The sequence below is a fragment of the Carcharodon carcharias genome, chromosome 9 (genome assembly GCF_017639515.1).
Source record: "Carcharodon carcharias isolate sCarCar2 chromosome 9, sCarCar2.pri, whole genome shotgun sequence".
NCBI lineage: Eukaryota > Metazoa > Chordata > Chondrichthyes > Lamniformes > Lamnidae > Carcharodon > Carcharodon carcharias.
The window spans coordinates 32,527,831-32,672,009 of record NC_054475.1 but is presented as its reverse complement, the minus strand read 5'-3'; the positions used below and the strand labels follow the sequence as shown (position 1 = coordinate 32,672,009).

Sequence of the window (144,179 nt, the reverse complement as noted above, 5' to 3'; positions counted from 1 at the left end):
CAACTTTTAGCCTATTTTCGATCTTTTTTCCCACCACCCTATCCCCACTCCTGTCATCTGTCACTTTCCAGAGTGCTTACCCTGGTCCAGCCACTATCACATTCTGTTTTCCACTCTTAATGTCCCCAGTAGCATCTCCTTTAGCCAGTACCAACACTAAACAACCCTTTGACCTTTTGTTTATGACAGCTTTTGCAATCTCTCTTTTGCCTCCACCTATCGCTGACCTATCATTTGTTCCGCACCCCCTCCCCCCCGCCTTAAACAGCATATATTTCACCACATTTCTATTTCTACTTCCCTTTAGCTCTGAAGAAGAATCATACAGACTGGAAACATTAACTCTGTCTTTCTCTCCACTGGTGCTGTCAGATCTGCTGAGTTTTTCCAGCATATTTTGTTTTTGTTTCAGATTTCCAGCATCCACAGTATTTTGCCTTTTACAAAATTCCCAGGTTATGTGACTGATATGATCTCAACTGTTGTTGTAATGGTACTGCAAATGGCCTTGGCCTGATTAGGTTAGGAAGGGAAATAGTATCCAGGGCTCTGACTCCTGATGGAGCTGTGAATCATCAGATCAAATAACTTGCTAACACTCATAATTAAGGCTCATACTAAAGAGGGACAGTCTGGATGCTGCCTGAATAAGAAGATGACACCATTAGCTGAGGAGAGAAGAGGAGGGTAAAAAATAGCAAAGAGGCAAAAGTGGCTGTGAATGTTACAATGAAAGGTCTTTGTAGCCACTGTTACTAGAAGAGTAAAATTATGACTAGGAGATTACTCATAGGATCAAAAAAATGTGATGCATCTAAAATACAAAAATGGAGACAAACAAAAACGTGGCTGAGGAAACAGATTAAATCATAAAGACATATTGGAAGGTATTGCAAAGAGCTACCAAAGTGAGGGCATATTTTCCTCTTTAAGGTGAGATGACATCCTTACTTTTCTGGACTCCTATCTATCTAATTTGTTGTTTGGGGCATGATGCAAATAACCTAACAGGGAAAGATTATTTTGAGGGTATAAAATAAACAGAGGTTACAAACTGGAGTCTCCAGTATCTTTTCAGCAGACAGGAATCCAGAATAGTAAGGATGTCATGTCACCCCAACAAAGAAAATATGGCCTCCCTTTGAAGCTCTTTGCAAAAGCTTACACCATGTCTTTATGATTTATTGTTTTGCTCTGATGTTTGAGTGGAGAACCATGGGTGGGTCTGTTTCTATCACTTTGTGGTTATGTGGATGTTGTCACTGGTTTGCACAACTGGAAGTGGGGTGATTTGAAAAAAAAAACAACAGCCTAGGTTTTGCTGTCAAAGTAACGGCTAATGGGCCTTGCCACTATTTAAGTATAAATGTGCAGCAACTTCAGGCAAGGAGCAGAAGTATGGCTAAATGGCAATTCCAAATGTTACTGGTGAGTTCCTCCGCTATCTTCTCAAAAGCAGCATCTCACTCTCTGCCTCACCACTGAAATGCATTAAATGCCATGAAGATACTACATTTGCTCCATAGAACTTTGTCTTGTTATTTCAAGCATAAATACCCTTTTATTAAATTAATCATTAAAGATTACTGCCAATCAACCTTTCTGGTACTGAATATGAACTACTACATATGTGGAGTCTGTTATGATCCCCTTAGAGACTGATCACTTGTAGAAAGATATCTGAATTTCCAGTGACTGACTGGAATGATCACATGACAAGATTTCAAGTTTTAAGACTTTTACTGTACCAAGCTAACTCAAGGTAAATTTGTCTAAACACTATTCAGTGGGCAACTTATACCCTAAATTAAATAAAAGTTTCCCCCATTTAACTTTTAAAATGACCGGAAATCCCATGCCTTGCTTATACTTTATCCCTTAAGTGGATATTTAATTCTCCAGGAACCAATCCAAAGCTAGTCCCAGCTCCTGCTGGCTTGTTTCCTTTTCCCTTTTTCCTTTTGCAGCCAAGTAACTTCTAATCTATGAACTAACTTTCACAGTGAAGGTTATCCTTGCGATTCCTCCCTCTAGCCAAAGCTAGGTAAATTTTCCAGCATTGTTTAAATCCTCATGAACTTCAATCTGAGTGCTCCCAATCACATGGTGAATAATAAAGCATTATCTCTGTTTCAGGTGCAGGACCGGCTGCCTTTATCTCTCTGTTCTCTCTCTCTCAGATTCTTGCAGACTAACTGTGTCTGTGTGCTTCAGGGAAACCTTAGGAAATGATCAGGTTTCAGGTTTTCCTATGGTCCCTTCCCCACAAATTACCATGGCAATGTAAATCACATGAGCCTTGTATCCAAGTAGAAATACTAATTATCTATCCTTTAGACCCCCAATTCCATTTTATCTTGAAATTAAATAGACTGTTTAAAGTGTATGCATTCATAAGACCTGAATTTCTTAACACATTCCTTTAAAACTTGGAAACCAAGGCCCAAATTTTTGCTCCCGGGTTGAGTGCGTAACGATGGGAGAATTCCTGGCTCTGTGAATCCAACTTTTAAATACAGCCACCCATGGGTTGGATTTTCATTCAGGGATGGTGGCTGGATTAGAAATGATGCTCCCTGCCCATAGAACAAATGTGGAGGTTGCGTGGTGCGGAGATGGGCTTGGCAAAATGCCTGCCTTTGTGTTCTAGCACTTTGTTTAAGTTACTTTAAAAAAGGTTAAAACAAAAAAACAAACCCTCACCCACACCCCCCACAACTCCCCATGCTCCATCCATGCCAACCTATGCCACCTCGTACCACCCGCTCACACTCCATGGCCTCCCATACATCCTATGCCCCTCTACCTGCCCCCATGCCCCCTCATACCCTATATGCCAACCCATGCTTCTCTACCCACCTCCCCATGGTCCTGCATACTACCTATGCCAACCCACCACCGTTTGCCCTTATCCCCTCCATGCCAAACTCGTCTTGTATGCTTTGACAGTTCCTTGATAGCTTTGACAGTCCCAATGCATTTATGCTCTTTTTATGCACAATCGTGTTTACTTTAAACAATCCCAAAGGATGCCTTACCTCTCCCAAAGGTATCCTGGAACTATATCCAAAGGGATACCCTGGCTATCCAAACTAATCCACCATGTTCAGACCTCCTCACACCTGGCCTAATCTACACACTTCGAGTTTCACATTCCTGGCCTACCAAAATCCCACTTCAGTGGAGGCAGCTGGTGATTTAAATATCCAGCTGCCTCTGTAAACTGCGCATGTGCGTAATCCACTCCCACTCCTGTCCCACCCCCACGAAAATAGGAGAGGCTCTCCATCGTGGTGAAAATCTGGGTCTAACACTACTCATAGTCAGCACAGATGCTCCTATAATTCTCTACAGACATGAACATCTTGTACCTGCTTCCCAGTAAAACAACTTGCCCCCCACCATAACCTTTAACAACCAAGCCACTCAAGCTTATTGTTGGGCAGGATTCAGAGCAGCTGACCTTCATTCCTTTCATTCCTTTCATTCCACCATTTTACCTTAAAGAGAATCCCAAAACATAAAAATCTTATGAACTTCATATTTGTAACAAATCTCATTCCTTCTGCTTTTAATTGTTATTGGAGATTTTTTAAATATTAGATTTAAAATATAAATATTCTATTCCTTTCTGACTCTTCTCCCTCTCAATTCAATCTTTCTTTCTCTCTCTTTCTCTTTGTGCTTTGATTTGACATTGAATTCATTCACTCTAATTTACACTTTTTTTCTCAGTACTTCTTCTATTAATTTCACAATTTTCTGATTATGATTGGTTATGATGATACACTCTTGCTTCTCCTGTTCACTGAGATCCCAGATGCTCAGTATCTCTCAGTATCACTGTGATGTCATCAGCATTTTAAGCAACTTTTCATGCAAAAAAGCATATAAACCTAAACCTACAAGGGCTAATGTAGCTAATTGCAGATTTTGTTCAATGGCCAGCTACAGTATAATTGTGATCAATATTTGGTGATAAGGGAGTGGACGTGTTGTCCTGATCTGAATGGTGTGTAAGTGAAGGATGCCAAACTGTGTGGGGAGAGGGGAATCTATGCTCAATTTGGAGTGGGGAGGAGGGTTATCCAGACTCTACACATGTGGCTATCCCATTTTGTGCTGTGTGTATTGAGTATATCTTGTGCTTGCAGAACAATGGGTGGATGGGTTCTTCACTATTTGAAGGCTATGTTTCCATTGAATATGGGGTGCTTGCAAGGGATGAGGGTAACCAATCAATTGTGGGCGTGTTATACTCTTGTCATGGGAGGTTTGAAGTTTCCTCTGTTTGAGTGGGATGTTTGCTTGACAGGCAGTGAGGCAGTTTGACCAGGCAGGTGGAGGTTCCAAGAGTGTCATTGATCCTTATTGTATGCAGACAAATGAAGCAATGTGTATTTGGAAATAGAATAATTAATTTTGTATTAGGACATAGAGTGCACTGATGGAAATGGTATTGGAAAGCATATATTGAAGCCTTATCCTTGATTTTATTATTTTCAATTTTTTCTGTGCTTGTTTATATTCTTTGGAAATTCTTAGTGTGTATCAATTTCGTCTCTGCAATGGATGTCAGTGTAGTCCTTTTAAATGTTTAGCTGTTCTCAATCTTTTCTTTGCTCCTTGAGATTCTGACTCTTGCTGAGGCGGATGTTCACAGGCCCTAGCAAAGATAGTTATTGAATGCCCCTTTAAAATACGCTTTGCACTAAACAGTTTCAGTCATTCTGGAGATTCCATTTTTAAAATGAAGTGCATTATTAGCTGAGGAACTGATTTACTGCAGTGATGTTATTGAGCAGCACTTTACCATTGCCTTTTTTGCTTTTTGGTTGTGTCTTGCTTGTGTTCTTTAAAATTTATTCACAGCCCCTATGTTTTATCTGTGGGTTGTTGACAGCAGCTACTTAAGTTTGAAAACCACAATTTTGCAAATAGGCATATTGCTCAATGTCCTCCTTTCTCTCTCTCTGCTTATTTTTTGAGGAGGAAAAGAAGATGACAAGAGAAAAGATGATGTGCTTAAAATGACACCTATGCTTGACCAGCCATCTGCATCTGGTCATCTCCAAGGAAATCTGCCTTTACAGGGCAGGCGTTCATGGAATTGTGTTATCTCTACAAGCCAGATTTTCAGGCAAGAACGATGGGCAGGTTGGCTCTACCATTTGTGATTTCTATCGATCTTGGGTGAGGTCCTGATTGGAGAAAGAGGAAGTCCATAATATAGGTAATTAATTATGGTCTGTAAGAGCCATGGCACATTGAATAGTCTTTACTCATTCCATCATGTGATAACACTACATAATTATCTTTGTCTTCAAATATATGAACAAACCACAAGCAAGAAGTAACAGACTTTCTTTCCATTTTTACTGCTGCTCTAAATATTGCTGCCATGCTAGAAGATGCTGATGAAAATTAATGATTTATTAACATTAAGAAATATTTATGATATCGCAGCTACATTTCAAATATTTGGACCAGAACCTGCTTCACAATGTGCCCCATAATGTTTGGCAAAGTTGTGAGTATGTTGCACCCTGCAAAATATTGCTGTGGACAGCAACCTTGTTATGAGAAAAACAACAGCAAGGCTGAAAGAGCAGAGACAACCACAGGCGTCAGACTGATTCCTCAAAGGGGAGAGTTGGGTTCAGAAGGGCCTCATTGCTTGGTACTCTCGTTGTGCTCTGTAATTGACCACAATTTTCACGAGAATACATTTGAAATGGGAAACCATTGATCACCTTATATTTGCAATGATCTCAATGTGTTCAGTTTGGAAAAAAAATGTTTGTTTTCTGTACAATGAAAGGTGACAATTTAATTAGCAAAAAATGGATGATTCAATCAACATGGTGTGTTTTAGTTAAAGGAATGTACTTCAGTCTATGAAGTTTATGAATTTAATTGTCTTTGATAGAACATGTTTGATCAACCGAGACATTTTCCTCCAAGCATTCATGTTCTTTTTATATTAAACTACATTCAGGCTTGGTGTGACCAAAGCTTTACCTTGCCTTTTCTTCTATTTTTTTTCAATCAAGGTGGTACTTGAGCATCAATCTAGATTTCACAACACAACATTTATAAAAACAAAACAGAGCTAATGATACATTTGGGGAGTTCATAAGACTTGTTGGGAAATGTGAAAAGCATTAGTAAATTTGTTCAATAATCTGAGAAGATGATTTTTTTAATTCCACAGTGTTTCACATGCGTTAGCATTCCGCTTGAGTTTCTATAGCTACAAAAGCAGCTTTGTTTTTGACCTGTGTATTGGCAATGATCATTGTCTATTATTGTTAAGACCAAATTAGGAGGGGTGAACTGACTCCTCTCTTTGTCCCACTCCTGAGTTGGTTATAACAGAGTTTGAATTTAAAAAGTGAGGTGATATTGCCAATTCGATATATATATTAATTGTGTTTAGCTCAGTGTAAGAAATAAGCTAGCCAGGTTCCTTAAGTTAACAAGTAAAGAGTTAGTTTTATTGCTAAAGCACACTCAGGTAAAGATGCAGAAATTACCAAAATATTTTAAATTGTACAAATATATCCAACTTCTCACTAATGAAGAAAAAACACACACACAACCCCCCCAAGCATGCACAAAAAGAGAATAAACTTTACAGAGTATCAGATCTTAAAACTTGGACAAGTGAAAAGTAAAGTTGGAAAAAAGTTATTTAAGAGTGCCCAGATGCTTGTTTACAGCTGAAAGATCACTCTCCACAGTAATGGGGTTACTCATTGGAGCAATCACTCTGCAGTAGTGGCTGGCTGATTCTCTTTTCTCTTGGAGACAGTGATGTTCAGCTGGAATTACCTTTAAGAACTCTCAGTTGCAGCAATGAGGTCTTCTGGTGGGTTTTCGAACCATAAACAGCTCAGCTTTGATGAGAGAGGTTTCAGAAGAAAGACAAAGAGGTGGATAAGGATGTTACCCCTTCCACCCCTGTGGCAGTTTATCACTATATTTTACACCCAAAGACTGAATCATGTGATCTTTTTCTGAGAGCTCCGTAGACTGTCTCCCCTAAACTGCTTGTGTTTTTTGCAAGTGCAACTTGGTAGCTGCTGTAGGCCAGTGTCTTTTGCTATATGATTTGGCCTGTCAATAGCATTATTAAGTAATGTATGTCCAGTTGATAACATTATAAATTAATATTTTATATAACACATCATCATAATGATTATCCATTCTAGTCCTTCTCAATCTGTCTGTAGCCCACAACATGGTTGATCAAGCCATCCTCATCAAAATGGCTCCCTTTTTTTTGCCCAGCTCAGTGTGACAGCTCTCGCTTGGTTCCACTCTTAACTATCCAATTATGAGATTTACCTGCAATGGCTTCTTTACCGGCTGCTGCACCATTACCTCTGGTGCCCCTCAAGGATCTATCCTTGGCATCTTCTTCATCTTCATTTACCTTCTTCCTCTTGGTTAAATCTTGACAGAAAGGGAATCAGCTTCCAGATGTATGCTGACATTGCCTCTACCTCTTCACCATGGCTTGAATCTTGCGTTCGTCAGGCATGCATGATCGGCAGGCCTGGGAGCAGACGCAAATGCACTTCCGCCCGCAATTGGCCCCAAAACAATTTCACGTTGGCTGGCCAATTAACGGCCAGCCAGCATGAAACACACACTGAGAAAGGCTCAGCGCTGCCTTCTGGTTTGGGGGGGGGGATTGCGGGAAGAGGGTGGGTGCTGAGAGAAGGGATGGTGTGGGCTCTTATCCCCTGAAGGCTGATGGTTGCTGTGGAGTTGTCTCAGGGAGCTGCAGTAATTTAGAAAATGAAATGATCTCAATAAACTGCTGCAAACTGTGACAGTACAGTAAATACAAGCACCTGGCAGCAGGCTACATAGCAGATCATCCTTTAAATGCCTTATTTTATTTTATTTAATCCCAGACATTTCATCCTGTCCTGGATGTAGTTTGTAATGAAAACGTGTAGGCTGCTTGGCCACTTAGCCTGTCCACCAACTGTAAAAGTGGACAGGCCGCATAAAATCGCTGACAAGTGGCTCCTTAATGGGTTTAATTGCCCACGTAATTGTTGACGGACGCACTTCCGACTCTCGCATGCGTGCGCCGACTGTAATGTTGCACGTGAATGCAATGAAATCAGGATGCATTATGGACATCATCTCACGCAATTTTATGCACGTTCAGGTCAGACGCGTGCCTGATCTCGGAATGCAAGATTCAAGCCCATTTCTTATGACCTTTATTTTCAGACTGCCTAATGGGGAGATGGTGGCATAGTGGTAATGTCATAGGGCTAGTAAGTCAAAGGCCCAGGCTAATTCTCTGAGGACAGGGGTTCAAATCCCACTATGACAGCTGGTGGAATTTAAATTCAATTAATTAATGTGAAATTAAAAACTGGTCTTAATAATAATGATCATGAAATTATCTCTGGATGTTATAAAACCCCATTTGGTTCACTAATGCCCTTTAGGGAAGGAAATCTACCATCTTTACCTGGTCTTGCCATCATGTGACTCCAGACCCACAACAATGTGGCTTAGCAAGGGCAATTTGGGATGGGCCACAAATGTTGTTGCCAGTAATATCCACATCTCATTAAAAAATAAAGGGAAAAAAAGCAGCCAATTTTGGATGAGCCACAATATCCTCAAGTTGAATTTTGGTAAGGCAGAAACCAATGTCTGTGTCCTCCATCACAAACTCTTTTTCTTGCCACCAGTTCTATGTCGCTCTCAGGTTTCATTATTTGGCATTTCAGTTAATCCTGAGCAAAGCTTCTGATGCAATTACAAAGTATACCTTCTTCGAATGCATAACATAACCTGCCTCTACCCCTACATTAGCTCATCTACTACTGAAGCACATCCATGCCTTTGTTATTTCCAGTGTTATGAGCAGGGGAGGAGAAATAAGCTGAAACCCCCAATTCCCTTCCCCTTACTTCCCATAATCAGCGTGGTTTTGGAGAGGGAGATAAGTACGGTTCTTAGCCCTTGGTATGTGTATGGACAATTTATAAACAACAGCAGCAAGCTTTTGTGGTTTTAAATAAAGAGGATTACTTACTTATGCACTGAATCCAAAAGTCTAAACGCTATCCCAATCACTCCCACACACACAAGAAAAGTACAGATAAACAAAATATTATATTTTTACAAGTTGTAAATAAAATAATGGTTCATAGTTCATGTGTCCAGCCATTGTAGGAAAACAGTCTTTGTGGATCCGGTGAAGAAGGAAGTCTTTTCCATTCTTGTAGATTAGATGAGTTCAGAGAGCTGGAGTTGGATATCAGGATTATTGTAGGATTTCCTCAAAGAGATGATGTTCAGCAGTTCATAAACTTCGGAACTTGTGGCTTTCATATCAGGAGGTCCAATTTCTTTACAGATAGACTTGGATTTAGGAATTAGGCTAGGAGGCTTTTAAGGAATTCACAGCCTACAGTTCTTAAAAGGCAAAGATTGCACAGCCCTTTTCTGAAGCTGCTGTTTCTTTTGGTGTCTTCTGCAGAATGCCCAAATCTCTCTGGGTCTTTAGATCAAAACTCGTTATCATCAGTTAGCTTTGGTCACAAGACCAATGCTGGTATTGTTCAACCAGAATGGTTGGGAAGTCCAAACCCATCACTACACAAAATGAGATAGATGGTAGTCTTTCATAATTAAATAGTCGTTTGGTAGTATAGAACTTGATTATTGCTGAAAAAAGACATGGTTTATCAAAGCTTTTCATCTTGCACTGATCTGGACGATTCGCAAGAAAATACCAATATCAGGGTAATCAACATATTTATATTGTATGAGAAGGGAGTGCTGATTGGTTGGCAATTAAAAGCTGGTCTTAGTAATGGTGACCGTGAAATTGTAATTGGTTGTTATAAAAATCCATCTGGTTCACTTATGCCCTTTAGGGAAGGAAATCTACCATCTTTACCTGGCCTGGCCTTCATGTGACTCTAGACCCACAACAATGTGGCTTAGCAAGGGCAATTTGGGATGCTGTTGTTGCCAGTGATACCCACATCTCATTAAAGGATAATGATTGATAGAGGTATTGCCATGGAGAATGCACCAGTGGATGATAACTGACAATTAACTGCCAAACATTGTGTGAAATTTAAACCAGGCAGCAGGACTCTGGTCAAGACATTGCCCTGGGGGAATGAACCAGCAAATGGCTGTCACTTATTTTGTTTAGTTGAAATAGGCACAATATGTGTACAAGTTCTTTCCATCTGCAAAGAACAGGGCCCTGTGTATTAATGCATATAGCTTTCAATATACACAAATGCACCACACTGCGAGCTGACTAACAATCTTAAATTGGTTGTCAGCATAATTCTTAGCACACTGAGGATTATTTAGCAAATGTTGTCCAATCGCGGAAACACATCTAATCTTGGACACTGTAGTTTGAGTTTTGTGAGCATGGGCTGATTGGTTATACCCCATACCTTGCCCGTTGTGAAAAGTGGAAGGGACATGCAGTTTGATATGATCCACCAGTCTTTGGGACGTACAACCTACATACCAAGCATCACATTAGTATTTCATTGGTAACACCAATGTTGATATTACATTGGTATTTTCTTGCAAATTATCCTGATGAGTGCAAGATGAAAAGCTTCAACAAGAAGTGCCTCTTTTTTCAGCAATTTCTTATTCAATTTGTGCAAACTTGGAGACAAAGAGTCTTGGGATGGGATTTTCCAGCCTGCATGCTGCCAGGATCGTCTGGTCCTGCCAAAAGTCATTGGACTTCTGGCCGGGCCACCGAATCATCCGCAGCCGGTCCCACCATGATGGCAGTGTAAAATCCCAGCACAGGAGTCCATTGATTCTGTGTTTGGAGTAAACCACAGACAGTGGCAAGTGTGAATTCCACAGAGGATTCTGTATGGGCATGTCCATTCAAGGAGAAGTCCCCCACCCAGCATGACTCCATTAGGAACTTTCCGGAGGCTTGTAATAGTCTGTGTTGAAGTTGCGAAGGTCACCTGACTCTTGGCAACCATCTTAGCCACCTTGTAAGGGTCCATTTTCAAATACAAAAGACAACTTCAGAAGCTTTCACAGGAGCACAAACCATGTTTGAAGTTGGTAATAGGACATGTCTTCACTGGGCAGGACAGCAGATTGAATTATTACAGTGCTGTGCTGCCTGGTCTCCCATTCTCCATCCACAGTCAAACCAAGATCTGAATTTTCACAATGATGGAGATGCGAAAATGGTGGAGGAGGCCGAAATCCAGAAGTCCTGTCTCTGAACACGGCCCCTACCATTTTCACGGTGGGGGGGTGGTAATGGGGGCTGGTTGTGTTTCATTCATGTATGGTTCGTGGAGACACTCTTGCACATAGTCACCATGGAGGCAAGTGAATGAGAAACACCAGAAGCCAGAGGGAGGGCACCAGGTCAGGAGGTTGAGGCACGCCACATGCACCGGGAAGGAGGAGAAGGAGCTCGACAATCAGGTTTTACCCTGTGACATCCTCGCATGTCGTACCTCAACATGATGGAGAACCAGTGCCGAAGGCATCTGAGGTCAAATAAAAAAGTGGTCACCAACATACATCATATGTCATCAGATAGCGCAGCAACATTTTGAACCACACTCTATCGACCACCTGTAAAGGTGACAGTGGCTCTGAATTTTTATATGTCAGGCTCCTTCCAGGGTTGTGCTCAGTCAGCAGCACACAGCTGCATCAAGTCAGTAACTGGTGCCCTGTTTGCTCATATGGGGGAGCACATTCATTTCCCTATTGATGTGAAGTTCCAGATGCAGAGAGCCACAGTGTTTGCACAACTAGCAGGCTTCCCTCAGGTGCAGAGTGTCACCAATTGCACCCATGCACCATAAAGGCTCCACATCAGCAATTGGATACCTTTGTGAATCAAAAGTCCTTCCATTCCCTCAATGTACAGTTAGTGATAACTGTAACTTTTTCCTTCACGTGTGAGCAAGGTGCCCTGTTAGCTGTTCCAACTCCTTCATACTGAGGAATTTCCAACAGCCACAGCTATTGTATCCATCTTCACAGATCTGGGAGACAAGGGGTGCCCTTAAGGACTTGGCTAATGACACTTCTTAGATGCCCGCAAACTGAGCCCGAGTGCAGATACAACAGCCACGGGATCACAAAGAGTACTATAGAGCAGGCCAATGGCATCCTCAAAATGCGCTTCAGGTGCCCTGATCACTCAGGTGGAGCTCTGCAGTATGCCGCAGCAAGAGTATGCAGAATTCTGGTGCATGCTGCAACAATTTCACACAGCAGAGGGGTTTACAACTTGAGGACGACAATGCCATTGCCAGATCTCTAACCTCTAAGGAGGAGGATGATGAGGAAAATAAGGGGGATGATCAGGTGGAGGAGGAAGCCCCTTTGCATTCTCAGGAATCTGATTCTGAGGAGGATGAGGAGGGTGGCAATGCCAGAGCAGCTGGGAAGCACAGCCATGTAGCTGGCGCTGATTCTGTGCAGGAGGGCCTCATTGCCAGATGCATCCTTGTGCAAAACAGGTTCACATAGAATCATCAGATTGAATAAATGTCATCAAATAGTCCTAGGTGAGCAAATTCCACCTACAGAGCCTTTAACATGGAAGCCTCATTTACTCGGGAATGCCAATCCCCAAAAGAGAGAAAAGTAATATCAAAGAGTTTGACTCAGTCACGTAAATATGGCTGCATCTTAACACTTGCCCTCAACATAGTGTAAATACACATGTGAGAAGTCCTTCACAACTCTGGTCCCCTCACATAACCTCCAGCAGCTGTCAAAGCCGTCACCTTGTGCCTATTCAAACCATGCCCATAATGCTGAGTGCCAGTAGGGTCATGACTTCACATACATTATATGCTGATATGATTCTATGTGTCAGCATACATGCAGATAAGGCATATTGTGCAAGTTGAGGTCACGACTGTGCAGCAAGAGCTCCTTGAATCAGCATTCATTCACCCCCATGGTCCAGTCTCAGGAGTGGGTGACATATGCAACATGCACAGCTCCTGTAAACCTCGGCTCCCTCACAAACCTCAGCCTCTGCCACCTGAAATGCAAAGGCGTCCAAAGTAGTGTGAGTAATATTCCTTCGAGCATCCATGGCATCTCAAGCTGAATTGCTGACACTTAAGTCAATGCATAACACTGACATGCAGATGACTGCCTGGCACCCGGAACGCAAGCTTCAGGTGCACCTGCTGACCTCCATCTGTTTGTAGAGTCTGATCATTGAGCCTTTAAGGCAAAGCATGAGTGGACAATGAATGTTGTAAGGAGCGGCTCAGTCCTTGAGTCTTTAAAGATTGCATTCTTATGTGATAGACCAGAGAAGGAAGTAGACTGTAACTGCCTCACAAATATGGTCATACCCTTGCTTCTGATGACAACAAAGCAAGGTAGACTTTAGCATGCCACCTTCCTTGTCACTGGTAAGAATGTCCTTCATTATGTTAAATTCTCCTTGAGTTTCATTTTTTGTCTACCAACACACAGTGAGACATCTTAGAGTGTATGTACATGTATTCAAAAAGTGCTCAGTTGTGATATTTATAAAGTGAAAAATGTAACCACAGTGAACTCAACAATGTTCTAAGTGAGATGGCGCCCTGTGCTCGTGCACGCTCCTATGAAGTGCCCCCCATATTGCCTTGGAGGAGGCAGGCTGCTCACTTCTCAATCTATACGGCAATGCGGAGCATGGTGGCTGGCCTCGTCATGCAGGAACCTGTTAGGGACCTGCTTCGGACTGCAGCCTCTGCATCACTACATGGGCAGCCATGGTTACCGGTACACATGGCACAGATGAGGCCTTTGGCAGAGGGGCTGGGAAGATGGAAGAATATGAGGGTACTGAGAAACTCCCAGTCCCTTCCCCCTCTTGAGTGACCTGCACAGCCCTGGGTAGGCCTTCAGGTGGGGTTGATGGGGCTGGCTGCAGGTGTGCAGCAATTGTCCAGTCCATCAACTGCTGTGCCAACAGCACAACCATCCTGTTGAGCGTACATGAGGGCTCCTCATGTATTCTGTGGATGTCAGCACTCAAGGCTACTGCTCCAGGCTACTGAGGGAGACTTGCGCCTTTTCCTGGCTGCTCTTGCATCCATTCCCAGTGTTGCTGCATGTGTCTGTCCATGAGATTGGCCAATCGCTCATGGTCAGAGTTCATGTGGTTGAGCCCCAGGACAATGTGGAGCTCATGATGGCGATGGACTCCTTCATGCACAGCTCAAGAGCTCCCACTGCCTCAGGGAACTCCACCAGATGTCCACACATCTGCACCTGATTATCTAAATAATGTTCCCCAAAAGCTGATTCCCAAGGCTCCACGTTCCTGTCCACTGGAGCATCATCGTGGCATTCCAGCCTCCTCAGAGGGGGACTGTGCCCAGCTCCTCCTGCACTCTGATGCGGTGCCCTTCATCCTGTGCCACCGACTCTACACATCCACTACATCCTTCCGATGTGCTGGCATCTGAGTTGGCGGCGTGTGGGCTACTCTGATGTGACATTGGCTCCTCAGACATCTTTTCCTCCTCCTGATGCCCGGTGGATGATCTGGCCCTGCAGGAGGGTGGGGAAGTGGTGCAGGGAGTTGGTGGGTGGGAGTGATGATGAGGGAGTAGAGCTGGCACCTGTGCAAGACTCAAATGTTCTTTTGATATAGCCCTTCAAATTGTGAAAGAATGCTCTGATGCATGCCCTTGTCTTTAACCATGCTTGTGCTGCCCTTAGGATGCAACCCCATCCTTGCACTCCCTCTCAGTGTGCTCAGTGAACTGACAGCATAACCTCCACCATTACCACCATGTACCAAGGTATATTTATCACCACCTTTATCACCTGGCATTTCACCATCACCGACACCCAGCTGCAAAAGCCCCCTGGCTATTTCCATGGCCATCTGTTCAACAGCTCTAATGATTTGCAGCCTGGCTGAGTCACCCCCAGTCCAGGCCATCTCCTTCGCATTCTGTGCTCTCTTCGACTGCAAAGACTACATGAGTTTATGTTAGCCAGACGTGTAGTGCATGCAGGAAGAATTCTCTTTAATGTGTCTGTGCATCACAGTGCTCATTCACATTTGTTCTGTGCGAACCTACATGGACAGCTTAAATATACAAGCCTCAGTGCTATAGCTGAGGTATGTGCCAGGTCTCAAATCTTAGCTGCAGCATGCAGATGAGACCCTTCATTTGAACCTCTGTGTGGATAAGTCCAGCTGCTAGAAGGCAGCAAGTCATGGAACCTTTTCCAGCACTGGGTCAAGGAAGTTTGGTGCTCTCCTGCAGCAGAAATATCCTCCCAGGCCTTCTTCGTAGTGGCTGGAGGGTTGTGGTGGCTAGCAGCATCCAGCACAGCACTCCCTTTCTGCATTTCGTCCATTAGTATTTGCAGGCCCTGATTGCGGAACCTTGCGGCAGGTGGAACCACTCCTTCCCCAGTGTCTGTGTAACACTCTATCAATAAAAATAAAATGTGAAAAGGGTGTTGAGCCATGCATCTTAGTGCTGTCAATATCATTTGAGTGCTTACATACATTAACCATTTTCACCATATCATCAATGAGTACTGTTGAGGTGCAGTGGGGAAAAAGGCTCTGCACAAATGTATGGTGCCATGGATGTTGCGGCTATCTGTCACTTCCAGGCCGCGCTCCTGACCGTGAATGGTCCGACTGGTTTACTCCCTCTTAACCACACTGTTATGCCATGACAGTGTATAGATGTGAGGGTCCTGGTCACGGGTCAACTGTGTGGATACATCCTGATAGATGGGTGGCAAAAGGGTAAGTGAATAGTTTAAGCATCCTGGCACTGTTCATGCAATCACTGAGCCATAATAGTTAACTACATTACTGCAGAATATCTTTACCGGGTAGTCGTACCAAAATGATGCCACCCCAATGGCTGTGCCTTGTGAAGCCACTCCACACTTTAAGTGCCTCAGTTTATACACTGAATAAGCTGCAACAATGACACTTTTTCCCTAGGGAAAGCCCATGATGGGATACTTGTTCCAGGGTCAGCAACCAGTTGGACAACATTTAGGGTCCCCACTCACCTGACAGATTAGTGATGTCTCGTCCGAAGCACAGGGACTTCACCGTGGGCTTCCTCCCTCACAAATGAGCTTTATTAAGGCCCACTTTTTATACCCTCATAAGTCACCCAACCCACCCTGGGCCCATCTCCACACTGCTTCTGGGGCTTCCCACCACGCCTTTTATTATAGCCCACACCTCTCCACCACCGGACCTAAATTTGAAAGTTCAGGGCCATGTACTTTTATGAATGTGGGTTTGTGGAGCCAGGAACTCTCCCAGCTTTGTGTCAACCTGGTGTGTCAATGAAAATCAGGCCCAGGTCTCATTCACTTATCACTCCTTCCTTCATTGTCTACATTGGTTCTTGATGCTTTAAAGCCTCAAATTTAAAATTCTTACTCTCATTTTAAATTCTTTCAAGGCATTTCTCCTCCCCGTCTCTGTAATGTCCTCCAGCTTTACAACACCCGCCAAACTCTTGTGCAGACCTCCTCCCTTTGACCCTACATTGACCTAATCCTTTCAGTCTCTATAGCCCCTCCAATGCCCTCTCCCTAAGACCCTCATTAAAACCTATCACTTAGCAATTAGTAATCCTTCCTAATATCTCCTTTTACTGCTCAGCATCCATTTTTGCTTTTACTTTTGCTTCTGTAAAATGCCTTGGGATATTTTTCTATGCTGAACATGCTATATACACGCAAATTGCTGCTGTCGTTGATTTCTGAACTAAAGCATAAACACACAAAAAAAATCCACGACCGTATTCCTTATTGAATACAAAAGGTAGTTTCCGCTTTGGGCACAATTGACAAATTGGATGCAAATTGCGCCCAAAATTGCACCATTTCAAAACTTTTTTTTTGGAGTTTCTGCTCAAGCTCATTTCGGTATCACTGAATGCCAAATCTGGCATGAACTAGTGCAATCAAGCAGTGTTTTAAAACGTAATTTAAAATAAAGCTTCAAAAAATAACAAATTTTAACTGTCAATCCACCACCTTTAAGTAACCCAACTTTAAATCATTGAAAATGATCTATTGTTATGGACAGGAGGGGGATGGTTTCAACAGCACTGTTTTCCTCTTACCACCTCTCTGTAGTCAGAAGGTGTTTTAAATTATTTTGTTTTAAAGACTAAGCGGTGATGTATTTTCCCAACCCCTCGATTTTTGTGTGGTCCAATTTTACTAATAATCTACAGCAAACTTCAGTTAGGGTTAATCAGAAGGTTAATTTATTTCACACATTCAAAATCCATGAAAGGAGTGTCCGCAATGTCCCACTCCGCATTCACACAGTAAAGGGGGGCATGGTGGGGGGGGGGGGGGGGGGGGGGGGGGGGGGGGGGGGTGCGGGGTGGGGGAATAGAGAAAAAGAGGTTTACAGTACAAGTACAAAACTGAATTTTGATTCATGTGAGCCCTAGAGACCTGAAGTCAGAGTCCAATGAGGAATTCTTTCACATAGGCATTTTGAGTTCAGCTAGCTGGAGACTGGTATTGTGAGGTTTGCTTTTTAGGTGGTGTTGATGTCATAAGATGAAGTAGGCACACAGAGATGAGTCAGTACTGTAAACGATGGTACAAAATCTTCAAGCAAAGTCAGGTATGATGGGCCGATGTCCTGTCTGAACAGAGCCAGCTTGTTTGTGGCTTGCCAGTCAGATGGTAAGACAACAAACCAACTGTGCAGCCCAGAAATGTAATATTAGACTATTCAAAGGCTAGGGTCTTGGGTCCTGTGACCTTCCTCCTTCTCAGTGACTTCTAAAGGATTGTTTATCTTAAACCAGCTTATATTTCACCTCTTTTCTATTTTTCCTTAGTTCTGTTGAAGAGTCATACGGACTCGAAACGTTAACTGTGTTCCTCTCTGCAGATGCTGTCAGACCTGCTAAGTTTTTCCAGGTGTTTTTATTTTTGTTTTGGATTTCCAGCATCTGCAGTTTTTTGCTTTTATCTTATTGTTTATCCAGCACCTGGAAATGGCTTTGTTTTCAGGACTGATAATGTTGAGGGTCTGGCATTTGGGAAGCCATTGTCTCAGTAGACCTACTGGCTCTGCTAGCAAGGTTAGCTTATCAATTGCAAATGGCATTCCTGTAGCTCCCTTTGAAATTGGTCTGAACAGTCCTAAATTGTCTGTTAGTAGCTCCCTAGGCATAATGAGGTGTGACATTCCAGAAACTGAGAAGAAAATTCTTTCATTCTGGAGAAAAAGTCCAATTTAAAAATAAAAAATGGCAGTAAGGATAATGTTTTTAAGTATATAAATATTTAAGTATATATTTAAATATATAAATAGTTGTTTGGTAGTACAGAACTTGATTATTGCTGGAAAGTAAGGGACATATCTAAGCTTTCATCTTGCATTCATCAGGACACTCACAAGAATATCAATATAAGGGGGAAAACAACAATTTATATTGTACATGAAGAGAGTGCTGATTGGTTGGCAAGTGGCATTGCCATGGAAAACACACCACTGATGGTGACTGACAGTTAACTGCTAAGCATCATTTGAAATTGAAACCAGGCAGCTTGACCCTGATTGGTTAAGGCATTGCCTTGAGGAATGAGTCAACGAATGGCTGTTACTTATTTTGTTTAAATGTATACAGTGTTGGGTTTCTTTTTTGTGTCAGAGGAACCCAACACTATGCAGAATCATGTGCTAGTTATATTGGATAACAGTATTCTTAGTGAATTTTAAAAATATCAAAATTTTTAAAAATGTGTCTGTTAATGTCCTTGTGCAATGATCCAGTGTAATTTTTGGAGCTTGCAAACAATAGCAATTAATGGAAACTCCCAGTGGTGATCATCCTGTGGGCATGGCTAGTTTGGTGGACAGGGCCTTCTTCTAATATGATGTTTTTTAAACTAGTCCAAAGTATCACAGAAAATCAATTTGTGCTAAACACAATTTGTGCTTAAACTTCCATGATCTTTTGCACCAGTTATGCAGATTTCATCTGAGTTATGCCAACTGAGCAGAAATTCCAAGTCAATAAGTTTGGCCAATTATTTGCATTGGTTAGCAATGCCACAAGAACTTATGGATTCAATTAGCTGAAGATTTTTGTTTTAAAACTGGTCAATTTTATCTCAGATGATATGTCAGAAAAGTCTACTTTGCTGTAAAGATATTGTATTTCCCTTTGTTCTGTCTAATCCAGGAACGGTTAAGGTGTGACTTTCTCCCAGGCTATCCCCAAACAGGATGCAAAATTGTGACGTCCTTTCTTCTTTCAGGAGATATGCCGGACTTCCACTAAGTGTCTGTGCGTACCTGATTGGGGCTCAGTTGCAGGTTCAAATGTGGAGCTTGCCATTAGGTGGAGGATTGCGTTTATATCCCAATCCACCCCATCACAAGTTACAAAATCCTGTTACTACATAACATTTAGTTTGAACAATCTTTACCTTTTAAAACAAATCATCCAACAGTTTTAGATTCATGTAGTTTTATTAAAGCTTAAAGATGGCTATAAATAACTTCTTACAAATAGATTGTAGTCATGGATCTTCTTATTTTAAAGAATTTGCCAGAACGGCAGTATTTCAAACATATTGCAATTGTTTTGCTATAGAACAGTGAGGATATGGTGTGTCTCCATTTATTGCAACATTACTTTTTTTGTCTCATTTTGCTTTCTCCATATTAGGCCCATTTCCTTTCAAAGTTTGTTGCTGTCAAATCATTCTAGAGGGAATGCCTTTTATGAAAAGTGTACATCTCCATTACTATTTGCTGGGATTCAGCCAACTCCAGTGTAATTTCAAAAATATATGTGTGACACAGAATGAGAACCAAATGCGTAACGGTGTATTATTTGCTGGTTTCACAATTTGAATATTTTTTTCTCCCCTGACCTATTGCACTCTAATATTTCTCTGTATAAAGCACTCAGGTTTTATAATAATCAGGTGCAGAAACCGATTCTAGATACAAAAAAAAGACACCCAGAAGGCATTTGGGTAAATATTTAATTGGCATTGACAGATTGGAGCCTATGGATTATGGCCAAAATTTTGCGTCCCGAGGTTGGGAGCGTGCCTGACCCAAATGGGTGTAAGATCGCACGAGGTGACGTCAGGCGTGTGTCACAACGTCATTGAGCTTGTGCGATAATTTGCTGAGTGGGTGAATGCAAAAGTCGGAAGCGTGCCTGCTGATAATTAAGTGGGCAATTAAGCCCATTAACCGCCTAATTGTCAGTCATTTTTCATGGCCTGTCCAACCTTACAGTTGTCGGACGAGCAAATCAGCCAGAGCGGCCTTTACATTTTGTATTAAACCTCATTTCCATTTGGAACTAAAATAAAAATAAATATCTGGGAACAGCATTTTTATGAGGCATCCTTTCAGGTGCTTGATTGTGATTCATGGACAGCTTTTTACAGCTTTATTTCATTATTTGGAGGTCTGCAGCTCTCTGAGGCAGCTGTCTGCCTACAGGTAGCTCTCACGCAGCGCGCAGTCACACCTGGGGGACATTGTCGCCAGCCCTCTTCCACCCCCACCCCAGCAGGGCTGAGCTTCTCAGTGCGCATTTCACGCTGGCTGTCCGTTAATTGGCCAGCTAGCGTGAAATCGCAATTGGGGGCCCATTTCCGGACCACTCCCGGGCCCACTGAGTGCCCACGCCCGACGACAGGAAAGTTCTGGCCTATACGTTTGAAAAGAGGCAAACATTAAATGATCACTAGAAAAATCAATTTCGGAGTAATAGGAATATTGCATTGAAATTGTGTTTCTTTTTAGAGTTTAAATGAAGTGATATTCTTTATGAATATGGATATGAACAAATTAACTTTCACAATAATAATCTGCTTAAAGATTATAAAGTATGTTTTTTTTTTAGCGATTGCTAGTGGGAGATCAATATGGGCACTAGGGTTTAGTGAGAAATGAGGTCAGGTTTTAGGGCCAGTTCAGTCTCTGCCAAACTATCAAACTGATGTTTCAGGACCAACAAGCCAGGTGACAACTCACCTGTACACAGCGTGAGCCACATCTATCTGGTGTGACATCATACAGATGACACTTCAGACAGTGCCTGAAAGTGAGACACTTAATGCACAGTTCTAGTCTGAACCTACCAGCTGCAGGAGAAGGGTGCATCACTGCAGCACTTCAGAATATGCCCTCACAGCTGTTCAACAGCAGGCTGTACTGACCTGATTTTGTCAATTTTTTACTTTAAATTTGCAGTATAAAAACAACCTAATCTGATGCAATGCAATGCTTGCAATTTCAGTGAAAATCACCCTAACTCCAGAGAGCTTAGGCAAGACTCTTTGAAGTGGAGGGTCTTGCAACATCTTCATTTGACATCATACAAACTCAGTGCAATGTCAAACCTCAGTCTACTGCTTATAAAGTTGATCACAAAGTAACTTGGACCTACTGGGTACTTATCAAAACCACCTGAAGTTAATTCAAATATTTAGAGTGTGTGGAATGTTACATTTTAATTCTGGCCTAAATAGCCAAGTGGTTATGGTACTGGGTTTGTAACCCCATGATCAAGAGTTCAAATTTCACAATGGCAAACTATGAAACAATGTAACTTCATCTGAAACAGATGGAAACAGGTTTACTCAAAAGAGTATCAAGAGTTCAAATCTCACATTGGCAAACTATGAAACAATGTAAGTGCATCTGAAACAGCTGGAAATGGGTTTGTGCTTGAAAGTGTTACATTTTAATTCCTAAGCAGGATGTTTGATCTTCCAGTAAGGCAGGTGACAGGCAATGAGATGAGAGTATTTTCTGGCTCGAGCCCATATTGAAGCTGCTGGCCATAGCCAGTAGTTACAATAGAAATGCAGACTCAAGCTCCCGATGCTATTCTTCAACTTCACATTTTCACATAACACTTTTCATTGGAACTTCCCATATTTAAAAATATAGTTACCATGCATTATGTACGCTTAATTATTTTCTTGTTCTGTTGTTCGGATTCAAGTAATCACAGCTTCCTAAAAAAGCATAATCAGCAAAATGTGACAGTTTAATGCCAAATGGTCTATTTTCGTTGCTTCTTCCAGGAAAACTTATCTTCTTCAACCTGAAATTAAATACATATCTGTTTATTATATAGAGATCCATATTAGTTTGCTATGTGGAACATTTTTACTGTAAACATTTTGCAACTGACTACTGAACAAATTAGTAGATCAGTAAAAGGAGACTTAAGTATTTGGATATATATTTGGAAATATACCTGGAGATGCAGTTAGCAAGGTGTTGTGTCAGAACACATGATTCACTTTTTATATTGCATATACTAATAAAGACATTAATAGATGTATTTAAAGGGAGGTTAGGTAAACATGAGGAAGAAAAGAACAGATTATGCTGATAGGGCGGAACAAAGTAGAATTGTGTGGAGTGCTAATACTGGCATGGACTAGTTGGGCCAATCGGCCTGTTTCTGTAACAAAAACAGAATTACCTGGAAAAACTCAGCAGGTCTGGCAGCATCGGCGGAGAAGAAAAGAGTTGACGTTTTGAGTCCTCATGATCCTTCGACAGAACAGGCCTGTTTCTGTGCTGTGCTTGCCATGTAATTAAAATCATTTTCTGCATCTAATAACCTGACAATAGAATCCCTGTGAAGCAATTGATCACAGCTATAGGAATGCCAATGTAGCATTCATCCAGAATTTTATGCTTGTAACTTTTAAAGAGCAGTCTTACTTTGGGTGTGAACTGTACTTTATCAACCACTAATCACACGCTATTTCTCAATTGTACAGCTGAGTCAACATCATTCCTTGTGTTGAACATTCCTCAAGAAGAACATCTAATTTATTGGCCTTATTATGTGCCAACATGCAATTTATCTTTTATCTTTGCAAATGCCTAGGGAAAAAAATGAATTTTTCTCCATGGTTTCTGTTATTTTTTTCTTTTAGTATAAAATAACAGTTTTGGCCACTAAGCTCAAGATAGACATTGCGCCTTCATTAAAAGTCAGCATGTTTTCTGACAAACAAAATGCCTGGCTTGGAGACACAATAGGTCTTTGAAGGGTAAGAAATATTTGCCATGCAAAGTTCTGGGGTGGAATTTTCCGAGCCCGCTGGCAGTGGGCGTGATAGGTGGTGTGTGTGGAAATTATGGTGGGCACTTTACGATGGCGTGAAGGCAGGTTGCGATCTTCCGCTTAGCCCGCCACCAACGAGCTGCGTTTCCCGCCATTGTTCGGCGGGGAGCTAATTGTAATACATTAGAATATAATTAAAAGGCCATCCCGCCAGGCTCTTGGAACCCCGCAGTATCATCCGTCCACGTCGGCGGGAAAGCACGTCGACGTGTTTCACAACAGCAAGTGCAGGTGATGTGCACTTGGCGGCCTTCACTTTGGGGGAACTGAGGTGTGTGAGCAGCAGCATTCTCCACAGCTCACCTGTTGTTTACAGGCCTTAGGGGCACTTGGGGTGGGGGGAACTGATGCCTGGCCCCGCAGGCAACTGCTGAGGGTTGGGTGGTGCCTGGGGGCAAGTGCTGGCCAGCCTCGGAGGCAACTGCTGAGGGGGAGAGGGTCATGTACCGCCCTGGTGCTGCATCCCATGCATGGGTGGGGGGCAGGGTAAGCAAGGGAAGTGGCCATGCATTAGGGACACCTGTATAAAGTGACCATGCCTCCGCAACTGAGACAGATCAGGCGCAGCCACTGTGATATGATTGGGGTCAGGCTCCTAGCCTACCCACCCATGCAAGCATTGTGGAGGCACCAAAGGGCCACCAACCACTCCATACCTTACCACCCACCACCCAACCCCCCATACCCCCGGCACAGACTTTGAGTGCACCACTGCTTTATTGGACTGCGGAGCAGTTAGACTGCACACGTTGTACAATCTCCTCGCCAATGCTGGCCATGTAGCAGTCACTGCTGGAGGCGCACACAGCCCCTTGCAATCTCAGCATCCTACTTTAGACCAGTGTCCCCCATGTCGCAGGTTGACAGGACTGCCCATGCAGCACACTCATCTTTGGCCATCTGAGGGGTGATCAGCACTATCCAGAAAGCATTAAGGGGAGGTCACACAGGACTGGGAAAGGTGCTAAGTACAGCCATTATAACCACATCACTCTCTCTCGTGCTGCAGGAGGACCACATCAGGATAATGGATCCTGGTGACCTAGCTGTATGCCTGATGGCTTACGGAGACCTTAGAAGATGGAGGAGAGAGTGACTGAGGAACCTGGCTGTGCAAAGGCAGGAGTAGCAACCTAATGTAGAAGGAGCAGCAGGGGCACCACACACGCTGCCCAGGATTGACAGCGAGCAGTGGCTGGTCGGTGTTTAGCGACATCCAGGGTCTATAGACACTGCCTGCCATTCCTACAGATGACCGAGAACCAGTGTCGCTGACGACTGCGCATGTGTAGGGATCTGGTGGCTCACATCTGCCACTTATTGCAGGACTTGGCGCCAAGTTGACATGGGGGGCATCCACTGCCAGTGGCTGTGAAAGTGACCACGGTGCTCAATTTCTGAGCCAGTGGCTCCTTTCAGGGCTCCACAGGTGACCTCTGTGGGATTTCACAATCCGCCACCCACACATACATCCATGAGGTCATAGATGCCATCTTCTCCTTGGCACACAACTTTATGCACTTCACCCGGGACCGGGACAGCCAGGATGCAAGGGCCATTGGATTCATCCCGATCTCGGGATTCCCACTGGTGCAGGGTGTGATTGACTGCACTCATGTGGAATCAGGTCTCCGTCACTACACTCAGTGGACTTCATCAACCACAAGGGCTTCCACTCACTGAACATGCAGCTGGTATGCAAACATCAGAAACACATTCTGCAGGTATGCGCATGGTTTACAAGAAGTGTGCAAAATGTCTACATCCTGAGTCACTCGCAGATTTCTGCAGTCTTCCAGGGTCCACAGAGGCTGCAGGGATGGCCCCTTGGGGACAAGGGATACCCATAGAGGCCGCGCGGCGGCCTCAGACTGCAGCAGAGCGATGCTATAATGAGGCTCATGCAGCAGCTCGCAACTTGGTGGAGCAGACCATCAGAATGCTGAAGATACAGTTCCGGTGCCTGGACCAGCCTGGTGCAGCCCTGCAGTACAATCCGCAGAGGGTGCCACGCATCATCATCGTCTGCTGAGCCCTTTACAACCTGACACTGCAACGGGGAGAGGAGCTGGCTGAGAAGGCGATGGAGGAGCTGCATCTCTCCTCCGATGAAGAGGATGCCAACGGGGATGAGGGTGAGGGGATCCTCACTGGTGATGATGACGGGGATGAGGCTCTCACACTGGCTAGACAAGGCAGGCGCGCTCTGGAGTCCCTCATAGCTGCCAGATTTGTGGAGGATGTTGATGACATAGACATGTCCCCATAGATCCTCACATTGCAGTTATGAACATTTGACTCCAGTCTGGCTTATGGCAGAGCCAATGCCCTCTGTGAGAATCCTCCTGTCATGGAGATGCAGTGAAGGCTCTAATAGTCGCTCGATCACAGGAGGATGATGACAACATGCAGTGAGGACATTCCATAGATCTTCACATGGCCTCTGAGAACGTCTGACTCCTGTCTGTCCAAGGGCAGCTCACTTGTGCTCCATGATCACCGTCATCTCAGAGACACAGCCATGAAACTTTAGACGCATCTGATGCTGTGTCTGCCTTCAGCACCTCCGTTCAGGAGCTGGTGCACAGCATCATGGGTTGCAGATGCTGGTGTGATGGGGGCCAGCTCCACCTTAAAGGTGCTGAGAGCACACAGAGTATGAGAAAACTCTGTGGCGCCTGCCCACTACATTCTGGCAGCAATGACCAGCACTGCTGAGGTGCAGGCATCAGTAATGTTTCCAGGGAGTGTGAGGCTGGACCATCACTGGCCCTGGACTGAGACACTTGCCTTTTATCTTGTGTAGAAAGGTTTCACATCTGAGTGACAAGAGCACTGCTCATCAGAACAAGGAGACATAGGCAGGCAGACAGACATTCTTGGGAGTTTATTGACAATAGTGAACATTATGTATAAGTGATTAACACCCATGCCCAGGCTGTGCAACTAATTCTCCTTAGCTGTCCTAACTCTGCCTTGGTGCTCCCCGGACATCCACAGCGGAGGTGGAGGCAGCCTGCTGATTGTGACGCCCTGTCTGTGATGACAGGAAAATCGGTGGGGTGGTAAATAGTGATGAAGATAGCCTTAGATGACAGGAGGATATAGATGGGTTGGTCAGATGGGCTGATCAGTGGCAAATGGAATTTAATTCGGATAAGTGTAAGGTGATGCACTTGAGCAGGACAAACAAGGCACGGAAATACACGATGAATGGTAGGACCCTGGGAAGTGCCTAAGATCAGAGGGACCTTGGTGTACATGTCCACTGGTCCCTTAAGGTAGCGGGACAGGTAGATAAGGTGGCTAAGAAGGCATATGGGATACTTGCTTTTATTAGCCGAGGCGTAGAATATAAGAGCGGGGAGGTTATGCTAGAACTGTATAAAATGCTGGTTAGGCCACAGCTAGAGTATTGTTTGCAGTTCTGGAATCCGCATTATAGGAAGGATGAGATTGCACTAGAGACAGTGCAGAGGAAATTTACCAGGATGTTGCCTGGGCTGGAGAGTTTTAGTTATGAGGAGAGATTGGATAGACTGGGGTTATTTTCCCTGGAGCAGAGGAGATTGAGAGGGGACATGATTGAGGTGCATAAAATTATGAGGGGCATAGATAGGGTAGACAGGAAGGAACTTTTCTCCTTGGTGGAGGGATCAATAGCCAGGGGGCATAGATTTAAGGTAAGGGGCAGGAGGTTTAGAGGGGATGTGAGGAAGAATTTTTTCACCCAGAGGGTGGTGGGAATCTGGAACTCACTGCCTGAAAGGGTGGTAGAGGCAGAAACCCTCATAACATTTAAGAAGGATTTGGACATGCAGTTGTGATGCCATGGCATACAAGGCTAAGGGCCTAGTGCTGAAAAATGGGATTAGAATAGTTAGGTACTTGTTTGACTGCTGCAGACTCAATGGGCCGAAGGGCATTTTTCTGTGCAGTGGACCTCTATGACTCTTTGACATTGGTGGGTGTCCTCTGGAGGGCCGGGACTTGGTGGGCCCTGGCCTGCTTTCAGGGTCTTGCTGTGTGCCACTGTGTGGCAGTGGCACTCTCCTCGGGCTGTGAAGCTGGATCTGCAGAGGTCACAGGAAGAGGGGAGTCAGATGAGCCAGTCACTCCCAGAGTCACCAGGGCGGATGGCCCCGGAGAGTGCACCCACTGACCCTCCTCTCTATGGATGCCTAAGGGCCCTTGGCTGACTTCTTGATGAGAAGGAGTAGCTGGAGTGAGATCGAGCTGCCCAGCACCCCTCTCGCGTACACACCGTTGGAGGCCATCAGCGATGAAGTTCAGTCCACGCAACAGTGCAGGAGTGACATCCTGGACCAAGGTCTCCATGGCGGCCGCCATCCTGCCAGTGTTGACCGTGGTGCATTGCAATGCTGGCGCTGTCACCTCAGACTGAAGATGGACCGACTCCTCCATCGTGCCTTGCAATCTGAGGAGTGCAGCGGACATCCCTTCCTAATGTACCCGAGCTTGCTTTTGCAGTTCCGGCAACTGTGACATGACCGAGTCCAGAAGCTCATCATCTGAGTTGGATCCAGCAACATTCTGGCCTCCAGCAGTCCTCCGAATGCCAGGGACCTGAGAACTCCCTGCTGTGGATCAGAAAGTGCGATGTGCTCACCGGATTGTGATCCTGAGGCTACTCTAAAGCTAGGTCCTACTGAGGCATGCATCTCTGCACTGGTGGAGGTGGTGAGTGAGCACTCTGACAGGACTTCAGGGAGGGTGCCTTCAGATTCCTCTTCAGCACTTTCTTTGGAGCTTGCTTGGAGGCTCTGGGTCGTGGACTCCGTCGGCTGCTTCCCAGATGTGCCTGCGAAAGCAAGGGGAGATAATTAGTGCATGGCAGTGGCCTGTGAAAGAGGACACATCACTCACAGCATGATTATCTGATGGATGTTACACTGCTGGATCCTCACTGGGTAGAGCAGTGCCGACTTCACCGTCAGTACAGGACCGGTCCCGGTCATCGCCGGCCAGCTGGATGGCTCTGTTTTCGAATTCTATCAGAACTTTGAATTCCGGCATCCCTTCACCTGTCTTTGACCTTTCCTTCCTGTTGTGAGCTAGTTTGTCCTGCGCGATTAGAAATGGGGAGAGCGTATCAGGATGCCTACCAGGCCAGATAATAAGTATGCCTGGCCTGTGTGGGTGGTGCTTGGTCCCATGGATGGGATAAGGGCAAGGACGGTGTGTGTGCAAGAGTGAATGGTGATGTCCCTTGAACCGGCATTGAGTGAAGGCCTTGTGGATGTGTGATGTGTTTGTGAGTGTGAGTTGGGAGTGATGAAAAGAGCGATTTACCCTGGCAGAACGGAGATCATTCATCCTTTTGCGACACTGGGTGGCTGTCCTCCTCTGCAGGGCATTCACGCTGACCACCACTGCCACCACCTCCCAAGCCGGGTTGGTGACATCTCTGCCCATCCTGCAGCCAGAGCGGGGGTGGAGCACATCCCGGTGGGCCTCCACGGCATCCAGCAGTCACTCGAGGGGACCGTCGTTGAAGTGGGGGGACTGCAGCCTTTTTTCCTTTGCTGGCCATGTCTCCCAGGCAGCGGTGGTGATAAGTGCTCTGCTGGCGGTTGCCTTTTAAAGAAGGCGGCTGGCGTGAAGCAACAGTGGGGTGATGGCGGGCAGGCAAATGAAAGCCCACCCGCCATGGAAATGGCGTGTTTCGCGGGACTGAATATATAATGAGGCGTTCTCGGGAAGATATGCCGTGAAAACCCATCATTTTCATTGGCGGGTAGGACTCCATTTTATCCGCCTGGTACCGCACTTAGTACAATTCTGGGAAAATTCAGCCCTTTGAGTGCAAAGTCAATAAGAGCTGATACAGCATATCAAAAGAACACTCCCTGTAAGAAGGCTGCTTGCTTTTGATTGGTCCATCTCTGCCAGGTGTGATTTCAGATATCTATTGAGGTTGAAAATGTTGATCATTCAAAAAAGAAGAAACATATTGTGCATGTTAGCAAAATAATTGGTCTAACTGTGGAGCATGGACATGGAGTATGGGCATGAATTCAAAGGGATTCATCTGTTTTGAATATCTGCTTGGATTGTACAGTGCTGTATTTGTGCTCAATTGTGCATATTTGGGGGAGCTGGTGGCATAGTAGTAGTGTCATTGGACTGGTAACCCAGAGGCCCAGGCTAATGTGCTGGGGACATGAGTTTAAATCCCACCATGGCAGCTGGTGGGATTTAAATTCAATCAATAAATCTGGAAGATAAAGTTAGCCTCAGTGATAGTAACCATGAAGCTATCATTGATTGTTATAAAAACCCGTCAGATTCACTAATGCTCTTTAGCGAAGGAAATCTGCTGTCCTTACCTGTTCTGGCCTAAATGTGACTCCAGACGCACAGCAATGTCGTTGACTCTTAACTGCCCTCTGCAGTGGCCTAGCAAGTCACTGTTCAAGGACATTTAGGGATTGGCAACAAATGCTGACCTTGCCAGCAATGCCCACATCCCATGAAAGAATTAAGCGAAAAACATCTCAATTGGTTTTGCAAATAACTAAGTTTGTGAATAAAGTTGTTTTATAGTTGAGCCCATTACAAAATCTATCTGGTGATACTATCCTTTTCTAAAGTAATGAGAAATATACTGAAACCATCCAATAAAAGGCAGTATTGTTTGTCCCAGGACATACTATGTGTATAACTATGTCCAAGTCCAAGTCTACATCAGGTGAGAATGAGTAGAGCATTAAGATCAATCCAGAAGATTATACATATTTGGTGCAGTAAATATGAAGATAGCCACCTCCTTCATCACTTGTGTTAGCTGGGTTGGGTGGGAGAACTCTCACTTCAGAGCCAGAATGTCATTAGTTCAAGCACCACACCATAGACTTGAGCACATTATCTACTTAGACACTTTTAGCGCAGTTCTGAAGAAGTGCTGAGCTGTCAGAATTGCACCTTTTATTGAAGGTGCTAAACCAAGGCTTCATTTGACTTCTCAGGTGAATTGAAAACATCTTTCATTTCAATGTGATGACATTTCAAGATAATTCATTGTTTATGAAGAGCTTTGAGATATTCTGAGATCATGACAGACACTATGGGTGGAATGTTCTGAGCCCGCTGGCATCAGGCGTGCTCAGCGTTATTAGCAGACAATATGGCGAGAAGGCCAGAAATCGGATTCATGACATCTAATACCAGTTTGTGATTGTACGCTCAGCCTGCCGATGGCGTGCTGCATTTCCCCGTTGGATGTCAGGAACCTCATTGTAATACATCTGCATATCATCATAAGCCGGCCCGCCGGACTCATCCCCGCACCCACCCCCCCCTCCCCATCCCCCGCTGGATTGTCCACCCACAATCAAACCAACATATTTCACAGCAGCATATATAAGGCATGCACTTGGCGGGCTGCACTTTGAGGGGAACTTGGAGGTGAGTGCAGATTAATGTTGCGCAGCGCTCAGCTGTAGGACTTCAAGGTTGAGGCATGTTGGAGGAGGGGTGGGGGAAAGGGCTGCCTTGTGGCTGATGCAACTTGGGGGTGGGGGCAACCCTACGGTTAAAGGTAGTGCACAAGCACATGCGGGGTTGGGGAAGGAAGCAGCCATGCATTAAGGAAACCTGTATAAAGGGACCATTCCTCTCAGCTGAGACAGTTTAGATGTAGCCACATTGACATGGGTGGAGTCGGGTCTCTAGCTTATCTGCCCACTCAAGCAACACAGAGGCAGGAATGTGCCATGAAATGCTCCACGTCCTCTGCAAGTCATGGACTCCGTCAGTTGTTTGGCAGATGTGCCTGCGAAAGCAAGGGGAGATAATTAGTGCATAGCAGTGGCCTGTGAAACAGGACACATCACTCACAGTATGGTTGTTTGATGGATGTTGCACTGCTGGACTCTCACTTGGTAGAGCAGCGCCGACCTCACCGTCAGCACAGGAACGGTTCAGATCCTCGCTGGCCAGCTGCATCGCTCTGTTTTCAAAGTCGGTGAAAACCTTGATTTCGGGTATTTCTCCACCAGTCTGCGACCTCTCCCTCTTGTTGTATGCCAGTTTATCCAGCATGAATAGAAAAGGAGAGAGTGTAAGCAGGATGCCTACCAGGCCAGATGATAAGTAGGCCTGATAAGTATGGCAAGTGTGGGTGGTGAGTGGTTCCATGGACAGGATGAGGACAATGATGGTGTGTATGAGAGAGTGAATGGTGATGTCCCTTGAACTGGCAGTGGTTAAGGGCCCTGTGGAATCATGATGGATTTGTGAGTGTGTGAGTTGAGTGTGATGAGAAGAGTGACTTACCCTGGTGGAATGAAGGAGATCATTCATCCTCTTGTTGCGCTGGGTGGCTGTCCTCTTTTGCAGGGCAATGGCACTGACCACTGCTGTCACTACCTCACAAGCCAGATTGGTGATATTGCTGCCCACCCTGCAGCCAGAGCAGGTTTAGAAGACATCACAGCAGGCCTCCATGGCACCCAAAAGGCACTCGAGGGACATGTCATTGAACCTGGAGGCTGCAGTCTTTTTGCCTTTTGAGGCCATGCTATGCGTGCAGCAGTCCTGGGCTGGAAGTACTGAGAGGTATGCGCGTGGCTACACTTTAAATATGGCACCCGGCATAATAAAGCGGCAAGGTGATGGCACGGTGGGCAAATGACAGCCCATCCGCCATGGAAACGGCATGTTTCCAGGGAATGTATAATTAACGCGGTGGATTTAGGACGATACACCTGAGAAGCCGCCTTTGCGGCCAGCGGGTAAAATGTCCTTTTACCCACCTGCTGCTGCACTTTGTGCAAATATGGGACAATTCCACCCTACATATGTAAAGTCCTTTCATTGTCTTTCCTCAACTATATAGGTTTGACTCATCCTTGGGTTTCTCCATGATTGCAGAAAACATCCTGGTTTCCTACCAAAAGACCAAAAACAGGAACTTTCTCTCTAAAGAATCGTCACTTTCTTAATTCTGTTATGATCCCAGACTAGACATCCAAATTTTTTTATGATCCAGTTAGGGACCAATAGCTTTGTGCTTCAAGTTGACAAAATTTGAAATCCCAATTATTACTAAGAGAATAAAGCCACAAGATTCCACAGATTCAAACAAACAACAGAAATACAAGGGTCAACAAAGCAAACAGCCAATGCTGCTTATCTTATACTCTAACATATAGAATTAACATGAGGTAAACATGAATTAACAGGCAAGTTGTGGTTGAACACATAAACTGCACATTACATAGCAGACACAACCAAGAGAGGTCTATCAAATTTCTCAGAAAACCACCCAGTAGTCAGTGATCACTGTGAGTCACAAAAAATCTTTAAAGCTCTATCTTCCTCATGAGGAATTTCACCTCCTCTCCTTCAAAGAGCTAGTCTGATTCCCAAGTGACAGCGGCTCTACTCCACTTGAGTTTCATGGGTACAATCCTCACCCAAAAGGCACACTATACCAGATCTCTCTCAAATTTGCACACATGCCCAGCCTTCTTGGTCTTCTTTTCCAGCTGAGCTAACCTAGTATCATGACTGTGTCCCCCTGTGTTGGCTAGGTTACACTCCAGCATCTAAACACAGGCACAGTCCCAGTTCTTCAGCCTACTGCTGCCAACAACTGCCCTTCATGGAGTAGCCAATTGCACATCAGCTTCATTGAGCTGACATTGCCCTCAGGTTTTATCTGTGCCCCAACCTCCCAGCTGAGCTGTGACCAACAACTGCACCAGGACCTTTTTCTGAGCCCCAACTTCACAGCGACATGGAGCTATCCAAGCTCTAATGCTTCCCAGAGCCCCTGCTGCATGGAGCTAATACTGGTCCTGTGCTTCCCTGAGCCCCAATTCTTAACTGCATAGATCTACCAATGGCTCCTGGGACTTCTCCAAGCCCCAGCCCCTTCAGCAGCATGAAGCTAATGGTAGAACTTCAACTGCATGGAGCTAGCTCTCCTCCCCATCTGCTTTTGAATCCCCATCAAATGTCTTACTTTCTGCTTTATACCCACGTCCAGTGGTCATGGTTTTTGTGCCAGGACTGCCTTTGACCTCAAGGCCTCAATTGACCTGGTGTAGCATTAAGGAGCCTGAGCAAAACAGAAGTCAATGGAATCAGGAGGAGAACTTTCTGCTGTTTGGAGTCATACCTAGCACAAAGGAAGATAGCTGTAATTGTTGGAGGTCAGTCATCTCAGCTCCAGGGCATCACTGCAGGAGTTCCTCAGGATAGTGTCCTCGGCTCAACCATCTTCAGTTGCTTCATCAATGACTTTCCTTCCATCATAAGGTCAGAAGTAGGGATGTTTGCTGATGATTGCACAATGTTCAGCACCATTCATGACTCCTAAGTTACTGTAGCAGTCCATGTCCAAATGCAGCAAGACCTGGACAATATCCAGGCTTGGGCTGACAAGTGGCAAGTAACATTCGCGCCACACAAGTGACAGGAAATGACCATCCCCAACAAGAGAGAATCTAACCATCGCCCCTTGACGTTTGATGGCATTGCCATCACTGAATCCCCTAATATCAACATTCTGGGGGGTTACCATTGACCGGAAACTGAATTGGACTAGCCATATAAATACTGTGGCTACAAGGGCAGGTCAGAGGCTAGGAATCGTGTGACGAGTAACTCACCTCCTGTCCCCCCAAAGCCTGTCCACCATCTACAAGGCAAAAGTCAGGTGTGTGATGGAATACTCTCCACTTGCCTGGATGAGAGCAGCTTCCACAACACTCAAGAAGCTTGACACCATCCAGGACAAAGCTGCGGGCTTGATTGGCCTGACATCCACAAACATTCAATCATTCCACTCCACAGTAGCAGCAGTGTGTACCATCTACAAGCTGCACTGCAGGAATTCACGAAGGCTCCTTAGACAGCACCTTGCAAAACCACGACCACGACCATCCAGAAAGACAAGGGCAGCAGATAGATGGGAACACCACCACCTGGAAGTCCCCTTCCAAGTCACTCACCATCCTGACTTGGAAATATATCGTCATTCCTTCACTGTCACTGAGTCAAAATCCTGGAACTCCCTACCTAACTGCACTGTGGGTGTACCTACACCACACGGATTGCAGCGGTTCAAGAGGGCAGCTCACCACCACCTTCTCTAGGGATGGGCAATAAATGCTGGCTCAGCCAGTGAAACCCACATCCCGTGAATGAATTTTAAAAATCACAGGCACAGTGCTGTTAGGATGGGTGATCCCTTCAGCTGTGGAAACCCCAAACATTGAGCATGTGCCTCCTGTCCCCCTGCTACATGCTGAGCCCATGCTGGAGCCCTGAATTAAAAACATAGATTCCTTCATACTTATTCCCTTGGGAAAAATAAAGTTTTACAACTTTAATACAGAAGAACATGTGGGTTTTCTTACTCATCTTCTCTGTTGATGGAAACATGCCTTCAATTGATCCCTTAAGTTTGTTAAAGAAAGTGCGTGTTTCTGATTGACAACCAACTTCAAAATTATCTTCCTCAAGGCTCCATCAATCAATTCCTTCAGAACAGATTTTGTTATTTCATTATTTAGATCAACACCAGATGAAAAACCTGTGCTGACGGATTTGTGTTCCCTTTACTCAAGCACCTTCTAGTTTAGTTAAATTTACTTCTTCAAGTTTATCATTTAGATGTTTCAAGTCCTCATTCAAATGTTCTACTTCCCATGATTGCTCATGTTTTCACCAGTTCTTGTTTTTCATTACCTAACCCATCTTTTGTGCATAAAGGTTGGTTCTCCACACTGATCATTTTTCCTTCATTTCCTTCATTTTTTCCACATGCAGCCTTTGACATTCTTGCCTCTCTGATACTAATTTTTTTTAATACTGGGCAATTATTCTTCCACTTCACCCTATCTAGCCTTATGAGCCTTGGGTTCTATTTACCATGCAATCAGGAAACAGTCCAGGATCTTCCTCCTACAAAATTTCCATTTCCCTCACCTCAGCTGACTCTCTTGAAACTCTTAGAGATGCCAATAATTTCAAACCTGCCAAATCATTACCCAGTATAAAATCTACCCCTTCAATAGGTAAACTGGGAACAATTCCCGTTTACTAAATCACTTTGGAAATTAAGTCTATACAGGGGAACAGATTCCTAAGTCCCATGAATTCCCTCTTATTGATACTTTCTCTTTTATCAAGCCGTCCAGGGCACAAATTGTATCATTGGCTACTATCAGTGACTGATCTGCCCAAGTGTCTCTCAAAATATTAATTTGTTTGCTCCATAACCTTCAGTAACCTGACTCGCTTCATCAGCATCCAGGGAAGAATCTCTTTGAACATCCTAGTAGGTCCTATGGGAACTCTGTAATTGTACCATTGCTACCATTTTAACACTCCTTTTCTTCACTGGAACAATTTTTATTGAAGACTCCTTAGGTATCCCTATTACTGCCACTGATTTAACTTTAGCTTCCAACAATTCACTTTTACATGCCCTATCTCACAGCAGTAAAAGCATACTTGTTCCTTTACATCACCGTTATCCTCCATATTATCATCTTTATTGACTGGAACAACTTCTGCCTTCTCCCTAAAGCCAGAACTTTTTCTATTCCTGCAGACTCCATATGGATTTACAAATAGAGATCTACTGCCTCCTAGCTGCCTCTGTGAGATATTGTACCCATCTGCCAGAATCACTACTTCCCTTATTTTAGAAATCTTGCAGTCTTCCAGGTATGACCTGATGGCTATTGGGATGCTGTTTCAAAATTCTTTGATTATCATTACCTCTCTCACATTCTTAAAATTCTGTTCAAGTTTCAATAATCAAAACCACTGATCCCACAACATTTCTTTCCCTCTGGCAAACTCTACAAATGCAACATTCAGCCTTTTCTTTAAAGTCTGAATTTTTAATTGATATGCTTTGGGAGAAGCTCATAAGAATTAAGAATTGCATTGTTAACTCTCTGATAATCTGAGGATTGTTCTTCCAAAAAAGCTTTCCCTAGCAAAATGCTCTGCAAAATAAGAGCCCATGTGTCCTTTGGCCCCTCTAGCTTTGTGGCCAAATTTTCAAATGAGATAAAATATCTCCATCCTCAGTGAATTTAGGCACACTAGATGAAGATTCTTTGTTATATCAAAGCTTTGAGTGGGATTCGACATCATCTGAACTACTAGTTTCTCTTTCACCCTGTAACCTAAGCTTTTTGTTATGCCAGTTCATGTTGTCTGATTTTTTTTCCTCACTTTGAAACTCCCTTTCCTTATTTCTTCCCTCCCTTGCTAACTTCTCTCTCTCTCTCTGGAATTCAAGTTCAAGCCTCCTTCACATTTCTCTTTCTTTTACTTTTGCTTCTCTCTTGAGTTCAAGTTTTTGCTTTTCTCTCGCTCTTTCTAGCTCAAGCTGCTTTACCTCTTTTTCTTTTATTTCAAGCTGCTCCACCTGTAACTGAATTCTAGTTAACTCAAGCTGTGTTCTACCTGGGCCAGGCTTTTCTTCTTCCAATCTCACAAGCTGTGATATTTCCTCAATTATACGTGCTTTTTAGCCCCTGCTTTTGACTACAATTTCAATTTTTCTGCTATTGATATTAATCTAACCTTGGTTAATTGTTGTAAGTCATTCAGGAATAACTCTTCCCTCTCCAGTAGAGTCATAGTAACTGACAAAGCCATTCTGCTTTCCAGTATAGTAAAATTCACTGTGAGATCCTATTGGCCTTAACTTTAGCAAATCCTAGGACCCATCTGTAGGTTCAAAATCCTGAATGAGCCCCAAATTTTGTTACGATCCCAAACCAGACCCTCAAATTTTGTTATGATTTGGTTAGGGACCAGTAACTTTTTATTTAATGTAAGTAAATTTTGAAATCCCTGTTACTTACTATGAGAATGAAGTCACAATATTCTATGGTTTCAAACAAACAGAAGAAATTTTACTATACAAGAGTGAACAAAACAAACAGTCAATACTACCTATTTTATACTCTAACATATAGAGTTAACATGAGGTAAACATGAATTAACAGGCAAACTGTGGTCAAACACGCCATACACTGCACATTAAAAGGCAAAAACCAAGACAGTTTTCCTTAGTTTCTCAGCAAACCACCCAGACATCAGCCACCACTGTTAGTCACAAAAGTTCTTTAAAACTCCATCTTCCACACAAGAAATTTCAGCTCTTCTCCTTCAAAGAGCTAGTCTGATCCCCAGTCAACAGCAGTTCTATTCCACCCAAGTTCCATGGGTACAATTCTCACCCAAAGGCACACTATTTCAGATCTCTCTCAAATCTGCTCCCAGGTCCAGCCTTCTTGGTCTTCTTTTCTAGCTGAGCTGATCTACTACTGAGACTGCACCCCTTGTGCTGGCCAGGTTACACTCCAGTGCCCAAACACAGGCACAATGCCAGCTCCTCAGCCATGGTGCTGCCAACAACTGCCCTTCACAGAGCAGCCAACTGCATTTTAGCCTTACTGAGCTGACATTGCCCTCAGGTTTTCTCTGTGCCCCAGCATCCCAGCTGAGCTGCTACCAACAACTGCTCTAGGGCTTTTTTCTGAGCCCTATCTTCTCAGCAGCCTGTCTTAATCCCAGCTCCAGGGCTTCTCTGAGCCCCAGATGCACGGAGCTAATACTGCTCCCGTGCCTCCCTCAGCCCCAAGTCTTAACAACACAGAGCTACCAATGGCTGCTGGGGCTTTTCTCAGCCCCAGTCCCCTCAGCACCATGGAGCAAATAGCAGCACTCCAGCTGCAAGGAGCAGACCCCCCTTTCCACCTGCTCCCAACTCTCCCTCACGTGAGCTCACTCTGGTCCACTGGTTGTCATTTTCATGCCACAATGCCATGTAGGTGCCCTGCTGTCAGGATGGCCGAGCCCTTCAGTTACGGAAACTCTGGACATTGAGCATGTGCAGCCTTCACCCACACCTCCCACATGCTCTGCCCCTGCATCAGAACCCTGAATGCAAAACATAGACTCCCTCACAGAATCAAGAATCAAAATTCCCATGGTGTAATGAATATGTGAGGCTTTAATTTCTTTTAACATAAAAAAGTAGTTAAATTACAATGCAAAGTAAGCAAAACAGATCTAAACATATTCCAAATTAGGTTATCTTGCATATTCAAAGTGCCTGCATGCAGGAGTACAATAATACATTAATCAAACAGGGATCACAACTCTCTGCATAATTATCTCTTGATAAATCACAACTGAAAATGCAGACACACAGGGCTAGTCTGAATAGCCCATGCACACTCCAGATAATATTTATCGACCCAACCGAAATCAAATCAATTGACTTGTCATTAGAAGATCTACAATAAAAAATAACATTGCAGGTGACAAATGTTCTAAGATGAATGAAGTGGAGAAATGAACACTTTTCATTTTGGGCTCAGTGTCAGCATCAGATACACAATGGTTAGGTTGGTGTGCAGAAAAGTTAGATGCAAAGTAAAGCTGCTCTGTTTCAACAATGTACTTTATCCCTAATCTTAGAACCTTCTGCACGAGTATGGCATTTTTTTATTCCTAGCTACGTTGTGGCCTATGGACAACATTGGCAATTTAGTACTAATTAGTATGATGCCATTGGGAATGGGATTGAAACTACTCAAACTCATTTCAGAGATTTTTTGAATCTCAATTCTATGACACTGTTGGTCTACCGGCTCTTACCCACAGGTTGTCTTTTATTTAATATAGTACATGATTACAATGTGAGATATTGAAAATAATAGTGGAGACAAGATAATAAAATAGCTTATTCTAATTTGTGAAAGGTGCTTTACAATTTTTTTAAAAAACTCAAATAGTATTTAATCAAAATTCTAAGTCACTGGAGTTCAGGTAAACTAAAGTTTGGCAAACTACCATCATAAATAGCCATGAAATCATTGGGATGTTATGACAGGGAACAAAATTTAGATTTACTTAATATTTACCAGTCACATCTGACCATATTAGATTATGACCCTAAAAATTGGTTACAACCCAATTAAAATGATCAAAATAATTACAGGATTGTACTCCTTGTGGTTGAACATACCTATCAGAAAGTTAAGAGTAGCCAAAGTGGTGAAAGCATCGGCAGAAATAAAGATGTGGCAAAATGATTGCTGTACAATTGAGAGATCAATAGGGTGTTTTCAATGAAAAGTTTGCTGAACACTGAAAGAAATCAATGATTTCAATCTTGAAAGCTATATGTTCAACCTTTTTAATCACTACATACACTGGGACAAGTTCTGTCGAGGCACAGCTCATATTGGTAAACACAATAATTCTTGGCTAAGACATCTGGCCATCTTCTGCAGCATCTGCTATCTTTATTCTTCTCAAAGTTTCCTTGACTTTGATGAACTCTGGCACATTCTCCTGTTCTTCCAGTTTTTGCTGTTCCTGTTCATACTTTTGAAAAAAAGTGAAACAATTTTTCATGAGAAATGTTGTTTCATTAGTCCATAAAACTAAATTCGAAGATTGTGGTCAGAGCTTCTCAATCTCAACCCTTACTTTCTTTAGTAATCTAAGATTCATCCCATCTGAATTGCCAACTTTTTAAGTACCTCCTCTATTTTTATTCTATCCAATAACATACTGTCCCCTCCTTTACAGCTGATTGGCAGCTTCCTCTTCTCTAGTGGAGACTGATGCAAAATACTCATTTAGAACCTCAGACATATCCTCTGCTCCACAAAGTATTTCATTCTTGGTTCCCAATTGGCCCCATCCTTCCTTTGATTACCATTTGACTATTTATATGATTAAGTATTAGAAACAAAAGCAAAGTACTGTGGATGCTGGAAATCTGAAATTAAAACCATCAATGCTGGAAATACTCAGCAGGTCAGGCAGCATCTGTGGAAAGAAACAGAGTTAATATTTCAGGTCAATGATGAAAGCAAAACATGCAGATGGGGGGCTGAAGCAAAAATAGATAATGTTGGATCCATGCAACATTTGTATTCTCTTCATAGATGCTGATTGTGCATTTCCAAAATTTCCTGAGACAAAATTTTTAGCTCAGCGGTTGGGCGCGCACCTGACCTGCTTGAGTGTAAAATGATGCGTGTTGACGTCAGGTGAGCATCCCGACATCAAAGGGCACTCGCGCAATATTTCGTTCAGCGGGCATGCACCGGAGTCAGCAACTTGCCCACTGGCAATTAAAAGGCCTGTTAAGGCCATTAAATAATCGATTAAGTTGATTTTTTCACTGCCCATCCAACCTTACAGTTGGCGGGCAGGCAAAAAGGCCAAGTGGCCTTTGCACTTTTTAGGAAACCTCATCCACAACTGGGATGAGGTTTCCGAAAGCAAGTAAAAATGAAATAAAAATTTTAAAACTTAATTTATAACATCTCCCTGCTCATGTGACATGGACATGTTTCATTACATTTTTGTTTTGTTTATTTTTTTTATAACTCTTCATCTCCCAGAGGCAGCTCTGTGCCTCAGGGAGATTATGAAGCATGCAGTTGCACGCATGCGTGAAGGTCACACTCGCCGGGCTCGCACACCCCCTTCCCACCTCGCTGGCACAGGCAGCACTCAGCGCTGCCACTCGCATTTCACACTGGGTGGGCCTTAATTGGCCCGCCAGCATAAAATAGCGTCTGGCCCCAATCACAGGGAGGCGATTGGTTTCCTGACACCCCCACTGAGCCCGCCCAACAAGGGCAAGCTTCTGCCCCTGATTTTGTTTCTGTTGCATGTACTTTGTCAGTTTTATTGAATTGTGAAAGATACATTGTTGGACCTCCTTTGTTTCTGGTCAAACTTCAAATTGTTTATCGGAGGGAGCACACACCTTCTGAGGCTGTGAGAGAGCATGAGAAAGAGAGAGGAGAGAGACAGAGACAGGGTGAGAAATGGAAAAAGAGATGGAGATTGATCCATGGGCTTCAAATTAAGTTATTATCAAGCAAGTATACCTCAGTTTTACCTGAATTTTAGGACAAGGTGGCATTATTTTCCACCTCATTTATTTTCCACATTCAAGGACAATAATTATGTGATGAATATCACCATGAATCTGTTTGTCTTTAATATTGCTTGTCTACCTTAGACATTTTTATCCTGTAGTTTATAGCCTGAGTTACTGTCTGAGTTCCCTCTACCAAAGTCCACAGCACCACAGGACCTGGAAATATCAGCACATGACTTGCAAATAAATCAGCAATACACCAGTTTATGTTCAACATCTGGGCAAGTAACAAATTGAGATATTGCAGAAACAAATAACATTTCATTTTGTAGACTGTGAGGCTGATTAATGGGAATAATTTTGGTGCTCAGCTCAAAAACAAAGCAGTAACTTGATAGGATACTTTTAAAATCTCACTTCATCTTTTACATTACTTTCAGTTGCTAAAATAAAATTGTTGATACTCATTTACCACAGGAAAAAACACTTTGCTTTATTGGTAACGTGTGGTGTGCTACTTCAGTCATCATATTTTGAGTAAACGGTTAACTAACAATACCCCCAACAAAGTGTATTTGTGTTGAGTTATCTAGTGTTTTTAACTGAGAAAATATCCCAAGGAAATCCAGACATGGAGTCGGAAGAGGGCTGTGGGAGGTTACAGTTAAAAGGAGGGTTGATGCTGTGGTGGGATTTAAATGCAAGAATGCAAACTTTAAAATTTGAGGCTTTCAGGTGAACTTTAAGCCAATGTAGGTTATTAAGGGTAGGGGTTTTGGTAAGTAAGGCATGTTTTAGGACAGGATACAGGCAGTAGAGTTTTGTATAAGATAGTGTTTATGGAGGATGGGAAGTTGGCCAGGAGAGCATTCAAGTTATGTATCTGGACGTAACAAAGACATTTGACAATTTCAGGCTATGGTAAGGGTACAGGCAGGTGATATTATGGTTGTGGAAGTAAACTGCATTAGTGATCAAGGAATATTGAAATAGATATAAAAACAAAAAACTGCGGATGCTGGAAATCCAAAACAAAAACAGAATTACCTGGAAAAACTCAACAGGTCTGGCAGCATTGGCGGAGAAGAAAAGAGTTGACATTTTGAGTCCTCATGACCCTTCAACAGAACTGAGTGAATATTAGGAGAGGGGTGAAATATAAACAGGTTCAAGGTGGGGTGGTGGTGTGGGAGGGGAGAAGTGGGGTGGGGTGGTGGTGTGGTTGTAGGGACAAGCAAGCAGTGATAGGAGCAGATAATCAAAAGATGTCACAGACAAAGGAACAAAGAGGTGTTGAAGGTGGTGTTATTATCTAAACGAATGTGCTAATTAAGAATGGATGGCAGGGCACTCAAGGTACAGTTCTAGTGGGGGTGGGGTGGAAAGACTAGCAGGGCATACAAGATTTAAAAATAATGGAAATAGGTGGGAAAAGAAAAATCGATATAAATTATTGGAAAAAACAAAAGGCAGGGGGAAGAAACGGAAAGGGGGTGGGGATGGAGGAGGGAATTCAAGATCTAAAGTTGTTGAATTCAATATTCAGTCCGGAAAGCTGTAAAGTGCCTAGTCGGAAGATGAGGTGCTGTTCCTCCAGTTTGCGTTGGGCTTCACTGGAACAATGCAGCAAGCCAAGGACAGACATGTGGGCAAGAGAGCAGGGTGGAGTGTTAAAATGGCAAGCGACAGGGAGGTTTGGGTCTTTCTTGCGGACAGACCGCAGGTGTTCTGCAAAGTGGTCGCCCAGTTTACGTTTGGTCTCTCCAATGTAGAGGAGACTGCATTGGGAGCAACGAATGCAGTAGGCTAAGTTGGGGGAAATGCAAGTGAAATGCTGCTTCACTTGAAAGGAGTGTTTGGGTCCTTGGACGGTGAGGAGGGAGGAACTGTAGGGGCAGGTATTCATCTTTTGCGTGGGCATGGGGAGGTGCCATAGGTAGGGGTTGAGGAGTAGTGGGTGATGGAGGAGTGAACTAGGGTGTGAAGGGAAGATGTGTTTGGTGGTGGCATCATCCTGGAGTTGGCGGAAATGGCGGAGGATGATCCTTTGAATGCAGAGGCTGGTGGGGTGATAAGTGAGGACAAGGGGGACCCTATCATGTTTCTGGGAGGGAGGAGAAGGCGTGAGGGCGGATGCACGGGAGATGGGCCACACAATTGAGGGCCCTGTCAACAACCATGGGTGGAAAACCTCGGTTAAGGAAGAAGGAGGACATGTCAGAAGAACTGTTTTTGAAGGTAGCATCATCAGAACAGATGTGATGGAGGCAAAGGAACTGAGAAAATGGGATGGAGTCCTTACAGGAAGCGGGGTGTGAGGAGCTGTAGTCGAGGTAGCTGTGGGAGTCGGTAGGCTTGTAATGGATATTGGTGGACAGTCTATCACCAGAAATTGAGACAGGGAGGTCAAGGAAGGGAAGGGAAGTGTAAGAGATGGACCATGTGAAAATGATGGAGGGGTGGAGATTGGAAGCAAAATTAATAAATTTTTTAATATTGAAATAGAAACTGATTTCAATGTTAAATGAGTTGCTGAGCATGCAAACAGTCTGGATCAGCCAGAGAGGAGAATGGAGCTGGTGGAAAGGACACAGCAGGGGCTAAAGATCCTGGCTTCAGACTTTTAGTCTTCCTAATGTTTTGCTGGAAGTATTTGCAGCTCATCAAAGACTGGGTGGTGTGCAAGCAGCCTTACATATAGATTTAGGGAGGTAGAGTTGGGGGTCATCAAAGTACATGTGCAAGCCAATTCATGCCTGTGGATGATTTTTACAAAGGGCAGCATGTAGTTGAGGAAGAGGAGACAGTCAAGAACGGAACTTTGATGATACCTGAGAGATGATAAGGGGTTGAGAAGATATAATTGGTATATATTGATATAATTGGAAAGAGGTCGAGGGTGGCTAGTACAGTAGCTCAAAACATTTCAATCAGGAACAGAATGACCAAATTTCTGAATATCGAAATCTGAGTGCATTATCACTAAACAGGAAAGGAATTTTTCACATACCTGTCATCTAAATTTAAATAGATGAAGAATTAGCCAACCCATTTTTGTCCTTAATACAGATTCCTTCAGTGACTTAAAAAAATAATGTATTTCAACCTATAGAGAGATACATCTTGGTGTCTAATTTGTTCTTTAAGAATTCTCACCTAGGACTCATGAATTGTGGGTTTACATCAAAACTTGTGTCAAATCCTGCTTTTCTCTGAGGAAGCACATCTGAAATTAGGATATATTTCCTAATACAAAACCTAGGAACACTTCAAAATACATGGAGAATTCTGAGATAAATTCTGAGGTGCAGGAATCCACCAAGGCAGTGGCATTTTTAATGTTAATCATTTTTCTGTTTTGAAAACCAGGGAGGGTGATGATTCCTTGGAGGAATGCAGTAAGAATCAAACCCCTGGGACCACAGGAGGTTTCACTGCACACAGGAGAAAATGAGTAGAAATGTAGTCATCATAGGGGATTCAATAATTAAGGGCATAAACAGATGTTTCTTTAGCCACTAATGTGATTCCCCAATGGTATATTGGCTCCCGGATACCAGTGTAAAGGATGTCAACAAGTGGTTGCAGGATATTCTGTAAGGGAACAGCCAGAAGTAGTGATGCGTGTTGGAACCAATGACGTAGCTGGAAAAAGTGCTGAAGTCCTTCAGCCAGAATTTGAGGAGTTCGGAAAACGCTATAAAAAACAAGACCTCAAAGGTAGTCATCTCATGATTTCTCCCAATGCCATGTGCTAATGAGAATTACACAAATGAGTTAAAAGAGTGTACAGGGCTCAGACATTGTAAATTATGACAGTACAAATGGCTCGTTACCAAAACCTCAACCTCGACATTAAATCAAAGTCTCTCATATCTGACACCTTAACTGAAAGCTGAAAATGATTGCTTCCTTGTCTTATTGCCACTAACAAGGCTCATTTCAGGGTTAATGCTTTGACATTTACAAAGATACTATTAACCTCTTCCAAGGTATCATGAACAAAAAGAAAATTAAACTATCGGTGGTATTTAATGGAGGCGACGGGGGTCTTGCGCACCAGCCGCAGAGTTGGCAAGAGCCCCACATTGCCTCCTTTAGTGAAAGTCTGCCGCATTAAATGCCATTAGGTACTTAACTGGGCAGCGGCAGGCCTTCCCTGTGATATAGAAATCCTGGGGGCAGAGATCCCACTTGCTAGAAACTGCCAGCCAATCAGATGTCAGAAGCTCTTCCTTGATTGACAACGCCACCAGGAAGGCTGTGGCTGCTGCCAGTACTACACCCACTTGAGGCCAAGGATTGCCATAGACCCAGGCACAGGTGAATTATGGTGGAAGAGGATCACTGGGTGGGGTCATGGGGGAGGGTTGGGGAGGGCAGTGGGCAGCAAGTGCAGGGGGTGGCTCTCAGTAACACCCTGCTTCCCGATGCTGGGTCCCTTCATCAGGCACTTGAGTATCTTTGAACGTGGGAACCCCTCCAGATACCCATAATCAAACACAACAGGGTTTGCTTTTCGGGCTTCCTGTCCAGCAAGACCCCACCCACTGCTGGATGAATACCAGCTTGCCCATGTCTTCCAGATGGTAATCTGATAAACATTTTAATGAAGCCCATTGTAAACTAAGCAGCTGAATAATTTTAAATGCAATACAGGAATGACCAGAATACAGCTTTCAGGGAAATTCAATCTATTCCCTGTTACTTCTAGTATAAATAAATCTAGTCTAAATAAATTATGCAAACTTAGACCCTTAAGGCCAAACTTCACTTTACAAGTCCATCTTCATCAAGTTGATTGGCTCTAACTTTAAGAGAGGAGTTCTCTGCTTCCCTGACTGATTGAAATTCCAAATCTCTGCCAACTTCCTGCTTTTCCAATTCATCAGGAAGCCAAAAACTTAATGTCTGACCCTTCTACAGCTAGGTCAGGAAGTGGATACCTGAACAGCCAATCAAAACTACCATTGTTCTCCTGGGTGTGAGTCTCCTGGAACCTCTGCCATCTGTTCAGTGATGCCACCTCCCATGAGACTCAAGTGAATGAATTGAATTCCAACAACATGTGAACTCCTGTAGTATGCAAAAATCACAACTTTGCCAAACACTGTCTAGTCCTGAGTATTGGACTGATTTCTGGATAACTTGCGCTTTGTACGCTTTTGCCTCTTCTATGCAGAATTTAATTTAAAGCAACATTGTACGTTAGGTAACCTACAATTCCTCCAGTGCCAAAAGGTGCAAGGTCTTGGAATATGATAAACTATTAAGCTCGTGGATCTGACTAGTTAGTTGGGAGAATGTAACATTGCATTAACATGATATTTATCCTTCTGGGAGCTTTTAGCTCAAGGTCAAAGTATTTCCAGCACTTTCTAGTTTTATTTTAAAATGTACTTGTACACATTAAGTATTAGAGCAACTTTTAAATTACTTTCATCTGAGAACACCCAAAAATATCCTTTGAGCTTTTGTTTTTGCAAAACTCATGCAAGTCTTGGGGTAAAAGATCAAAGTGCAGAAGGAGAAAAGTTCATTCAGTCCATCCAGTCCTTTCCTTTAAGTCATATATTCTACTTCATCTGCTTTCACTATTTCAATTACAAAAGCAGAATGAGAGTGAAAATTCCATTAATTCAGTATGGCCCATATAGGCTTCTGGACTGCTGATCAAAATTGTTCCCTTGTGGCATTGCTCAGAAAAAGAAAAGTATGCGTGCACAGTGTATGTGCGATGCAACTTCCCCTCTGCTTGTCCATCAATATTTGCATTTCTTAGGGTCTTCCACTGCCCATCTCCCTCCCTCCTGTTTTGACTGCTTGTCTCATACTCTCCACTTCTTTGCATCCTCCACATGCTATTTTAGCTTGCTGTTTCTCCTGCCATGGTACAAGGCTATTTGCTTATCATTCCTGCATTTGAATGCCTCCGAATCAATCCCCCTCTGTGTAGGTTTTTCCTCCTCATCCATATGTCTCACAGCTGTAATACCATGTATTTTATCCATCATGGTGCACCAGTTCACAGATTCATCATTCTTCCATTTTTTCCCTAATTTTAATTACTTTGGCCCTCTTTCTTCTTGCTCTCTATTGTCCTGTAAATCCACGTCTCTTTTACAATGAGTATACACTTATGACTTGAAATTAAGCTTTGGCCACCATATGGAGAAGCTAATATATTTGCATGAATGTTTTTGACCCTGATTTCATGCCTTCGTTAAAATAGCAGCAAAAATTTCACATAGGTACATCAGCTAATATTCAAAGAGCCTAATTTCATGGCAGTAATGTTCATGTTTCCCACCCAAAGCTGCATTCGGTTTTGAAAGGGTGGGGCAGGGATGTGTGGGTTTGGCTAAGGAAAGAAGCTGAACAGCTGCACTTGGGGCAGGAGGGAGAGGAGATTTGAGTCAGGCAGACAGGAACATGCTTGGGCCTGGCCAGGTGGGAGAAAATTATTAAAGGAATGCTAAAACCAACTGAAAACAAAGAATGCTAAAAAAACAAATTATTTAAATTGGGAGGTGGGTCTCAGGATCTTATGGTGGCTACATGGTCACATGGCATGGATTTAGTGAGCAATGTTGAAAGCACATGAGAAACATACAATGATACAGACAGAGAACTCTTACAAGAAATATCTTGTTGACCAGTCATGTCAAATATGTTAGACACTAGGCACGCATGACTAACTGGGAACCCAGATGTGGTTAATTGTATCGCTGATTAATAAATAAAAATGAGTAACAGACACACCTTCACTGAACATGTAGGGCTTGTTTTTCATGGAGGAGCAGAAGATCAAGTTGGGAAACTTACTGACCCGACAGACCCGTCTCCTTTAAGAGGACCCAAAGCCATATTTTTATTCCGATGGGGCATGGGTGGGATGGAACCGGGCCCCCCACCTCAGAGGCAGTCCAAATATGGCAGCAGAGACAGGCAGATGACCAGATTGACAGGCTACAAACCCCTCATCCATTTACTGGGAGATTGGTCCAGTTTCCATGATGAATGTCAGGCCCTCAAACCCTCACCTTCTCCCACTCCCCTATGCCCCATCCATGCCCCCTCCAGCCAAACATTCATAATGGGCTCAGTTGTTATAGCAAATCATTCCAGCTCACAGACAATGGAGCCAATTGAAATTGCAAAAGCAGATGTCTGAGTTTTTTCTAAGCTACACCAGATGGCCTGTCTAACAGACAGCTGCTGATGTTTATTTTCCACTTTTAAAGGGCTCTGGGTAAATAAATCACTTCAGATTATTGCAATGGAGATCCCAAACAGTGTTTTCTTCAGTCTTGAATGCGTAAGAGCTTTTTTCCAAATGGGAACCCTTACAATTGTAATAGTCAACTTACCTTTGCAGGACAGAGCGCTATAATCAATCACTGCAGTGAAAACACATCTACCTTATAATATAGCATCTAACTTTTGAAACTGAAAAGACAGATTTTTTTGTGTACTTCAAAGCCTGTCAATGAAGGAATTCCAGGAGCAGGTGACTGTTTTGTTTCGGTTCCCCATTTAGGACTGGAGTTCCCCTATGATTCATGGCTCCTCTGAGAGGCTGTGAATCACGTATACTTACCAAAAGGGCCTAGCTCAATAAAAATTGCAGGAGATTTTAAATGCCCACCCTCGCAATGGAGCTCTCCACATGCATGGGTGCTCTGTGTGGGCTGGCTAACAGCACCCTTATTCCATACCAGCGAAAATAGCCAGAAACAAGAATTGGGTGGGAATCCCAGAAGCATGTCCCACCCGCCATTTTTAAAGGGCTCCCACATCTGCCCGAATTGGCAAAAATCCAGGCCTTTATCTCAATTGTCATATTTGCATGACATAGGAATGTAAAGGTAGAGTTTTGTCTTTGAGCAAAATCAGGAATGGGTACTTGAAATTGTGCTGGTGAGGTTATGCTTCAAGTTTCCATTCAAAATAATTTACATAACAGCAAATATAAAATTTAATGATGCACACTGTAGTAAATTAAAGATTGTTTGATATGTAAAAGACTTTTATAACCTACCTACTAGTGTTTTTGCACCAATGAAAGTGAGCACAATTTGAGGAGTCTTCCTAAACCAGCACAAATGGTGGATCTTGTAATTTTGACCAATTAAGTGGATGGAGCCTAATTCAGATGATTGATTTATGAAGTAACATGAAAGACTGTAGAAAACATGATGTAAGTGATTTTGGACAAAACTCAGGTTTGAAATTCCACAATCTTTTGTGCTGATCCAACTGATTCCGCCTGGATTGCAGTGAAATAAGGAAGCAAGAGGAATCTTGACCCTGTGTACCTTAACTTTATTATGCATTTGTTGGTAGAATGGTAAGCAGAGAATGTGTGTTTTGTTTTGACTGTTGTTACTGCATTGGTTAGTGAGTGGTGGGTTGATGTTAGTTAATTGGGTTTACACACGTGAAGTACATTTATCTGTTTTGCCTGAGTGCACACACGATGTTTTCTACCAAAGTTTTTGCATATGCTTAAAACTGTGTCAGCACAGCCACAGTATTGGCTGTCAACGATTTCTATTGGGCAACACTTGTAGAAACTGTGGTAGTTGGTGCTGGATTAATATCAGATTTTGAGAAATGGTGCAAAGTATCAAAGCACACCTGTTGAAGTTTCTGGTATCTTTTCTTAAGCTCCTCTTCAAAATCAGTTTTTGGCTGCTCGGCTTTTTCCTGCTCTCTTAATAAGTCATGTTTTCTTTGTTCCATCACCCGTTGAAGTTCAGGCTTATTCTGTAACACAAAACCTCTAAGAGAAGGAAAAGGATGAGATTGTCTAATTCTGGACTTTCTTTTACAGTTTTTTCTATGTCAATGGTCCCTTAAAGGTCTAAATTGAATTTGTTAATTCAAACTTTATGTTACAAATTAAAGCTATTTTGTTGAGGAGGACATTTAACTGGTAAGCATTAATATAGAATGAATACATATTTCATGCTCGCCTAGCAGCACAGTGCATTAATAAATCTCTTGCATATTATAAGTTTATTTTATTCCTCATAGGTGATTCACCAAAACAAAAGAAGAGCTGCACCCAGTTGTACCAGATGATCGTTTAGATAAGCACTGTTGTCATGCAATTGTTCACCACATTCCACCACTGTCATTATGTTTCCAAGGAGTACTTTTACCGCAATTCAATTTTTCTGCTTGATTAGCAACTTCATTTTGCAAGAATTATATTATTTATATAGATCAGTGGTGGCCAATGACACTTTTGGCAGGGAATATAAATGCCTAAGCAAACTGCCATGTTGCCGTGGCAATGGGTCTTTCCTGTGGAATTGCACCAGCAACCTTAAATCTTTATCTAGCTGCATTCTTCAGTGGTTGCTTGCTTTTAAACCATTACATGCATATCGGACTTTTAAAAACCACCTAAAACTTTGTACAAAAAAATCCAAATAGATGGCTCACCAAATTGTTCTGCAAAAGTTTGCTGCTCGGAGCTGCCTAAACTACAGTGATAATTACAGATTTGTGGTCATTTTTTTTCAATTCCTGAATTTAGTTGGAGTTTAATATTGCAACAACTAACATTTACATCAGAGGCTCTATCCTAGATATTAAAAATCATTGCTTGGTTATTTTCCTGTATCCTGATATTGAGGTGATATTCAAATTAGATCATTTGGACGCAAATCTCTCTTTAACCCATAGAAACAGCATAACTGCTATTTCAACTCCATTTGAGACCCAGTCACAATCTTGACCCATACACTCAATTTAATTAGCTGTGCCTTCATCTATTTCCTGGGAGGTTTCAACAGCAGCTGGATCAGTAAGGGGTAATGGGGCAGTTGGGGATTAGTTACAAATGAAGAAATTTTCCATTGCTTGTAGGTCACAGGATCTGCTATCAGGCTGGGAGTCATCAAGCTGCTGCCAACTGTGACTGATTCTCTACTTCTGCGTCCATATATGATTCTAGTTTGGACAGAGGAGAACCAGGCCTAACAGTACCTGTTGTGGTCCAACCCTACAGATCTGATGATGGATGGCTAAATCAGTTGTGTGCCAAATACACTCAAGTTTATCCCCTAGGACTTGAGTGAGTGAAGATTAAGGCCACACTACCTCCCCATCTCTAAACCCCGTTTCTTCTCCAAAGTGTGTCACCTCTCAAATCAATAAGCATCTTTCATGGAATTCACTATGAGAAGTTTTTAATAGGCACTTTTCGACAGCAGTTTGCCTTTATCTAAAGCCTTTAACAAATGTGAAATGATCCAAGTGTTTCACAGAGGCATAATAATTTAGCATACCAAGCCAGAGGAGATATTAGGAGAGCTGACGAGAACTTGGTCAACCCATAGGATCTGGGTGGCTGAAGGAATGGATCAGTGGAGGAGCCAAGGGAGCAAAGGTTGCACAGGGTATCAAAGTCAGAAAACAAAGACTTCTAGGGGCTTTGTAGGGTTGGAAGATGTTGAAGGTAGGCAGGGCATGGTCATGAAGAGAATTAAACACAAGGATGCGAATTTTAAATTGTAAGTCAATTGGGGGACAGAGAAAATGTACATTCTCGAGGACAGAGTGCTGAGTAAGCTAAGGTAAGGGGAACAGTTTTGGATTAGCTGAAGTTTACACAAGGCAGAATTTCACCCATGTCAGGCGGACTCAGGGGTAGTCAGGAAGCAGACCGCCGCCCCCGATCAGGGCCGGAAGGCGATATCACACTGGCGGGCCAATTAAGGTCCAACCAGCGTGAAACACGAACGGTAGTGCTCAATACTGCCTGTGCAGGCGGGGGGAGGAGGGTGAGCGCAAACTTCATGCTTGTGCCCAAGTGCCATTTGCAAATCACCCTGAGGCACAGAGCTGCCTCAGGGAGATGAACAGATTTTTTTTTTAATTAAGATTTTATAAATGTTATCAGACATGTCCCCTCATGTGACTCTGTCACATGAGCAAGGACATGTTATTAATGAAAATAAAGATTTTATTTTATTTTTATTTGCTTTTGGAAACCTCATCCCGCCCATGGATGAGGTTTCCTAAAAAGTGCAAAGGCCACATAGCCTTTTCGCCTGCCCACCCACCATAAGGTTGGACGGGCAGCAAAAAAATTTATTTTAATGAACTTTTTAATGGCCTTAATAGGCCTTCTAATTGTTGGCGGGTGTGCCCGCCGACTGAAATACCGAGCGAGTACGTTATGATGTCGGGACGCTTGCCGTAGTCACCACGCGTCATTTTATGCTCAGTCAGTTTGGCCACACGCCCGCCAAGCTAAAAATTTTACCCATTATGTGGAGAATGGGAGGGTGACCAGGAGAGCATTAGAATAGCTGAGTCTGGAGGTGACAAAGACATGGATGAATGTTTGAGCAGCAAATGGGCTGAAACAAAGCACAGTTGGACAATGTTACAGAAGTGGAATTAAGCAATATTTTTGAAGGGAGAGGATATGCTACATTGAACAGGCACCAGCAATTTGACCCAACTGTTTATGCCTGTGTTTATGCTCTGTATGAGCCTCTTCCAATCGCTGTACATCAACCCTATTAGCATACACTATTATTCCTTTCTCCTTCTTGTACTTGTCTAGCTTCCCCTTATACACATCTATGCCATTTGCTTCAATTACTCCTTGTGATAGTAAGTTCCACATTTTTACCACTCTATGGGTAAAGAAGTTTCTCTTGAATTCCCTTTTGGATCTATTAGGGAGTATCTTATATTTATAGCCTTTAATTTTGGTCACCCCACAAGTGGAAACATTTTGCCCCATCTCCCATATCAAATCCTTTCATAATCTTAAAAATATCTATCAAGTCAGCCCTCAGCCTTTCATTTATAAGAAAAAGTGCTCCAGCTATCTTATCTGATACTTGTAACCTCTCAGTTCTGGCATTGTTCTTGTGATCCTTTTTTGGAGCTTAATCAATGCATCTATTTCTTTTTTACAGTATGGAGACCAGTATTGTGAGCATGATCTAATCAAGGGTCTTATAGAAGACTTTATGAGTTTCTAACATGAATTCCTTGCTGTTCAATTCTATCCCTCTATAAATGAACCACTTGATTAATTTTCGTCGCTACACTTACTGATTTGTGAATCTGTATCCTTGGATCTCTTTGCTCCTCTACCTTATTTAGAGTCTTATTATCCAAGCAGTATGTGGCCTCCTTATTCTTCCTACAAATTGCACTGTCTCAATTATCGATACTGAAATTAATTTTCAAATTACACACCCATTTTGCAAGTTTATCGATGCCTTATTTCCACCTTTTTCCACCTCTGTAACATTGCTCCTGTCTCAGCTCATCCACTGCTAAAATCCTCATTAATGCCTTCATTCCCTCTGGACTAGCCTATTCCAACCCACTCCTGGCTGGTCTCCCACGTCCTACCCTCCATAAACTTGAGGTCATCCAAATCTCTGCTGCTCATGTCTTCACTTGCACCAAGTCCTGTTCCTCAATCACCCCTGTGCTCACTGACCTACATTAGCTACCAGTTAAGCAACATCATAATTTTAAAATTCTCATCCTTGTTTTCAAATCCCTCCATAGCTTGCCCCTCCCTGCCTCTACACTCTTCTCCAGGCCTGCAACCCTCTGAGATATCTGCATTCCTCTATTTCTGGCTTCTTCAGCATCCCTGATGTTAATTACTCCAACATTGGTTGCTTAAGCCCTAAGCTCTCGAATATCCTCTCTACACTGTTCTGAGATCATCCTTCTATCTGTGGACACTGGATATTGTATTTGGTTAGTAGACAGACTGTAGTCATATCCTGGTATCTGTTTAATACTTGTCTATTAATACTACATCTAAACAGGTTACAGAGTAGGCATGTTGCTCCTAGGCATGATGTTCCAGCCTCTCTCGAGAGAGAGTCTAACACATGATTGATGTCAGTGGTATGTTATTTATGTCCTGCATTAGCATATCCCATCTGTTAACCCTTTATATGACATAAACCTCTCTAGCTCTCTTAACTCATTTTCCTCTTTTAAGACACTGCTTAAAACCTACCTCTTTGAACACGTGATCTAATATCGCCTTATATGGTTGATGTCATATTTTGTTTTATAATACTCCAGTGAAGTGCCTTGGGATGTTTATGTTAAAGGTGCTACATAAATATAATTTGTTATTGCTATTCTTATATTTTGTCACATTCTTCATTTGTATCAACTATACCCCCCAGTTTGGTATCACCTGCAAATTTAGAAATTGTATTTCTGATTCTGGAATCCAAACTGCCAATGAGTTGTAAACAATAGTGGTCCCAGCAGCGGACTCCCAATGCTTTAGTCCTTAGTCCTTGGCCTTAGTCATGAATTGACTATGCGGTAACTTACTCAAGGCCTTTTGATAATCCAATTATATTACATCTACTGCATTACCCTTACTGACTTTTTCTGCTACTTCTGCAAAGAATTCAATACAGTTGGTCAAGCAAGACCTTTCCTTTTGAAATCCGTGCTGACGACTCTTTGTTATATTTCCAATTTTAGGATGTTTTTCTACTGTATCTTTTGAGTAAAGATTCTATTATCTTTCCTACCACTGACCTTAGCTAATTGATCTATTGTTTCCTTTATTTGTTCTATCTTCCCTTTAAATATAGGATTAGGATTGGCTATCCATCTCTTGCACTATTCTTTTTCTCTGATGAATTGTTATATATCAGTGACAGTGCCTCTAATATTTCTTCCCTATCTTATTTTAATATGTGTTGATGCATTCCATCCAGACCAGGGCTTTTATCCCCTTCTAAGTTTGATTAGTTTATCCATTACCTTCCTCCTTTCTATCTTAAATGTCTTTATAACTCTTTTTGTTTATTTCTTCTAATATCATGTCCACCATGTTAGTCTCCCTTATGGGCGGATGCTCAGCATGGGGGGTAGTCAGGGGCGGGGTGAACAGGTGGCAGGTGAGAGGTAGTCAGGGAGTGGGAGGTGTAGTCGGGAGGAGAATGAGGTTGGAGTCGGGGAGTCCTTTGGGGAGTTGGTAGGATCAGTAGCATAGTTACCCAGGAATTAGGACTGGTTTAAATCCATCTAAATTTTGCTGGGCAACTATTCTGCCAAGTGAGTCGGAACCTTCTGGAGCCTCTGACTTTAACTCAGAGTTTCGGAGGGTTCCAGATGCAGGGGAATTGCCCAACAGAAGTTGGAACTTCCCAGGCAATTCCCATGGAATCTTTCTGTTGGGATTTAGGGGGTTTCCCCAGCACATCTTCCAGGGTATGACTCTCAGAGACCAGAAGTCTGGGCCAAGGTTGCACTAAGTCTGATTCAATCCATAACAGTGACCAGAAAAAGAGATGAAATCAATGGTAATGGTGTGGAATTTGTGGCAGGGGCCAATTGACACTGCCAGCTTTGATCATCTTGACACTTAACTGGAAAAAATCTTCAGAGCAAAAGTAAAGTTTACTACTTCGAAAAGGAGATTCATTTTGAAAATCATTCTGTATGCTGCAACTCACCTCTTGTGGATTAACACTAATTCACGATGGAGATCTCGATAACTCTTAGAATCTTTCACAGGATGATTCAATTTTTTGGGCCTAATGAGTTCAGTATTGCCATCTAGCTGGGTTTCATCAGCTTTCTTTAACAGCTCCTTGTTACCAGCCCAGGCATATCCTGCAGTAGAAAATCAGTTTTATTCAGACATAAAAAAAGCATTTACAATTGAACATTGGCTGTTATATATTTCAATAAAATCATTAAATATGAAGGAAGTCTTAACATGAGACTGTTACAGTTTTTGTATAAAATTTATTTTATCACATTTAGTTTGAGTGGACCAAAAAATATTGTTACAATCAGATGAGGAGAGTACAAGTGGCTCCCCTTTTTTCCCTCTCCTTGTTTGACCTCAAAAGGTTTTTTGATTGAAAGGGATATACTTGCCAATTAAATGATTATTTAACTGTTCACATGCTGTGATCATAAAAGAGCCAACTGGACAGGTTTCTTGAGCTTAACAAAGAAAGAGGTCAGCTTCATTATACTTAAACCGAACTAAGTAAAATAATAAAATACACTCTGACTTTAACACACATACAAACACACTCTCGAAGTTCACACAGACATACAATTTCAGATTGCAGAGCGGGGAAAAATAGGTTGGCCAAGTTAGAGACCATGAAAAGGTGAAAAGGAATGTGCAGTTTGTAGTTTGGTGACTCGGCTGGTTTATAACTTTTCTTCAATGATCCCGATGTTTCTGATTTAAAGTTGTAGCCAGCTGATTTGGCTGTCCTTCTGGAGACAACCGAGCTGAGCTGAATTTCTCTTAAGAAGTCCCTGTTTGCAGCAGGAGCATCCTGGATGCTCAACAGTCAACAAACACAGCTCAAAGCTTGCCAGGTGGGTTGGAGAGAGGGGGAGGCAGGAGCCCGACTTGGGTCTTCTCTCTAAGCTGCTTGTCTGGAGTACTGCTGAGAAAACATGCACTTATAACATACGAAGGATTAGCTTGCTAAGTGACCTTCCTTCTCCAACTGCCAGGAGGATCTAAATAAAGCCATTGTCCGTGTATTGCAAGGGTCACTTGATTAGCTCATGTCCGAAAAGCTATCTTAGCCAGGGTCCCATTGTTCGAGTGATTAGTGTTAATGGCTGATGTCCAATAGTTGAATACTGCAGATGACTGCCATTGATGCCTTCCTAATGAAATAGGAGCTGTGATTCCTTCACACTCCCCTGAAGTCATTGTCCTGCATGGGGTTTTGCAGACTGTCTCCATACCAATGAACTGGAATGTGGAATGCATAGTAATGAAAATCGGGGTAGCCATCTTCAGCTGTGATCTCAAGCCACCTTTAGCTTGTGTTTTTTAAAAAAGTCTGTTTTAAAAAGTTCAATTCAATTTGAACTGGATATAAGTTTGTTTGGGCTGTTTTCAAAGAGCTTGAAATTTTTGGAGGTATGCTTCTGGTACGACCCCAAACTAGGGATGGGGTTTTTTTGGTTATCTCATAGCTTGACAGACTCTTCCTGGACAATGTGAAATAAACCTCATGGGTCTTTCCTGTTAATTTACTTTGCAATAGCAGGGTACAGTCCTCCACTGGCCACTTCGCTGTTTTGCAACCTTTTCAAATATGAGATGAAAAATGCTTCACTCATCAAACCTTGGTATCAATTGGGAGAACTTTCATAACTCAGCACTTGGTTCTGAGCTAGGGACAGTTCCCTCACTAGCAGTGCCTTCACTTAGGTACAGTGAGTCTTTCCCTACTCAGTCCAGCTGCCTTAATTCCCTTTTTTGTTTCTCTCTCTGGAAAGCTTGGTCTTTCTCCCTTTCCTCTTTTTGAATTCTCTTTCTACTTTTTCCCTTCTCTCTCTTCTCTTTTCTCTCTCTCTCTTTTCCTTTCTTGGAATTCTAGCTATAGTCTCTACTATCCCAGATGTATCCTTGCTAATGTAAGCCTTTCTATTTCAGATTCTACACCTTTCTCCATTTTTTTCAAGTTCAATTTCAAATTTTTTGGCCACAATTTTTAGGATTTTGAAGTTCCTAGTTTTTTGTGTGGAGTTTTATATCTAAATGCCTAGCTATTGTTAGTAGTATGTTAACTATATTGTTAAGTTACACAGGTGAAGGGCATTGTTTAATTAAGTACTTTAAGTGCATATAAGTAGGGGTCAGCTGGGATACCAGTTGTGTGTGAGGAGAGTTAACAGACTGAACAAAGTCAATAAGCGCACTCTCAGTAAGGAAAAGCTCTGTGTCTTAGTTTTCACTTCACCAATCTGCTTGGATCCTGTTAACAGTTATGTTCTTTATCTCTTCTTAGGAAAGGGCTTTTAAAATGTCCCAAATTAACTCACTCTGTTCTAGGAAGGCATTGGCTTTGAATGTGCACATTTTTTAGTACTGTAGCACTGCAAACCACAAGAAAACCTGTACTGAAGTTTTTAAATTATGTCTCGCTTCCAATTTCTTATTGTCTGGGGTTTGATCCTGGACTAGCCCCCAAATTTCTGTTATGATAAGGAGAGCTTTTGACTGCAGCAGGTTTTTTGTTTGAAAAGGATACATTTGCCAATTCAATGAAGACCTAACTGTTCACGCGCTGTGATCATGAAAGAACCAATTGGACAGGCTTTCTTGAGTTTAACAAAAAAAGAGGTTAGTTTTATTATATTTAAACTGATCTAAGCAAAGTAATAAGATATGCCCTGACTTTCACACACACGCACACTCAAAGTTCACACACGCACACTCAAAGTTCACACACGTGAGGAAGGATAGACTGGCAAAATTAACGTGTATTAAAAAAATGAATATACAGTTTGCAGTTTGGTGACTCAGCTAACTTCAGACTTTCCTTTGTTGGTTCCGATGTTTCTGATTTAAAGGTGTAGCTGGCTAATTTGGTTGTTCTCCTGGAAAAGGTTGTGCTGGGATGAATTTCTTGTAAGGAGTCTCTGTTTGCAGTAGGGTCATCCTGACTGCTCACGGTAAGCAAACAGGGCTCAAAGCTTGCCATGTGAGTTGGAGAGAGAGGGAGGCAGAAAGGGCCCAACTTGGGTCTTCCCTCTAAGCTGCTTGTCCTGAGTATTGATGAGTTTAGCTTGCCATGTGACCTTCCCTTTCCATCTGCAAGGGGCATCCAAATAAGGTCAGTGTCTGTGCATTCTAAGGGTCACTTGATTAGCTCATGTCTGGAAAGTTATCTTAGTCAGGGTCCCATTGTCCAAATGATTATTGTTAATGGTCCATCTCCAATAATTGAATACCTCAAGTGATTGCCAAAGATACCTTGCTAATGAGACAGGAGATGTGAGTCCATGTCCATCACACTCCCCTGAAGTCATTGTCCTTGACGGATTTTGCAGACAAACTGTCTCCATTCTAATGAATTAGAATGTATAGTAATTCAAACTGGGGTAGCCATCATTGACTGTCATCTCAAGTCCCCTTAGTCTGTGTTTTTAAAAAAGTCTGTTCTTAGAAGTTCAAGTGAGGTTTCCAGCCAGTGGATTAAAAATCATTTTTTGATATTAAGCATGTCCTCATGACAATAATAAAAATGAAAAATCCTTTACTGATTTAGTGTTACAGGAGGAATTAAATAAAAATTAAACATTATCTAACCAATAGCTCCTGAAAGGGCATTCTTAGGAGAAGATTTTGAGCAAATTGACAAACACACAAAGAAAAATGCATCACTTAAAGAAGAATTAACTTATATTGCCTTTACGCCCTCAGACAATTAATTACTTTTGAAGGGCAGCCACTGTTATGTAGTCAAAACAGCCCACTAATTCATGAAAAGCCCCCCAAATACAATAAATGAAACCTGGTAATAATCTTTCTGATGGTGGTAACTGAGGGATAAATAATAGTCAGGGCACCAGGAGATCAACCCTGCTCTTCTAAAAACAGTGGCAGAGAATCTCTTCTTTCCACCTGAACAAGCATAAGGGGCCTCAAAACATTTCAAAAGATATCACATCACTATGCTGACTGCATTGAAGACTCACCCTAGGATATGTACTCAATGCACTATAATTGTCTTTACCAGTACTGTCAAAATGAAAAAATAACTTTCAACCCACACAAAGAAGGATTGAAATATGGAAAGCAAAGAAACTGCAGACGCTGGAAATCTGAAGCAGTGCTTGAATGTTCTAGATATGCTTAGCAATATTAGGCAATGTCTGTAGAAGGAACAGACAAGTTAATATTTCAGGTGTGAACTCTTTGTCTAAACTGGAAGATAATGCTAATTATTGGCGTTTAAGAATAGCCAGAACATAGGAGAGACAGGGAAAACAACTCTCTCTCTCTCTCACACACACACACACACACACACACTCTCTCACATACATACTCACAAAGAGAAAGACAATAAAACTTATAAATTACTTAAGTGGTGAACAGGAAATAGATTGTATAAATGATATTAGCAAAGGAAATAGCAAGTATTATGAGAGAAATAAAATAGATACACAAGACCAAGAATATGTATGGGGGTTCAACTGGACTGTGAAACATCTGTTTTGTTTAGGTGGCTACGTGCCACCTAACACTAGAAAATGGGCTCTGAGATACACGCACATATTTTGTTGAACATGTTCAAGACTGAGATCGATAGATTTTTAATTTCTCAGGGAATCAGGGGAAATGGGGAGTGGACAGGAAAGTGGAGTTGAGATAGAAGATCAGCCATGATTGTATTGAATGGTGGTGCAGGCTCGACAAGCCGTATGCTCTTGTTTCTATGTTCTTACAGGAACTACACAGGATGGCAGCTTGGTGAAGGGTTTTATGTGCATGCTAACGACCGCCAGAAGCATGCAGAGCAGATAGATCATGACACAAATTAGTGTGCAACACTGGTTTGATGAGACAACTGCTCACTCCACCCAACATCCTGTCTTATCCTCGCACAGTTGAACGTGACTTTAAATGGAATGAAAAACCTCCAGGAGCATTATTTAAAGGGATCATGAACTACTTAACGAGTTAGTTGCTAAATTATTTCTTTTGGCTGCATTGCAATTGTATCTGTTTGTGGAACTTTTCTAAACTTTCCTAAATTTAAATTGTTTACAAGAAGTGATCTGGCTAGTGTTGAATTATTTTTCTGTTCATTTAAAGAAGTTCATGCTAAAAAAGTTGCTCATGGGTGGTATGGCAGGGAATTGAGTAAGACTAGGAAAATGAGGTTCCACAGAGTAGAACAAGCTGTTAGAAGAGCAAGGAGAAGGGAAGGAGGGCTGTCAGCAGGAGGCAATGGGCTGGACTTTCCACACTCTCCCACCACCACAATCTTTTGGTCCTGCCGCAAGTCAATGGACTTCTGGCTGGGGCGTTGCCTCGTCCGTGGCAGGTCCCCACCTGCGATTGGGCTGGAAAATCCCAGCCAATATCTGCCAACTGTCTTTTGGAAGCAATTTTTTAACTCAATTTCAGCAAGGACCAAAGCTGGAGACATCTTCAGTTCAGAAAATAGGTTGTGCCTAAATTATTCCAATTGCTGCAGGCACATTGCAACCTTAAAGTAGGGGAAGGACTGCATTGCTTGTGACTGTCAAGGTGACTGTGGATTTTAACTTATATGCATCTTGTTCCTTCCTGGCTGCTGCTGGAGATATAAGCAACATCTCGTAGTGTGCTGTTGCATAAGATACATCACTGAGACTCTCTTTGTATAGAAAAGCTGTTTAATCTTATTATCCTCTTGACAGAAACAAGCAGGCAGAGTGAGAACAGAGGTTTACACAAGCTTCAGGCTTCCCAAGGGTGCCATTGACAACATGTGCATTGTCTTGTGTGGACTTTGTGTAAATTCAGCCATTTTCATGAACCAAAAGACATTCTGTTCCTTCAATGTGCACCATGTGGATGATGTAGATGAATGCCATCATCCTGGCAGCACTCATGATTCCTTCATTCTGCTGCAGTCCCGTGTACCACCTTTATATGAGTCACCATGACAAGTCAAAGGCTGGTATTATGTTTTGACTATGGGTAGTTTTGCACACTTATCTGTTGGCAGGTGAGTCAATTACCATATACCGTAGACGCAGAGACGAATATGAAATGAAGCACATACTACTTATTTACAGAAACAACCGAACACTAACATGATGTGTGCTTCACCAACCAGACCCTACTTGAGACTAACATTAACATGGCAGCCCGTGCTATACAGCTGTTGGGTCTTACAGTCACATGGTCAATCTGCTCACAATTTCTTAAAGGTGTATTAGCCCTCAGATTACCACAGCTGGCTAATGGGAACAAGGATCATCCACTCATGACATTGGCCATCACTTTGGTCCAGAATTTGCATAGAGGTGCACAACAGGTCTACAATGGGAATCATACTGTCACAATGACCTTAAAAGAACCATTCTGAAACCCTGCAGCACTCAGCAGAGTGGATTGAGAAATTTGTGGTAGTAAGCTGCATACTGCGCCATGTGGCATAATCTCTGAGTTGGTGGCTGCGAGTGGAAAATCAAGTGACAGCATCTCTTCATCTGCATTGTCTTCTGCTTCCTCTGGCAAGATTCCAGTTCTTGGAATGTGAAATGAAAAAGGGATAAGGGTTGGATTGGGATGAGGAGAGAGGGGAAGGTAAGAAATGTATGATTATACCATCTCCAGTTTGAGAGTCAGAAGAGAATCTGGCATGAGAGAGAGAAGTGGGAAGTGAGAACAAGGATTGGGTATGTAGATACCTTCCATGTTCTTGAAGTAACACTCTTGGCACTGATCTCTGCCGATACCCCTTCTCTCTGCATCTTGAGCATGTGTTTGAAGGACCTCCTAACTCCTACTGGTACAGGATGTCTCCTCCTTCTCTCCATGTCATGCACCGTGGCCTCCAGTGCATTGGCAGAAAACCTTGGTGCTCATTCTAACATGTTGAGCCATTCCTCAAAGTATCACAGTACGAGTTCACTTTTCAGAAAACTGAAACCATTCCTTGCAACCAAAATCTTCATCCTCTTTAAGAGTGCAGGTTGCCTTTAGGTAGCCACCTGCATATCTGCCAATGTATGCAGCCCACGAACAGCAGGGACTGCATGCACCAATAATTTAAAATTGCAGGCAAAATAAATTTAGCATACACAATGCAACACAATTAATGAATACAGGTTAATTACGTACTGTGAACCTCACACCTAATTTTAATCCATTAACATTTGGTTATCCAATTTAACCCGTGTTAGTTTTATACATTTTATGTTCTGGAATCCAAAGTATTGTACTGTGCCATCAACAAGAACAATGGTTTATATTTATATAGCACCTTTGACATAATGGGTTGAATTTTATGTCCCACGGGTTGGTGGGTGCCCAACCCGATTGGGGGTAAAATCGCATGAGAAGATGTTGGGTGATTGTCCTGACCTCATTGTGCACTTGCGCGATATTTCACTTGGCGGGCACACGCAAAAGATGGAAGCGCCCACTGACAATTAAAAGGGCAATTAAGCCCATTAACGATGCAATTGTCTCCGATTTTTCGAGGCCCATCCAACCTTATGGTTGGTGGACGGACGAATCAGCCAGGCGGCCTTTGCATTTTTCATCAAACCTCATCCAAGGGATGGATGAAATTTCCGATATGAAATAAAATAAAAATAAATACTTGTGGACAGCATTTTTATCAGCTATAATTTCAGTTGATTGATTGTGATGCATGGACAATATTTTGCAGCTTTTTAAACCTTTATTTTAGCTTTTTCAGGTCTGCAGCTCCCTGAGGCAGCTGTCTGCCTTCAGGGAGCTTCTTCTCAGCGCTCACCCGCGCCCACAGAAACATCATCGCCGCCCTCTTCCTACCCCCACCCCGGCAGCACTGAACTTTTCAGCATGCGTTTCATGCTGGCTGGTCTTTAATTGGTCAGCCAGCGTGAAATCACAGCCAGGGGCCGATTGCAGTCGGGGGCCCATTTCCCGACTGCTCCCGGGCCTGCCAATCACACATGTCAGCCAAAGGTAAAATTCAGGCCAATAAAACATTCCAAGGCCCTACAGGAACAGTATAAACCAAAATATGCTACTGAGCAACATAAAGAGATATTAGGTCAGAAGAGCAAAAGCTGGATCAAAAATGTAGATTTTAAGGAATGCCTTGATTGAGGAAGTGAGGTAGAAAGGCAGAGAGATGTAGGGAAGAAATTCCAGAGCTTAAGCCCTTAGCAACTGAAGGCACGGCCATACAAACGTATGAAATAGGAGCAGAAGTAGGCCTTTCGGCCCCTCAAGCCTGCTCCACCATTCAATAAGATCATGGCTGATCTGTTTGTGTTTCGAGTTCCATATTCCCATCTATCCCAGAAAACCTTTGATTCCCTTGCCTAACAAGAATCTATCTGCCTCTGCCTTAAAAATATTCAGTGACCCCCACCTCCACCACCTTCAGAGGCAAAGAGTTCCACAACCTTCAGAGAGAAAAAGTTTCTCCTCATCTATGTCCTGTAAAGCCAATCCCTAATTTTAAAACAGTGCCCCTAATTCTGGACTCAGCCACGAGAGGAAACATTCTTTACATGTCCACCTTGTCAAGACTGTTCAGGATCTTATATACTTCAATCAAGTCATCCCTCACTCTTTTAAACAACAGTGGAAGCAAGCCCAGTCTGTCCAATCTTTCCTCATAAGACAACCCACTCATTCCAGGTGTCAATCTAGTAAACCTCCTCTGAACTGCCTCCAATGCATTTACATCCTTCCTTAAATAAGAAGACCAAAACTGCACACAGTATTCAAAGTGCAGTCTCACCAATGTCCTGTATAACTGAAGCATAACATCCTTAGTTTTATATTCAATCCCTCTCATAATAAAGGATAGCATTCCATTAGCCTTCTTGATTACATGCTGTATCTGCATACTAACTTTTTGTGACTCATGCACAAGAACACCTCGATCCCTCTGCACCTCAGAATTCAATGGTGGATTCAGCAGTCGATTAAAATGCTCAAGAGGCCAGAATTAGATGACCATAGTTATCTTGCAGGGTTGCAGAGGCGGAGGATGTTACAGAGAGCGGGGGGAGGGTGGTGCGGGGAGTAAAGGTGGGGGTGAAGTCATTATTAGATAAGCAAGATAACTTGTAGGGTTGTGGGGCTAGAGTAGATTACAGAGATAGAGAGGGGGCAAGGCCATAATTAAATGAGCCACAACATCTCGGAGGGGTGGAGCTGGAGGAGATTACAGAGATAGGGAGGGGTGGGGCCATGGAAGAATTTGAAAACAACTAAGAGAATTTTTAAATTAAGACATAGTTTGACTGAGAGCCAGTGTAGGTCACTGAACACAGGAATGGTAGGCGTGATCAGAACTATAGCACAAAAATACGTGCAATTTAGAATTACTTTCACCTGGATACCTGAATTTGTATCTCATATGAGACTGCATGAAAATATCAGTTATGTAGATTAAAATGAATTGAGGTTGACAGATTTTTCTTATTTCCTATTGTATTATCTTCTAGCTTAGTTTTCTGTCAGTTGGTCTGGTGCTGAAATCAAATCAATTACATGGATGGGGGAGTTCAGTTGTAACCATAAGCTAAAATGCCTCAAGACAGAAACAGTTTGGAAATTGAATAGCTTAATCTTAACTGATGGTTCAAAGTTACATGGCAAATGATTTTTTTTTTATTAAATACAATATTAGAATATCGTTTTTTTAAACGAATCTATGGTAAATGTGTCATCAAGTATATAGGGCCACAATACGGATCCACAGGGCAGGATTTTACGACTTTTGGCAGGGAGACGGAGGCAGAATGGAAACTGAGTGGCCCGCTTGCTTTTGCTCCCATCATTTCAGATCGCCAAATCAAGCGCGGATGGGCAACTAGCATCTGCCCAGAGGAAAGTCAACCAATTAGCGGTGTGATGGGGGAGTGGGGGGGTGGGCTCTGCACCTTATTGACAGTCTAGGCTGGGATGTCGTGTGGTGGAGGGATTATGACGTGAACAGGAAGTCAACCATGGCTACAAATCTAAAGGCCTGCCTGCTCTCTGAATCTGGCTTTACTTGTTACAGACAGCTCAACAAAGTCAGTAAATGAACTAAAAACTCATACAGGTGCTGCCACCTTCACCAGAATCTGCTGCTATATGCCGCTATGGTCCAGGTGGCAGGCCTTTTTCTCTGCCCTTGTGCCACCTCGTCATACCTGCCATAAAGCGCTCCCTAACCTTTCTCATCCAATGTGCAAAAAATGCAGCGGGCAACAGAAGCTTGCATTCAAGTGGCTCCCTGACAAGCTTGATGGCTCATAAATTGGTAATTTCAAAATGGCGGGTGGCCTTCTGATTTCAGCACCCACTTGCCTTCTGTAATTTCTGAGACTGGCATGATGACATTGTATTGCCAACCTGACGTCATCACGCTGTATTTTATGTTCGCAGGGGGTAGTCTGCCTGATTTGCGGCCGTAAAATCCAGCTCACATTGAATGTACTTGTGCCCCCAAATTGGTCAATGAATTTATTCACAAAGTAATGATATCCTACAGCCTAGAAAGATTCTAAATTTAATCATGATATTTTGTTGAGTTAAAAAGGTTCAGTGATCAATGGTAGAATCTCTTTAATTAGCTTCAGAGTTGGTGGATTGGAAGAAGAAGGGGAGAGGAGAAAAGAAAAATAGTACTCTCATTCTGCTCACTAGAAGAGATATTGATAGAAATTTATAAATCACTGATTAGGCCTCAGTGGGAGAATTGTAAACAATTCTGGCATCGCACTTCAGGAACAATGTAAATGCTTAAGAAAGTGTACGGAGGAGGTTTACCAGAATGGTACCAGGAACTTCAGTTATGGAGAGAGACTGTATAGGTTAAGACTGTTCTCCTTGAAACAAAGAAGGATCAGAGGTGGCATAATAGAGGTTGCCAAGATAATGTGGCGTATTGATAGAGAAAGGCTGTTCCCGCTGTTATACCCCAATGGTAGAGTGGTATGCTGGCATTCACTGTCAGAGTTCACAAGTAATAACCAGTTGGAGGAAGTACTGTAAGGTGTCAATGCATCAGGAACCATAAGAGGTTATTATATTCAGGAAAGAGGAGAGGAAACTGTCATTTGATCAACAAAGAAAAGCTGAAGAGTATGATTTCAAGTTCACAAAATCATTAGTCTGTTCTATGTTACCTATATTCATACATGGATTTGAATCAAATCATATTTTCTCTTTACAGAAATATTTGCTATGGAAAAAAATCCCAACATTTACACAAATACTTGTGTTTGCCATATCTATAATGTATAATTCCCTTACTGAGATAGAGATTCCTGCTCCTAGGCATCTACTATCATCATAACTATTAAACACTAAAACATTCACAATTTGCCTATTGTTTCTCTAAGGATCCCTGACTCTTCAAGTCACTTCATGAATGGGATGTTTATGATGAGAATATAATTCCTTTGCAAAGTTCCTGTCAGAAAACTAAATCTACATCGTCAGCATCAGCTTAGAGCTAGTGTGTGACTAGATTCCTTTAATTATAGTAAAAACACTTGCACCTTATTGAAACTGTTCACTTTCTGTTAATCTCCAAATAAAATTCAGCTTTCAAGACAGTTGTGTCATTTACAGATTAACAACTTCTATTTGACATTGTTTTCAACCAGATCTCTTAATGATATGTTGATCTTAAATTTCACAGGTTGGCACTGACCTGCTACTAGCAAAGTAATAAATTATTGTCTTACAATTTTCTTAAGTTTAGTTTATACGCAGGTCCTTTTTTGTGTAAATGCTTTCCTAATAATATCCCACAAATGAAGGTTAAACAACTGAAGCCAAACTATATCAAGATTACTATCACCAGGAAAACTACTTGCCTCTAAAGTTTGGCCCACAACTGTCACTATATTCCAAAATCATTAAAAACCATTTCAAAAGTAGTTGACTTTTAAAACAGTTTTATCCATATACAGGGATGGTATAAGAGTAATCTTCATATTCTCTCACCTCCAATCTCCAACACACCTTGCTACTGCAATCCTTTTTGTCTTTACTGGTGCTACATTGGACATCATTTGTACTCCAGAAGGAAGAAGGGCTTAGTGCTCCCACTTATTGTCGAGTCCAGATATGACAGTGCACACTGTAGAGTGGAATTACACCTTACGTTCTGCCATTTTATGATGAGAGGAGATAATTAAAAACTTCAGCTAATGTTAAAGTATCAATAAAACTTAAGTTGGTAGGGAATAAATTTCTCTATTTTAAAAACTAGGTTTTGGGTATCCAATTTCAATCTAAATGTTAAAGACAATCCACTTAAAAAATGGATTTCTTTGTGTAAACCCCCCCCCCTCCCCCATTCCCCCCCTCCCCCATTCCCCCCATCCAGGCCTCCGAATGCCCTTGAGCCTTCAATACCTTCTCCCCGGGTCTTTCAAACCCCACCCAGGACCCTTTATGGATTCTGACCCTCCCAGAACTGACTGATTTCCTTCATTAACTCTCTGATGACCCCCACAAGTGCACCCTGACCCCAGGCCTCCAGCACAGGATTCATCCACTCTCCACCTGCGACTGCAGGATTGGTTCGCTGCATGATCAGCCCCCAACCCTTCAATCAACCCCCACTATCCCATCAGTTGTTACCATCCCCCCCGTCCATCCGCAGGAATTGATACCTATCCTATCTTCCCCCAAGTTTGAAACAACCTTCAAACTGCCTTCCTCCCAAATGCCCATCGCCTGTTAATCAGGCTAACTTCCAGCTGGGGAACCATTTGGTGACATCACATGCACACTGCTATTGTCTTACCAAACCCAACACCCGCCCACGCCCACGCCCCCTCTCCATCACGACCACTTACGATAAGTCAAGTAAGATAAAATCCAACCCTACGTTACATCTTTCTCATCTCTGTATTTTTAAACTAGGTTTTTCATTAAGGGATCTCAAAAATAAATTATCTTTGATAAGTTTTTGTAAGTTCACCCTAGAGGTATTCTATGTGGCCTTACCATTGCTATTGTTTTGCTGGTCTTTAAATATGTTTGAAGTTCCACCTCATGCCATCTCTGACTCATTTTGTCTATGTGACCCACCTCCTCTTTGCTTGCCTCTATTCCCATCTAGTGGCTCACCACCCAACTTCCCTTCCTGTTAGCTGATATTGTTAACTATTCCCACTTCTCGGGTACTGTCCCTTGCCTGTTCAAATCTACCATTAGCACCTGCCATCTTAAAAATCCCAGCCTTGACCCCTTTTACCTTGCAAATTTCCAGCCCATCTCCCAACTCCCTTTTCTTTTCAAAGTCCTTGAATATGCTGTCACCTCCTGAGTCTGTGCCCATCTTCCCGCATTTCAATCCTCCAACTAGGTGTTCACCCAGCCACAGCACTGAATCAACCCTTGTTAAAGTCACAAATTACACCCTGTCTGTGGCCATGGTGAACCATCCCTCCTCACCCTTATTAATCTTTTCTGCAGCATTTGACAATGTTATTCAACGCCTCTCCTCCATCATCCAGCTTGGTGGGACTGCCCTTGGTTGATTCTATTCTTATCTATCCAATTGTAGCCAGTGAACCACCTACAATATAGCTTCTCTTCCTGCTCCTATGCCCTTACCTCTGGAGTGCCACAAGAATACATCCTTGGTTTACCTTTTTATTTCTCATCTACATGTTGCTCCTTAGCAATTCTGCTGCAGGTTCTAACGGCCACTCTACTTTCATCGATTAATTCTTCTTTTCAAAAATATACATTATTCATAAAATTTGTGAAAGTGCATTACATAACAGTTCAAATTTAACACGATATAAAGAAATGTAAAATAGCTGTTTCTTTCAATACAGTATGTGGCACTCTGAGGTGTCTCATTGCACTTTAGGGGAGATGGTAGCATAGCGGTAACGTCACTGGATGAGTAATCTAGAGGCCCAGGCCTTTGCTCTGAGGTTCTATCTGTCCCCTGTGTTGCAAAGGATGGGTCTGACCACATTGTTGTGGAATACTCCATTCAGTTAGACAGTGCCACACCTTCTATCCCTTAAGGTAAACTGTGTGCACAAAAACACATTTGACCACAAATCTATCAGGCACTTATCCTTGAGGACTTGCAGCTAAAAGGAATGATGGATCCTGTCAGATGGATCCCTGAGCAGACTGTCAAAGTCATTTGGCAGAATGTCTCATTGCCAGAACTTCCAAGAACCAAGACTTAACTTAAGCTGTTGGTGAGAATGGTTCTCATCATCAGATCCTTCCTGCATACCCAGAGTCTCACCTCCTCTGCACACTGCCCTCAAGCAGCTGTGGTCAGGGAGAAACCATTATCCACCTCCCTCTGGGACGGAGTAGGTCTGGAAAGAGATATAGTGGCTTTTGTCAAGGTTCATCTCAAGTAGCTCCGCCATGCAGGATACTGTGTTCTACAGGCTGTTCCCAGGGAGGCACACTGAGACAAACATCAACTGCTGAAGGACCATCAACTCAGTGAAAAGTCCTTTTGGTCTGCCCAAAACTTCCTGGTTTTCTAGTGTAAAGAGTTGCCATGGCCGAGTCTTGCAACTGGCACATTCCAAGATCCAGGATTACGTTCCGCCCTACGTCATCCCGCGTCATTTTATGCATCAGCGAGCGGGCCCCGCCCCCAACTCGCCAACGGTAAAATCCTGCCCCTGGTGTTTGCATACCAAAGTCTATGCACAGCTTGAAGCAACCACATTGTAAATGCATGGCTGATCAATTTGGTAGCCACATCACATTAACAACTGCTTTCTGGAAGCAGCTAAACTAATTGGAGTACACATAGTATCGAGACTAAAGACTCCTCTATGTTTCCTATTCAAGCACATGTTTGTTTCTATATTTCTATTTGTTCTTTTTCTCTCCCTGGTGTCTTTAATTACATTTGATGATTATTATAGGATTGGAACTAGTTATGAGGAATAGAAGTTCATTTTTCCTATTGAACAGATGAGACCCACAGCCCACTTAGGTGATAGAAGCATTTAAATAGGGATTATTGGTATAGGAACTTGCTGGATTTGCAGTCAATGGGTTTTGTGCCAGGTCTTGGAAGGGCGACCAGCTGTGATGGTTGATTTTACAAGGGCTTTGGTTACCAGATTCCGAGGGCCCTGCCCAAGTACCTTTGAAGCCCGTTTTGACTGACAATTCCGTGAGGAGAATTTTCTCCCCATTGGGCAGGCTGGGCAGGAGCGGGCGTGGGCAGACGTGCAGTCGATCGCTGCCTGAACCCCGCCATTTAACATGGGCAGGCCAATTAAGGCCGGTCCAGCATGACGTGCACCCGGAAGCGCTCAGTGCTATCTGTGTGGGTAGGGGAAGAAGGGAGAGTCAGGGCCTGCGCTCTTTCACGCATGTGCTTGAAAGAGCACAGAAATCTCCCTGTGGCACAGAGCATGTAAATTTTATTTAATTTATAAAGCCTTCATGAAAACTCATCTCGCCCGTGGATAAGGTTTCAGGAAAAATGCGAAGGCACCTGGGCTCTTCGCCTGCCACCAACCTTAAGAGTGGATGGGCAGCCCGGACAATCAGTTCAATGAGTTGATAAATGACTTAATAGGCCTTTGACAGATCGGTGGGCGTACAGCCAACTCCAGTGCATGCCCACCGAACTGAAGATTGAAATGACGCGCGGTGACATTGGGACACACGTCCAATATCACTGCGTGTCATTTTAAGCGTCAGCATGCAGGGCCCACCCCTACACGCCGACCAGAAGATTCAGGCCCATAGCAGGAAGATGTTAGACTTGGCATAAGGGTATTTTGTTAGTCCAATTGTTACTGCTGCATGGCCAAAGACAAATCTAGGATTCTGTAAACTTGTTTTTCTTACATAAAAGCTGCTCAGGATACAAATTTTACTGCAGAGAACTGCAAACTCCTCCTGACTGCTATCATTTTGCAGCATATTGTATGTTAAGTGAATCATTGTGATTTATCAATCTACTGTGGTTCCATTTTTGCTTTTGCAAATTTCAATTCTTCCTAACCTAACTCATACCTGTTGTCTGAGAAATATTGTCTGTCAGATTGTTACTTGCCATCAGTCAGAGGTTGGGAATTACTATTTTTGGTGTATGTATTGAAGTGAACAGGTTAATTCTTCATCTGGAGCATACCATTTCCCAGATTAGTTTGTCCATGAGGTTCATAAGTAGCATCAACTTCCCGGACATAAAAAAAATCAGCAGCTCTCCAAATCATCGTAACTTGTTTGTCCCCACAAATTTGCAGGTAAAGTATTCTGAAGGAATAATGCTGCAGAAATTAGAATAAAATATCTATGTTAGTAGAAGTGTAAGTACAAATTGCTCTGGGAGGGGAACATTTCAGTTTATTGAAAAAGAAAGCTGATAATATTCTTAGGCTGGGCCTAAGAGGATGGTCAATACTATATACAATACTATAGGATCGTCAATGGGCCACGCTTAATATCAAGAAACAGAGATTTTTGACTTTATTTTGTGATTTTTGATGGTGCAAATTTGAATTGAAATTAATCTTGTGAGCAAGACCTTTGTTCTTTAGCTCTATTTTGAATGTTTATTTCATGTAGCTCACAGCTGGAGAGTCAATTTAGCTCTTTGACTTATCCCTCTTAGGGTGATGGAGCAAATATAAAATGTAACTTCCTCTCTGATCAAGTGTTAAAAATCATTACAATGGGGGAGGTGTGAATAACACTGAGTAAACCCATTTCCTGACTCATCAATATATTGTTTGTTGTGATGTCTTTCAGATATTCAGAGAGACGGGTTTTACATCAAAGCAAGGAAACCCAGATAATCCAAGAATAGTTCTGCAGCCTCCAGTATCAACACCATTTGTACTTCCATTGGGAATGTAGATGGAGGCTCCAAAAAGATTTCTTCCTAATAACCATCAGACACTCAAATTGCTTCCTGAAAAGAACTGCAATGATTCAGCTTGTTTTTTCACTTATTTTTAAATATCTTATATATTAAGTATGTTTGGTCATTGTTCTGCATTAATATTTATGTGTCTTCTAGCTTCTGTATATTACTTGCCCTGTAAATAAATTTATATTTGGGAAAATGCTAGAGTCCATTATTGAGGAAGAAATAGCAGGATATTTAGAAAAGCTTAACGCAATCAAACAGAGTCAACATGGTTTTGTGAAAGGGAAATCATGTTTGACAAATTTGCTAGAGTTCTTTGAGGATATAACAAGCAGAGTTGATAAAGGGGAATCAGTAGATGTAGTGTATTTGGATTTCCAGAAGGCAATCGATAAGGTGCCACATAAAAGGTTATTGCACAAGATAAGAGCTCACAGTATTGGGGATAATGTATTAGCATGGATTGAGGATTGGTTAACACACAGAAGACAGAGAGTCAGGTTGAATGGGTCATTTTCAGGTTGGAAAGACATAACTAGTGGAGTGCTACAAGGATAAGTCCTAGGGCCTCAACTATTTACTATCTATATTAATGATTTGGAGGAGGGGGCAAAGTGTAATGTATCCAAGTTGGAGTTTAAAAATAGAGAAGTCTTATTACAGCTGTACAGGGCTTTGATGAGACCGCACCTGGAGTACTAGGTACTGTTTTGGTCCCCATATTTAAGAAAGGATATACTGGCATTTGAGGCAGTTCAAAAGAGATTCACTAGACTGATTCCTGGGATGAAGGGGTTGACTTATCAAGAACAGCTAAACAGGTTAGAATGAGGGGTGATCTCATTGAAATGTACAAGATTCTGAAGGGGCTTGACAGGGTAGATGTTGAGAAGATGTTTCCACTAGTGGGGGAATCTCAAGCTAGGGGACATAGTTACAGAATAAGGGGACACTCATTTAAAACTGAGGTGCAAAGCAATTTCTTCTCTCAGAGGGTAGTGAATGTCTGGAATTCTCTACCCCAGAGAGTTGTGGAGGCTAGATCACTGAAAGTATTGAAAGAGGAGGTAGATTTTTGAAATATCGGGGAGTTGAGGGCTATGAGGAGCAGGTGTAAAAGAGGAGTTGAGGCCTGGGATAGATCAGCCATGATCTTATTGAATGGTGGGTCAGACTTGAGGGGCCCAATGGCCTACTCCCTCTCCTATTTCTTATGTTCTTATCACGTATGCATTGGTGCAGTGGTGTATTATTTTTCAGGTTCTGAAGTTGTAGCAGAGTAACCATTGTCCAAAGAACAATATACGATTGATCATTAAACCTAGGCACAAAAACACTGTGAAGAATAAAGGTACAAATTTCAGTTCAAAACAGATTTATGACAATTAACATCTGGCCCTGACCATCAAGGCTGGGGGAAGGAGTGAGAGAGAATCCTATAGTGTCAACTAAAGTGGGATAACTATCACCTAATGATCAAACAGACCGTTCAAGTTTAAATTAATGTAAATTGCCAGTAAACAAATGTTTCTAACACAAGAAAATAAATGGAGAGTTTGAACCGGTTTGTCCACTGCCAAGGGAAAGCAACGCTGATATGAAAATGAAATGCATAAATTATCAATAAAGAAAAGGAGCATTACAGATATGATACTGAGCCAAAGGAACAACCGATGCTGAACTAAGAGAAGCACAAAGCATAACAGTACAACAGCAGAAGGAGGAACAAAATCAGTGTACCATCAAATTAGCAGGGAGCACTTCATGACCATAAAGATAACAAAGGAGGAGTCACTTGATTTGGCGCATAATACTGCAAAAACTAACTTTAAGAAATTGTTAAGATGGATTTTTAAGGGCACTTGAGTTGTTGGCATGGATTAGAGATGGTAGAAAAGTGGTAAGGCTAATAGGTACTGACACTTAGTGATCAGGCCTTGAGTTCTCTGTCCAAAAGCAGGTCCTTGGTGTTTATTTGTCAAACTACAGCAAAGTGCCATGATTTTTTTTTAACCACAGGTAGGGCAAGGAGACAGCCTTGAGTCTACCTCAGCCAGAATGAGAATCAAACCCTGCACTTTTGGTGTTAATCTGGTCCACATACTAGCCATCAAACCAACTGAGCTAACCAGTCTGCACACCACCCCTGACCCAATGATCAGTTACATAGTTTATTTTCATGTGGCGATGCAAAAAACAGTGCAGATTATAACTAAGTAAAACAAGCAATTCTCACTGCTTTTGAGTTTATGTCAGAAAGGTACAGGTGTAAATTTAAAGTGTTAAGAAGGGCTTTTTACCATAGCCTCTGGCAATAGATTGGAAGGTAGGAGGTCTGGTAATATGACAAGAGGGAGGCGTCAGGAAAGGAACCTGCATCTTTCCACTGCCATGGCACATTAACAGCAGCAGGAATCTCAGCAGAACCGCTATTCACCAGGCGGTCAATTGAACCACTTAAGAGCCCATTAAGGGTCACTTCCCAATCGCACGGCATTTTGCCCACACCGAGAGAGCTTGCTGCCACATGAGATGCAGGCAGGTGAACTTTGGCAGCTTTCCAGTGGGTACCTGGAAACTACCTCCTTTATGATCACTTCATGGGAAAGATCACCCTTGTGGCTAAGGTGCCATCACTGAAATGTGATCTCCCCACCAACCCCGATTGCCAGACCTGCCTGCTTGGCTGCCCCTTGTGGGGGAAAAAAATCTTACCTGCTCTTAAAGATTGCCTCAGCATTGAAAGACTCTTCCACTCATGCTGCAGCCTCAGCAGTGGCATCACAAGCAGTGGCACTGCTGAGTGACAAGCCCTCAGATTTGGCTTGGAAGTAGGTCGCCATCTTCTATTGAACAGGGGTGGTCCCGGTGGTGACCTGTTAATTGGCTGCCACCAGCAAAATGCCAGCTCTGGTCCCAGGGGTGGCTTCCACTTTCCATCTCAGCAGCAGGACTTCTCCAGTGCCAAAAGTTTCAGCCCCTCCTGATAGAAATGAAAACTGTATCTGAGTTGTGGTTAGGACACAGTGTAACATCTATTGGTGAATGTTAAAAGGTTACCTCCTGAAGATGATTCAAGGCCATGGTTAATCAACCAAGAGAACAGGATCTTTTGTCAAATTGCTAAGTGAAGAACTTCATCACAAATGAATGGCATTTCGCATTTTTGTAAGCATCAGGGAGTAAGCAAGTAGGCAGGTAAACAGAGATCCCACACTCGTTGACCAACAGGTGAGTGACCCTCTGAGGCAGAGATTGCATGGCCAAACAAGTCACATTGGGCTTGTTGCAGGGATGAGTTGAGGGTCCACCAGCCCGTTAGAAATATTTGTACAGAATAATATGTTCTTTTAATCAAATTGCATACAAACTTGGGCTTTCCAGTGAACAAAGTTATTTTTCTCTCTTCCACAGTTAAGGCCAGTTGTAGCACCCCTTTGTGGTTCCTCTACCACTGACAGAGCTGACTTCAGCATCGAACTTCCACATTGGATAGGCACTGGATCTGTGATTTTGATGGTTTCTACAGTTCACTGTCACACTGGGCGGTATACTTACCCCAGGGCAATTGCAGGAACACATTGTTTACTTCTGACCTGAATTTTAATTATATTTAATTATATTTGTTTTTACCTAGCCCAGCCCTTGCTTCAAGTCATGTTCTGTTGAGTGGATCCATGGATCAGGACATACGACTCCATCCAGTCCTTCCAGGATACCTGACATTGCCCTATGAAAGATTGCTGGTGCTGATGTGATGCCGAAAGTTAAGCTGTTGAAACAAATCCTCCCAAATGGTATAATGAAAGTTGTGAGCAACTTAAACTCTTCATCAAGGGTTAGTTGCAAAAATCACTATTTGCATCTAGCCTAGTGAAGATTGAACTTTTTCCCAATTTTGCTAAGTTCTTGTCCACAGATGACATAAGATGAACTTCACATTTAACTGCTCTGTTCAGCTGGGTAAGATCTACACAAATTCTGATAGATCTGTTGGGTTTTGGCATTGGGACCATCCCTGATCACAAGCTGGTTGGTTCTGTCACAGGTGAAATAACCCGTTGCTTCAACATAGAGTCAATTTCCTTCTTAATCTTTAACAAGACTGGATGAGGAACTTTTCTGGGTGTAAACAGACGCACCAGCTTCATTTCAGGACATAGGGATGTGGTATGCTGCGTCCAGCTTTCCTTGTCCTGTGAACAGCTGTGGAAATTCAGCTCTGCGGTTTTTAGGCTGATCTCAGCTTTCCAGTTCCTGTATACCTTCTGATCCTATAGTTCTAGACCTCCTGGTCCATGTAGTTTTATACATGATGGCTGAAGAAAACTTTTCTCCAACCACATCTCAGCATCAGAAAGAACTGAAATTGCTGCACCTGCATCTAACTTAAAGCGTTTCTTGTTTCCCTCTACTAGTTTATCTGAACTCCAGTAGCTTCCACTTGGTTCCTGGATCTCTCTAAGGAAAGGCATCTCAATGTCATTGACATCATCTATTTCATGGAACTGGCCATCTTTTGAAGGCTTCTCTTTTTGCTTATTCTGTACAAGCTTTTCGCTGTGACACACAGCCTGGAAGTGACCTTCTTTCTGCAAAAATGTCATTCAGCCTCTTTGCTGGGACAATTTCCAAACCTTTTTTTTCCACTACATCAATTTCAGTTAGCTGGGGTGGTTGATGGACGCTCTTCCTACCACTGCTGCTTTGCATGGCCACCTCTCTGCTTTTAAATTTAACATACTCCACTGAGTCTGTCATTTTTAGGATACGGTTTTCCCTGTTACCCTGAATCAATTTTGCTTCCTGACTTCAGCTTGTCTGCTCAGCTGGAATGCCTTTGTTAAGATTAAATCATCTCTCGATTGTAAGTGGTCAGACAATGCTTCATCCAAGACCCCAACAACAATTCTGTTCCTGGTTAGTTCATCTTTTAAGCTGCCATATTCCCAGTTCTCTGCAAGTCTATACTAATCATTGATAATTGTATTAATATTTTCCCCTTGTCTTTGAGTACACTTGTTAAATTTAGTCTGTTTGACAATAGCATTCTTTCACAGATTGAAGTAGGCATCAGGTTCTTTTATGACTTCACTGTACATAGCTTTTTCTTTGTTGATCTCTTGCCTGACTAGAATATCATTTGCACAGCCACCCATTATATATAATAAACAAAAACAGAATTACCTGGAAAAACTCAGCAGGTCTGGCAGCATCGGCGGAGAAGAAAAGAGTTGACGTTTCGAGTCCTCATGACCCTTCGACAGAACTTGCGTTCGAGTCCAAGAAAAACTTATATATAATATATTATATTATATATAATACATTATATATAATAGCGTACTGACCTGCTCACTACTCAGCTTCGCCGTGAAGCCTGATGCAGTACCATTTCTGGTAAATCTTCAACACCAGTTCAGCCATGCTTCTGCTTGGCTGACACCTGTGATCTGCTCAAAGCATTCCAGTAATAGCAGAGACTTTTCCATACTTTTCCTTATACTCTCTGCTACCTTATAATATTCTTGGTCTCATTGTGCTAATACAGGATACTTGCAGAGTCTGCTTAAGTAAGGAAAACATTCAATTTATTGAGAAACATCTTACTGTGGCTTCATTTTGTCAAGAAGTTGACAAACGAGAGCAAGATCATGAGATACTACATCACTTCCTGGTGTGATGAGGATGTGCTTTTTAAAGACACAATTTCTAATTTTCCTTTTTCTGGCTGTATTTTAAAAACTAGAACCCTCCAAAAACAATGGAAAACTGCCCAGACTGCAATAATATACACACTTTCACATTTCACCAAGAGGGATTAAAAACAGACACTAAACCCCCTGGGGAGCGTGAAAGACCCCATCCCCCTCTATCCAGCTCTTCTTGTCCCACACCGCCTGCCCCCCCCCCCTTAAACCAGCGTATATTTCACCTCTTCTATTTTTACTTAGTTCTGTTGAAGGGTCATTCGGACTCGAAACGTTAACTGTGCTCCTATCCGCAGATACTGCCAGACCTGCTGAGTTTTTCCAGGTATTTTCGTTTTTGTTTTGGATTTCCAGCATCCGCAGTTTTTTGCTTTTACCCCATCCTCCTGTTGGCTTCACACCATCCTGAGACTTTTCAAATGCTTCCAAGATGAGACATCAAAATGCCTGAAACATTCTGAAACAATAAATGCAGCAGACACGAACTAATAGAATTTCTCTGGAATATACAGCCAGCAAGATACTTTAAGATAGAAGCAAAATACTGTGGATCCTGGAAATCTAGAACAAAAACAAAAGTACCTGGAAAAACTCAGCAGGTCTGACAGCATCTGTGGAGAGGAATACAGTTAACGTTTCGAGTCCGAATGACTCTTCATCAGAACTAAGGAAAAATAGAAAAGAAGTGAAATGTAAACTGATTTAAGGGGGCGGTGGGACAGGTAGAGCTGGATAGAGGGCCAGTGATAGGTGGAGATTGCCAAAAGATGTCACAGACAAAAGGACGAAGAGGTGTTGACGGTGGTGATATTAGCTAAGAAATGAGCTAGTGGGGACATTAAAGGTAGAAAGCAGGACGAGCAAGGGACAGATAGCCCTAGTGGGGGTTAGATGGGGGGGATCAAAATAAGCTAAAAGGTAGAGATAAAACAATGGATGGAAATACATTTAAAAATAATGAAAATAGGTGGGAAAAGAAAAATCGGAATCGGAAAGGGGGTGGGGATGGAGGAGAGAGTTCATGATCTAAAGTTGTTGAACTCAATACTCAGTCCGGAAGATACATTAAGGACTCCTTACCAAGCAGGAGAGAGAGAGAGAACAAAAGACAATGCTGTACTGAACACAGGCTGTTTTGAAGCTGTGTGCCCTCTCAGTCTCTCTCTCTCTCTCTCTCTCTTGGGAGTGCTGCCCAGTTTGCTAAGTAACCTTCCTGAGAAGAGAAATCTACTGCAATATGAAACCTTTTTGGAAAAGAATGTGGAAATCTGCTCAATACAAGTACACCCTGGAAGACAACTGAACCAAATGGCTGCAACATGGAATCACTGCATTGAGACCAGCCTAGGAACAGCTAATTGCTTCTTTGTTTTATTTTTCATGAACTGTAAAAATCCTATAAGCCTACCCTCTATCTCTGCCATCTGCACTGCTGTGTGTGAGAGTGGGAGAATAGGAGAATCATTTTACCCATCCTCACTTGGTTGTAACACTATGATGATGTATACTGTCTCGTTAGCATATCACACCGTTGGAATTAACCCCTTACACTACACTGTGCCACACCTCAGGGTGTTTCATGCCGTCAAAGGTGCTACATTAATATAAGTTGTTGTTGTCATGCAGCATCAGTGGACAGAGAGACAGAGCTAACAAAGGCCACAGATCTGAAATGTTAACTTTGTTTCTCTCTCTACAGTAGCTGCTATACCTGCTAAGTATTTCCAGCATTTTCTGTGTCCATTACTACTTATCTCATTATTTCTCAGGAATGTGCTGTGTGAAAATTGGCTGCAGTCTTTCCTTATGTCACAATTACACTTCAGGAAGTAGTTAATTGACCATGAAGTACCTTGGAATATCTTGAGGTCATGAAAAGGGCTTTTCCGCTTTATTTGTCTAGTGTATGACTGTTACACTCTAGATGCCACATTCTAGACTAAACATTTTGGTAAAGAAATTGGCTTTGCACCAGAAAACAATGGCATCTGCCAGATGCTCACTCCAACTTGGGCCTGTTATAAAATAACAGAACTATGGACACCATTCCGCTGCAGCTCATGGGTTGGGGCTCTATATACTTTGCCTGCTTTTGATACACAGCCAATGTGCAGTTAAACCCTAGTAAGAAGAGGGCAAAGGGGGGAGGGGGGGGGGGAAGGTAAGCTGTGAGGATAGGGTTCCGGCAGGAGCGACTCAACTCCTCCTGGTTGCACATTAATGTGAGTACAAAAAATTCCTTCCTTTTCCATCAGCAGCTTCTACCAGCTGCTTTAATGATCACTAGTGCTTTGCATTGCATATTCCAACCAGTTAATGCCAAGTTTGGCAGCGGACTCCTAAAACAGGCATTAGACCCCTGATTAGCATATTCAAGGAGCTCAACAACTGTTTTTGGCAGGTGCTGTGGACACTTGAAAATCACTGGCTGAAAGGGACAATCAGGCAAATCAGTGCCTCCGTCGCTAGTTTTCTTTCTGATGAACAGGCTGACAGGAGCCAATTTTCTCACCTTCATTACAGACGCAAAACAATCTTAAAAAAAGAGAAAATCAGGCCTTTCATTCCTTGTTCTGCCCTGACACTTAAAATCCACAATCAATTTCAGCTCAGAAACTGCTGATAAGGAATTACAATTACATGGTTTCTCATATGAAGCATTTGAGCTGTGATTTTAAAGGGATAATCAAATTGGGAACTAAATTTAAAGCTGTACTCCAAACAGCAGATTAATGAGCAGGACCATGCAAGATCTGCTGGTAATTCAAATAAACAGAGATGACATACAAATCTACATACAAACTACAGATTGTTTGGAACAGTGAATGATGTTTCTGTACAATGGATGGACACATATTATAGTCCCCATTACTATCTCTTTTCACATTTCACAATCACCCCTTTTGTCTTTTAATCTCTCCCCTCCACAAACCCTTCCCCTTTGTCCTTTCCTCCCCTCTTCACTTTCCTTGCCTAACTTAAAAACTGTTACCCTAAACAATCCTAGTTTTGATGAAGGTTAACTATGGGCAGAAATTTTCGCTCAGCAGGTGGGCACACGCCTGACCTGCTAGAGCGTGAAATGACGCGCGTTGACGTCAGCCGAGCATGCCAACGTCAGCGGGTAATTGTGCGATAGTTCGGTCAGCGGGCACTTGCTGAAGTCGGCAGCACGCCCACCGACAATCAAAAGGCCTGTTAAGGCCATTAAATAATCAATTAAATTAAATTTTTCACTGCCCACTAACCGTTAAGCAGCCTTTGTATTTTTTTCGGAAACCTCATCCACAGGCAGGATGAGGTTTCCAAAAGCAAATAATAATACAAGTCTTAAAATTTAATTAATAACATGTCCCTGCTCATGTGACAGAGTCACATGAGGGGACATGTTTTATTATATTTTTATTTGCTTCATTTTCTCTTTTAAAAACGTTTCATCTCCCTGATGCAGCTCTTGGCCTTAGGAAGATTATTCAGTGCTCAATTGTGCGCATGCGCGAAGTTTGCACTCGGCCCGCTCACCCTCCTCCTTCTGCTCACCCTCCGCCCCCCATCTGCACAGGCAGTGATCAGTGCTGCCACTCGCATTTCACGCTGGGTGGGTCCTAATTGGCCTGCCAGCCTGAAACCGCAGTCCGGCCCCGATTGCGGGCAGCAGTCAGCTTCCCGACCCCCCCGCCCCCCCCACTCCCGCCGAGCCCACCCACCAAGGGCAAAATTCTGCCCTATGTTTCTGTCTCCACACATGCTGCCTGAGCATTTTTAAAAATTTCAGTTTTTATTTCAGCATCTGCAGTACTTTGCTCGCGTGTTTAATTGGACTATGCTTAATTGCAACTGCTTGGGGAAACTTCACCAGTTACAACACAGGAGAAAATCGGGCAGCCCTGGCTCAGTTGGTAGCACTCATGCCTCTGAATCAGAAGGTTGTGGGTTCATCTCTGATATCATAAAAATCCAGGTTGACAATCCAATGCAACACTGAATGTTGGAGATGCCATTTTATGGATGAGATAGTCAATCAAGGCTCCATCTGCTCTGTCAGGTAAAAAATCCCATGATACTACTTTGAGGAGGACCAGGCAGGTTCTTCCCGTCGTCTTGATCAATATTTATCCTTCAACCAAAATCATTGAAAAATAGATTAACTGGTGAGTATCACATTACTGATTTAGGGAACTTGCTATGTGCAAATTGACTACATGTTTCCTAAATACAAGATTAACTACACTTCAAAAGTATTCCATTGACTGTAAAGCCTTTTAGGACATACTGAGGTTGTGAAAGAAGCTTTGTAAGTGCAAGTCTTTCTTTCTGTATAAAGCAGGAAACAATAAAAGTGTCAAAAATCTGGCGCATATAAATCTTTATTTGCTTAAATTTGCTTAAATTTCATTTGCCAGTTTATAACAAGGGTAGACAAATACAAGTTCTTGAAAATCGTGTTTGGCAGGATCGTACATTGAATTCCTAGTGATTGGAGAAAGTTTTAGTCTTTTGAATTTGTGTACAAATATGGGCTTTGGTTTGGAAGTCAATTATTGAAAACATAAATTGTTACTTACCTGACCTGGCCCCATCTCGCATATCTTTGCACCCAGCCTGTGGTAGTTGACAAATAGAAAAGGGAACAATTAATCAGAGTGATTAAAATGCTTCTAAATACTAAAGTTTCTGATAATAAATGCTTGAAATTTGCCAAACCAGGCACAATAGCACAGAACTTTAAATGCAAATTACGCCAAGTTACGTTCATTTCCACAATAATTAACTATGGTTGATGAAACCCTGGGAGACAGCCCACCCACAAAATGGGCTTCACCATCAGATCGAAATAATGAGCATGGCAAGTTTCTATTGATAGTCACCATTTTCAACTGTTCAAGGAAGCTCTTTAAATTAAGTTTGTTTTTTTTTGGCAAACAGGCATCAGTAGGCACTTTTTGAATGTTTTTAAATATTAACACATATTTCATTTACTAATGAAACTAGTATATGGTTCAGCATAGTTTTTCTTTAGTCACTTTCAGTGAGTTAAAATCAGGTTACTTATAGGTGGTGGACTAGACACTCTGATTGAAAATATTCATTTTTTGTGATAAACCAATTTTCAGCTGCATTAATGAAAATAGTTTGCTGATTGCACATAAAGTGGAAACTCTATCCCACTGTATCTAATCCAACTACAAAATTGCTCCACAACTGAGGAAACATTTTCTTGACAGCCCTGCAGCTACCCTTTAGCTTAAATAAATTTGTTGTTGTTAATTGGTATGATGATGTCACAACACCATGGATTGGTTCAATAATGGTGTCAAAAAGCATATGTAAGATGTTTCATGAGCTTTCATTGGAGGGCACTCTTTTGATTACAAGAAAAATGTGAGTAACATCTTCAACCAAATTAGAAAAGACTTGTCCAGCAGGATAATTTTCTACATAACCAGCAATGCTGCCTTCTTCAGCAATGCACAACCTGAGATAAGACATTTTTCTGATTTACAATGGATTGTAAAATTTTTGCAAAAGGCTCTCTGAAGATCAGATTTCTAAAATGATAATTGCTTTGCTAATCAGATCACGTACAGAGTTTCACAATGAAAGTAGACATAGCGATTTAGTGTATTGAAAGGATCATAAGAATAAAACTATTTTTTATGGAGGGGATTTCCTATGAATAACCCACACCCTTCCATTTCTTGGCACATTTTGATGGACTCCTGACATTCCATGCCACCTGCTTCCATTACAATTTCTTATTTTAATTTTTGAACCAGGAAACAGTATACATGAACAATTGAATATGCTTCAGAAACTAAACTACAGTGCAAAGAGCTGATGGATTGTGTAGAAAGGACTGTTATCAATCTATTCTTCGGAGATACTCAAAATAGATACAACTCCCCCACCTTGTAACACTTCTGCTTTTACCATTTTGTTATTGCAAAATAATTTTTCAAAAATACATTATGTAATTGGTAGATTGACTATTATCAATTGATGAATTTAAGCACAGTATTTTAGTATACAAGATATAGCGTGCAGGTACAGAAAATGTTTAGGAAGGCAAATGGCATGGTGGCCTTTATTTCAAGGGGATTGGAGTACAAGAATAAGGATGTATTGCTATAATTGTATGTGACTTTGGTGACTGTATTGGGTGACAATGTCAGAAACCTGCTCTGTAGTACCACCTACTGGCAAAAGCCTGCAACCACACCGTCACTGGCAATTAGATTCCCAATATAAGGTTGGGATTTTCCGTGCCCGCTGGCGCTGGGCATGTTCGGTGGCCTGAGCAGACAATATAGTGCAATCAGTTTCACGATGGAGTGAAACCAGTTTGCAATCGTTTGCTCAGCCCAGCAATGGGGGCCGCGTTCTCTGCCATCAGACGTTAGGAACCTCATTGTAATATATCTGCATAATATTATTAGGCCAGCCTGTCTGAATTATTCCCCCTACACCCCCCCGGACTGGATCGTCCACCCACATCAGTGGGAAAACACGCCGACATGTTTCACAACAGCACATAAGAGACATGCACCTGGCTTGGGACTTCAAGGTTGTTTGCCTGCCTTGCTTCAGGCAGAACTCGCAGTCATCAGCGCCAGGCTTCACAGACAGCACGACATCATTTTTAGAGGGGGCTCACAGCTAGGTCTCTACCTACCACATCAGCCATATGTGGGTGGCTTTTCAATGGCTGCAGGGCTAGGGCTTGCTTGACGAAAGGGAAGAAGTGGCCTCAGGCGAGGGAAGAGCCTGCAGGACGAGAGCTGTACTGGGGAAGGGAGAGTAAGCCAGGGTGTGTGTGGGGGCACATGTTGATCTGTGCAAGTGCCTTCAAGATGGTGAGGGCTGAGGAGGCAGTCTCCAGAGGAGCTGAGGCAAGATGGAGATGTGAGGGTATGTGTGTGAGAATGGGTGGTGATATCCCTTGAGCTGGCCGTTAGTGAGATGCCAGTGAATGTGTGATGGGATTGAGTATGTGAGTTTAGAGTGCTAAAATAGTTGCCATACCCTGGCTGCAGAGATGAGATCATTCATCCTGTATCTGCATTGGATGGTCAACCTTTTCTGTGCAGCTTTGGCACTGATCACCACTGCCATTGCCTACCAAGCCGGAGTGGTAGTGTAGCTGCCCCTCCTGCAGCCAGAGCTGGTGTAGAGGGCCTCCATAGCGTCCAAAGGGTGCTCGAGGACTGCAGTCTTGTCTTTTGGGGCCATGTCTTCTTTGCTGCAGCCCTGGGCTGGAAGAACTGAGTGTGGCTGTAATTTAAATGTGGTGCCTGACATGATGAAGCAGCGAGGTGATGGCCCTGGCAGGCAAATTGGAGCCTGCCCGCCATGGAAATGGCGTGTTTCCTGGGCTAGTTTGGGGCGATATGGTGTGAAAACCCAACATCGCAGCCAGTGGGTAAAATGTTGTTTTACCTGCCTGCTACTGCACTTAGTGCAAATCTGGGATTTTTTTTTAAACTTGTTTATAGGATGTGGGTGTAGCTCATCCTTAACTGCCCCGAGAGCTGGTGGGCATGAACTGCCTTCTTGAACCCCTGCAGTTCGAGTGGTGAATGTACACCCACAATGCTGTTTGATATGGAGTTCCAGGATTTTGACCCAGCGATGATAAATTACTGGTGATATTTCCAAACCATAAAATTGTGTGACTTGCAGGGGAAATTGCAGATCATGGTGTTCCTGTGCAGTTGCTGCCCTTTTTTTATCCGAGGCAGTAGAGATCAGGTTTTGGAGACACTCAAAAAAGCCTTGGCAAGTTGTTGCAGTGCATCTCACAAACAGCACACACTATAGCCACAGTGCACCAAGCAGGCTGCTTTGTCTTGGATGGTGTCGAGCTCCTTGAGTTTTGTTGGAGCTGCATTTATCCGGGAAAGTGGGAGTGTTTCATCACACTCCTGACTTGTGCCTTGTAGGTGCTGACTGGCTTTGAGAAGTCAGGAGGTGAATTACTCACCACAGAATATACAAACCTCTGACCTGCTCTTGTAGGCACAGTATTTTATATGCCAGTGGTAGGAAAGGTAATTGAACCTTTGCTCTAAGATGTAATTGAAAAATATTGAGAAACTAGAAATAGAAAAAAGAATAGTTAGCACAGATTCCAAAAGGAAAAGTCAAGCTTGGCCAAACTTAATTATTTGAAAAAGTAGCAGAAAGGGTAGACAAGGGTAATGTAGGAGATGTAATATATTTGGATTATCAAAAGGCCTTTGATAGGGTAAAGGAGAAAAGGGATCGGGGGGTACAGGTACACCTATTGGCTTTATTCATGACTATTTATAACCCCTAGTTTGGTCTCCCCTGCAAGTGGAAATCTCTGCCCTATCAAACTGTTTCATAATCTTAAAGATCTCTATCAGGTCACCCTTCACCATCTGGAAGATCCCATCCAAGCCACTCACCATCCTAACTTGGAAATATATTGCTGTCCCTTCACTGTCGCTGGGTCAAAATCCAGGAATTCCCTCCAAAACAGCACTGTTGGTGTACCGACATCACATGGGCTGCAGCGGTTCAAGAAGGCAGCTCACCACCCCTTCTCAAGGGCAATTAGGGATGGGCTATATATGCTGACCTAGCCAGTGACACTCATATCCCATGAATGAATAAAAGTCCTCTCTGGAGACTAGAACTGTTCAGAGTACACCAAGTATTGTCTGACCAAGTTTCTATACAGGTTTAACATAACCTCTCTGCCTTTCAATTCTATCCCTCTAGAAATGAATTGCAGTGCTTTGTTTGCTTTTTAGTGGTCTTATTAACCTGAGTCGCTAATTTTCATGAAATAGGGAATTCAATAGAAACTTCGTTACCCTGAGAGTGGTTAGAATATGGAATTTGGTACCACAGTGAATAGTTGTGGTGACAAGCATAGATGCTTTTAAAGGAAAGTTAGAAAAACTTATTGAGAAAGAATGGAATGGAAGGATATGTTAATCGAGTTAGATAAAAGTAAGTGATGGAGGCTCCTCAGGAGCATAAACACCAGCATGGACCTGTTGGGCCAAATGGCCTGTTTCTGTTCTGTAAATACTATGTAATACATTAGAATCATCAATCCTTCAGTACAGGTATTAGTCTGACTGCTTCAATGGCTCTGAATTCTGTCTGTTGTCATCCACCATAAGAGGTGTTGGCAAAATAAATCCAAAGAACATAAGAATTAGGAGCAGGTGTAGATCATACAGCCGCTCAAGCCTGTCCACCATTCAATATGATTATGGCTAATCTTCTGCCTCAACCCCACTTTGCCACTCTCCCAATATCCCTAATTCCCTGTGAGACCAAAATCTATCTATCTCAGCCTTAATAAACTCAATGATGGAACATCCACAACCCTCTGGCGTAGCGAATTTCTAAGATTCACAACCGTCTGTGTAAAGAAATTTCTCCTGATCGCCTCCATATCCTAAGGTTCTCTCTCCATGTCTTAGATTCCCCAGTCAGGGGAAACAACCTCTCAACGTTTACCCTGATAAGCCTCTTCAGAATCTTGTATTTTTCAATGAGGTCACCTCTCATTCCTCTAAACTCCAGAGAATATAGGCCCAATTTACTCAGCCTCTCATCATAGGACAACTCTCTCATACTACAAGCCAATATAGTGTAACTTAATTGTACAGCCTTTGACTAAGAGACTAAAACTCCACAGAGTACTCCAGTTCTGGTCTCACCAAAGTCATAAACAATTGTAGCAGTACATCCTTATTCTTGTGCTCCAATCCCCTTACAATAAAGGCCATTTGCCTTTCTAAATATTTGCTGCATGCTAGCTTTCTGTGTTCCTTGTTCGAGGTACACCCAAGTCTCTCTTAACATTAACATCTAAAGGTTTCATGCAGTTTAAAATATATTCTGTTTTTCTATACTTACTACTAAAATGAATAACTTCACACTTCCCCACTTTATAATCCATCTGCCACCTTGTTGCTCCCTCAGTTCACCATGCTATATCTATTTGCAGCCTCTTTGTGTTCGCCTTGCTGCTTCCATTCCCACCTAGCTTTGTATCATCAGCAAACAAAAGTGGAAAAATTTACATTTAACACCCCTGACTATATTTTATAGCTCCAAAATTGTAAGACTCCACGCCCTGCGTGATGACAATGTACGTTGGAGAACTGAGCATTGAACTCACTGAGACTATATACTGTCACACTCCCAATTTTTCACTCATTGATTTTCACAACAGGGACATTTGAGAGTGCCATGAATTAGGTGGCCTGATCTCCTGCCCAGTTCTCCAATCAGTGCTTCAGTCAAGTGAAATCCTGCCCTGGGAGAAAAGTCTCATATTTTCATTTTATAAGCATTTATTATCCAACAGAAAATGTGGTCAGCAACACCGTCCCCTGCCATTGCCCACCTCCCACCAAAAAGGAAAGAAGTAAAAGTTAAAGGGGTGATGGAGAGAAAAGTGAAAAGAGCAAAATAAATAAAAAAGATAAGGCAAAATAGAAGAGACAGTAAAATAAAAACAAAAGATAGACAAAAAGAATAAAAAAAGCAATATTCCTCACTAGTTTTATAGAAAATATGTAGCCTGATTTCACAATGTTTGTTGAATTTCCCTGAAATTTCACTATATCAATAACAATATAGGTTAAAAAAGTAAATTGTTTTTGATGGTAATGACAGTGGGAAGGTGAAAAAGTTGCAAATCAGCTTGGAAATGACTTTTTGTAATACTATCATTTATATCAGAAATATTGCTAAAAAGAGACATGTTGCCAAAGCTTTCCATCTTGCATTCATCAGGACAATGATGAAAACAATTTATACTACAGGAGAAGAGGAGGGCTGATTGGTTGGCAAGTCGACTCTGATTGGCCAAGGCATGGCCATGGAAAAAACAACAGGCACCCCATGCTTCCAGGTAATTCAGAAAAAGTGCAAGGCTTGAAAATATTCCTTTTGTTTACAGACAACAGATTCCTATATATGAATGCATGTTGCTTCTAGCAAGTTTAAATGAGCCATGTTATGAGCTCGACTGATTATATTAAATTGGTTGTTAGTGTAACTATTAGTGCACTCAGGATGCTGGCAGGTGCTGCCCAATCACAGAATCACATCTAACAGTAGACATTTTGCTTTGGGTTTTGCAAACATAAGCTGGTTGAGTACACTCTGCTCTCTGCCTATTACGAACAACTGAAAGGACATGTTATTTGATTCCATCAGCCAATTATTGGGATGCACAGCCTACATAGTTGGCATCACAGCCACTGAAATTCATACATGACATTACTAAATCGTGCAGTTGGCAGAATGTCTTTTTGGACTGAAGGGGGCATCCTGTTCATGGAAAATACCACTTGCATGGCCAGGGTAATTTGAGGTAGACCAGGCACTTTCTGGTCCGAAAGTGGTGGTCTTTGGCCCACTTCTAAGTTTATGTGATATGCAGTGATCAATAATCTGATTGGGATAGCCACTATCCTGCAGGATAGCTTTGATGCACTCTATTTCTACATGGAGTTTGTAAGGTGAGCAAATGGCTAGGGCCCCATTTACAAGATTATTTATAAGATACAGTCTCACAGCACGTGGATCTATGCACATCTCAATTCACATATTGACTGGTGAAGGTAGGCTTATGGTAGACAGAAGTGGAGAAACCATTGGCGGATTTCTCAACTAGCACATTAAGGAAAGGGAGTATATTAAACTGCTACATCTCAAAAGTGAATTACAATGTGGGATGGAGTGCATTGAGGGGTGCAAGGAAATCCTTACATGCGACTGTAAATTCAAAGATTGCAAATGTATTAGAGGTAGATGTTCATTACTTAAACAGGGGATTAACTCATTTATTTTAAAGTAGCAGACAGAAGAACTTAGTATGAACATGTTTAGTGTTCAAAACAAAAACAGAATTACCTGGAAAAACTCAGCAGGTCTGGCAGCTTCGGCGGAGAAGAAAAGAGTTGACGTTTCGAGTCCTCATGACCCTTCGACAGAACTTGAGTTCGAGTCCAAGAAAGAGTTGAAATATAAGCTGGTTTAAGGTGTGTGTGTGGGAGGTGGGGGGGAAGATAGAGAGAGAGAGAAGACTTAACCTCTCTTGACTTCTCTCTCTCTCTCAGCCCCCCTCCCCCCCCCACCCCACACCTTAAACCAGCTTATATTTCAACTCTTTCTTGGACTCAAACTCAAGTTCTGTCGAAGGGTCATGAGGACTCGAAACGTCAACTCTTTTCTTCTCCGCCGATGCTGCCAGACCTGCTGAGTTTTTCCAGGTAATTCTGTTTTTGTTTTGGATTTCCAGCATCCACAGTTTTTTTGTTTTTATCTCTATGTTTAGTGTTCAAATGATTAGAATGTATCAGATAATTCCGATCTGTCCTTTCTTTTTCTACCTATTACACTTTATAGTATAGCACATTGTCCTAATTTTACTTAAAATAAAAAAGAAATCCAAATACTATCAGGTTCCCTTAATGCACAGTTGCTTAATTCAATTTATCTGATAACCCTGTTCCATACAAAATTCCTATAACTTTGTTTATGTTTCTTAACCCCAGTTAAAGGATAATTACATTTTTTAGTGCCAAGCAAATTCAAATTATATGGGGTACACTACAATTTAAATAAAATATGATTCAATTTGTGGTAAACAGGTTGAAGATTATGGAACCAGCCAAAAGATCTTTGTAGTAATCAAGCCTGGAGGTGACAAAGACATGACTAAGTGTTTCAGTAGCAGATGAGCCAAGTTACAAGCAGAGGCAGCAAATGAGACAGGAATAGTAGTAGACAATCCTCATGAAGTAGATGATTAGGGAGTCGTAATCTCAGTTCGAGAATCAATTCGACTGCAGATGTTGCAAAATGGGCATGCTCTGAAAAGAGACTTCTGTTTTTTAGATTAAAGATTAGATAATGTAAACAATGACAAGCTATTTTATCTTGGCTAGAGCAGTAGAACCAAAGGATACAGCCTGTACGTGAAAGAGAGTAAAACTAATTTTCAGAAACATTGGGGAGAATTTTATTGGATGGATGGGTTAATCTATTAAAAAAAATGGGACATCTGGCCCCAACCCTCCGAAACACGCCTGCTTCTGGTTTGACTGGGAAATGTTGGTGGTCAGTTAAGAATCTGCTCCCAAGATATGGGTCAGCAATGTCTCAGATTTTAGCATGTTTGTGTGAATTTAATGGCTGCAGGTTTCCTAGGGCTCTTGAAATTGCAGCTGAAGAGAGGTTAGAACTGCAGGATCCAGTAGGTAAATGCTGGTGGGTTTTGTATTTCCCCCTGACCATCAAACTTGCTGTGTTTTGCATTCTCTCCCCACAGATACAATTCTATCATCAGTCACCTACAATTTGAATTTCAGCTCCCGCTGCAATCTCCCTGCACCCTCATCAAGACTCCCCACCTATCCCCCAACCCAAAAACCTTTCCTCCCTCCCTCCCTTCCAATCCGAGGCTGCAGACTTCTAGCACAGGCCTTCTTGTCCAACCAACGGTCAGCGTCTTAATATGGCAAGCTGCTGGCTGGGAAGAGGAACAAAAAAAAATCAAATGAGGTCCTGCCATTAAATTAATTAAGGCCTCCTCATTCCCCATAATTCCAAAAGGCAGCTTTTTGGATCCTGGTCACCTGTTTGCTGGGGCTTATGGATCTGGGCTGCACACCTGTTTTGGGATGGCCAAGTTGCTGTAATAGACAGAGTTGACCAGCAGACAGCTCTTAGGTGGAACACATTCTGTTTATTTACAAAGGTACTCAACAGCTACACTTGTGTGCCCCCATCTCAAACCCTGTCTCCATATTTCTCCTTACTAACTCAGACTACTGACTACCTCTACAAAAACAGAATTACCTGGAAAAACTCAGCAGGTCTGGCAGCATCAGCGGAGAAGAAAAGAGTTGATGTTTCGAGTCCTCATGACCCTTCGACAGAACTTGAGTTCGAGTCCAAGAAAGAGTTGAAATATAAGCTGGTTTAAGGTGTGTGTGTGGAGGGGTGGGGGGGGAGAGAGAGAGAGAAGTGGAGGGGGGTGGTGTGGTTGTAGGGACAAACAAGCAGTGATAGAAGCAGATCATCAAAAGATGTCACCAACAATGTCACCCTCTCTCCCCCCTCCACTTCTCTCTCTCTCTCTGTCCCCCCAACACACACCTTAAACCAGCTTATATTTCAACTCTTTCTTGGGCTCGAACTCAAGTTCTGTCGAAGGGTCATGAGGACTCGAAACGTCAACTCTTTTCTTCTCCGCCGATGCTGCCAGACCTGCTGAGTTTTTCCAGGTAATTCTGTTTTTGTTTTGGATTTCCAGCATCCGCAGTTTTTTTGTTTTTATCTACTGACTACCTCTATTGGTTGCATAAGATCATGTGATCTTCCTTTATAACATCCTGCTTAAAGGTATACTACGCATTAAATAAAACCATAATTACTGCACTGCTCCTTCCCCCAACCCCAGAAATATCAGTGACATTGGCCCAAATCTTCGGGTCTCTGGATCGTCAGAGGCTGGACGTAAATTGAGATGCACATCGGACCCTGTGAAAATCCTAATACGCTGACATATGTGGGAATTTCCTGGGAAATTTCAACTTAAGATGAGCAATGCCCCTGTCCCTGGGGCCATCCACAAATGTCTCTGACTCAGAGTTAGCATCAGAGACTTCGGACAGTTCCAAAGTAGTTACTGGATAGTTACCCAGGAAACGTTAGACAGATTAAAACCCAGTCTAACTGCTGGGTAACTATGGAACTTACTCCTTCATCACTCACACTAATCCTGTGGCTACCCCAACCCCTGATCCCCAGCTAGAATCCATGGCCAAATCATGAAGATATCTGTAGAGATTTCTAAATAGATTTTAACTGTGGACCTGTCAGCTTACAAAATCTGAACTAATTAACTGAATGGATTTCTGTTAGGTTGAACTTTAGCTAAGAAAAACAGCAGATGTTTCTTGAGATTAGCGTGATCATCTTAAAGTAGATTTCTCTCCTAATCAATGTAATTGGAATGTACAGTAAAATAATTTCCAGAATGAGTCCAGTGCACTACTGCATTTATAGCCACTTTGTAGTTGCAATTCTTCCTTTATATTCAGCGAAGAGCTCATGGATTCATCACCGAGACTGAGATGACCTGATTAGCAGCCACTATCACACACCTCCCTTCCCCTAGCCCTAGCCAAAGTTCCTTTGAGGTACCCCATGCCCTAGCCATGAACTTGTTTCCCTCTCTAGTTTCTCTCCTGTCCAAGCTCATCTTGTCCATGAGACCCACCCCCTCCTCTCTAGACCCTATACCCACTAAACTACTGACCACCCAACTTCCCTTTCTGATTCCTATGTTAGCTGGCATTGTTAACGGTACTCTTTCCTCAGGTTCTGTCCCCTCTCCTTCAAGTTTGTCATCATCATCTCCCTCCTCAAAAGGCAACCCTTGATCCCTCCAACCTTACAAACTACCATGCCATCTCCAACCTTTCTTTCCTCTCCAAAGTCCTTGAATATGTTATTGCCCAAATTTGAACCCATCTTTCACAGAACTCCATGTTTTAATCCCTCTAATTGGGTTTCCACCTCATCACAGTACTGAAATAACTCTGATCAAAGTCACAAATGACATCCTATGTAGCTGTGATAATAATTACACCATGCTGCTCCAATCTTCTCCACTATCATTTAGCTCGACTTGTTCCATTCTCATCTATCTAATTGTAACCAGAAAATCATTAACAATGTCTTTTCTTCCTGCTCCTGTTCAGTTACCTCTGGTGTCCCCCAAGGATCTATCCTTGGTCCACTTCTTTTTCTGATCTATCCTTGGCAGCATTATCTGAAAACACGTTAGATTCACAATAATGCTGATGACACCATCAGCTCTCTCAATCCTTCTGTCTCTAAATTGTCAGGCCGCTCCTCTGACATTCAGTATTGGATAAGCAGGAAATTCTTTCAATTAATTATTGGGAAGAGTGAAACCATTGGGCAGGATTTTTCAGTCGGCATGCAGGGGCGGGCCCAGCACGCCGACACGTAAAATGATGCGAGATGACGTTGGCCGTGCATCATCGTGATCTTTCATTCAGTGGACGCGCACCAGAATCGGCTGCTCGTCCGCCGATAAGTAAACAGCCTATTAAGTCCATTAAGGAAGTGATTAAGGTCATTGTTAATACTGCCCGTTCAACCGTAAAGTCGGCGAGTAGGCGAAAAGGCTAAGCGGCCTTCGTGTTTTTTTAGGAAACCTCATCCATAAGTGGGATGAGGTTTCCTAAAGCTTTTATTAATTAAATTTAAACATTTTCCTTAATATAAAAACATGTCCCATCTCATGTGACACAGTCACATGAGGGGACATGTTTAAATAAATGTTTAAACCATTTATTTAATAATTTCAAAAGTTCTTCAATCTCCCTGAGGCAGCTCCGTGCCTCAGGGAGATTGAAGCACTCTTTTGCGCACATGCTCTACCGCTCGTATCTTACACTGGGCAGACCTTAATTGGCCTGCCCAGTGTAAAATGGCGGCATGGAGCCAATAATGGGCGGCAATCCATGATTGCCCCCACCCGCTCCCGCCAAGCCCGCCCACCGCCTGAAAAATTTGGGCCATTGTCTTCAGACCCCACCACAAACACTACTCCCTTGTTATTGATTTCATCCCTCTCTGTGGAAACTGTCCGAGGTTGTGCTAGACTGTTTGCAACTTTGGTGTCATATTCGATACCGAGATGAGCTTTCAACTACATATCAGTCACTAAGACTGCCTATTTTTTTATCAGATCACCGTTCTCCCACCCTGCCTCAGCTCTTTTGCTCCTGAAATCCTCATCCATGCTTTTACCTCCAGACTTGACTATTCAATGCACTCCTGGACAGCCTCCAAATTCTGTCTTGTGTAAACTTGAGGTCAACCAAAACTCTGCTGCCTATGTCCTAACTCACACCAAAACCCATTCACCCATCACCGCCGTGTTCACGGACCTACACTGGCTCTCTGTTAAGCAAAGCCTCCATTTTAAAATTCTCACCCCTGTTTGCAAATCCCTCCATGTCCTAGCTCCCCTATCTCCTTCAACCTTACAACCCTCTGAGATTTCTGTTCTCCTCTAGTTCCAGTCCTTTGAGCATCCCCAGTTTTAGTTGCTCCACCATTGGTGGCCATGCCTTAAGTTGCCCTTGACCCTGGAATTCCCTCCCTAAAATGCTCTACCTCTCTACCTTGTATTCTACCTTTAAGACACCCCTACATCTTTGACCAAGCTTTTGTTCATCTGCTCACATATCTTCCTATGTGGCTAGATGTAATATTTTGTTTTATAATGCCTCTATGAAATGCCTTGGAACTCTTTTTATTACATTAAAGGTGCTATATAAGTACAAGTTGTTGTTATTTTCTCAAACACCCCCTGCTATATGTTGCAGAATCCTGGGCCTGCTAAAGGAGCAACATCAAAGCTCCGGAATGCTTCCACCTGAGACACTTAAAGTCAGTCCAACATGAGAATTCAATGGCAGGACTAAATTACAAACAAGGCCCTTCATCATGCTAGTTCAACAGCAGGGATACCATCCTCCAGAAAATTCAACTTAAACAGGCAGCTCATGTCTTCCACATAGATTACTACATAATCCACAAGCAGATCTTCAATGGAGAACTGTCTCAGGGTAAATAACATCAAGGTCGTCAGTACAAGCAATAAAAGGGCACCCCAAAAAAATCTTACAAATTTCTACATTGCAGACCACCAGGCCAAGTGGAGGCAAGCACTAAAATTTGGTTCAGTATGCTTCAAGGATGAGCTACACCAAACTCACAAGATCCAATGTGCTCAGAGGAAGGCCAGAGGTGGTGCAGCTCCCAAATACCAACAACGACAACATGAATTGCCAGTTCTGCAGATATCCATGCAAATCCCACATCAGATTTTTCAGTCATAAGAGGACCCACAGAAGAGGATGTAGTTACAGTTACTCAAGTAATGTCTACCACCGATCAAGCATTAAGAGGATGGCTAATGAACAGTTTATTTTTAGTTACTGGTTTGGTGCAGGTCAAAGCACCATAATAAAGTAACATAAGGAAAAAGTGAGAGAAAACCAGTACAAGTAATTTTAACCATACATATTTAATTAATGTGTATATATATTACATGCATATATTGAAAGAGAAGACAAAATTGTGGCATTAGTCTCAACTATATATATTGTTGATATATAACTGTATAACAGCAAAACTAATTATTGTGTATCGTAAACAGTATTTGTTCATCACATGCTCCATGTGCATAACTTACCTTTTTGCCTTGACATCCTCCCATAGCTTAGAGTGAACAGGTTGATTTTAAGACCTGTATTTTTTCTCCCTTTTGTTTTACACAGAATCCTGCATAGAAAGATTTAAGTTTCATTTTCTGACAAGTTTATCCAGTACTTAGCTGTCCATAATCTTGTAAATGGTCATGTCCCATATGGCAAACACTTGAACAAGTATTATCTGAAATTAGTCCTAGAATCAACAACAATTAATAGAAAAAAAGCAATTTCTTCATCCAATATAAAATGAGCCGTTGTGTTGCATTTTCACAATGAGGCTGTAGTCTTTCAGTGATATGGATCAGGTTTCACATTTGAAGATCCCTTTGTATGATCAACATCTATTGTTAGACAGTCGTGTAATGACTGTAATCGCATTAGCCTGTCCACATTAGTCCATAGTAGATCTGTTCTAGGCAGTGGATACACAAACATACTGGAATTATGTTAATTGGTCATGGCAGTACAAGACATCACCACATTGCACTGAAGCGATCAACTGCAAAACTCTCACAGCGGCTGTGGATAAGTACTATAATACAACATCATGAGGAAACCACAGAACTGGATCTTTTCAACGTTTGGCTCATTTAAACTTACTTTAGAACGAATTTTACAAGTTGATTAGTTCCATGAAAATCCTGAAAAAAGTTGTGTAATCACTACCCTCGAGGGCAAGATTTCTCACATTAGAATTTTCCATTAAAACAAGAATTGAAATATTTCACTGACATATTGCACACCAATCTGAATAAAATAGTGCCTTACAGCAGTGACTTCAGTTTATATTGCCAACCACTTCTGTATAATTACACTTTTCATCTGCTTAGGTCCAGGTGAATGACTCGCCTTCTTTCAGGGCACTACAGATTTCATTTCAATGGTAACATTTTGTGTCTTATTTATCATTCTAAGCTGTTTGGCAAACATTTTTGAAATTTCGTTAAATAATTCTTTTCCAAATAATGCATCAAATGTAAAGTTTGTAAAAATGATTACCCCTGAAGATACAGTGGTGAAATGTGTTACATAAAGCCAAACTAAGAGGCTCCCAGGTTGGATCATCAGTCTGTGGTAAATTGATCTCAGCCAGGGATGCAGGTAGAGTATTAAAAGTGACCTTAGTATCTCTGGTTTTGAAAGGGGAATAATCATCCAGTTACTGGCCATGATTGCTACCAAGTGACCTCTAATGGAATATGTGGACATGTGAGTGTTAGGCAAGGAAAGTGTGGCATAAACTGTCAACACGTTTTATTTGGGCTCACATGTAGAATGGTCACATGCACAAGGCACCAGAAGACTGTCAGCAGTCATGTAACTGCAGCCAAGTAAGTGTCAGTGCCCTGTATTCTATATATGAACATTGATTCCATCCTGAAAAAAGTTTCTGAGCATTGTTCCCATGGCTGGTGACTGACTGGGTTGTAGTTCTTTGATACATGTCTCAGTTGTTCATGGATATTGGGTTTACTCAAACCACGCTTGAGACCACTGCCCTTTTAGAAAATAAAACAAGACACATTGTCACATCAGCTGTCTGGCAATTGACTCAGGGAATAAGACAAATTTGTAACGTTACTCTTCTTATGTAGGCAAGTTATAAAATTATAGGTACATTATAAAGTATTACTGGGGTGCAAGCTTCAGATTTTTTTTTATCCATAGTACCACAGCATAAACGCTGAAAAAAAGATGTATACTATTTGTACAGGCAGATTTACACAGCATGAGAATGTGGAACTCACTGCCATATGGAGTTGTTGAAGCGGATAGTGTTGCTGCATTTAAGGTGAGTCTGGAAATATACATAAGGGATAAGGAAATAGATTGATATGAGGCAGGGCAGAAACAGATCATTAGAGTGCAAGCAGACTTGTGCACCATAGACTATAGGCCAGTTGATTTCTGTGCTGTAGATTTTATGCAATCCATATAATTCTATGTAAAGTCCCAATCTTGTAAAGCACCATATTACTGTTGGGGCCTCACAGGTAGCCGGTAAATTGCGAATGTGGGTGCTTCACCTCTTGATCTAATTTTGGGGATGAAAGAGAGCTGCACAAGTGAAGAAGATTGAGGCACAATTGTGGGTTACTGGGTCAGCTGAAGCAGAGGCATTGTGAAAGTTGAGGGCTCAGAGGAAAAGGGAGTTGGGGAGTTTTGATTAAATTAGATGTATGTTGAGGTTTGTGAGCTTGGGGGAGTATAGGTGATATGGGAGACAACTGGTCAGGGGGGTCCCCTTCAACAGCACGATTTCAAATACTCCCTCTAGCAAGTCCTTCAAAGTGAGGAGGACACTTGCTACTGAGCGCAGCCTGTGTCAAGAGCTTGCACATGGAATCTTTTAACATGAGGAGGCTGTGCGCCGCAGCTACCACAGTTCTGGCTGACCAAAAACTCTCCTGCTCTTACTCCCTGCCATAGGGATATTGGAAGGACTGACAAGTTGATCATCAACCTGTTTGGCCACATTATGAATGCACCTTTTGAGGCCATCAAGTCTTGGGGTGGGACTCAAAACCAGAGCTTCTGGCTCAGAGGTAGGGATGCTACTCACTGCGCCTCAAGAGTCCCTTGATTTCAAATACAGAGATCATGAACAGTGGCAAAGTCCAGAGGGTGGGTATGAATGGGAGGGTTTATGTGAAGGGTAAGACTGAGCTAGGGCAGGAAGTGAAGTCAGAGGAGAGGAAGCTGGAGGGATTTAATGCAGATTGACACCAGCAAGCAAAAGGAGTTGCTCAATGGAGAGGTTAATGAAAGAAAACAGCAAGCTGTCAATGAGGAAGTAGGCATGAGGCTTGGGATGACAGGAGATGATTTTGAATGACAGGTGTGAGAGATGGAAGAGACTAGGTCAAGTGCATCAATGGATAACGTATGTTGTTGATGGCGACACTAACAGTTGAATATTCTGCCAGTCTTTTTTTTTATTATTGCTAATCAAACTCTCATCACCTTACAAATTGGGAGGCAATAAAAGGGTAAATTTTTAACTCAAGGCACATGGCAGTCAGCCTGACCTCCAGGATGAAACATCTGGACTAGTGTAACAGAGGTCACATGATCAAAACTGACTTCACATAACACATATTATTCCAAGGACCAGCCAGGGACAAGGTAGTCTGGAGACCAACAGGCCACAAGAGGGACCGTTCCCCCAGCAAGAAGACAGAACATTGCCTAACAACCAGTCAACAGAGGCAGTAAGAGAGGGGTTAATTTGTTCCCACCTGCAGCAAAGGTATGTCTTTTTTTTCTACAGAAGCTCGGCCGTAACTTCTTCTGAAAATCCAGAGGCGTCCAACCTCCATTCATCTTCAAATAACCATGAGGACCCCATCTAGGCCTGCAAATAGCACATCTTAAAGGGCTAATTTAAACACGTGATTTATTTTCCTAAATGCATGCATTATCTGTAAAACTCATCTTTTCTTGTGCGGATTGTTATGATGTGGCAGGTGATGTGCGCCAGGCGGACCAAATCCTTTAGGGAAGCTTGGCTATGCTATCATAACAGTTTTGCAATTTGTATTTATTATGAGAAGATTTGGGCATTGAATTCAGAAGTAATGAGTCCACTAACACATTTAGAGATTTTTAAAAACTAAAGTAAGACGTTTAATTACAAAAGATTTCAAGCACATACATAAGATTACAGTTACTTAAAACTGTTACAAATCCCAAAATTCCTCATTGACCTGACACCCAACTATATACCCTTAAGGCAACAGTCCAAAATAGATAAAAGCAAAATACTGAAGATGCTGGAAATCTGAAATAAAAACAGAAAATGCTGTTAATACTCAGCAGGTTTGACAATATCTGTGGAGGGAGAAACAGAGTTAACGTTTCAAGACCGTATGACTCATCTTCAGAGCAGAACTGCAAATCAGGAGGTGAACAGGACAAAGGAACTTGGTGAATTGAAATCATTAGGGAAATGAAACTGAGCAAATTGATGGTGCTGCAGGCTGGCAAGTCTCTGGGTCCCGATGGACTACATCCTAGGGTCTTAAAAGAGGTGGCTAATGAGGTAGTTGATGTGCTGGTGTTAATTTTCCAAAATTCACTAGATTCTGGAAAGGTTCCATCAGATTGGAAAGTAGTAAATATAACCCCTCTATTCAAGAGGGGAGGGAGGCAGAAAACAGTAAACTATAGGCCAGTTAGCTTGACGTCTGTCATGGGAAAGTTAATAGGATCATTAAGGAGGTTATAGCTGGGCACTTAGAAAAGCTCAAGGCATTTGGGAAGAGTCAGCATAGTTTTGTGAAAGGAAACTCATGTTTAAACAATTTGCTGGAGTTCTTTGAAGGAGTAATATGTGCAGTGGATAAAAAGGAGCCTGTAGATGTGCTGTATGTTGATTTCCAGAAGGCATTTGATAAGATGCCACATCAAAGATTATTATAGAAAATTAAACTGCATGGCATAGTAGGTAACAAATTGGCATGGATAGAAGATTGGCTGGCTGGCAGAAAGCAGAGAGTATGCATAAATGGGTCTTTTTCTGATTGGCAGGATGTGATGAATGGCATCCGACAGGGGTTGGTACTGGGGCCTCAACTTTTTACAATTTATATCAATGACTTAGATGAGGGGAGTGAAGGCATGGTAGCTAAATTTTCAGATGGCACAAAGATAGGCAGGAAAGTATGTTGTGAAGAGGATATGAGGAGGTTGCAGATGGATATAGACAGGCTGAGTGACCAGGCAAAGATCTGGCAAATGGAATTTAATGTGGATAAATGTGAAGCTGTTCACTTTGGCAGGAAGAACAAAAAAGCAGAGTACTACTTAAATGGAGAATGGCTGCAATAATTCTGAGGTGCAGAGGGATCTAGGTGTTCTAGTACGAGTCACAAAAAGTTATAATGCAGGTACAGCAAGTAATTAAGAAGGCTCATGGAATGCTATTCTTTATTACAAGAGGGATTGAACATTAAAGTAAGGATGTTATGCTTCAACTATACAGGGCATTGGTGAGACTGCTGTGTGCAGTTTTGGTCTCCTTATTTAAGGATGTAAACGCATTGGAGGCAGTTCAAAGGAGGTTTACTAGATTGATAGCTGGAATGAGCGGGTTGTCTTATGAGGAAAGGTTGGACAGACTGGGCTTGTTTCCACTGGCGTTTAGAAGAGTGAGGAGTGATTTGATTGAAGTATACAAGATCCTGAATGGCCTTGACAAGGTAGAAGTTGAAAGGATGTTTCCTCTTGTGGGTGAGTCCAGAACTAGGGGGCACTGTTTTAAAATTACGGATCGCCCTTTTAGGACAGGAATGAGAATTTTTTTCTTTCAGAAGGTTGTGCAACTTAGCAACTCTCTGCCTCAGGTGGTGGAGGTAGGGTCATTGAATATTTTTAAGACAGGGGTAAATAGATTCTTAACAAAAACAGAATTACCTGGAAAAACTCAGCAGGTCTGGCAGCATCGGCGGAGAAGAAAAGAGTTGACGTTTCGAGTCCTCATGACCCTTCGACAGAACTTGAGTTCGAGTCCAAGAAAGAGTTGAAATATAAGCTGGTTTAAGGTGTGTGTGTGGGGGGCGGAGAGATAGAGAGACAGAGAGGTGGAGGGGGGGGGGTGTGGTTGTAAGGACAAACAAGCAGTGATAGAAGCAGATCATCAAAAGATGTCAACGACAATAGTACAATAGAACACATAGGTGTTAAAGTTAAAGTTGGTGATATTATCTAAACGAATGTGCTAATTAAGAATGGATGGTAGGGCACTCAAGGTATAGCTCTAGTGGGTTTTTTTTTATAATGGAAATAGGTGGGAAAAGGAAAATCTTTATAATTTATTGGAAAAAAAAGGAAGGGGGAAACAGAAAGGGGGTGGGGATGGGGGAGGGAGCTTACGACCTAAAGTTGTTGAATTCAATATTCAGTCCAGAAGGCTGTAAAGTCCCTAGTCGGAAGATGAGGTGTTGTTCCTAAATAGATTCTTGTTAGGCAAGAGAATCAAAGCTTATCGGGGTTAGACGGGAACGTGGAAATCCAAACACAAGGTTAGTGATGATCTTATTGAATGGTGGAGCAGACTCGAGGGGCCGAATGGTCTACTCCTGTTCCTATTTCTTATGTTACTAGTTTTTAAGAATAAGGTTCCATTTTAAACCAAAACGCAGTAACATGAACATTTGTGACTATAAGTGCCAGATTTGACAATCCCATCTAAAAATATCTGGAGCTGGCCAGTTGTCTGAGTGGATTGAGGGAAAGGCAGGAGTAGGTGAACACCGCTGACGTCGAGATGCCAATGCAGCCCCTGAACGGAGTTTGATTACTTCTCCCTGTCTGTGTGTGTGTGTTTACCTCGGGTCTGGAGGCTCGAGCCGGATCATGAACGCGTCATAAAGGAGCGCGAGGGGAGTGCGCGAGACAAGAGTCGGTCCGCAGTCATGACCAACGGTAAATTTTCAAATTAACTCCCCGCCTGGGCCTCTCCCATTGACGGCCCGTGGTGAGGTCCGCTGAGCGAGCGGCGGGAGCCAACACGGCGTTTTGAGGACGTGGCTAACCGGGAGAAGTTAGGCCTCTGGGCCGGGCTATGTTGCGTGGGACCGGGCCGCTGGTACGGGCAGCGAGCTGAGCCGCTGGCTTCTCATTCGGGGGGGCGGGGGGGGGGGGGGGCGGTGTTTTAAGCTCCGGTTCGGAACCGGTCGCCCCCGGCCAGCATGACCGGTTTCTGATAGGGTCCCGAGCGCGCTGGCTGGTCAGTCAAACCTGAATGCGGAAGCGTTAATTGATTGGCATCCCCCTGGTCCAATCCGCAGGCTGCTCTGTGATAAAAGCAAAAAAACTGCGGATGCTAGAAATCCAAAACAAAAATAACAATACCTGGAAATACAAAGCAGGTCTGACAGCATCTGCGGAGAAGAATACAGTTAACGTTTCGAGTCCGTAGTCATAGACTCCTGCCTCGCTCTCTGTGTCCGTTTGTTCTTCCTACCAATCGCCGCGCAGGAGGCGGGGTAACCTTGGTTTCAAGTTAGGTTGCAGAGACCCCCTTTTCCCCCCTTTCAGAAGCTGTTTGAGGCTCTGAACTCAGCCTTTCCTGCCTCCCACAACAGGTTTGCAGTTATGTTGGGGGTTACATCCAGCCACTCACCTCAATGCCCACTGTTTGTGGGGGTCCACAGAGTTTTGGCAGGCTCTTTTAATCTCAAATTGCACACACAAACCTCACCTTGCATGAGGTTACTGATTGAATGAAATGACATTTATTGTTGCCCTGTCGCTTTTCCTTGATATTTACCAGCAAAGGCCTTTGTTTCATCTCCATGTAGTCCCCTGAATTGAGAGCCAACCCTGAGGAAAGACTGACTTATCTAGAGTTATTTTGGGTTGCAACTATTTTGGGTCAAGTAAATGTTTGACGTGCTTTGAAACTCAACTATGCTGCAGAAGCTCTGAATGAAATGACTCAGAAATCCACATAAGTTAATTTTGTCTGATTATGAAGTGCACAGCCTCTCCCAGACCATACTTGCCAAAGCCTAGAAAATTGAGGTGCAGATTGGCAAGAATTTAAGGGCCTGAATTGCTGGAGTTTAATGGACTATATCGTGCAACCTAATGACCAGTCTGCCTGCACATAATGGTACGCACTATCTAGTGTGACCCTACCTGTTTTAGTTTCAAATTGCGGAATTATGTAGAGCTGAATGGATAGAGCATGTATCACTAGTCCCCTTTCAATGACCCAGGCTGGCTAGTAATCCATCAGCAATCCCCTGGAGAACCGCAGATCTGATGGGTTCGTTCTTTGGAATGCTGAAAGCAAAATAATGCAGATACTGGAAATCTGAAATAAAATCAGAAAATGCTGGAAACCTTCAACAGGTCAGGACTTCTGCCCCCTGTAGTGCAGGGAATGAAATATTTGACACAAAACAATATTATGATTTAATAGTTGAGGTTTTTTGTTTAGGACTTAGTGTTTAAGTTATTGTATTAGTTGTGCCTTTTCTCAAAGGGATACTAATTGTTAATTTTTTTGTTGATGACACTAGGACAACCTAATGTCATCCTCATCGAAGTCAACTCAAGTACCGTAGAGAGAGAGAGAGGAATGTCTCATTAATGTCTCAGGTCAATGGTGTTTCATCTAACGAGAGTCATTGACCTAACAGGTTACACCTGTCTGCCTCTTTGATTACAGAGTTAGTCACATTGGATTGATCTGCCATAGTTGGTTGTATCAACTTGGAAATGACTAAAGTGAACCTGGTTAAGGTGATGAAATCAACTTTGGTAAATAATTTGTAATATAGAAAAAGAAAAAAGACTTGCATTTATATAGCACTTTTCATGACCACCAGATGTCTTAAAACATTTTACAACCAATTACATCCTTTTGAAGTGTAGTCAGTGCGTTAATGTAGGAAATACAGCCACCAATTTGTGCACAGCAAACTCCCCGAAACAGCAATGTGATAATGACTGGATAATCTGCATTTGTAGTATTGGTTGAGGGAAGTATGTTGGCCAGGACACTGGGATCACTCTCCTGCTTTTCTTTACGATAGTGCCAGGGGATCTTTTACATCCCCCACCCCAACAGGCAAATGGGGCCTTGGTTTGACATTTCATCTGAAAGACGGCACCTCTGACAGTGCAGCACTCCCTCGGTACTGCACTGGTGTGTCAGCCTTGATTTTTGTGCTCCAGTTTTCTGACTGATTTTTGTGTTTGACACTGCTACCAGTGCTAACATACACACTGAGTGCATTCCATGTCTTTGTGTGGTGTTCATACAAAAGAATTAAAAGTCGTGACATGATTTTATGTTGATCAGAGAGAAAATTGCTGATTACCAGGGTTTTTGTAGACTAGATGACAAAAAAGACTATGCAATTAGGTTCCATGTGCTCCTTTACTTAGATCATCTGATACTACTTTCAGGTCACATCTGCTTTAATACATTGTTTTCCTAAGTGAGTGGTGTTGCATCAGTATGTGCTTGCAGCATAACCTTTGGAATGATTGCTTTTAAGTTGAGTTGGGTAAATATATTTTCTGTAATATTATAAAATGTTTATATATGTGTTGAGTTTTTTTCTGTTCACGCTTCAAATATTTCTTGGTGTCTAATGCAAATCTTGACATTTTTTGCATGTATAAAGAGCCAAAAGCAATAGTTCACAAGGAACAGGAAAATTCTCCAAGAACACACACAAGTGGAGCCAGGCTGCCTGCAGGCTCTTGACTGAGCTTCCATAAACAAAGCCTTGGTTTTGATTTCTAACCTGATTAGTCATTAGAGTTTGAATGAAATGACCAAATGGTTACACATAAATCATATTATGTAATCTCTAAGGAACATAACAATGAATGAAAATGATATGAACATATGAGCAAGGAGCATGAGTAGGCTATTCGACCCCTCAAGCCTGCTCCACCATTTAATAAGATCATGGTTGATCTGATAGTAACCTCAAATCTGCATCCCACTTACCCCTGATAACCTATCACCCCCTTGCTTACCAAGAATCTATCCACCTTTGCCTTAATATTCAAAGACCCTGCTTCCACCATCTTTTCAGGAAGATTGTTCCAAAGACTCACGACTCTGAGAAAAAATTTTGCCTCAAATCGGTTTTAAGTGGGTGGCCCCTTATTTTTAGACAGTGATCCCTAATTGTAGATTCTCCCACAAGTGATAAGATCCTCTCCACACCTCTCCTGTCAAGATCTCTTAGGATCTTTTATGTTTCAATCAAATCACCACTTACTCTTTTAAACTCCAGTGGATACAAGCCTAGCCTGTCCAACCTTTCCTCATAAGACAACCTGCCCAATCCAGGCATCAGAATGGTAAACCTTCTCTGAGCTGCTTCCAATGCAATTATGCCCTTCCTTAAATAAGGTGACCAGTTCTGTATGCAGTACTCCAGATGTGGTTTCACCAGTGCCCTGTACAACTAAAGCATAACCTCCTTACTTTTATTTTCAATTCCCCTTGTAATAAATGATAATATTCTGTTAGCTTTCCTCGTTACTTGCTGTACCTGCATACTAGCCTTTCGCAGTTCAGGCAGTAAGACATCCGGACCCCTCTGCATCCCAGAGCTCTGCAATCTCTCACCATTTAGATAATATACTTCTCTTTTAATTTTCCTGCCAGAATGGACATTTTCACATTTTCCCACTTTATACTCCATTTGCTAGATCTTTGCACATTCACTTAACCTATCTTTAGCTTTTTGTAGCCTCCTTATGTCCTCTTCACAACTTACTTTCCTACCTAACTTTGTGTCATCAGCAAATTTGGCAACCATCCTATCTATCCCTTCATCTAAGTAATTTATATCAATTGTAAACAGTTGAGGTCTCAGCACTGATTCCTGTGGCTCACTACTTGTTACATCTTGTCAACCTGAAAAAGACCCATTTATGCCTATTCTCTGATTCCTGTTAGCCAGCCAATTATCTTTCCATGCCAATATGTTACCCCCTATACCAAGAGCTTTTATTTTCTGCAATAACCTTTGATGTGGCACTTCGTCAAATGCCTTCTGGAAATCCAAGTACAGTACATCCACTGGTTTCCCTTTATCCACAGCACATGTTACTTCCTCAAAGAGCTTAAGTTAGTTTAACATGATTTCCCTTTCACAAAACCCTGTTGACTCTGCCTGACTACCAAGTGCCCTGCTATAGCTTCTTTAATAGTAAGCTTCTAACATTTTCCCTGTGACGGATGACTGGCCTGTAGTTTCCTGTTTTCCGTCTCCCTCTCTTTTTGAATAATGGAGTTACATTTACTATCTTCCAATCCAATGGGACCTTCCCCAAATCTAGGGAGTTTTGGAAAATTAAGACCAGTGCATCAACTGTCTCACTAGCCACTTTATTTAATATCCTAGGATGAAGTCCATCAGGACCCAGCCACTTTTTAGCCAGCAGCTTCAACCATTTATTCAACACCACTTACTTCTCTGGCGATTGTAATTCTCCTGAGTTCCTCCCTCCCCTCCATTTCTGGATTTATAGCTGCGTCTAGAATGTTACTTATATCCTCTATAGTGAAGACTGATGCAAAATACTTGTCCAATTCATCTGCCATATCCCTGTTTTCCATTATCAATTCTCCAAACTCACTTTCCATAGGACCAACGCTCACTCTTTTAACTTGCTTCTTTTAAAAATATCTCTTTTTATACTTCTGGCTAGCTTTCTGTCCAATCTTTTGGCCTTTCATCTATCTTTGCACAATGATATAGTTTTTCTTTAAGTTTGATACTACCTTTAACCTTTCTAGTTCACCACAGATGGTGTGTATGTCCCTTGGACATTTTCTTACTCTTTGGAATTTATCTATTCTGTGTATTCTGAAATAGCCCCTTAAATGTCTGCCACTGCATCTCCATTGACCTATTCCTTAACCTAATTTGACAATTCACTTTAGCTAGCTTTACTTTCATACCCTCATAATTTTCTTTATTTAAGTTTAAAAACATAGTCTCGGACCCACTACCCTTTCCCTCAAACTGAATGTAAAATTCAATTATATTATGGTCGATGCTACCTAGGAGCACCTTCACTGCTAATACTATAATCAACTAACAGAGCCATCCCTCCACCTTTTCCTCACTTCCTGTCCTTCCTAAATGTTCTGTACCCTTTAAAATTCATGTCCCAATCCATGTCCTCCTGCAGACATGTCTCTAATGGCTATCAAATCGTACTTACTTATATCTATGTGTGCTCTCAATTCATCTACCTTGTTTCGAATGCTTTGTGCATTCAGGTACAGGGTCTTTAGTTTTATTCTTTTTATAACCTCTATTCTCATCTGTTGATTTACTGTTAGATTTGTACTCTCTTCCTGCCACGATCTGTTTTTCATTTCCCGTAATAATGCCTTTCTATTTTTCCTTGTCTCTACTCTGATTTACCACATCTTCCCAAATTTGTACCCTTGCCCCCACTACTTAATTTAAAACCATCTCTACTTCCCTAGTTATGTGGCTCGCTAGAACACCAGCCCCAGCACAGTTCAGGTGTAGACTATCCCATGGTGCCAGTGCCCCACGAACCAGTAACCACTTCTCTCATACCAGGCTTTGAGCCACGCATTAATCTCCCTAATCTGATTTGTCCTATGCCAGTTTGCATGTGGCTCAGGCAATAATCCAGAGATTATGACCTTTGAGGTTCTGCTTCTTAATTTGGTGCCAAGCTCCTCATAAGTTTGTGCAGAACCTCTTTCTTTGTCCTGCCTGTGTTGTTGGCACCTACATGGATCACAACAACTGGGTCCTCCCCCTCTCGCTGCAGGTTCCTCTCTAGCCCCAGGCAGATATTCTGGTAGGCAACACAGCCATCTTGACTCATACACTTTGCTGCACAGAATGATGTCAGTCCCTATGACTATATTCTACTACCACTACATTCCTTGTAATCCCGCCCCCTCCCCACCACCTCCTGTACCACGGTGCCATGGCCAGTTAGCTCATCCACCCTGCAGCCCCCATTCTCATCCAAAAAAGCTGAAAAAAAATCTGTTGGACAATTGCAAAGACCAATGCTCCTGCACTCCTGCCCTCTGGGTCCCCTTACCTGCCTCATTTGCAGTCACACCCTCCTGTCCCTGACCACTGACCAAATCGGATGACTCTATCCTAAAGGGTGCGAGCGCCTTTTGGAATAAAATGGACAGGAAAAGACCAGCTGGCCTACAGAGATGCTTTGAGCAACATAATTCAAAACACCCCACCCACCACCAGCTATGTAAAGTTTGAAAAGGAGCAAAAAACAGATTTTTAAGAAACCTGAAATCAATTTGGAGAAAAAGAAATCTGAAAATGTTCTGTCTGACCCTCCTTAGCTAATGAAAGCTCGTCCTGAAGATGTTGATTTTATTTCTACCTGCACAACACTCATCTCTGTCCCTGCCTCAGCTCATCTGCTGCTGAAGCTCTCATCTATGCCTTTGTTACCTCTACACTTGACTATGCCAACACGCTCCTGGTTGGCCTCCCATATTCTACTTTCCCTAAATGTATGGTCATCCAAAACTCTGTTGCCAGTGTCCTAATTGGTTGTTTATCCATTACCCCTGTGCTCACGACCCCTGACCTACGTTGGCTCCTGGTTAAGCAACGTTTTTTTAAAAATTCTCATCCTTGTTTTCAAATTCCTCCATGGCCCTGCCCCCTCCATAATCTCTCTAATCTCTTCCAGTCTACAGCCCTTTGAGATAGCTGTTTTAATTCTGGCCTCTTGAACACCCATGATTTTAATTGCTGCACCAGTGGTGTTTGTACCTTCAGCTGTCAAGCCTCAAAGCTCTCAAATTCCTTCCCTAAATCACTCTGCCTCTCTCTGCTCCTTTAAGATGCTCCTTAAAATCTAGATCTTTGACCAATCGTTAGGTCATCTGCTCTTATATCTCTTTATGTGGTTGTGTCAAATGTTGCTTTATAGCATTCCTGGAAGGTTCTGTTATGTTAAAGGTGCTATACAAATACAAGTTGTGATTGTGATAGGTGTTTTATGTTGTATATCATTTTAATGGCCTTCCATTGAATCTTTTCTGAAGCCTTATTACACCCACCATGTGAGAGGAACACACTGGATACAGTATTCTGCATGAGGCCTGACTAAAATTTTATGCATTGACAGAATAGTGTATTTTTGTTTTAGTAGAATTGCCTTAGCAATGCAACCTAATATCCTATTTTATTTGGCTGTCACTTCTTGGTACTGACCATGAACCTTTAGAGAATTATGTACTACAATACGGATCTTCTCTTTCTCAACAGACTTTAGTTCTAAGTATACTTTGTGTTGGTCCAGCCCACATGCATAATCCTACATTTATTTAAGTTAAATACCATTTGCCAGTTTGCAGCTCATTTTCCTGTCACAGTGAGATTTTCAATGCTTTTTTTCTTATTCACAAACCATACAGTTGCACAAATCTTTTTCATCAGCAAACTTGTGGACTGTTCAAACACCTACATCCAGGTCATTATTATAGTGAAGAGCAATAGCCCTAATGCTGATAAAAATCACCAAGAGATCTGCTAGTACCAGCTGATAATCTTAAAGAAGCATTATTTACAAGAGTGCACACTTCACATCTTACAATTCAGATGTCACACAGCGTCTAATAGAAATTTTCAGTTAACACTTGGCAAGGAAGGGCGGAGGAATAATAACGAGATATAGGTAACATTTGGATTCTGCAGAGGAACAAAGCAAAAACAGGGTGATGTTTGCACCTTTCTAAGAGATCTTTGAATGCACTTACTCAGTGATTATTTATCAACTAGACTTGTAGCCCTAAAAGAACAATGTGTTCTACGTGGTACAGCAGCCCTGGCTTTGAACAGCAGTCACAAAAAAGTTAGTAAAATACAAATGACTTGGATTTTGTGGTCAGTGATGTTCACTGCAATCATATTGGTTCACAGATTTTGTGTGTGCTTTTACACTGCACTTGCAGTAATTGAAGAGCTGATTCAGCAGGCTACCCTCAACTGGGGATCTGGGACTTGAGTGAACAGGGCAATCGACCTCTGTATTGTGTTAACCAATCAGATTGAAAATCCTTCCTGAAATATGCAGAGTATACCAGGAAGTATAAATTAGAATATTTAATTCAATGCCAAATCATGTAAAGCAAGCAAAATAAAAAGAATGGATTAAGAGAGAGAGAGAGGTAAAAGACAAAGTTTTTTTAAAAATATAAATCTCCAACAATAGCTAAAAGACACCTATTTCTATCTTAGTGACATTGCCCAACTTTGTTCCTTTCTCATCTCATCTGATGCTGAAGTCCTCATCGATGCCTTTACCTCTAGACTTGAAAATTCCAATACATTTCTGGTTGGTCTCCCAAATTTGACCCTCCGTAAACTTGCTATTCAAAATTCTGCTGCCCAGCTTGCACCAAGCTCTGTTCACCTATCACCACCATGCTCGCTGACCTACACTGACTCACAGTCAAACCATGTCTTCATTTTCAAATGCTCATCCTTGTTTTCAAATTCATCCATGGCCTCACCCCTCCCTATTTCTGTAATCTCCTCCAGCCCCACAACCCTTTAAGATATTTGCACTCATCTTCTAGCCTCTTTAGCATACCCATTTTAATTGCTGCACTATTAGTGGCTGCGCCTTCAGTTGCCTAGTCTAACCTCTGGAATTCCTTCCCTACACCTCTCCCCATCCCTACCTCCATTCCCCCTTTAAGACATTCCTCATGTCTTTAATCAAACTTTGGGTCATCTGACCTAATATCATCTTATTGACTTTGTCATATTTTGTTTTATAAAGCGTTTGTGAAGCACCTTGGGATATTTTATTATGTTAAAGGTGCATAAAAATATATGCTGTAAAATCTGAAGGAATGCAATGTCACGCTTGTATAATTAAATTTGCAGTACCAGAGAGGTTTTTGGTAGTAATTAATAATTATTGCACTGTTTAAAGTCCTCTTTATATTTGAATGGACTAGCTGTAACTTTTTCTGGCATTTAGTGGTGAAGTGCTGCTGTTCAAATGACGCATTTGAATGCTGAGTCCCTTGGCAACATAGCAGTGTAACGAATCTTCTAAAGGAGCAAGGCAACTCTGACAACACCTTCTTTATTTCTGCATTTAATTGCGCATGTGCAGATGCCAGAAGCTGCTGTCTGATTTATTCCTATATAATGTTGAGTGTTGATGGCTTCACCATTGTTCTTACAGCAAACTTGAGGCCATTAGGTGTAGCGTGCCCTCTCAGTTAAAAAACAAATCTTAAAATGCTGGATGCTTTGATAGCAGCAAATGCCTGTAAAAAGCTCCCTAATCAAAGAGCAGTAAAACTTGCGTTAACCACAGGCTGTAATTATTAACACTATTAGACTTTCTAGCCTTGAAGGCACAGGCTATCTTAAATATAATCTCACTTTAGCAGTCTGTTAATACATTGCGTATTACATTATTATAATACAACTGTTGTCATAACTCAACATGTTATCAGATTTACTCTAAGCATTCCCATAGGAGATCAGCTAGCAAAATAAAACCATAAATGCCAGAGAACAAGCCAACTAGTTTTCACAAGAAGAGTTTTGACAAAAGCTTCTGTTCCAAAGTGCATTTGCATCAATAGTTAATTGGTAAAACTCTTGAATACAATGTAGATGGTTTATATCCATTGTCAAGTTTTGCATTGCAATTGATGAGTTAGACTAGCCTAATACACATGCAGATCAATTTGCCAAATCGCATAATTGCCTTTTTTAGATTAGGAAGTCAGTATGGAGCTAGTAATGCCTGATAATTTGAAATATTTTTTCCTTTTCAACACCTTTATGAAAATTAATAACTTTAGCTTATTACCTACTAGATGACAAGGTATTCCACCATATCATACACCATAACAAAAACAGAATTACCTGGAAAAACTCAGCAGGTCTGGCAGCATCGGCAAAGAAGAAGAGAGTTTTTTCTTCTCTTCCGATGCTGCCAGACCTGCTGAGTTTTACCAGGTAATTCTGTTTTTGTTTTGGATTTCCAGCATCCACAGTTTTTTGTTTTTATATCATACACCATCCCTGACTTGGGGGTAATAGGCAGCCAAATGCTATATTGATCGCATTCTTAAGTCAATGCACACATTCGCTCAACAGCACATTTTTTAAACTGTATATTTGAATGCATAATAAATGGCCGAGAATATAGGAAATTGTTTTGTCTTGACACTTATGTTAACCCTTTACAGAAATAGGAGGAGTAGACCATTTGGCCCCTTGAGCCTGCTCTGACATTCAACTAGATCATGGCTGATCTTCTACCTCAACACCATTTTCCTGCACTTTCCCCACACCCCTTGATATCTTGAATATCTAGAAAGTTATTGATCTCTGTCTTGAATGTACTCAGTGACTGAACCTCCACAGCCCTCTGAGGTAGAGAATTGCAAAGATTCATCTTCCTCCGAGTAAAGAAACTCTGCCTCATCTTAGTCCTAAATGGCCTATCTCTTATCCTGAGACTGTGTCCCCTGGTTGTAAATCACCGCTCCCCCACCCCCCTAGCCAGGGGAAACCTCTTTCCTGCATCTACCATGGCAGGCCATGTAAATCATTTTGTATGCTTCAATGAAATCACCTCTAGTTCTTCTGAACTAGAGAATATAGGCTCAGTTTCCTCAACCTCTCCTGATGAGACAGCCTTGCCAACCCAGGGATCACTCTGGTGAGCCTTTGTTGCACTTCCTCAATGGTAAATATATCTTGCGTTAGAGACCAAAACTGTACACACTATTCCAGGTATGGTCTCACCCAAGCTCTATATAATAGCAGAAAGACTTATTTACTCCTGTATTCAACCTCTTGCAATAAAGGCCAACATACCGTTTACTTTCCAAATCGCTTGCTGCACCTGCATGCTAGCTTTCAGTGACTTTTGAACAAGGACACCCAGGTTCTTTTGGACATCAACACTTCCCAATCTCTCACTATTTAAGAAATACTCTGCAGGCAGGATTCAGGACTGGAAATTCCCTCTTATGTGTCAATGGACCTTTGCTGGTCCATTACATTTTCTGTCCTGCCTGCGATGATTCCTGCGGCGTGTGGAACACAAAAAGCCCGCTCTGCATTTTTGTTTTCCTACCAGTGGATAACTTCACATTTTTCCACCTTACATTCCATCTGTCATGTTCTTAGCCTGTCTAAATCCCCTTGAAGCCTCTTTGCATACTTCTCAAAACTCGCATTCCCACCTAGTTTTATTTCATCAGCAAACTTGGAAATAATATATTTTGTCCCCACATCCAAATCATTGATATAGAATGTGAATAGCTGGGTCCCAAACATTGATTCTTGTGATACCCCACCAGTCAGAGCCTGCCAACCTGACCTGTTTATTTCGACTCTTTTTTCTGTCTGAAAACCAATCCTCAATCTATGCCAGTGTATTATCCCCAATCCCATGTGCTCTAATTTTGCTTACTAACCTCCTATGTGGGACCTTATTGAAAGCATTCTGAAAATCTAAATACACTACATCCATTGGTGCCACGTTATCTATTCTGCTAGTTACATCCTCAAAAAAACTCCAACGGGTTTGTCAAACATGATTTCTCTTTCATAAATCCATGCTGACTGCCCAATCCTACCATTATTTTCTAAGTGTCAGTTATCACATCCTCTATAATAGATATTAGCATTTTCCTACTACCAATATCAGGCTAACAGGTCTGTAATTCCTGGTTTTCTCTTTCCCTCCTTTCCTAAATAGTGGGATTACATTTGCTACCTTTCAATCTGCAGGAACTATTCCAGAATCTATAGAATTTTGGAAGATGACCACCAACACATCCACTATCTCTGCAGCCACCTCTTTCAACACTCTGGGATGTAGATCATCAGGTCCAGGAATTTATCAACTTTCAGTCCTATTAATTTCTCCAGTACTACTACTTTTACTAATACTAATTTCTTTCCATTCCTCATTCACGCTAGCCCCTTTGTTCTGCAGCATTCCTGGGAGGTTTTTTGTATCTTATGTGAAAACAGACAAAAAGTATTTGTTTAGTTTCTCTGCCATTTCCTTATTCTCCATTATAAATTCTCCTGTCTCTGCCTGTAGTGGGCCCACATTTGTCTTTGCTAATCATTCTCCTTTCATATACCCTTGGAAGCTTTTACAGTCCGTTTTTATGTTTCTCGCTAATTTACTTTCATATTCTATGTTATCTTTCTTTATCAGTTTCTTGGCCCTCCTTTGCTGAATTCTAAATTATCCCAATCCTCAGACTTACTATTTTTTTGACACCTTTATAAGCCTCTTCCTTTGATCTAAATCAACCTTTAACTTCTCTTGTTGGCTGTGGTGCAATCACCTTTCCTGCTAGGTTTTTGAAAGGAATGTAAACCATGTATTAGTTCTTTAAATATTAGCCATTGCCTCTCTACCATTATACTCTTTAATGTAGTTTCTCAATCTACCGGAGCCAATTTGCCCCTCATACCTTTGTTTACATTTAAGACCCTAGGTTTGGATTCAACTGCATCACTTTCAAACTTCATGTAAAATTCTGGTCACTCTTCCCGCGAGGTTCCTTTAGAGTGGGATTATTAGTTAACTCTTTCTCATTACACAATAAATAAAATAATTAAACAAATAAAACTAGAAGGCAGGGAGTAGCAGTAACCTCCCACAGGAGTCTTCACTAGTTTTTTCAGACCACAAAGTCAAATGCTGTTAATAAAGACAGAGTTCATTGTGAGATTAATTGTATTTCAGTCTGCTAGCTAAAGCTCTGGCTTTGTCTTGTTTGTAAAGTGTGATTTCTAAAGTCAGTAAAAGGCTGTTGGCTCTGGGATTCTCTCTTCCTCGAAACTTCCATTTGTACATTTCATATGACTGTCTTTGTATGTTTACACTTTTTAAAAGTATTGCAGGGACATTTAAGTGTAACTGACAGGATGGTATCTTATATGTACCATTTTATATTCTTATTAAATTTACTTTATAAAATTCTCATTACCACTATGGGTGGAATTTTACAACAACTGTCCTGGGAGCAGGTTGGCAGATGGTGGACAGGGGATGAAGGACTGCAAAATTAGTGCCATGCCCATTGCTTGCCTGTCTACCTGCAGGGGAGGCACATAAGGGCCCCTTCTCACCACCGCTGGTATTCCACTAAATGGTCCATGCCATCAATTGTGGGATTGAGGGGAGGTGGGCAGGTGGGGTGCTGTATGGCCTGAAGGCTAAAAAATTGGCATGAGGTGACATGGCCAAGTGTAGCCAACATTCAGCTGAGGGGCAGAGCCACCACCTCCATGTAAAATTCGCACCTATGAATCTACTGCACATCTATTTTGCCTTGCGCCAGAGTCTCAAATCTATAAATATTTTTCTTTATGCAATTGGTGATGTGGGCATATTTACTTGGCATTTCAGTTTTCTCTGAAGCTTGAAGCAACATCACCATAAGTAGTTCTAACACAGCCAGTATAACCTAGAAACAATTTTTCAACCACCTCACTTGTACCGTTGTTTATAACTGTTGTTAAGTCAGCAGCATTGCTAAAAGAAATGAGGCTGCAACCTATGAGTTTAGTGTTTTAGTTTCTCTTACTACCCTTAAGTGATGCAAAATTGATAGATGAAAACACCGATTTGCATATGAGAATCAATATTAAAATACTGTTGAATATACTAGAGGTTTTATATAATTTGTTAACATCTACAGAATATATCTTTATTGAATTGTATAAGACTGTTTCAGTTTTAACCAAATTTACCGTTATGTTTTGCAGCATATTCTTTCGATGGGCTCCTGGTTTTTGGCTTGCTTTTTATATGCACCTGTGCGTACCTAAAGAAAGTTCCGCGGCTAAATAAATGGCTACTTTCTGAAAAGAAAGGGGTATGGGGTGTATTTTACAAAGGTAAACTAATATGCATAGTAAACTTGAACAAAATCCTTAATCTGTTTTAGAACATGATAAAATCACCATTATTTGAGAGAAATAACAAAACCACCATTGAATGAGTTTTGCTTGACTTATCACTACAGTTTATATTGCATATTGTTGAGTACTAAAACTAATCAGTATTGATTAACAAGTTACTGCTGTACAATTGAACAAGGAATGTGACTTAAATGATTAGACTAAAATCATCTTAAAGTAGTAAATTAAATTGGGATTTGACCTTCTCCCTGTCCAGCAATATTTTCTAGTATATTTATTCACAACTTTAGATCTTTACAGAAATAAATCTCATTCAAGGCACAGAGCAGATAACCCTATTCTTGATCAGTGTCATTGTGAACAGGCTATTAGAGGGTGTGTGGAGTACCCTGCTGTGACTCGCACCAATTTTTCCTGCCACCTTGTGATCAAACATCTGAACTTTTCTTGAGTTTCCCCATACAGCACAATGGAAAATTAAGAAATTTCTGTAGTAAAATGCGCCAAGTACTACCTCTCCATGGCAAATGGAGCATCATTACATTGTGATATCTCATCAAATGGGGTTTGAGATGATCATGAACATGATTTTTTAAATTGCAGTATATTTAGATTTATTTTATTTTTAGAAGGAAAGAAATGAATGAGGTGGCATCACTACTGATTACTAAATAAAACTATGTTTCCTTACAGCTGCAGTAATAGGAACAAGACTTCATGTACCAGTTGCACTGTCTTGCCTTGTCATGGGTGTTTATGTTCTGTTTATTAAATGACACCAACATTTCAATCTTAATGAAGAGCCTAAGAGGAACAATATACTTAGTAAAACCATTCATCAAGGATTAAGATCAGATAATGTTTCCTTTCTGTACAAGAACTGAACACTATACTGTTTACCCTCTCGTGCTATCCTGGAGGTGCTTGGAAGAAACACTGACCAATGGAAAAGTAAATTGCTGGTGTATACATGGTCTGTGTTAAATCTGTCCCTTAATTCCAAGGTGTGTGCTTATAGCAAACATTCTGTTTCACTTGAAAACAACCTCATGAAAGACTAGTCAGACAATTAGACAAGATCTTTGATTATTGCAACTTTGAAGGAAGTATTTATGTGGTTCAGTAATCTTTCTGAATTTTTTTGAATTCTTTTGAATTGAATCTATAATCCTGATGTAATCATTTAAAATGAGTTTCTTTCTCAATTTCTGAATTTAATAAAATACTAAAGTTTCCATTTAAAAAAAACAGGAAACTTTGTTTTGGCATATTTTGCCTAAGATTATAAGATTGTTGTATATTGGTCCAGTTGACTATGTTTGCTTCTGTCTTCCTAAAATGATGTGTACTATAGGTTAATAATAAATGTAATGCTTAATTCATAATTTAGGGTGTTGTGGTAAAGTTTATAAAATGGGATACTTAACCAGAGCATTAACAATTTTTAACAGTTTTTTTGAATAACTAACCCATTGGAATCTGTAAAGTGACTGATTTTAGCAACAATGAAGATGCCCAACCTGCCTTAAAATGTTTAGTTACAGCGCAATGAATGCATTGGTTTTATTGGCTCATTGGTTACTGAAATTAAGGTAGTCAGTTGTTGGACACTTCTTTCCTTTGACATCGAAGCTGTAGTATATATTCTTGTAAATGTTATCTGCACTTCAAGGAATTGTTATAATTTTGGACAGAAATACAATATTAAATAAAAGCAACCATTGCAGGGAAAACTTGTTTTGAATTTTTAAGGCTGATGGTCTTTCTCTTTGTCTTTTGAAGAGTGGTGTCTGGACCTTGGTTATGTGTTATTCCTGTAGCTCTTCAGAAGAAAAAATGGAGCAGTTATTTCTGGCTGTGATATCAGTGGCATGGTTTAGTGTAGCATGTCGTGCATGCTCTGAACTACTACATTCTGGTACAAGCATTTGCTAAGATCAGAATTGCAGTGCTCTTACTGCCACCCTGGCTGACTAAGCCTGAAACTTTTCTTGTCTGTCTGGCTCAGCTATCCAATGGATGCATTCTCTTAGCTATCGGGGAACTAGTGAAATGAATTTTAAAATTTATTTAGAGTTTGAGAAGTGCAATTTTCTGTACATTTGTAGAGAATAGATCCCCCTTTTAAAAAAATATGTATGCATAGATTTCATTAACTGTCTGAATTAATATATTTTTTTGAGCACTGCAGGAAAATGGACTGGTTTTCTGGATCAAATTTGATCTGAGTAAGATGGTGTCTGTGCATATGATTGCCCTTACAAGAAGTTTCTAAACCTGGGCCTGATATTCAGAAGATTCACCAGTTGAAAATCAAGTGGCTGTCAATAGAGGAGAAGAATAGAGGGGCTGCTGTGCCTGGACTACTTTGAATAATTCCTAGTGGCTGGCTAATGACCAGGGCACACTAGGGAAAAGAAAAACAAAATGAAAAGACGTGCATTTATGTAATACCCTTTATGACCTCAATGTTCCAAAGCACTTTGCAGTCAATACAGCACTTTGGAAATGTAGTCACTGTTGTAATATAGAAAATGCAGCAGTCAGCTTGCACACAACAAGGCCCCACAAACAGCAATGTAATAATGATCAGATAATCTATTTTAGTGTTGTTTGAGGACTAAATATTGAGCATTATGCGAGGGAGAACCTCCCCTATGCTTTTTTCAGATAGTGCAATGGGATCATTTTCATCCTAAGAGGACAGACCGTTTAACGTTTCATCTCAAAGACAGTATTTCCAACAGTGCAGCACTGCCTCAGCACTCTGGAGTGTCAACCAAGATTATGTGCTCAAACCCTTGGAGTGTACCCACTGGCTCAGAGACGAGAGTACTACAACTTGGCCAACTCGCCAGTTGCCTCCTTACTTGCTGACTACATCTGCATTTTAGCTGAAAATTGCATTTGGACAAGAATAGCCAAGTCCGTTTGGACAACCACATATCTCCATTTTCTCAACATGGAGTTTTTGTTCATTAAAACTGAAAATCATTTTAAAGAAGGATAGTTTTGACTTGTTCAGATAACTGTGGGAGTGCACGTTTAATTTTTAAGGAATGGCCAATTTAATATTAACACAGATCCTGCAAACTATTTTTACTGAAGTAACAATTTTCAGGCTAAAATAGCTTTTAGACAGAGATAGATGCCAACTCTGAAAGTGATTTCTGTGGCTGTATGCATTTGACGATGTCAGCAATGGTGAAACAGTTCTTAATGGAGACCGATCCACAACACAAAGCTCTCACAATTTGGCTATTCCAATTTAGGCTCTTTCGAAACCTTGTCTGTGTTCATGGTAAAGGCAGTTCTATGGTACCAATGAACCAAAATTCTTAATCTTATGCATAAAATGAATGTGTTGGCAGATCAACAATCATTCTATCATGGCAATATTTTATCATACAATATGGCCCACAACCTGCTTTTTCAGGTTAACTAGGAATGAAGAAAATATGCAGCCTTGCTACCCATATCCTGAGAATCTTTTTTGAAATAACCAGCTACTCTCCATAAAATATTGTGTAATTCTTAAAACTCAAACTGAAGGCAAAGACAAAATAAATCCCATCAGAAACAATTGATGGAACTTCCATTTTAAACACCAGTGCAAAGACCTAGCTAAAATGTCATAGAAACAGGGTACACGGAAGCAAGATAGGACCTTGTGTCACCTTGCTACAGTTTGGCAAGAACACTTAAAAATACAAATAGGAAATGATGACAGCTATTGTATAGGTGTTCTGAGGTAAACCTATATAATTGGAACAGAGAAGAGAGCTTTATAGTGTATCATAACAATGCTATTGATAATCTAAAAGTGTTTGATACTAACATTGCATAGCAAAAGTGCTCCAAGTTTCAGGATCTCAGCCACTTGGACCTGAGTTTGTGACATTTTTGTGAGTTGCCAATTTTAACCAGCAATGTATTTTTTTTAAATATTGTGTTATATCACCTAAATGGGGATATCATTGCATCTGTGTGAATTGAACTAATCCAAAACATCATGACCACCATGTAATGCCAAGTGCAAGAAGGCAAGTGGTTGCTCAATACACTAACAGCCAGACTCCTTCCCATGCTCTATCCCCATCATCCTGCAAGTTTGTTTCCCTCAAATGCCTTTTGAAATCATTGACTGTCTCCACTTCCACCATTCTTGGCAGCAAAGTTCCAGGGCTATTTGTCTGACACTCAGTCTTGAATGAGCTACAATTTCCTCCTGTTAAACATTGCAAAGACCCAGAGACATAGGTGCATAGGAAAGAACAGCTTGAGTAGACCACTTGTCCCTCCTAGTTCCTTTGTTCCACTATTCACCTTGGTCAGGGCTGTTCTTGTAACTGGTCGCCGATTTCCCCCAGTACCCAAATCCCTTGAAACCTTTATCAACTAGAAATCCATCAATCTAATTGATGAGCATACTCAATGAAGGTGCCTGCGCTGTCCTATGGGATGTTGCGTTCCAACCACTCTTCACCCTCGAATTGAAGGAAATCCTATACATTTCAGCCCCAGATGGTCAACATATTACTGTGTTCCCTGATTCTGGACACCCCAACCAGGTTAAACATATTTCCTGTATCCACCCTGCAGAGCCTTGGAAGAGAATGGGCCTGTATGCCTCACATGGATAGCATCTCAGTCATCCGCACTATCCAACATACAGGCCCATTCCCCTCTCTCTCACCTCATAGGATAACTCACCAGTCCCTGAATTAAGTCTAGTGCATATTGGTTTATGTGAAGCCTAATCCTTCCCTGATAAGGAGAGGAACAGGGTACACAGTAATCCAGGTGAGATCTCACCAAGGCTGTCAACTGCACCCAAACCTCTTTAGTTCTACACTCAATCCCTCTTGCAGTTGAGGCTAACTTGCCAGTTGCTTCCTTGCTGGCTATACCTGCATGTTAGCTGAAAATTATATTTGAAGAAGGACAGCCAGGTCTGTTTGGAGACACACAATTCTCCATTTTCTCAACATGTAGGGGAGAGCCTCACGCTTTTCACTCTTGCACTACATCTAGTGTTCCTTGCAACTCCTCAGCCTGTTTAACCTTGAGTACTCTGTGTCCTCCTCACATCACCACAAAGGCAGCAGGAGATGCACTGATTTAGCTGCAGGTGCTGCGCAGATAGCATTCTCATAGGGCCAATGGATGAAACTAATGGATTGCTTGATGCATACCTAGGCTGCATATTCAAGACTGATGGCTAATGCTTAAGCATCCTCATCTTGGTATGTTCACTGATCACAATGCTGATAATGTGAGACAAGTAACTCGAATGTAAGACATAATCGGAATCTGATGGGGGACCAAATTCCATGCCCTTAAATGCCTGCGACCATTTAGGCAATTGGCAGCATAATGACAATGCAGGAAACCTCCAAACAGTGCAAGTGAACGTATATTTACAACGGCCAAAAGTCTATACAGTGGCTGGACACCCTTACCACCTATGTGCCTTCAAAACTTCTTTATCTTTCTTTTTCTACCTCTACATCTAGGTGCAGTCTTGACAACCTCAGCTAAGGTGGAGGCAGCCTGTTAACTGCAATGCCTTGTTGACTGGGATGACTTGGACAGGTGTCCTCTGGTGATCCTAGGCCTAGAAGGCCCTGGCCTGTTAAGGGTCTCCTGCTCAGGTGCAGGTGCATCTTCCTTGGCCTGACCTGCTAGAGGCAGTGGGGCCGCTAGCAGAGGGGAGGAGGATTGTCAGCGCACTCTTGGAGTGTCCTGGAATAAAGCCCCCAGGTTCCTTGTTGACACTCCTCCTCTAGGAGGAGTGGCACAAGGAGGAAGATTGAAGTGTTCCGTCCCCTTCTCGCCTAGCTACTGCTGCGCTGCACCCATGGCGAGAGCAATGGAGTGCAGGTCCAAGCGCATATGCGGCAGCCACTGCGTGTTCTGCTGAGACTGAGTCTTCAAGACGGCCACCACCCTTTCCATGGAGGAAGTCAAATGCTTGCATGCCGGAGCCAGGACAGCAGACAGGACAGGGACAGACTCTTTCAGCTTTTGTTCCAGTACGTGCATGGCCTCTGGCATCTTTGCCTGATGTTCTCCTGCCTGTCTCTGCATCTGTAACAAACCTTTTATAGCTGATTCCAGAGGCTTGTCATCTGCATGGGGCTCAGCAGTGGCTTAGCCTCCAGCAGTCCTCTGAATGTTAGAGGTTACCACTACTTCCATCAGTTATGATGCACTCACCAGATTGTGACCCTGAGCCTATTCTAGAATGTGTGCTCACAGAGTTGAATATCTCTGCGCTGGTGGAGGGTACAGGTGATGCATCATCTGAGGCTTCTGGGGTCTTCTCAGAGGTGGAGCTGGGGGTGGGCTGCCTCCTCTTCTTAGCCTTCACCTGCTCACTGGTACCTGGAGTGGAGAAGAGAAAGATATAGCTGATGCTTATGCAAACTCCCTTATCTAAACAATGTCTCATGACGCATTTGACAACTGCAGACTAGAGGCATACTTGCTAGCTTCCTCTGAAGGTCCTGTCTCTCCATCACTGCAGGCCTGGTCCTCCCCAGCTCCCTGCATCTTTCTCAAATGGGGTGAGGATCTAAATATCCAGCAGCCCACTGCCAGCCTGGGACCTCTTGTGAGTGTTTTTGTCCTGCAGACAGATTGACTGTCATCCCAATGGGAGCATGAGCATTTTAAGCGCATGAGCATTTTAAGCGCATGAACGCCAATGCCAGCTCCTGACCTTTGCCCAGTAATTGATTAACGAAGATGATGTCCTACAACTGATAGAACATTGACACGGCTGATACACATGCAGTGTAGATGTCCCATCTTCTGCTGCATCCTGCAAATGCAAACCCCTGCCTGACACCTCTGTGCACTAGCACACTTACACTGCCTGATGCTGTTATGAGTGTCACTTTGCAGTGTGTAGACTTATCCCGGCAGTACACAGCATATCATTCAATCTTTTTTAGCACTGGAACCAGGATCTTTTGGGGCACTAACCTCAGCTGTGACCTCTGTCCAGGCCATCTTGGTCAGATGGGGTTGCCTCCTCCTGCCATTCCTGGGAAACACACCTCCCACCTTTCCTAGAAGGCCTGGAGGAGAGTCTGCAGGGAGGCATCACTGAAGACTGGGGCCACACATTGTCTGCTCTGCGACCTCACTGTTTCTGGCAGGGTGGGATAATGACAATAACAATGATATCACTGGCTTGCAGTGAATAGTTGTCTGGGTGCCCTTTAGATATGGTGCTCGGACCTTCAACTCTCTGAGGTGAGGGCGGGCACAGTGACTTCCTGCCCACCCCTACCATAAGATTCGCTGTGCTCCTCGCACATGCATATGTAATGAGCTGACCAGTGCAAGATTGTGCGTGGCCTAGCATCCCATCCCCGAGGGGAAGGCATCCTTATTTCTGCTTTCACCTCTCAATTTATACTCCAGAATGGCCTCTTGGTCAATTAAGGAAAGTATTCCATATAATTTCTTGACCACATTACCTGCCTGTCTGCTGCATTCAGAAACCTATGGATATACACTGCAAGGCCCCTCTCTCTGTTCCTCCACACTTCTTGAATCCAACAATTTATTGAATATTCCCTTGCCTTATTTGTCCTCCCCAAATGCACATTTCTCAGGATTGGATTCCACTTGCCACATTGTTGTCCACTTGATCAGTCCAATGATATTTTTCTGCAGTCTACAGATTTCTCGCTCACTATCAACCACATGGCCAATTTTCGTATCATTTGCAAACTTATTAATTATAATCTACCCTCTACATTTAAGTCGAAATAATTTATATTGTAAAAAGAGCCAGGGACCCAGTACCAAGCTCTATGGAATCCCACTGGAAACAGTCTTCCAGTGACAAAAATACCCATCAACCATAACCATTTATTGAGTACATTTTGATTCCAACTTGCCACCTTCCCCTGGACCCTGTGAGCTTTCAATTTTCCATCTAATCTGCCATGTGGGATCTTGACAAAAGCCTTGCTAAAATCTGCATGGACTACATCAAACACGCTATCCTTATTGATCCTCCTTGTTACCTTCTCAAAACATTCAATCAAGTTAGTTAAACATGATCTTTCCTTAACAAACCTAGCTTCAATAGTTTTTAATGTGGTTATTATGGTTTGTTCAAAATTAGGTCTTCGTGAAAAAGCTAATTTGCCCATCTGTCTTCCCCATTGCATTGCACTTGTTGGCACTGAAGCAGAGTAAGAAGTACTGTGCAGAGAAGAGCAAGAGTTATTGTAAAGAGCAATTCAGTTATCTTAGGTGCAACAGCATTGATTCATCCACAAGCTTTGATTTGTTGAATGTTTTGGACTGTAATGCTTAAGAATGAGAAGCAGAGAGGGCCAGTTAAATCCGAGGACATAGGAGAAGGACCGTCATCCACTCTTACTTCAGGTAAAATATTCAACATCTGCCACTAGTGGGAGTTGGCGGGAAGTTGAGGGAGTGGGCAGGAGGTTGGATGGGTGTAGATGGGAGGTTGGGAGGGTTGTGGGGAGAGGTTGGGGAAGTGGGTGGGATGTTGGATGGGGGTGGGGAGAGGTTGAGTGGGAGGAATTTGCAGGGAGGTGGGGGAAAGTTCAGGGATGAAGGAGGTTGGAAAGGAATAGAAGGGTGGTTGGGGAGGAAGTTGGGGCTGCTGAGGGTGGGTGTGTCACTTTCAAGGTTTAGTACCACAAAATTAAATACTGTACAGTTCTCAAAATTCTCTTTTGAATTTAAACTAATATAAATAGTAGTCAAAGTTTTCATTATGCTCTAAAGTAGACACAATTCTGATGACATGCTATGTTGATGACTTGAGAATCTTGAGTCTCACCAAAACAAACATAAGAAACTAAAAACTATGAAGCAAAACAGGGTGTTGACTCACTATCACCTGTTTTATTACTCTTTCGAAGTCTGGGAGTGAAATTTCTATTTGTCACTAGCAGATTGCTTAAAGAAAGGTTTTAAAAATCTCTACTCCATCTGAGGCTCACCCCACTTTGTATCATCCTGCTTAAAATCTAGCAGAAGGTAGTCATGATGTGGGACTAAAATTTCTCTGGGGCGGGGGGGGGGGGGGGGGGGGGGGTGGTTTGGGGGGTGAGGTGGGGTGGGTGTGGGGGGGGGAGGTGAGGATTCACAATCATCCATTGTAACTTTGGTTAAAAAAAATTCCACTGAAATCCCAGAAAAACAGCAGAAAGGGCTTTTACCATTAAGGGTATTTATAGAGACCCAATCCTATGACTTAAGTGCTTCTAGAAATGATTTCTCTTAGGATTTTGCAGACACACTTTTTTTTGCTGTTGGCATTTTTTATTTATTAATTACTTTTCCATTTAATTTGCCTGTTTCTCTCAGACCTCAAACAACAATTAGAATTTTTAAAAAAAATACTACTTGCACATTTATTTACTACACATGTGATGAAACATCATATGGAACCTGTGGACAGGCTACTAATTCACAGCGTACAGCACAATTGTACAAGAGTGGGTTGGTGCCAGAGAATTCAGAATTGTAAGGTTGTATTAGCTACAGAGTTGAATTGTTTTGTAAATGTAGTGATTTCTTTGTAGCTACTTTCCTAGCATCAGTTGATTGTTCTGTGATTAATTATCCTTAGAGACTCAGCGTTGGACCTCCAATTTCATTATTGTTAGTCAACCTGCCCTCTACATGCAGGTGTAACAAAAGAAAGACAATACCTACATTTATGCAGCACATTTCACGATATCCCAAATCACTTTACCGCCAATTAAGTATTTTTGAGTTGTAGTCACCGGTATAATGTAGGCAATGTTATCAAATGGCCGAGAAGGCTTGAGGGGCTGAATGGCCTGCTCCTAATACGTATGTCATATGTTATTCTGGATTGATGGGACAAGCTGGGCTAGGTGGCCTTTGTCATCAACAATTTCTTTGCAAACAGAGGATGGAATCATGGCTGGAGTTCTGTTTATTTTGTTGCTCATGAAAGTTTACTGTGAGTGGGCATTGTGAGATGATATTGTTGGAACAGGAGTGCATAGTGGGCTCATAGTGAATCAGTAACCTGTTTTACACTGTTCTTGATTCTCAAGAATCTTTTCCATTGACCTCAGCCTTGTCCTTTTATCTACTTACCTATTATCCCACACTATCTTGATGCTTTTTATGAGTAGCTTCCAGTATATGCAAATGCGCCAAACTGTGAACCTGACTGACAACCTTAAATTGGTTGTCAGAGTAATTCATGACTGGACAGCCTTGCTCGAAAGTAAGGTAATAAAAACGCTTGCTGGACTTGTGTAAGAGTGATGAGCTACCATATGATATATATGACAGGGTTTGTCCTCACGGTTCGCTGCATCAATGTATGTATAGGCTGCCCTAGACACACAAAAGTGATGTCCCTCTATGCTTCATCTTATCTATGACCGATATCTGTGCAACATGAATCAGCCTAACGGCTTAATCGGTGAATTGTTACAATCAGTTTTGACCAAATTTTCCACATTCATGTTGAAGGACTCCTTCACATTTATGAAGGCCACACAGGATTTGCGTATCAACAGTAGTGCTGTGTCTGTGTGCTCGTTTGACATTGCTAGCCTATTCACCATTGCTCTGCTTAAGAAAGCCATAGATATATGCACTGTAGCATTATATCATGGCAATCTAGACCCACCACCATTGTGTAAATCAATATTCATTGAACTTATGAACTGGGCAACTGGCGCAGTTGAATTCAGTTTTAATGACACCATGCATGCCCAAATAGATGGTGTTGCCATGGGATCCCCTTTAGGCCCAGCTCTCACAAACATCTTTTTTGGGTTCCATGGAAATGTACCTTCGATGGAATGAAACCTAACCTCCTACCAATCACATATTTCCAATATGTGGATGATACGTTTGCTATATTTAAACCCGCAGCTGCTTGTAACAATTTTCTTACATGTCTTAATGGGCTCCATCAGCAAAAATATAAAGGTCTTGAAATTAAAACATTCTTTTAAATGAGTTCATGCCTATTTTGAAATGCTAAACATAAATGCATAAATCATTTGTGTGTATACTCAGTATAATTCCAAAGCCCAAGTCTTTTATTGTCAAAGACATCCTTACAAACTTCTTTGGTAAAATTCTCTTGTGGGAAACAGCACTCTGAGCCAGGGATGCTGATTTTGTTTGTTTAACTCTTAAGTGCAAAAATGGCAGAACCAAGGGGAAATGGCATTCAATGCCAAAAACTACTATGTTATGTGCCTTGCCAACAAAAAGAATCCACCTACAGAGAGCTTTAAGCTCTGTAATCAAATTACAATCTACCCAACAGGTAGATACCCAACCACACCTGGGGGTTCATCCTAAAAATAACCTTCAATGGGGATTCCGCATTCAGCAGAAAGCATCCAAAGCAAACAGAGTTCATGGATTTCTAGGGAGGAATCTTTGGTTTTGCAACAAAAATACAAGAGTTATCACTTACCAAACATTTGTTTGTCCAATCCTGGAGAATGCAAATTGTGCATGGGATCCTTATATAGAGCGAAATAAAAATAAGATTGAAGCGACCCAAAGAATCAGTATGGGAAGTGCACCAGTGGCACATCCTTGATCAAAGATTTGGAAGGGGAATCACAACAGCAAAGGAGGGGGAAAAATAGACTGACCGTGTTCTATAAAATATGGAATGGACTGGAGGGATTGACAGGAACAAGCACCTGGTGCCCTCCGGCAATGACAAAACACAAGGTGGCCATCGACACAAACTACAAAGACCATTTGTTTTCAAGACAGTGCATCAACAATCTTTCATCCCAATTAAGTACAATCCCACAGTGGAACAAGCTGCCAAAGGGAATAGTTACAGCCCCATCACTTGGAATCTTCAAGACCCATCTTTAGATTATCTCCTTTTATAAGTTTTCATTATCAGGTCTACCATTTCAACAGGTCATGCCAGGTTTAGCTAGCGCTAGCCATAAATGTTTGTGCAATACGGTTATTAGTCTGTGATGCTGACACAAATAAAGCAGAAGCAGAACTTTTCTGATTCTAAATCAATTTTATGATTAGGATTTGGAATCTGTGAATGTTTAAAATATATTTTCCTCAAAATATCTTCCTCTCCAAGACAATAACTTCACTTCTCTTAATGTGCAAGCGATTGTAAAATTGTTTAAAGGGGTTTCCCAGCATCAATCTACAGCAATGTCATCAAGCTATCTAAGCAGCCAATCACATTAAACAATTGACATTCACAGCAAATGAGGAGGTGAAAAGCATGAATAATCAATCTACTTTTTAAAAACTTTGCAGAGACTGAAATATAGTTTTGGAAAATTTGGGGGTGGGTTTTACAAGGGGGTGGGATAGACCACAGCTTCAGGATCTCTGTGTTAATCGGTGCTTGCGCTTAAACCTGAAGTTGTATTTAGTTTTGGAGGGATAATGATGGTGAGTGCTCATAGTCTGGCATCAAAAATCCCAGAAATTGCAGGTCCATGGATTTCTCCATTTTTGTTGAACCATTATGCACAACAGTTGTATACTCCACGAGCACAGTGCCACACATTTTGCTACTTCAATCAGTTATTTAGATACCCAGTACTTGAGAAGTATCACAGTGATACTTCTCAATATTACAAGTGAGGTTGATTTTCACTCTGTTGCTAGTAAAATTCTATTTGTAACAAGATCACCAACTACAAAATTATGGACACCCACAATTTTGCTTGCAGAGCACCAATGAAAAAAATACTTGAACCTTTAGAAAAAGGGAGGCAAATATAGACAAAGGTTCGTGAAACCTCTTTTCCTCCTTCAAGCCATATAAAGAACATATGATAAGATTTTTAAAAATATATCCAGATTAAAGAGTCATTGTTCTTAATTCCTTCTCAGGTATGTGACATTGCTGAAAGGGCTGACATATTGCCAATTACTAATACAATTGATTGGCTTGCTAGCCACTTCAGAGGGGCACCCAAGAGTCAATCAAGTTGGTGTGGGAGTGGACTCATGGAAAAGGCCAAACTGGGTAAGTATGGCAGCTTTCTTTTCCTAAAGGTATTAATTTTATGATTATCAGGTTCTAATGAACCAATGACAATCTGACACTGCTTCCCAAAATGTTTCCAGTAGGCCATTCCATGTCATAATTCTTTGGGTAAAAACAAATCACCTTATTCTCTCTTCATTCTTCTACTGATTATCTTGACCTTACACCCTCCAATTATTGGCTCACACATTAGTGGAAATACTTTTCTTAATTCACCTCACCAAAGCTCCTCATAAATTTAAACATTTCTATTCAATCTGTTTTAAATTCTTTTGTTCAAATGAAAAGGATTTAATTCCTCCAGCCTCATCTTCCACTCAGATGAACAATCTCAACTGCTCAATCTATTTTTCTGCGTACAGTCTCAAATCTAGATATATAAAGAATTCTTATAATCCATTATTTATATTAGTGAAAGAAAAAGCAAATCACAAGTCTCAGGCTTTTTTTTCCTTCATAAAGGCTTTAAGTACACTTCTGATAGATTTTTATGGTCTGCAAGCCCTGGTATGATCTCTGTTATCATCTTAATGAATCTCTTCTGCAGTCTCTCCAAAACATTGACAACCACCCACCTCCAACCCTCGGGGGCGGAAAGATTTGAGGCCATTATTTGTGGTGCTGATCTATTTCCAAACAGTTAAATGGTTTGCAGACGTCAACCATATGCTGAGAAAGTTCCCTTCAACAAGATGAATACTTATATGCCAAGAGCTAGTGTCATGTTTAGATTCTTTTTCCAGATCCCCATGGAAATTCTTGGATGAAGCAATATTAAAATATGTTCCAAGTAAAAGTTGCTTAAAAGCTGGTAGCGTTTTTGGAGCCTCCATGCTGTGTTGTGCTTCTGAGGGCAAACAAATGGAACTTAATATGCAACAAGAGATATGTTTTCTTGCAGAGAAACTACTATAGGTAACTCATTAGCAATGTCTGGTTATTAGCTCAGAGTTAACAAACTCTTTCGATCTCTGTGGGTCAGGAAGAGAAACTTTTTAAAATCAGTGGATACCAGAAAGGCAGCAACTAGCTGTTCTGACATTTGTTTATTCATGTAATAGGAACAGGATTGTACCAAGTCTCTCTCATCATACCTTGAGTTCTATGTGGTTTGTTTATTTTTTTAATAATGCAGTTTATGAATCTCACTTCTTGAGCGGAATTTTCCCTGAATTGAGCGGTGACGAGTGTGAAAAACGTTTTCCCACCAGCTGCAATGGCAGGTTTTTGTGCCATACCATCCGCTTCCCAGTGCATCCCGCCTCATTAATAATGCATGCACGGGAAACACGCCGGATCGCTAATAGGCGACCTTGGATTTGCCCAACACGCCGTCACCTCAACGCGTCTGCACTTTGGGTGCCATATTTAAAGCGCACCAGAGCACAGCCTACTTCATGGCCAGGATTTTACGGCTTCTCCTGCCAGGTGGGATATTACAGTCCCACCGAACAAGATGGAGATCTAAATGGCTTGCTGCATCCCGTTGGTATTGTGGGGGAAGAGTGGGGGGGGAGGCGGGAGACACACTGCAGTGGAGCCTTAAAATCCTGGCCCGTGTCTACAGACCAGGACCACTCCAGGCCCTGAAACCAAGGAAGATGGCAGCCCCCAAATGTACTGATGCCTCACTTGAGTGCCTTTTGGATGCCATTGAGGCCAAGAGGTAATGTCCTCTACCCTCGCTCTAGCCACAGGAGGTCCACCAGAATTGCCAATCCAGCCTGGGAGACAGTGGTAGTGGTGGTCAGCACCACTGGAGCGCAGAGGAGGTCAGCCATCCAGTGAGGTAGAGGATGAATGATCTCATCTGTTCCACCAGGGTAAGTCAACCACCTCATCACTCTCAACATTAACTCCCAAATGCATCACACATCCACAGAGATCTCACACCTCAAAGGATAGCATCACTAATTCTCACACACACCCTCACATCTCCAACAGGCTTATATCCTCTGGCGCTCATGTCCTCATCCTGTCCACAGCTCCACTCACCACAGAAACTTATCATGCCTTGGCATGCATCCTGCTTACACTCTCCATCTGTTTTCATGCAGGAGAAACTGGCTCACAACAGGAGGGAGAGGTCCCACACAGGGGTTGGAGTGGTCGATATTAAGCCCCTCACTCACTTTGAGGAGCATGCCAATGCACTGGCTGGTGGGGATGTGGACCTTCCCTGCGGCAATGGTGAAGTCAGTGGCGAACACCCCCATGAGGGTCCTGCATCAGATTATCCCTCTCACAACTGTGTGTGCTCTCTCTCCTGTTTTTGACTAGGCTGCCATGCATTAATTATCTCTTCTTTGGTTCACAGGGAACTCTGCCAAGTGAATGATGCCATCAGCCAGCCAGGGCCTCAGCTCCATCCATCATCACCTACCAAGAGGGCACCTCCTCCATTGAAGAACTGGAAATAAGTAGCCCCGAAGACTCATCACAGTGCTTATGCACACCCTGCAGCAGCACAGGGACAGACACTTCAGTGACACCTAGATGTGGAGCAGGCTCGGGTTCACAATCTGGTGGTCACCATACGGTCATGTGTCTGCAGCAGGAGGAGGTAGGTTCAGCTGAGTTCCCTGGCACTGGGTGACCCACTGGGGAAGAAGCATCTGTGAGGTTGTAGTCAGATGATGAGCATCTGGCTTCGGCCTTCCAGCTCATTGTGGAGAGTCAGCAGAAGGGGAACATCACGCAGAGCTGTTGGAAAGCCCTCGACCGATTGGCACGTGAGTTGGAGGAGTGCCTCCACCTGCTTCCTGATGAAGTGGTACCCACATGTGTGCATATGGAGGTCTCCATGGGAAGGGTGGCAAGCGCCATGGAGACCCTGGTCCAGCAGAGTATGGGAATACGCGCAGACCTGCACTCCATCATGGTAGCCATGGGTGAGTTCCTATAGTGGCAACGCAAGAGGGAAATGGGGCACCTTGATGTCCCTCCAGGTGCTCCTTCCCCTCAAAGAGTCAGGGCGGGGCCCCCTGGAGGAAGAACGGCAGCTTGACACCCCCAGGTCATCTCCTCTGGAATCGCAGAGGCTGTCCATTCCCTCTGAGTCCCCTTTGCCTATTACCCCCTCGACCTCATCCTCTGTCACCATAGAGGGAGCAGCTGGCCCACAGGAGGACAGCCAAAGCCAGCTGGGACCCTCCAGGCCTTGGCTCTCCAGAAGACGAGAAGTTGATAAACCTGTCAAAAAGTAATTTGAATATTTGGTTTCATAAGTAAAGACATAGCGTATGTAGCTTAGTCCCCTTCTGAGCTGTATGATCCAATGGATTGAATTTTAGTTCCAGGATTCTGATCCCAATGCCTGGCTGAATTTTTGGCCAGGAACCTGAAGGTGGCCTTGGTGGGAACCTGGAGGAGATTTTCAAGGAAGCGGCTAATTAGGAGGTCACCTCTGGGAACCCCGTCCAGTTAGGATTGGCGAGCAGGCTCCACAGCTGGGAAGGCCAATTCGAGGCTCTGGGCAGCCGGCAGCCCCAGCAGGAGAGGTAGGCACTGCTGCAGGTGGGTGACCACGAGGGTGCCTCAAGATGGAGGGGCCCCTGAACACTTGTAAATTATATAAAGTAAACTGTGGCTACTGCTGCAATTAGGCCATTATTGCAGAGGCAGAATCCCCTCCACAGGGTGGCCTGTGGCCACGGCTGTGGCCCTCACAGCCCAGCGATCGATGCTACAGGCTCCAGCCATAACAGGGGGCCCAATGTAGAGGAGACCACATTTTGAGCAACAAACACAGCAAATCCCAGAAGTCACCTCCTTCAAAATAGGCCGGGCGTAGGAACATGCCAACTGACCGGCACACTGACTGGTATGAGAATACGCAGGCATTTACCTGCCACAGGATGAAAATTCTGCCCATTGATTAAAGAAGAAAAGTCAATCACTTTGGCAAATTAGTTGGGAGATAGGGTCACTTTAGAAATACTCCGTTTCCCAAAGCATTTTTCTAAGATATCAAACGGCTGTAGGAACATACAATTGATTTCATAACATTACTGTTATCACAGCTTTTAGAAAGTTACCCAAAAGAATCAAAGGAACATATTTTGTTATTCCAAATTTATGGAAATGTAAATACTTTTCAAATGGTGATTTAGCACAAGATTGTAAGAAAACAGTTGTCAAGATACTTTGTACTGAACATTTATAAATGTTCTTTTAAAAAAATGATGAATGGGATAAGGTTGTTGGAAAGGGCAACATTGACTGTTGCGCTACCAGTTGATTGGCTTAGCCACACTGCAACTATAGGTCACATGCAGGCAACAGTGTCGAACACGTTGTGACTTAAAACATAAATCTGTCAAGGAATAAACACACCAACAAGTATAACAAACCAAATAAAAGGAGGTACAGAACTTTCAAAGCATTTCCCCAGCCAGGGATTAACGCACAACAGTCCCTGATACTGTGCAACTTGTAGTATTTGTTAATGACCAATTTAACAATACACGCCAACATTTTGTCTTTTTAATCAGCACTACAGAATGGGGAAGATCTCCCTACGGAAAGTGGCACGTTGGTTCCAAAATTGGCAAGACGTCATGGATAATGGTTGGGTGTTTTTGCAAATGGAAGGCTCTTTCCAAGGCATTCTGCAGGACTCTGTATGGGTCTTTTGCTTCAAATATATACCAATGATTTAGAGTTAAATATAGAGAGCATGATTGAGAAGTTTGCAGATTATACAAAAATTGGTCCACACTGCAGCCATGTTGCATTGGCAGTGGAGGGAATGAAAGTTTAAGGTGGTGGATTGTGTGCCAATCAAGAGGGCTATTTTCCTGGGTAGATTCAAGCTTCTTGAATATTGTTGGAACTGGAAATCATACTCCTGACTTGTGCTTTGCATGTGTTAGCAGGGTTTTGGGGAGTCATGAAGTGAGCTACTCACTGCTAAAAACCCAACCTCTGTTCAGTTCTCATAGCCACATTATTTATGTGGCTGATCCAGTTAAGTTTCTGGCTAATGGTGATCCCCAGGTTGTTGATGATGGAGAAATTAAATGATGATAACCCCATTGAACATCATGGGGAGGTGGTTAGATTCTCTTTTGTTGGAGATGGTCATTGCCTGGTACTTGCCACTTATCAGCCCAAGCCTGAATATTGTCCAAGGCCTGAATTCCCAGTTCTGCAAACCTGACTTGGAAGAAGTGCCCTTGATGATCTAATTTTTGTTCTGGGAGGTTGGGGGATGGGGTGGGAGCCGGAGGTGGGGTGGGGTAGGTGGTGTTGGTGGTGGGTGTTAATGGGATTTAGGCCCGCCACCTCCACAAACTGTTTACAGGCTGCCACAGGGGCTGCTAGGTGTGAAGGCAGGCTGTGTGAAAGGCCCACCTCAGTGATCCAGGACTTCATCCCTGCGTAAAAAACAATAAACCAAAAAACATCCCTCCAACTGTCACTATCACACCCCCTCACCCCTCCCAATAAACACTCTATGCCCCGTCCATGCCAACCCATGCAAGCTAATGTCCCCATCCACCACCCCATGCACCCTCATACCCTCCATGCCAACTTGTGCTCCTCTACCCATCTTTCATGGCCCTTTATAGCCCTTATGCCAACATATAACCCTCAATTCACCACCCCCCAAGGTGCTTTATAGCCCTTATGCTAATTACTCCCCTATGCAACCTATGCCCCTCTACCCATGCCTCACCCCATGGTCTTTATTGCCCCTATTTCAACAGTGCCAACTCATGCCAACCCATGCCCTCATTCACCACCCTTTGCCTTTATACCCCCATGCCAGCTCACCCAGTATGTGCCATGTGCAGACCTTAGGGCTAATGCTGAGATGAAATAAAATAAGTTACTAAGCATTGTTGCAAACTTTATTTTTATTAAAAAAAGCACTCTCCTTGTCAGCCAGTGTGGACAGATGGGCAGAATGGCCTCCTTTTGTGGTGTAAATTTCTGAGATTCTTTCACAGTTCAACTGAGAGTTCCACTTTAGTCATGTTTGTTACCACATTCTGTCCAATGCTGCCTTGATGTCAAGGGTGGTCACACTCACCTCACCTCTGGAACTAAGCTCTTTTGTCCCTATTTGGACCAAGATTGGAATGAGGTCAAGAGTGAGTGGGCTTAGTAAAACTCTAAGTGAGCAGAGGTGAATGGGAAATTGGTGAGTGAGTGGCGCTTAACTTCACTATTAAGAAATCTTTCTACCATTTTGCTGATGATTGCGAGTAGGCTGATGGGGCGATAATCAGCTATATTGGGCTTGTCCTGCTTTTTATGGACAGGTAATTACTTGAGCAATTTTACATTTTGTTTTATAGATACCAGTGGTATAGCTATATTGGAACATCTTGGCTAGAAGCACAGCTAGAAGATAGTTCTAGAGCACAAGTCGTCAACATTACAGCCAGGATGTTGTTGGCCCATAGCTTTTGCTCTGTTTTGTGTGCTCAGCCATTTCTTGATATCACATGGAATAAATTGAATTGGCTGGCTTGGCATTGGGGATTACAGTGACCTCAGGCGCAGGCCAAGGTGAATCATCCATCATCCACTCAGCATTCCTGGCTGAAGATAGTTGTAAATGCTTCAGCCTTAACTTTTGCACTTGCATCCTGGGCTCCACCTTCATTGCAGATGGGGATATTTGTGAAGCCTCCTCCTCCACCCTTTTAATTCACCATTCACCCTGTATGTGATAGGACTGCAGAGCTTTGATCTGCTTCTTTTCTAATGCATTCACAGGATACTGGCATTTCTTGTAAGGCCAGTATTTATTGCTGACGCCTAATTGCTGTTGAGAAGTGATGGTGAGTCAACTTCTTGAATACAACTGAGTGGCTTGCTGGGCAGTTCAAAGTCAACAACATTGCTGTGGCTCTGGAATCACATACAGATCACCTGGGGAAAGATGGCATATTTCCTTCCATAAGCGAAATTATAGTGAACCAGCTGGGTTTTGTTGATATGTATGAGATAGTTATCCTAGCCTAACAACAGCCTGTCAGAGAGATCAGGAATCTGAATTTGTTACTTTTTGAAAAACTGAGGAGGCTGATACTGAATTGAAGTCAAAACTCAACTGTCAAGAACTTAATCATGAATCGGCTCTGGCTTGGAGGCAGACTACTTCAACCGTTGGCAACCTACATTGACAAATACACTGCAAGATATATGATAAAGAATACATACACGTCCAAGTAGAATCCAATTTGTTAAGGAAGTAGAGCAGATATCTAGCTGTATGGAGTTCTTAAGTGACAGGGAGGCCATTGTATGAATCATACAGCTGTCAACCTCTATAGGCATCGTAGAAAGGGGAGGTTGATGTAATTGGGAAAATTGGAGACTGATCACCTCCAATAGAAGAGGGTCAAACAGAGAACAACTTTTCAAAAATAATATAAGGGATAACAATGATAAAGGAGTATTATTGAGAATTATGCAGGCAGAAAATTATACCCTAAAGCACATTGGGGAAGGACCTTTTGTAATGGGTAACATTAACAACACTTACAATGGAGTGTGATAATTGTCAACCAAAATGAAAAAAGAAAACTAAAAAGGCCAATTGTATAATGGGAATGATGAAAATGACAAGAATAGATAGTTTGAATGAAAACTACAGTAAAGAGAAGCTCAAATTCAGATTCTTAAAGCAGAAAGAGCTTGAAAATGAATTGGATGCTGTACAGGTGGAACATGGATTAGCGATCACTCAACAGGTGTAAATGCACAAAGAAATAGCTCAGTTACACAGCCAGCTGCAGAGATCTTCAGGGACAATAGTTAAGAGGCAGGAAAAATTGAATGATACCAAAATAGCTTTTCAAGAACTATGAAATTTGTCACAGGAGAACAAGAGTAGAGAAGTGGTAAATCAACGAAGAGGGGAAAGATGGGGAAAGCAGAGGATAGGAAAAAGATTAAATAATTTAAAGTTGGAGTGGCAGTGAGCTGGGATGTCTTTTTAGTTTCACGGTTCGTTTCATCTGTGCAGAAAATATCATCTGTTCCTCCCCCATCATCACAATGCATGTCTTTTCTTCCCCTTTCTACATGTTGTTGCAATATCTGTGGCCAGTTTAATGTTTGGGATGGGGTATGGCCCAAATCGTTTAACCTGGGGGAGTTTTCCTGGTCTCCCACATGTGGAATTCCTGATCTTCCCAGCGAGCCCACCTTAAGGTTTAGATTTCTGATTTTACCCTGATAATCCTTGCTTTGGCAAAATGTCCCTGTTTCCCACAGTTAGAACAATTTCTCTCTCCTTTTGCTCCTTCGTTAGCCAAAATTGGTGCCACTCTAACTTTAAATTCTTTAATCTTTTTCCTGTCCTCTGCTTTCCCCCACCTTTCTTCTCTTCATTGATTTACCACTTCTCTACACTTGTTCTCCTGCGACAAATTAAATAGTTCTTGAAAAGCTACTTTGGTATCATTCAATTTTTCCTGCCTCTCAACCATTGTTCCTGACGATCTCTGCAGCTGGCTGTGTAACTGAGCTACTTCTTTGTGCATTTACACCTGTTAAGTGGTTTAAGATCAAGTTAGAATTCAGACCAGGCTTGGAAGGCTGGTCTTTCCATATCCAATCTCACGGCTCCATTGCCAAACATTCCATGGCATATTGATGCAGCATATATTCCCATGCTGGATTTACAAGGATCTTGTACTTATTAATCACCAAACCCCCAAAGTGGCATCATTACCAATTAATTCCACCCACTCACTATGGGGGTCCACATTCTAATTTTCCACTTTCATAAAGTTTTGCCTCAGTATTTTTCTCGTATCTGCCACTACCCTATGTCCAACCACCTCTCACGCTATCAACGTGTGACTTGTAGCCTGGGAATTCATCCTCATCTTCCACTACAATCTTAGTAGGCAAACACACACAAAAGGTAAGGCAACCTACTGCAATGAGCAAACATCCTTTTTTGCCTAGCCATGCCCCTGCTGGAGCAATCAACTTTAATTAAGAAATGAGTTGGCTCTCCTATTCCCTCATATGTGGACAAATGGCCAAGTTGGCACAATTCTAAGAAGGTCAAATCCTGATTTATTTCTTTGTCTTTGTATTCATATATTGTTTGATCCTGTGTGTTTATTGGCCCTCGTGTACACAGGTGTTTGGTAACTGTGGGACTATTTTAATAGACCTGTATATACCTATACAGTCACCTTTTTTAGGCTGGGTATTATATCTAGATCGCTACTGATTCTAGGAGTATCATTTCTGTTCTGCTCAGCAGAATCCTCCACCTTCAGTGAATTACAGACTGCAGGACAGTGGGAGGGCTATACTGTCCACATTATTGTCAGTACGGAATTCCGCCTCACCAGTTCCAAAGGACACAACTGCAAAAGTATCCAAATGTCAATGGATTAGAAGGAACTGAATTGAGAAATGTATTATAAAATGACATGCATGTTGAAATCATTATGGTAATTTTAAACCTGAGCTTCAATCTGTCAACTGGATTATGTAAAAGGAGCTATTCACAATTACTATATAAAATGGTAGGAGAATTAGTAAAAGAGGCAATTAAAAGGATTATTCTAAGGGAGCAACTGGATACCATATTGTCCACAGAAGAATTTGTGTGGGAACTGGGGAAGATTCAGAATAAAATTAATGAGTTATTACAGACAAACGATGAGGATAATCAGAATCAGGACTTACCAAGAGGTATCATGTGTAATATGTATGTAGCATTTGTGATGAACATGGAACAGAAGGGACTGAAAGATAAAAAAAGGTAATGGAATCCCTCCATTTATTCATGAAAAACGGAAAAGTGGTTCAACGGAACCACAGACAGAGGCCATAATATGAGGCTATAATGGGAACATCACCGTTTGGAAGCCACTCACCAGCCCAACTTGGAAATATATTGCTGTTCCTTCACGGTCGCTGGGTCAAAACCCTGGAACTCCCTCCCTGACAGCACTGTGAGTGTACCTACATCACATGGACTGCAGTGGTTCAAGAAGGCAATTCACCATCACTTTCTCAAAGGCAATTAGGGTTGAGTAATAAATTCTGGTCTAGCGAGTGGCACCCACATTCCCATGACTGCATTTTAAAAAATGATGTGCCAAATGGGGATGGCATTTTTGGCTATTCCAAGATGAGGTCAAGGACTAGGATTTCACATCAATGGTATTGGCATGACCCTTATTGGCAAAGAATGGGAGTCAAACTTGGAAAGTGTACCAGCTAGAGTCTCTGGCATAGGCCAGATGGAGACTCTGGCACAGTTCCGATACACGAACAATATGAGGACTGCCTACATCATCTGATTAAGAATGATGACACATGGATTGCACTAGGCATGGTGTGTTGTACTCTGAAAACAATCATGCAGGTGTGACATATAAAGACAACAAACTATTCTATCCTCTAACTTTATGGATGATGATCACCAAACTGTAACATTGGCTTGGGATTACAGGAGCAGGGGAGAATGAATACAGTGTATTAAGGCAAAGGGAAGTATTGTGTGACAATGAGAGCAGTCAGTGTGATAGTGGGTACAACTGATCATCCTCTCACATGAAAATTGTATTGTGGGAGAGGTGAGCAGGCCCTCAGCATCCCAACTTCTGGCTTCCAACTTCAGAGAGAGGGCAGAGGCCGGGCCCCACCCACTGTGGGGCATTCCCTGCAGGACACTAGGTCCCAACGAGTGGAGGTCGCTGACCTGGGAGGATGTCATTCAGGGCATCATTGGTCGGCCCTGGCAGCTTCCCTCAGAACAAGAGTTGAAGTCCTCGGCAAACTAGGGGCAGAGCCTAAGCCCAGAGTGCAGGCTGAAGAGAGCTGGATGTGGGGCATGAGCTGGGAGCATGGGTTGGAGGAGAAAGAGGGACCAGAAGCCTCATGGAGGGAGAGAGAGCAGGACTGCAGCCAGTTGCTGGAGCAGCAGTTTAAGAGTCACTGCTTTGAGAAACCGAGGCCACGATTAGGGCAGAGATCTGGAACATTGGCCATGAATATTCTCTGTAAATAGTTTGTTCTTTGTGGTTAAGCTTCCCCTTGAGAGTTTATACAGCTTTGATGCCAGTGGAATAAATAAACCTTGTTTTATAACCTTCATGCAATCCGTGTGCTTGAATACCACGTTACATTTGGTGTCAAAAGTGAAATCCCACAGCACAAGCATCAGGCCATGGCAGACGAGATGGAAAGGCACCTGGCTGAGATGGAGCAAAAGGTGGAAGAGTTGAAACTGGTGATGTCCACGAGGAAGTCCGAAGCTGCTCCAGTATTGTTAAGGGCTCAAGCATTGGCAGAGGAAACCAAACATTCAGGCCAAACCAGGAAGCTCCCCATGTGTGTTTCCTCGGCTCTGTGGAGGAAGGAAACAGTACCCCTGTTCAGATGTTCTACCTGCCATTGGGTAGGAAGCTGGACAGATTCTGGGAAAGACCAGAGATGTCCAACAAGCCAACGGCTGAAGACTGGATAGAGGACGCACAGCTGGTTATGATGTTCAGGGCCCTCAATGAGACCGAGCAGGTGGCATTCGTCATGGAACATCAGTGCAGGAAAGCCCATTGGGAAATACTGGGAAGAGGTACAAATGTTCAAAGAAGTCTGCAGCAGATCCTTGAGGTCCTGGCACAGGTTTCTGGGGACAGCAGTAGCCTGCCACAGTGACTACAGAAGTTTTATGAGTACAAGCAAGCTGAGAGAGAGGACCTGGTATCTGAATGGAGCTGGTGAAGTTGCTCAACCTCATTGTCCTCCTAGATTCCTTCTTCAAATCAACCAAGGACACACCGCTGAAGGACCACCTAGCTGAAGCAATGAGGGATGGAACCATCTGGATGGAGCTGAGCAGGCTTAATAATGACAAACCCCAATTGTCCTTCTTTAATGGGTGGGACCATATCATCCGGATCATGGGGAAAGACGGACTCCTCAGACCAGGAAAGAGACCACCATCAGGGAGGGCACTGTCAGAATAGATCTCAGATTGAGGAGGCAAGGGGAACAGATTGCTGCATAACAAGCACAAATCCAATCCATGCTGTCCAACTCCACAGCAAGCCTTATGGCCGATCCCACCCAAGGGATACTCCAAAGAGGTGCTGGACTTTCAACGGGGCACTTTAAATGAGACTGCACTCAACGACAGCCGCTATGGATATCAGGGACAGCGACCCCACCCAGTGCAATGGCCTCCCCTTCCCCACAGACATTAAACTATTTGGGCCTCCCTCCGAGAGCCAGTGGCAGGCGAGGTTCTTTCAGGAAGAGACTCTGTGTTATGTAGAGAGATAGGGACTTGCCCCATGGTGGGTGTGAGATTTGGTATGATGAAAGCATCATGCCTAATTGACACCAGAGCAGAGCTGTCAACATTACCAGTTCTTCCTAGAGCATCTTGCTGAAGTGTGTGAGATGATCAACATTTCCTCCCATCTCCAAATCTCCTCTTCGCAGGAGTCGGACATCCCTTATCATGGCTACATTGAGTTCTCTCTATCTGTCCTCCATCACACCTCTCATAACTTGGGGTTTTTGGTGGTTGGTGACCTGATCGATACTCCAGTGGAAGTAAGGAAGTTGAGAAAATCTGTGCTGCTAAGTTCAAACATATTAAGAGACATCCAGGCAACATTGGAAGATATGTGTGGTGACCAGTATGACCAGGAGGTTACTAAGTCAACTGGAGAGGGTCAAGAATCCTAGGCCTTGCTCTACGCACTTAAGGTATATCAGCCTGTACATCAATCTTAGAACTGTTCGAGTAGTGGGGAATCAGGCTATTCTTTTACCCTCCCGCACTATCACTGTCCTTGAAGGCTCATGCCAGCTGCCACCAATTGGTCAACATCAGGCCTTGCTGGAGTGCCATGTTTCACATGTAGCGGAGCTACCACTTAGTGTAACTCTGACAGCTGCCCTCATCACTCTGGGAGGAAAGAGTAGGGTACCCAGGCAGATTGCCAATTTCAGTGACAAAGATGCTTACCACCAACCGAGAACATGCATAGGTATCCTTAAACCTGCCATTGTTGTGCAGAGTAGACATTTCTAACCTCAGTTCAAAGATGGACATTGTCGAGTTGGAGGAGACCTAGAGGAGACAGCTCAAACCTTCTCTCACCAAGTACGGGACAACTTTCAGTAAGGATGATGATGACATTGGGTATTGTGACCCAGTAAGCCACAGGCAGATGACCACCCAGTGAAGATTCCTCACTGCCGGAACCCATCCCGCCACTGGGAGGAAGTCAGGGAGTACATGCAGAAGTCTCTGTCATCTATGAGTCGTCGAGTCCGTAGGTTTTTCCCACAGTCCTTGAGAGAAAGAAACTTGGAAAACTGAGGATCTGTGCCGATTACCCAGCACTCAATGTAAAGGCTCATCAGGACACTTACCCTCTACCTAGGGTTGAGGAAGCATTACGAGTCCTCAAAGGTTTAAAGCATTTCTGCAGGCTTGATTTGGCCCATGGTTACAACTAGCTACCCATCGCTGAGGAAGACATTGAAAAGACTGCATTCTGAAGGGGCACCGGAGGACTAATGAATACGCAGAATCCCGTTCAGGCTTTGTAATGCCCCAGGCACCTTCATGCATGTGATGGATCAGGCTTTAGGCGACCTTAATTTCCAATCCCTCCTTGTGTAATTGGGCGATATCCTCATCTTTGACTTGACATTTGAAGAGACTCTTGAAAGACTAGACATCATTTTAGCCCGATCATTGAACCTTAACTTGAAAGTCAAACTAGCTGACTTTTTTAGCCAAGATTACAGTACCTTGGGCACTTCATCACCAGGGAAGGCATCTCTCCTGACAATGTGAAAATCCCAGCTGTACAAGAGTGGCCCTGGCCTAAGACAGAGAGGGAACTGCATGGGTTTCTTGGCCGGGCTGACTACTATCAGAGGTTTGTGCAACGCCACAGTTAGCCACCCCACTCCACAACTTGTGGAGGAAACCAGAGAATGACAAGGGAGTGAGGGGGAAAGGGTGCACAAGGCATGGTTTTTTTAAATATTCGTTCATTGGATGTGGGCGTTGCTGCCTAGGCCAGCATTTATTACCCATCCCTAAGTGCCCTTGTTCAGAGAGCATTTAAGAGTCAACCACCTTGCTGTGGGTCTGGAGTCACATGTAGGCCAGACCAGGTAAGGACAGCAGATTTCCTTCCCTAAAGATGGGT

The 144,179-nt window shown here is 42.4% G+C and overlaps 3 protein-coding genes across 4 annotated transcripts in view; 1 reads left to right on the top strand and 2 right to left on the bottom strand.

Annotated features, from left to right (window-relative positions):
- Positions 1-139, bottom strand: part of gpr25 (G protein-coupled receptor 25) — a 3,092-nt gene extending 2,953 nt beyond the window's left edge. Inside the window, exon 1 of the mRNA XM_041195951.1 lies at positions 81-139. The gene's annotated coding sequence lies outside the window, so the exon portion shown is untranslated. The remainder of the gene's footprint in view (positions 1-80) is intronic.
- A 38,045-nt stretch (positions 140-38,184) lies between these two features.
- On the bottom strand, positions 38,185-103,849 carry LOC121282601 (protein FAM107B-like). Of its 2 annotated transcripts, XM_041196371.1 has the most exons (7): positions 103,772-103,849; positions 99,738-99,853; positions 96,480-96,568; positions 82,741-82,777; positions 55,590-55,749; positions 49,744-49,888; positions 38,185-39,584 (listed from the first exon to the last, which is right to left on the bottom strand). In XM_041196371.1, the coding sequence occupies exons 3-7, from the start codon at positions 96,501-96,503 to the stop codon at positions 39,465-39,467; spliced, it is 486 nt and encodes a 161-aa protein (XP_041052305.1). In that variant the 5' UTR covers positions 96,504-96,568; positions 99,738-99,853; positions 103,772-103,849; the 3' UTR covers positions 38,185-39,464. The 2 variants fall into 2 exon arrangements, with proteins under 2 accessions (XP_041052305.1, XP_041052304.1); XM_041196370.1 differs by lacking the exons at positions 96,480-96,568; positions 103,772-103,849 and adding an exon at positions 103,354-103,461.
- Positions 102,768-118,684, top strand: tmem167b (transmembrane protein 167B). Its single transcript, XM_041196372.1, has 3 exons — positions 102,768-102,924; positions 116,796-116,927; positions 117,645-118,684. The coding sequence occupies exons 1-3, from the start codon at positions 102,915-102,917 to the stop codon at positions 117,725-117,727; spliced, it is 225 nt and encodes a 74-aa protein (XP_041052306.1). The 5' UTR covers positions 102,768-102,914; the 3' UTR covers positions 117,728-118,684.
- Positions 118,685-144,179: the final 25,495 nt, after the last annotated feature.

Excerpts from the sequence above, each read along its gene's own strand:
- tmem167b (XM_041196372.1), top strand. Across the intron at positions 116,928-117,644 it reads ATGGGGTGTATTTTACAAAG|CTGCAGTAATAGGAACAAGA; the intron begins GTAAACTAATAT and ends GTTTCCTTACAG.
- LOC121282601 (XM_041196370.1), bottom strand. The coding sequence starts at position 99,818 with ATGGAGGTTGGACGCCTCTGGATTTTCAGAAGAAGTTACGGCCGAGCT. Across the intron at positions 55,750-82,740 it reads GCGAGATGGGGCCAGGTCAG|GATATGCCTGGGCTGGTAAC; the intron begins GTAAGTAACAAT and ends TTTCTACTGCAG. Across the intron at positions 49,889-55,589 it reads TTAGTGTTAATCCACAAGAG|AGGTTTTGTGTTACAGAATA; the intron begins GTGAGTTGCAGC and ends TCCTTCTCTTAG.